This window comes from Triturus cristatus, chromosome 10 (assembly GCF_964204655.1).
Source record: "Triturus cristatus chromosome 10, aTriCri1.1, whole genome shotgun sequence".
In the NCBI taxonomy this organism is placed as follows: Eukaryota; Metazoa; Chordata; class Amphibia; order Caudata; family Salamandridae; genus Triturus; species Triturus cristatus.
The window spans coordinates 331,847,091-331,991,269 of record NC_140593.1 but is presented as its reverse complement, the minus strand read 5'-3'; positions in this window follow the sequence as shown (position 1 = coordinate 331,991,269).

Genomic DNA, 144,179 nt, shown 5'->3' with positions numbered 1-144,179 from the left:
GTCCCAGATTTTCACATGTCTTTTTCACATAGGATAACCATGGGATAAGAGCGGCTTTTGGCAGAGTTAAAATCTCTTGTAGTTCAGACCTATATGTTGCAAGTTCTGGCCTAGCCCACAATCGACACCAGAAAGTCAGCGGTTTGAGTGCCAGCTCTTCACTAATGGGTCTCAATCCCAGGTCCAGCCTCAACAGCAAAAGAGGTGTACTTGTTGGAAGGGCTGCCAGCTGCCTAATAAAATTGTTTTCAGTGACTAGTAAGTTCTGTGTAGAGGTGTGGCCCCACAGTTCCCCGCCATATACTACTGCCCCACGCGCTTGCATTTCATAAATTTGTAGGGCTGGGGTCAAAGGTTTAAAGGACGAAGTATTCCTCAACCTACAGATACCGCCAGTTAATTGAACAAGTCTCAAATTGGCCTTGTTACGATAGAATATATTTAGTTAATAATAAAATATTGTTCTTCACAGAATCAAGATTGAAAATACTTTTTTTTAAAAGGAAAAGGAGTCTGACCTTTTAAATTCATACTGGCATTCCGATAAGAAATAGATATTCCTATGTTTTTTTTCTTTACAGGTATTTAATAATAGGAGAAATTAAATACCTTATATAGGAAAAGGTTTTTTGGCGGTGATAACAGGTTGTGGTTTTCTTTTTAGGTCTCATTCCCAGCTGATCTCTTCCTTTCCTTGCCTCATTTGATCTTATCAAGATTCTGTGTTTATTGCAATCAGAATTGAGACAATCAAGAGGTGGACCCGTTTTTGAGTATCGAATCAACCACAGGATGTTGCAACCTGACAATATCTGAGAAATCTTTACATTTCTCAGGAACTACTGAGCGGATTTACACCATTTAACAAAAAGAGTGCTTTCTGGACCAAGAGCTACCTTTTTGCCAAATTTGGTGTTATTCCGTTCAGCAGTTCGGGCTGTAGCCATGTCTAAAGTTTCCTATGGAATATAAACATGGAGAAAAAGCGTTTGAGGACCCCCCCCCCCCTTTTTATCAGATGCCGCTTGACGGATCACCCCAAAATTTTCAAGACAAGAGCTGAAGTGACTGGTGTATCATCTTGGAAATTTCATGAGGATTCGTCAAACGACGCCAAAGTTATTGGCAAATGAAAAAACACTCTTCCTATGTTTCTATGGAAACTAGGTCCCAACTATAACTATGTATATATATATATATATATATTCACAGAAAAAACCATAGGTTTCAGGCACGTTATAGTTAGGAATTAGCATTTAAAAAACCTCAGAAATTCACTGAAAAAACCATAGGTTTCAGGGGTGTTATAGTTAGCTGGACTTTTCACTTGAACAAAACCATTCAAATTCCCCCGTTATAGTTAGTTCAGCTAACTATAACTCGCGCGCCCGCAATGCACTGCTGATGACGTCACATATTACATCACTCATGACATGGTCAGTGACATCACTCATGACATCACTGATGACATCTCAAATGACATCACTGATGACATCATCCAGTGAATGTGTGTTTTTCTGAAAATTAAATATGTTTTATATATGTATATCTCAAGGTCGATGGAAGAATAAATGGGTATATAAGTGTCTAAATGGATGATTTGTTTTTGAAAAATTGATTGTGTAACTGACTGATTAAGTGTATCATAGTGAATACATGGCTTAGTGAGTAATGTTTAAATATGTAAATATCTGTATCAGTCTCTCACTTTGTGTATAAGTGGCTGCATGGGTTGGTGAGTAGCTACATGGGTGTCTATATAGGTTATTAGTTGGTTTTTTGAGTATCAGTCTGAGTGTCTGTATACTTCTGTGGGGGGTATTACGTAGTGCATAGGTGCATGAATGAGTGACTCACTCTTTGTATGTGTTGAAGACAGCATGTGTGCAGGACTGTATGGGTGGATGAGTGTGTGTATGGGTGTGTTAGTGATTGAATGACTGTCTCAATAGTGTCTTTATGAGTAACTACATATGTTTTAAACTAGTATATGTGACTATTGGTGTATATAAGTGAGTATATGTGAGAGTGAGAGATTGAAAGAGTTCCTGTATGAATAAGTATGTGTTTCTATAAGTGATTGTTTAAAATACTAAGTATGTGTAAGTTTCCGTAGAAGTAAGTGTGGTGGTGTGTGTATAACTGTATATGCAAATAAATGAATGTTTGATTCTTTATTAGCATGAGTGACTATGTGTGTGAGTAACTCTATGGATGAGTGGCATTGTGTAACAGGATGTATAGGTGTATGAGTACATATGATGAGTGAATACATGTATGAGTGACTGTATAGGACTGTTGGTGAATGAGTGGATGTGTATGTGGATCTTAGAATTACTGAAGAGGTTGTTGTAACTGGTATTGGTATATCCATTGTTTTGAAAAGTTTAGTCTCTATTTTTGAATGTGTGTATCAAAGGTTATATTAGGGTGAGAGGAGGTCTGCCACTCTATCACAAGGATGATGTCATCAGTGATGTCATCAGTGATGTCATCAGTGATGTCATGAGTAATGTTACTGACCATGTCATGAGTGATGTAATATGTGACGTCATCAGCAGTACATTGCGGGCGCGCGAGTTATAGTTAGCTGAACTAACTATAACGGGGGAATTTGAATGGTTTTGTACAAGTGAAAAGTGCAGCTAACTATAACACCCCTGAAACCTATGGTTTTTTCAGTGAATTTCTAAGTTTTTTTAAATGCTAATTCCTAACTATAACGTGCCTGAAACCTATGGTTTTTTCTGTGAATTTCAAAGGTTTTTTAAATGCTAATTTCTAACTATGCCTACAGAGATAGGACATGTGAACAGAAGTCCTCAAAGACGAAGAAAAGTGCAGGAAGAAGGATAACGTGCAGAAAGAACAAAAAGAAGAGCAGAACGAAGCCTTGTTGCAAAATCATCCTGTACCCTCAACTTTTTCAGATGGATACTGGTGGTAACTGAGTCTGACTAACCAGTCCTAGAGCCAGTGCTATGTTAAAAGACACTTAGAATACAGTGAAAACACCTACATACACTAGGGAACATTATGCGTTGGGGTCCCCCTGTGATTAGCATGACCTCCTCTGTAAGCCCCTAGTATATAATAGGGCAGGGGGATTAAACCTACCTCTTAAAACAGGCCAAAGGGCGTTTTTGCACACGTTAACTCAGGCCCCGTCCCCTCCCTTCACCACTGTGTAAACACGCCCTGTGTCCGTTTTTAGTTGGGAGATTAAGTTCATTTGAATCCTGAGGGTCCCTAGGGTCCAACTAGCCCACTAGGTACCTCCAGTAAGTGCCACAGAGCTGCGTTGCAGAGAGGTGTAAAAAGTGGCATGGCCTGGACCACCTCTCTGCAATGCAGCTCAGTGGCGCTTACTGGAAGCACTTGGTGGGCTAGTTAGCCCCCAGGTGCCCTCAGTATTGAAGGAAAATTATATCCCCAATTTAAAACGTGCCATAGTGCGTGTTTGCACACGTCAACTCAGGCCCCGTCCCCTCCCTTCACCACTGTGTAAACGCGCCCTGTGGCTGTTCTAAGTTGAGAGATTAAGTCCCCTTGAATCCTAAGGGTCCCTAGGGTCAAACTAGACCACTAGGTACCTCCAGTAAGCGCCACAGAGCTGCGTTGCAGAGAGGTGTAAAAAGGGGCTTGGCCTCAGAACACCTGTCTGCAGCGCAGCTCCCTGGTGCATACTGGAGATGCCTGTTGGGCTAGTTGGCCCTCAGGGACCCTCAGTATTGAAGAGGAATTAATTCCCCAATTTACAACTCGCCAGGGGGCGCGTTTGCAGAGTGCTGCAAGGAGGGGGCGTGGCTTCCGGCACGATGCCAGTCTTTTATTTATTTTAATTTTTTAAGAACGGGGGCTGTGTGGTTCCCCTTCTTATTCTAATTTATTGGCCCTGATGACCCCATCTCCCAGGGCCTGTCTTCTAATTATATTTTTTTGACCCCAATCCCCAGGGCCAGCCACTGTTTTTTATTATTTTTAAAAAATATATATTTATAGACACACCTAGGACATGCTGGACAACCCGTACGTACCTATCACCATGATGATTTGCGTGATATTCATTAAAAGGCGACTATGCATACAATGAATCCACGTGGAATGTATTTACACCACTAGTGAAGCTCTGACATGTCTGATGCCCTACCGTGCCTTTCGGCATACGCATGGACGGGGTAGGTTCAGAGGAGGGAACACCCTTGTGAAATTCCCGGTTATATGCGGGCATCCATTGCTCTTGCCAAGGGGATTTACATTTTTACAGTGCTAGGCACGGTCAGGAGCAGTCTCTACCACACAGCTGTAGCCACAATGAGAGTATACAGATTTCTGCACTGCCCTGACTCAAGAAGAAAAAAGAGGGTATTTTAATGTGATTTTTAATGTGATGTATATTGGTTCACGTGCACTACACTTTTTATGATTTTGGTCCTGAAGAAGCGCCACCGACCTTTATGGCGATCCAGGCGCGAAACATGTTGACCCATGACCTCTGACACCTAGGCATAGTGTGCCTTTGGGGCGATATATTTTTACTACAAAGGGTAAAATGTCTACAACTAAGCTGCAAGTTTACCCTTTATTATTTATGATTTTTTGTAGCACTTTGCACGCATCTCTCTTACCCTCAGAAGACCCCCTCCTTCACACACCCTCATGCACCATCCGGCAGTCCTGAAAAGATCTCCGACAAAGCGACCCTTTGGGGGACCCATAGGGAATTGCAGCGCCGGCCCTACGAGGAGCAATTGCCCGATGATGAAGCATGACACCCCTTGGGGTGTGTGAGGGCACTAAAGGACAAAGAATGAATTTTGCTTTCTCCTTTTCTATGGACTCTTCATCCCTAGGATTTCCTTTTCTCTTCCTTTTTCTTCCCCTAATTTTATATGGGTGACTTTTGCACCCCAAAACATGGGTGACTTTTTGCACCCTGTTATAGGAACAGTGTCCTCTTGTTGTTGTTCATATAAGCATTAGGAGCATGGACACTGGACCTTCATTAGCTCCTAGGTCCCCCCTCTTCTCCTTTTTGATACAGATTAGACACACCTAGGACATGCTGGACAAACCGTACGTACCTATCACCATGATGATTTGCGTGATATTCATTAAAAGGCGACTATGCATACAATGAATCCACGTGGAATGTATTTACACCACTAGTGAAGCTCTGACATGTCTGATGCCCTACCGTGCCTAATCCCGGTAGACACCCTTGTTGTTTATTTATACAAACATGGGTAGCTATTGACGGGCACATTTAATACACATGCACACCAAGCCATTCAAAGAGGATTCGACAAAAATTCGACCAAAACTATGCAAGAGACCTCCCTCACGGTTAATAAAACACACATCCACTGCCGGATGTGTAATACTTTTTATTTTACTCTCTGGAAAGGGGACGAACATCACTTGAGAGTCACAGCGCGCTCCTGGCAGTGCCCAATGCTGTGTTACACCCACCATTGCCTGCTGAGTGCCACACACCTCTGTGTTGTATTCCACTAGCTAGTGCATATGCTATGAAACTCTCTAGCCCATGTGCACTGTAACACCACCCCGTGAATATGTCATGCCACACTTGTCTTCGCACGGGTTATATTGCCCCATCTAACGTGCCTTCCTCGATGCCTATGTTATAACGCACAGTGCTATGCCATACATATTACAATCTGGGATCCATATCTTTGTCACAGTGCATATGCAACGTTACACTCCCCAGCACATATTTTATATTACAACTTTAGAGACTAGTTAGGTTACACAACACTGCCCTGTGCATATTACACTCCAAGGCGCATATCGCATAGCACGCTAGTGCCTGTGCTATCTCGCGCTCTCCAATGAATCTGTCATTGCGCACAATGTATTGCATATTATATTTCACGCCCGGTTCATCTTATATCACACTTTTTGGTGCATAGTTTATACCATACACTATATCTAGTTTTCATTTTCAATCGTGCTCTCAGGACTATGTTCTATATAACACTGTGTTCCCCTACCCTTTTCACGGGCATTACATTTTGCGATAGGGGGTGGAGGGTCAGGGGGTGTTTCTGCCAAGTGAGCCCAGAGTCACAGTCACAAACGTCCTCTTCTTCCTGAATAAAAGTGAGATTATGCTGCATACTTGTTCATATTTTAAGTAGTTCGCACAGACACGTTTTAAAAACAATAAAGTTCCTAATACCCGCCTTCTCTGAACAGTTAGCTTGCTGCCCCATCCCCCTCCTCCGTATCCTCTGTTGTGTGAATCCATAGACTAGCCTCCTCCCTCCTGCCATGCATGGTCTGATGTGCTGCCACTGCCCTCAATTTAGTATGTTGTACTAGTCCACTCCTCCTGCCCTCCATTGCCCAATTCTATACCCCATCATTGACCTCCTGCTTAAACTCTGTGTTTAGCTTGCTGCCCCTATTCTCCTTCCCCCTGCCCTCCGATGTCTTTGTGCATGCCCCTGCTCCATCCTTTTTGCCCACCATGTTCCATGGACCTGCCACTCCTATCTACTCTGAGTGTTCTGTTGAGCTGCCACTCCCCTCCCACCTGCCTAGCATTGTCAGATGACTGTAATCTCTCCCTGCCACCTCCACCCTGCCTGTCCACATGCCATGCCCCTATCCTCTTCCTCCTGTCCTACATGATCCATTGTACTGCCACACCCTTCTGCCCTCCCTGGTCTGTTGTGCTGCAACTGCTCCTCCTGCCTGCCCCATGCGGTCTGTTGTGAGGCCCCTTCCCCTGAACTTTGTCTGTGCACAGGTCCTGACCCTCCCTTCTATCCTCCATGGTCCTTTATGCATGCCCCTGCACCCTCCTTCTTGCCCATCATAGCCATTGTGCTACCACTAACCCTCCCACTTGCCATGCATGGTCTTCTGTGCTGCCATGGCCCCTCCCACCTTCCCTGTGTGGTCAGTTAGCTGCCCCTGAACCCCTCCCACCTTCCCTCCATGGTCTGTGCGTATGCCATCACAGTCTCACTGTTGCTCTTCATGGTGTGTCTTGCTTCTAGTGCCCATCCTGCCTGACCTCTGTGGCTATCTTGCTGCTCCTGCCCTGCCCCCTTGCCCCCAGCCCTCTGTTTACATGTGCAGACCCCTACTCCCTCCCTCCTGGCTTGTCTGTTCCATTGTAATGCCCCTGATCCATCCCTCCTGCCCTTTATGGTCTGTTATGCTGCAGCTTTCTCTCCTGTCTGTCCATTATGGTCCTGCCTCTTGCCCCTCTGTTCTCTGTTGTCCATGTGCATGGTCCTGTCCCCTCCCTCTTGCCTTCTATGGATTGTTGTGCTGCACTCCCGTCCCGCATGCCCTGTGTGGTGTATTGTGCTGCTGCAAACCCTGATGCCTGCCCTGCAGGGTCAGTTTGGTGCACCTCTCTATGTCCCTCCTGTCCTCTGTTATCCAAGTCCATGTCCCTACCCCATTTCCTTCCATGATCCAATGTACCATACTTGCGAACATTTTGAACTTGGTAAGAGGGAGATTTTGAAAAAAAACTGGGGTATTGATTTTCCCCTTTGAGGTACATTGAAAAAGAGGAGATTGTAGACAGGCGGCAGATAAAATAAAGCCCATTTGAGCTTAAAAACATTGGACGTTTCCTGGCTGAATCGGGTCTGTTGGCATGTATGGTTGTACTACCATTGCCTCTTCCTTCTGCCCACAATGGTCTATTACATTGCCACAGCCTCTCTTGCAAGTCCTGTATTGTTGGTTTGTTGCTCCTGCCCCCCTTTCCACTGCCCTCCATAGTCTGTTGTGCTGCCACGGCCCTTCCTGCCTGCTCAGTGTGGTTAAATTGTTGCCTTTGCACCCTCCTACCTGCCTTCAATTTTCAGAGTCCGTGCCCCTGGCCTCTGCCTCTCAACAGTATCCTAATGAACAACTAGATTGCTAACATTCTATATTTATTACAAAAGTGTGGAACGCCTGATGTCATCTTGATGTAATCAAAACTGTAATACCTAGAGCATTTCCTTTAGAAATTACATATATGAGAGGGTCTTATTGGCATCAAAATTATGGTTAGTGCTCTAAAAGACTAAAATAAGGACATATTTTCTGAGTTTTCAAATAGCGAGAAAGCACTTTTAAATTATTTGTTACCTTTATGTTTTTTTATCCAGTTGACCACTTGATTAAATGTTGCACTTAGGGGAGAGGATGTGGTGTTACTTCCAGAACTGCAGACTTTGCAACTGGGGAACCAGGTTGGAGTTTCTGCTTCAGCTCGACATTCTGTGATTCTGGTCAAATCACTTAGTCTCCCCATGTCTACAACCAAAATGAATTTGTTCTTGTGTGATGTAACCAATGCTCATGTAAAGCACTCCAATACCTGACAAGTCTGCACTATATAACACTGCAAAAACACAAAATAATAAGTGTTTTGCACACTTCTGTCATTGGGCTATATTTGGGCTACATCTGGGTGATTTTGGGCTTCATTTGGGCACTTTTGTCTCCGGTGGCCATCTTGGGAGATTTATTTGTTATGAAGTTTCCTAATTTCCTCATGTACTGCAGTCTCCTCAGTAGGAAATGCTTTCAGTTTTTTACTTTGATTCCATCATGAAGGTATTCAGATATGTCACACATTTGCCATAAATTCTGAATGTTAGCACTCTAGTTGCTCATTAGATCACTGTAGTAAAACTACTGTTCACCATGGAAGTCTGCTCCTGGTATTAAAAGTGCATGTTTCAGTCTGCATGTCAGATTTTTTTAATGAAATATAAGAGGATTTGAGAAGTCACTCAAAATGTGCCCTCATTTTCTTTCTTCAGCATGAATCATAATTTCTATGGCAAAATGAACCCCCTCATTGTGTTCCTTTTTAAATTAAATGTTTTAAGTGTTACCAGTTTATTCCAATCAAGATGGCTTCAGGTGTGCCATACTTTTGTCATAATGAAGACAGTAAGCGCTCTAGTTGTTTTTAAGAACACTCTGGGACATTCTGTCATTGGGCTATACTTGGGCTACATCTGGGTGATATTTGGGCTACATTTGGGCTCTTTTGTCTCTGGTGGCCATCTTGGCAGACTTATTTGTTATGAAGTTTCCTAATTTCCTCATTTACTGCAGTCTCCTCAGTAGGAAATACTTTCAGTTTTTTACTTTGATTCCAAAGGCTTCGGTTCAAAAATCTTTATTCGATTCATACAATGAATCATAAAAGCACAAAGTTAAAAAACATAATACACAAATAAGGTGATCCATCCATAAAATAAAAATTACAATTCAAAAAAATCCATCATACAGCATAAATACAAATCCAATGGCAAAGCACAGTTCTACAGCTAATTTATCCATAGCGTTTCCTAATCTGAAGTGAAACTCTTATAAAATTTAACATGGCACAGCAAGTATCAACAGAAGATAATGACAGCAAATAATCATAGCCTTCTTTATAAGTGCATGGTTGCCGCCCCTTCAGGACAGGTTTAATAAATCTAATCCTAGGATCTTGATATAAGGAGCAAAACAGGACAACATGTATAGTACTTTGGCTAACTCTGTCATTACAGGGACAAGGGGGTAGCTGCTCACACCAACCCCCTTGTTTAGGAAAGGCGAAAAGAAAATGGAGGGTATTTAGCCTAAACCTCGTGAGATAAAACCGCCATTGGACATTAGTTGTAAAAGTTAAATAAAATTGATGCTGTAACTTAGGTACATAGCCAATAGGGCCTCCCAGACACCGTGAGCCTAAAAACTTCCAGTAATTTGACTTAATTTGGGTTTTTATGTTTCCCTGGATGTTTGCAGGATTTTCATAAACATGACCCAAACCTATCTTATTCAACATGTCCCTGACGTATGACAACCAGGGGATCTTGTTTGCATTATCCAGGCTCAAGCAGTCTGAGAGAATTTCTCTCGAGAGCTGCAAATCGTCAGATAACCATATTTTGCCCCATAATAATAGGGGTGACAGACGAATGATGTCAGTCACTTTGGTCATTCCCATTTCATTATGACAGAAGCTATTCGATGAACCCGATGGAATCAGTAATACCCGTTTTAGGAATTTATTTTCCATCACTTGTACCACTGAGGGGTTTTCGGTCCCCCATACTCCTGCCCCGTAGGTAGCCACAGATAAACATTTAGATATATAAAGAGTTTTAAGGTGCGCAACAGGTTTTTGACCCAACTTACCACAGAAGCGAAAAAGACCTTCTATGGAGCGGGTAGCACTCTGGGCTCGAGCCTTCATTAAAGGAGCCCAACTTAGTTTGCTATTGAAAAGATTTCCAAGGTAATTAAAATTCTCCACCCTTTCAATAGTAGAGTGATTCACCACAAATTTTCTAGGTTTTGTTCCTTTAGGACCACAGACCATTGCAAAAGATTTTCCAAAATTTACCTTCAGGTCAAGATCCAGCATGAAGGTGTTAAAGGCATCTAGGCACAACTGCAAACTGTTTCCAGTGAGGGTCATTAAAACAGTATCGTCTGCATATGAGAGTATAGGAATACTCCTACCGTTTACCTTAGGAAAATCACAACAGTGGTCCAACAAGTACTTTTCTAGTCCATTTGTGTATACTAGGAACAAGAAAGGCGCCAAAATGCAACCTTGACGCACCCCCTCAGTTGAGGGAATAGGTTTAGTTGTTTCCCCCCAGGTCCAAATCTTATAGCCACGGACGTTGCTGCGTGTAGTCTGCGGAGAAGTGTCACCAGGGGTTCTTCGAAGCCCATATCGTCCATCATCTGCCACAGCCTGCTTCTACAAACAGTGTCAAAGGCGCTTGACAGGTCCATGAAGGCAAGGTAAATTGCAGAACTCCTTGCCTTCATGTACTTGCCAATAATTAGCGCCAAATTCAGGCACTGCTCAACTGTCCCCTTCCCACTTCTGAATCCATACTGGGAGTTCACAATTAGACCAACAGAGTCAGCCCATGTTTCTAATCTGGCCAAAATAACCCTCCCCAATAGTTTACATGATGCATCGATCAAGGATATAGGGCGATAGCATCGGGGATCACACCTATCGCCCTTCTTGAAAATCGGCACCACCACTGCCACCTTCCACGATACAGGGATGCGACCAAGAACAACAGCCCTAAAAACATTCAGTAATAAAGGTGCCCAAGCTTCAATATTATGTTTAAAAAAGTCTAAAGGGACGGCATCAGGGCCCGGGGCTTTTAATGATATGCCCTTCCTCAAAGCTACTTCAACCTCTTCCAGTGTAAGTGAAGAGCTAAGAAGCAAAGCTGAAGATGGTACCACCAAATCCCCTACATCATCCAACAAATCCGAAAGTAATAATGCTTTGGGATTAAAGATTTTACCAAAGTGAACTTCCCAAGATTCACCAGTAATCTGCGTCAGTATACTTTCTTTGGTGTCATTTTTAAACAAGGGACGATTTACTACTTCCCAGAAGAGCCTACTATCTTTTAGCTCAGAGGCCTTCTCTAGATCGTCCCAGGCTCGATTTTTCAATTCCTGCTTCCTCTTTGTGATGGCCTCTTTATAAGCCCTTCTGGTCGATCTTATCAGTTCCTTATTTCTTGGTTTTTGTGTAAGGGCAGCTTTTAAGGATTTATGTGAGGCAGAGCATGCGGAGTCAAACCATTTAAAACACCTTAAATTCTTTTTCCCCACTGGTTTTCTAAGGTGCTCAGCCACGTGCCCACATAATTTTTCAAAACTCCCAATGACCTTGTCTGGATCAGACGTCAGAGACAGGCATGATTCGATCTCAGTTTTACAAACATTCAGAATCTCTACCTCAAGGCCTTCAGCATTTATTTTCCCCCACTTCATGGTAACTCCCTGATTTTTATTATATGTTATGGGTTGCTCCCAAACCAAATGTTTTCTACTAGCAGGGGCACTCAAGGATAGCATTAAAGGATTATGATCGCTTACGGCACTTGCGATTACCTCAAGCCTATTAACATAATGAAGAAAGTTACTAGACACAAATACAAAATCAATAGTACTCATTGCACCTCTTGTTCCCTGAAAGGTTGGTATTGGCGATATATTTGGGGCAGCCCAGGGCTCTACCATACATAAGTCATTTAGAATAATGATATTATTTAAAGCGTCCCCCTGGGGCGTGTGTTTAAAATGCATCAAGGGCTGTTCATTTAGATCATTGATACCACAGACATTGCAGCCACCAAATTTGCACAGTGTACAATTAAAATCACCAACCCAAATAACTACTAATAAAGCTCGATCACTACGAGCCTTACATATTGCTTCCTCCAAACTCTGGATTGTAGATACATCATTTCTATCAAAGACATTATGGTACCAATTAATTAACAACACGGGCTCTGGGAACAAATTTTCCAACAAGAGCAACTGGTACCAAGGAGTATCCACTATTTTTGAGGTTATCAGGTTCTTTAGTTTGATGGATAGAGCTGTCATTAACCCACCCCTTGCCCTCCCAGCTAGTGATGGGACCGCCAAAACATTAAAAGATTGAAAACCATCAATTTCCCCACCCACTCTGCTCCATGTCTCCTGAAAGCACAGGATATCCTGACCACCCACATGCTCCAGCCAAGCTTCATCCTCCATTCTACCCGCAAGACCTGCAATATTCCATGAGATTAGACACAGCCCAGGTTCCCCTAGGCTATTGTCCACAAGCTTTATTGGAGTTTCCAGGTCAGGCCCAGTAATTGGCATTCAGATGTGTCACACATTTGCCATGAATTCAGAATGTTAGCACTCTTTTTGCTCATTAGATCACTGTAGTAAAGCTACTGCTCACCAGGGAAAACTGCTGCTGGTATTGAAAGTGCATGTTTCAGTCTGTATGTCAGAATTTTTTAATGAACTAGAAGAGGATTTGAGAAGTCACTCAAAATGTGCCCTAAGTTTTTCTTTCTGCAGCACTAATCATACTTTTTATGGAAAAATGAACCCCCTCATTTTGTTCCTTTTTAAATTAAATGTTTTAAGAGTTACCACTTTAATCCAAGCAAGATGGCTTCAGGTGTGCCATACGTTTATCATAAGTAGGACTGTTAGCGCTCTAGTTGTTCTTTGGAACACTCTGGGAAGCTGCAGTAGAACACAAAGGAATCAACTGACAGTCTCTGCCCCTGTTGGATGTACATGTTTTACTGAGAATGCCAGACTTCATTCTCACATGACTGAGAAAGATAATGTGAATTTACAGAAAATAAGCTCTCAGTTTAGCTTATAGATCACCTTCCAAACCTCTGTGGGAAAAGCATGAGAAAATATTTTTCTCTCAATCATGATATCCCAGCAGAAGGCTTTTTCACATGGTGAAATCACCTTAGAACATACCACAATTCCTAAAATGAGTATGGTACCATCAACAAATGATTTATAATGTAACTAAAGTCTTAAAACCATCCATCATCCAGTGAATGTGTGTTTTTCTGAAAATTAAATATGTTTTATATATGTATATCTCAAGGTCGATGGAAGAATAAATGGGTATATAAGTGTCTAAATGGATGATTTGTTTTTGAAAAATTGATTGTGTAACTGACTGATTAAGTGTATCATAGTGAATACATGGCTTAGTGAGTAATGTTTAAATATGTAAATATCTGTATCAGTCTCTCACTTTGTGTATAAGTGGCTGCATGGGTTGGTGAGTAGCTACATGGGTGTCTATATAGGTTATTAGTTGGTTTTTTGAGTATCAGTCTGAGTGTCTGTATGCTTCTGTGGGGGGTATTACGTAGTGCATAGGTGCATGAATGAGTGACTCACTCTTTGTATGTGTTGAAGACCGCATGTGTGCAGGACTGTATGGGTGGTTGAGTGTGCGCATGGGTGTGTTAGTGAGTGAATGACTGTCTCAATAGTGTCTTTATGAGTAACTACATATGTTGTAAACTAGTATATGTGACTATTGGTGGATATAAGTGAGTATATGTGAGAGTGAGAGATTGGAAGAGTTCCTGTATGAATAAGTATGTGTTTCTATAAGTGATTGTTTAAAAGACTAAGTATGTGAACGTTTCTGTAGAAGTAAGTGTGGTGGTGTGTGTTTAACTGTATATGCAAGTAAATGGATTTTTGATTCTTTATTAGCATGAGTGACTATGTGTGTGAGGAGCTCTATGGATGAGTGGTGTTGTGTAACAGGATGTATAGGTGTATGAGTACATATGATGAGTGAGTACATGTATGAGTGACTGTATAGGACTGTTGGTGAATGAGTGGATGTGTATGTGGATCTTAGAATTACTGAATAGGTTGTTGTAACTGGTATTGGTATGTCCATTGTTTTGAACATTTTAGTTTCTAGTTTTTGAATGTGTGTATCAAAGGTTATATTAGGGGGAGAGGAGGTCTGCCACTCGATCACAAGGATGATGTCATCAGTGATGTCATGAGTGATGTCACTGACCATGTCATGAGTGATGTAATATGTGACGTCATCAGCAGTGCATTGCGGGCACGCGAGTTATAGTTAGCTGAACTAACTATAACGGGGGAATTTCAATGGTTTTGTACGAGTGAAAAGTCCAGCTAACTATAACGCCCCTGAAACCTATGGTTTTTTCAGTGAATTTCTAAGGTTTTTTAAATGCTAATTCCTAACTATAACGTGCCTGAAACCTATGGTTTTTTCAGTGAATTTCAAAGGTTTTTTAAAAGCTAATTTCTAACTATGCCTACAGAGATAGGACATGTGAAGAAAGAAGACAAAACGCACAGAAAGAAAAAAAAGAAATGCAGAAAGAAGCAACAGAAGTCCTCCAAGACGAAGAAAAGTGCAGGAAGAAGGATAACGTGCAGAAAGAATAAACAGAAGAGCAGAAAGAAGCCTTGTTGCAAAATCATCCTGTACCCTCAACTTTTTCAGACGGATACTGGTGGTAACTGAGTCTGACTAACCAGTCCTAGAGCCAGTGCTATGTTAAAAGACACTCGGAATACAGTGAAAACACCTACATACACTAGGGAACACTATGCGTTGGGGTCCCCCTGTGATTAGCATGACCTCCTCTGTAAGCCCCTAGTATATAATAGGGCAGGGGATTAAAACTACCTCTTAAAAAATGCCACAGGGCGTGTTTGCACACATCACCTCAGGCCCCGTCCCCTCCCTTCCCCACTGTGTAAACACGCCCTGTGTCCGTTTTAAGTTGGGAGATTAAGTCCCCTTGAATCCTGAGGGTCCCTAGGGTCCAACTAGACCTCTAGGTACCTCCAGTAAGCGCCACAGAGCTGCGTTGCAGAGAGATGTAAAAAGGGGCACGGCCTGCACCACCTCTCTGCAACGCAGCGCAGTGGCGCTGACTGGAAGCACCTGGTGGGCTAGGTGGCCCCCAGGGTCCCTCAGGATTGAAGGGGAATTATTTTGCCAACTTAAAACGCGCCACAGGGCGTGTTTGCACACGTTAACTCAGGCCCCGTCCCCTCCCTTCACCACTGTGTAAACACACCCTGTGGCCGTTTTTAGTTAGGAGATTAAGTTCATTTGAATCCTGAGGGTCCCTAGGGTCCAACTAGCCCACTAGGTACTTCCAGTAAGCGCCACAGAGCTGCGTTGCAGAGAGGTGTAAAGAGTGGCACGGCCTGGACCACCTCTCTGCAACACAGCTCAGTGGCGCTTACTGGAAGCACCTGGTGGGCTAGTTAGCCCCCAGAGGCCCTCAGGATTGAAGGGGAATTATTTTCCCCACTGAAAACGCGCCATAGGGCGTGTTTGCACATGTCACCTCAGGCCCCGCCCCTCCCTTCCCCACTGTGTAAACACACCCTGTGGCCGTTTTAAGTTGGCCCCCTCCTCAGGCCACTTATGGCCCTGGGAACCCTTTTCCCGAGTGCCTGGACCCTAATTTTTTTTGTTGAAAAAAATTAATTTGGAAGGGGGCCGCGTGGCCCCCCTCCGAAGGCCTTAATCGGCCCCAAGGAGACCCACACCCCCGAGTCATGGCCTTTTTTTTTTTTTAATTCTTTAGGAGGGGGCTGCGTTGCCCCCCTCATCAGGCCACTTATGGCCCCGGGGACCCCATCCCCCGGGGCCGGCCTTTGTTTTTTATTATTTTTTAAAAATATATATTTATATAAACACCTAGGACATCCTGGACAAACCGTATGTACCTATCACCATGACGATTTGCGTGATATTCATTAAAAGGCGACTATGCATACAATGAATCCACGTGGAATGTATTGACACCACTAGTGAAGCTCTGACGTGTCTGACGCCCTACCGTGCCTAATCCAGGCGATCCCGCCGGTGGGTACTCTCCAAGTAGACACCCATGTCGTTTATTTATACAAACATGGGTAGCTATTGACGGGCACATTTAATACACATGCACACCAAGCCATTCAAAGGGGATTCGACAAAAATTCGACCAAACTATGCAAGAAACCCCACTCACGGTTAATAAAACACACATCCACCGCCGGATGTCTAATACTTTTTATTTTACTCTCTGGAAAGGAGACAAACCTTACTTGAGAGTCACAGCGTGCTCCTGGCTGAGCCCAATGCTGTGTTACACCCACCAGTGCCCGCAGAGTGCCACACACCTCTATGTTGTATTCCACCAGCTAGTGCGTATGCTATGACACTCTCTAGCCCATGTGCACTGTAACCCCACCCCGTGAATATGTCATGCCACACTTGCCTTCGCACAGGTTATATTGCCCCATCTAACGTGCCTTCCTCGATGCCTATGTTATAACTAGGCTTTCCTGTTTTCAGTTTCTATTTTTGGTGAATTCTGGTGGTGTTTTTTCAGTGTTTTCCAGTGATTTCAAAACCTCAAAAAAACAGTGCTTTTCAGTGGTTACTCATTTTCGCCCCAAAAAAAAACAACTGAAACAGTGTTTTACCGGTGTTTATGGGACGCTTTGCTTTTATTATGGTTTGCTTTCTTAATTGGTGCATGGAATATAGACAGTCTATGTATAGTGTATATGAGGTTAAAATACATCTTTACAAGTCGAATTTATTGTAGTACACCATACAATATTTTTTCCGTGAATCTTTGGTCATTCGCGCTCTCTCTTTCCTACCCATGTATACTTTTATTTGGGAAAAGGCCCTCTCGACATTGGCACTTGAGACTGGCAACGCCAAAACAGACAGTACACAATTTGCCAACTCTGGCCACTGACGTAGCTTTCCATGCCAGTATTGGTGCACCTCAAGGTTGACATTCTCTGGGCCAGGTTCTGCGACATATGCGTTGAACTGGGTGCATATGCCCTCCGAGGTGTTAAAGCGGTCAAAAATGAAGCTGTACTTCGCAAAATCTGGAGAAAATTCCCCTTTACGGAAGGGATCTAACACTTGCGCAGAGTACCAAAGTGAGGCTTCATTGGCTTCAAACGCCATGGTTGGTGAAGGGACATTTCTATGCATCATAGCTAGCCATTTCTCATGCATTGTGAAATAAAATTTCCTGAATTGGTCCTCAACACTTCTCTGCTTACCAAGTGGCAAGCATTCTAACAGGGAACATGTTGCAGTGCCAAAGTCACTAAAAGTGTCGCCTAGCCTACTCTCGAGGAGATGTTTGACATCTACACCAATTATGCTGAACACTTGGTAGACCAGGGTGTTTTCTGACTCTAGTTTTTTGATTATGTCCACTACAGCAGTCATATTTTCTTGTAGGAATCTAAGAATGCAGTACAATGTACTTTTTTTTACATCGCTATCAATATGCACCCGAAGATCCTCACATTTCTTGCCTTTTGCATCATCACTAAGCAAAAAATCTGTAAACGGTCGCCACATAGATAAAATTGCATTCACGGCCTCTAGGACTGAGAACCACCGACTAAATGACACAGTTGGGATTACTTTTTCTTTGCTGCCACACAAAACACAAAATGAGAAATATTTGCGTTTTAGTTCCCGCGCATACCGAAACAGTGCACCTGAATGGACTACAAAATCAATAGCATTCTTCATTAGCTCAGAAGATTGGAGAGCTGCTTTCAGCATACCATCTAGCAAATGGCATGGATCTCTTACAGGGAAACACTTCAGCTCAGGTATTGCTTTTGAAAGGTCATCACATAACTTTTTCATATACGTAGCGGAATCGCTGCAAATACAAACAATATCACTCCAATCTTTGTTAAACTTTGTAAGAACTCTCTGCAGCAGCATTCCAAGTGACACTGCGTTGCATGTTTCCAGTACATCTAGATCTGCCATGATGGTACGTCTGTACCATCCATTTTTTGCATCACAAAATGTGATTAGCACTGCCACTGCTGGGTCGCCACGCATCTCTGGGGTTTCATCAAGGGTAACAGAGATCTTTACATCACCCTGGAGTAACTCTGAAATATGTTTGATATCTGCAAGGAACACCTCTGGTAGGTATTTGTCATACATTTGTGTTGCTCTTGGTAATGTTTTGCATGCTGGTGCACGCTTGCGGAACAGATTGACATTGCAAATAACAATGCCTTTTATTTTTGTTTTAATTTTGAAAACATAAAAGAAGGCATTGTCATTTACAATGGCAATAGCTTAAACTTGCGTAAATGCGAAACCTATTGCATTGCAAATGCTTGTTTAGTGGGCCTCCAGGCATGGTAAGTGCCACACTCCATTAAAAAAAGTCTTGTGCCCGCACCGTCTCCTGCCTACCCCTTCTCCCCGTGAGATCAGCTAGACTACTGATGCCAGGGAACAACAAGAGGGGTCAATTCCAAGTAATATTATAGTCGGTAGTTTTCGAATACACATGCTTATATAGCGTACATTCTGCCAGAGGTGTGGCCTGGCAGCGCTAATAGGAAAATAGGAACATAGGGCTTTGATGCAGCACATGCACGGTGTGAAGCGATATATAAATAAGTAATTTTTAAAACCTGTGAGGAAAGTGGTGGCATTAAAAGAGCGACCGATGTTCACACGACTATAAACACCAATCTCTTGGAAATGCGCCCACATACTGCACCGATGAGAGGTAATAATGCAGGGTTTTCAGTATTTTAATGACTAGGGATTATGAATGAAGCGGGATCAATTATGGGATTTAATAGAAAAAAACAAGTGAAGCAAGCGAGCAGCTAAAAGGTTAACAGAGTCACCGTTGTTAATAAAACTAGCTTCGGACATCTTTATATTTTTAAGATTGAAAAATATAGATTAGAAACTTCCCATAATGGGAAAAGTTAACAGTGGTACAGACACATTTTTTTTCATAATAAACGTCCTATTCAAGAACAGCTTTCGGGTTTTGTGGATATCGGAAGTTGAAGCGCTCGCCTCATTTGGGTGGAAGCGAAGTTATTTAAAGTTTTTGTAAAGCGCAACGCGGAGCCATTCAGTTACTTCGGAGCGCTGAGATTAGACGGTAGACATTAAAAGAACTAGGGCTGGAAGGCGGAGACCTATCGGAGTGGCAGTCACTGTTCCGACGTTTTTCAGTCACAACTCCTGAATCAAAATCAATTTCTTTTTCTCAGCTATCGAATCATACAACTGTCGAAGAGATTTTAAGCAAAATACGGGACGTGCTCTTGTAAATCGCTTCCCTTAAAACGTCCCAAAAACATTTCCCACAGAGTTGCAAACGGATAGTTGTTGCTTCATTTTCAATTACTCCAGTAAAAGATATCACACTCTGGGGTGTTTGGCGCGAGATCCTGCAGCAGAAGTAAGGACGGTGACTGTCTGCCCCACCCATAGGCTGTCCTGTGCCGGAGACCACAAAACTGACCGGTTTCATGGACACATCCGCCTCCTCGGCAGGCAGGTCGTCTTTCGACGAAAATAGGAATACATTTACTACATCTTTAAGTTTGTTTACACGTGGACTCTACTGGCTTGCTTATTGAAGTATTCGCTTTTCACATTGCGCTACATATCGCATATGTGCCTTTTCTAAGTGCTGCATGTAAACAAATAATGCCCTATGGGCAGTGTTGGGATCCTGGCGCTTACAGCCTTTCTTAAACATGGCCGCAACTGCACATGTTCATGTGGGCTTTGGATACGTGTATTGCTAAGGGTCAGAGGCGCAACTAGAGCCAAATTTCGGGGGGGGCTGAGCAAAAATTTCGGGGGGGGGCTGAACTTTAAGCAATAGGCAGAGTGGAGCTGCAGGGGCTCTTAGAAGGGGTGAAACAACAGCAAGGCCTCATTAACATGCAAATGGTCTTTTAAAGACCTGTGAAGTGCTCGGGTGCGGCTGCTTTTTTGCCTGGGAAGGTGTCTCATCCCGGGTTGCCACACACGACGGGGGGGGGGGCTGAAGCCCTGTGAGTCCAATGGGTGTTGCGCGCCTGCTAAGGGTAGTTACCGTTAAGCACAAGGAGTTTTCCAATTAGTGCCCGTGAAAGGACAGCGATCTCGGAGGGGGGTGGGGAGAGAACAAACGAGCTGACACACACACACGCACCTTGTGCACACACTGACTCGTGCTTACACGCACGCTGACACACACAGCCCTTACGGACACACACACAACTTGCACACAGGCGACACTCACACCCACCACTTAATCACACGCTGAGACACTTATGCACACACTCATACTTACACACAAGCTAACTTATTCTCGCACATACACACAACGACGCGCTAAAGCATGCACCCACAACTTCTCACACACGGACTCGGGTCAGGATGCGCCTGCTCTCCACCGCCTGCCCCCGAAGTGACCCAGGAGCGCCCACCCCACGGATCTGGACTGCTGGAGCCCGGGATGCGTCGCCTGTCAATTGGAGGATGGCCGCTCGCGTGAGATCAGGAAGAGTGCGATCTATTATCCGTCCTCGCCTTGGTGCGGCGCTGTAGAGGTTGTGGGAGCGAGCTTAGAAGTTGAGTCATATAGCGTCTAGATGCTCATATACATAACAGTTAGGGGAACCCGTGAGATCCGAGGTGATGTAGAAGGGAGGGACAAGAAGATGCGAGGTTATGAGTGGTTCCAGTGCAACCGTGCGGGCCGCAAGACTCAGGGGTCGGGTGCATTATCAGTTCGTATAGCGCCTAGTCTATTTCACACAGTCAGAGTGGCAGTGATTTGGGTATGGGGTGGAGAGAAATTATGTGTGTTAGTAAATTAACAGAGAGGGCAGAGCCTTATGCAGTGCTGACACCGAGCATGGTGACTTATATCAAGAACAGTGGACGTTATCTCCGCCCGGACTACTTAAACCGTCTTCGCTCAGCACTTCCCATTAGCTGCCTGACCCGGGACCGGGAAGGGCCATCCATTCATTGTGCTTCTCGGCAAAGACCTGTCCAGGGGGCTCTAAGGCTGACGTTGGGTGTGTGCCTGCGCCGCTGGAGTTTTTGTGTGGGGCCAGACAAAGTCCGGACAGCATTGGGGCTTTGCATCTAACGCTTTGGCTCCATCAAGTGGCCAAGTGGTGCAACAGCAAGGAAAATCAGTGACACTCGGTTTAAACCGAGTCAGCTGATTTTCACCCGGTAGGGTAGTGTCGGTTAGATTCGGTTTAAACCGAATTCCGGACAGCCTAGTTATAACGCACAACGCTATGCCATACATATTACAATCTGGGATCCATATCTTTGTCACAGTGCATATGCAACGTTACACTCCCCAGCACATATTTTATATTACAACTTTAGAGACTAGTTAGGTTACACAACACTGCCCTGTGCATATTTCACTCCAAGGCGCATATCGCATAGCACGCGCTAGTGCCTGTGCTATCTGGCGCTCTCCAATGAATCTGTCATTGCGCACAATGTATTGCATATTATATTTCACGCCCGGTTCATCTTATATCACACTTTTTGGTGCATAGTTTATACCATGTACTATATTGTGAGAAGTTGGCCTGGCATACGCTGGTCACTAGTTATAGTGACCACCTTGCACCAGTCCAATTCGACTCTTATGGTAGATAGGTTTAAGACAACCTTTTAAAGAAAGCTATCCTAGTGGTAGCTGTGGAGAGCAGCCTTCAGGCTAAGTCTCAGAGGAATGTAAAGCAGATTGTTTTACCTTATAATCTGTTGAATAACCAAATGAAAGGACACCCCACAGGTATATATATCAAATATATATGTATTTATTGCTAGACACACTCTACTAATCTCTTTATGAGATTAGAAGCCAGGTACACATTCAAATGTCAACGTTTCACAATAAAATAAGCACAAATATGGCTGGAGCCCTAGGGGCGTACCAGACCATATACTAAAAAAATGGTATAAGAATGTCGACTTGCAAAATGATAAGGCCTAGGGCCTGGAGAATTGCTGGGGCTTCACTACTGCAGTGTTAGCAGGTAAGTAACAGGCCCATGGGAGACGTGTGCAGTGTGTGAACACAGCCGCAGGTTCCCTATTGATTATAATGGTGCAAGTCGCGTTTTGATTTTTAAAGTTTTAGGGCACTTCGAGGAAGTCTACAAGCAAGCCACTTACAAGGTAAGTTATTCGAGGACCAACACACACTAGAGCACCGGAGTGCACGAGTTACCTCACCCAGGGAAGCCGGGTGCATAGGTGTCTTTTGGTGTCGGGTCGCGTCGCTGTTTTCTATGGAGACCAAAGAAGACTTGCCGCTTGCGTCGACTGAAGAAGTGTCCGGTGGAATCCAAGGGTGGATTCAAGATGCTGAAGACCTGAAAATTGAAGGGACAGTGTTCAAAGTCACTTGCCAGTGACCGGTGGCCAGGAAGATGGCTGACCAAGGATGTCGGGTGATTTCAGGTCATCGATGGTGTTTTGACTCTTCTCTCACGAGTTCCAGGAAGGCTCGACGATGACCAGCAGCTGGATTCGGAGTGTCCCACGACGTCTGCAGCTGATGGCGGTGTCGGCAACCGGATTGGAGCCAACAAGCCTTGGCAACTGCAAGTCTCGTGTGGAGTGAACAAAGTCGATGGTGCAGACCAGCAAGGTCTGAGGGACTCACCCAGCGAAGGTAAGTGAGGGCAGGCCTGGAGCAACTAGGGGAGCCCTTTGAGTCGATAAGGAAGTCTTCGGGGGTCCAAGCCAACGGGCAAGGGATCGTGAAGATGCCTGTTCGGGAAATGCTTCACAGGAGCCCACGGTCACTTGGGAAGGGGTACGCCGCTGATTTTCACTGCAAGACCTGCTGGAGGCTTGGGCCACAAATGGTCCACTGCACAAGTTCGTTGAACGTCGTGAAGGGGTTGCACTCGACAATAGTGCACGGTCCCCGGGTATTGCTGTTCCTCGTCACTCGTGGGGTCCACTCGCCACAGCTCTGCTGGGGACTCACAATGGCCGTCGAGAAGTCAGGAAATCCACTTCCGGGGCAGCAGGGACTTCGAACTCCGGCGGGAGCGTGAAAGTTTGCAACCGTTGATTAAGGTTTTTGGTGCCTGCCAAGCAGGGGAGTCACTCCTTGACTCCAAGGGAGATTCTTCTGTCTTCCAAAGGTAGTGGAACGTCGAAGGGCCAGGATTCTTCTTTGTAGAACATCGTCCAGGGTTATCTGATTTGCAATGGCAAAGTTTGCTATCTTATAGTGAAGATAGGGGAGGGACTAGCTCTATGGCCACTCCTCTGGGAGGGTCAGGGTAGGGGGTGGTTACACCCACTTCCCTTTGTCCAGTATCGTGCCAGAGCAGGGACAGGTGGCCCCTGAACTGGTTTGAGCTGGCATATGCACAGAGGAGCCTACTGCTCCCCCAGTGCAGGACTTCAAAGCACTCTAGGAGTCCACCCACCCAGCTCCAATACACTAAATCCTGTCTGGAAGGTGGTGACACCTCCCTGTGACAGGATGCCTTTTGTTGGGCTTCCTCCACTGCGGGTTTCAGTCAGCAGCAGGAGGGCAGCCCAGTGTCTGTGCTGGTGGCATCCATTTTGTGATGCCAGGGCTCTATAGGATTTCTGTCGTTTTACATGCCGTCCCCTCTAGAAGGGTGGGATCATGCTCCCACATCATGGACTGATGTGGGGGTATGATTCCAAGTTGTTTGACACCAAACACGACATGTTTTGATGCAGTCATTCCAAAGTAAGCATTTTAATGCACTTAAGAGTATATGGTTTAACCGCATACACAAACAGCCATAGAGAATAGGCTCTGGTAGCTGCAGAGGGGCCCTGCTCAGGCAGAGGCACCCCCTCACATTGTAAACCACGCACCCTGCCCTCAGGATTGATAGGGCCTGCCATAGGGGTGGCTGATAGGTTTATATGTGTGTGTATGGTGAGATATAGAAACCTATATCTCTGTGAGGAGTGCTAACACTACCTCACACAGGCTGCAGTAGCAGGCCTGTGGTGTCAGATTGAGTCTGCTTCCCAGGGTTGGCATAATACATGCTGCATCCCCTGGTAGGCCTGTGAAGTACCTATGCCCTATGTACCCAAGGTACCATATACTAGGGGCTCATAAGGTACCACAGTATCCAATCACTAGTGCATCTAACATGCACACCAAGTCGTTTATAGAGAACAGAGAGACTGGGGCCCTGATTAGCAGGGACCAAACCAGACTAGGGCCAGAAACCAGTGTATACATCAGAAAAAAGTGGGGGCAACATTAGTGCAGATCCTACTCTCCTACATATATCTAGTTTTCATTTTCAATCGTGCTCTCAAGACTATGTTCTATATAACACTGCGTCCACCTACCCTTTTCACGGGCATTACATTTTGCGATGGGGGGTGGAGGGTCAGGGGGTATTTCTGCCAAGTGAACCCGGAGTCACAAACGTCCTCTTCTTCCTGAATAAAACTGAGATTATGCTGCATACTTGTTCATATTTTAAAGTAGTTCGCACAGACACACATTTTAAAAACAATAAAGTTCCTAATACCCACCTTCTCTGAACAGTTAGCTTGCTGCCCCATCCACCTCCTCCCTATCTTCTGTTGTCTGAATCCATGGACTAGCCTCCTCCCTCCTGCCATGCATGGTCTGATGTGCTGCCACTGCCCTCCATTTAGCATGATGTACTAGTCCACTCCTCCTGCCCTCCATTACTCAATTCTATGGCCCACCATTGACCTCCTGCTTAGCCTCTGTGCTTAGCTTGCTGCCCCTATTCTCCTTCTCCCTGCCCTCCGATGTCTTTGTGCATGACCCTGCTCCATCGTTTTTTCCCACCATGTTCCATGGACCTGCCACTCCTATCTACTCTGAGTGTTCTGTTCAGCTGCCACTTCCCTCCCACCTGCCTAGCATTGTCAGATGCCTGTAACCTGAACCCTGCCACCTCCACCCTGCCTGTCCACATGCCATGCCCCTATCCCCTTCCTCCTGTCCTCCATGGTCCATTTTACTGCCAAACCCTTCTGCCCTCCCTGTTCTGTTGTGCTGCAACTGCTCCTTCTGCCTGCCCCACACGGTCTGTTGTGAGGCCCCTTCCCCTGAACTCTTGTGTCTGTGCCCAGGTCCTGACCCTCCCTTCTATCCTCCATGGTCCTTTGTGCATGCCCCAGCACCCTCCTTCTTGCCCATCATAGCCATTGTGCTGCCGCTAACCCTCCCGCTTGCCATGCATGGTCTTCTGTGCTGCCATGGCCCCTCCCACCTTCCCTGTGTGGTCAGCTAGCTGCCCCTGACCCCCTCCCACCTTCCCTCCATGGTCTGTGTGTATGCTATCATAGTCTCACTGTTGCTCTCCATGGTGTGTCTTGTTTCTAGTGCCCATCCTACCTGACCTCCATGGTCATCTTGCTGCTCCTGCCCTGCCCCCTTGCCCCCAGCCCTCTGTTTCCATGTGCAGACCCCTATTCCCTCCCTCCGGGTTTGTCTGTTCCATTGTAATGCCCCTGATCTGTCCCTCATGCCCTTTATGGTCTGTGATGCTGCAGCTTTCTCTCCTGTCTGTCCATTATGGTCAGCTAGCTACCATTGCCTCTTTCCCCTCTGTTCTCTGTTGTCCATGTGCATGGTCCTGTCCCCTCCCTATTGCTTTCTATGGATTGTTGTGCTGCACCCCCGTCCCGCATGCCCTGTGTGGTGTATTGTGCTGCTGCAAACCCTGATGCCTGCCCTGTAGGGTCAGTTTGGTGCACCTCTCCATGTCCCTCCTGTCCTCTGTTATCCGAGTCCATGTCCCTACCCCAATTCCTCCTGCCTACCATGATCCAATGTACCATACTTGCGAACATTTTGAACTTGGTAAGAGGGAGATTTAAAAAAAAAACTGGGGTATTGATTTTCTCCTTTGAGTTACATTGAAAAAGAGGAGATTGTAGACAGGAGACAGATCAAATAAAGCCCATTTGAGCTTAAAAACATTGGACGTTTCCTGGCTGAAACGGGCCTGTTGGCATGTATGGTTGTACTACCACTGCCTCTTCCTTCTGCCCACAATGGTCTATTATATTGCCACAGCCTCTCATGCCAGTCCTGTATTGTTGGTTTGTTGCCCCTGCCCCCCTTTCCACTGCCCTCCATAGTCTGTTGTGCTGCCACTGTCTTTCCTGCCTGCCCAGTGTGGTCAAATTGTTGCCTCTGCACTCTCCTACCTGCCTTCAATTTTCAGAGTCCGTGCCCCTGGCCTCTGCCTCTCAACAGTATCCCAATGAACAACTAGATTGCTAACATTCTATATTTATTACAAAAGTGTGGAACGCCTGACGTCATCTTGATGTAATCAAAACTGTAATACCTAGAGCATTTCCTTTAGAAATTACATTTATGAGAGGGTATTATTTGCATCAAAATTATGGTTAGTGCTCTAAAAAACTAAAATGAGGACATATTTTCTGAGTTTTCAAATAGCGACAAAGAACTTTTAAATTATTTGTAATCTTTATGTTTTTTTATCCAGTTGACCACTTGATTAAATGTTGCACTTAGGGAAGAGGATGTGGTGTTCCTTCCAGAGCTGCAGACTTTGCAACTGGGGAACCAGGTTGGAGTTTCTGCTTCAGCTCAACATTCTGTGATTCTGGTCAAATCACTTAACCTCCCCATGTCTACAACCAAAATGAATTTGATCTTGTGTGATGTAACCAATGCTCATGTAAAGCACTCCAATACCTGACAAGTCTGCACTATATAAAACTGCAAATACACAAACAATAAGTGTTTTGCACACTTCTGTCATTGGGCTACATCTGGGCTACATCTGGGTGATATTTGTGCTGCATTTGGGCTCTTTTGTCTCTGGTGGCCATCTTGGGAGATTTATTTGTTATGAAGTTTCCTAATTTCCTCATTTACTGCAGTCTCCTCAGTAGGAAATGCTTTCAGTTTTTTACTTTGATTCCATCAAGAAGGTAAATTCTGAATGTTAGCACTCTAGTTGCTCATTAGATCACTGTAGTAAAGCTACTGCTCACCACGGAAGTCTGCTGCTGGTATTAAAAGTGCATGTTTCAGTCTGCGTATCAGAATTTTTTAACCCCTTCGCTGCCAGGCCTTTTCCCCCTCCTGTGCCAAGCCTTTTTTTGGCTATTTGGGGTAGTGCGCGCTTAGGCCCCTGTAACTTTTTGACCACATAAGGTATCCACGCCAAATTTGCGTCCTTTTCTTCCAACATCATGGGGATTCTAAAGGTACTCAGGGTTTCTCCTAGAGGGGTCACAGAAATGAGCCAAAATACAGCAAATTTTTTTTTTTGGGGGGGAAAAATGGGAAAAATGGGCTGCAAATGAAAGCATCTGGGATTTTCCCTGTAAATGTTATCAAAAAACGGTTTGTGGGGTTGAAATCATAATTTTCCCAGATTTTCGGGGATACCAGACTTTTGTCAGAAACCCAACATTTTTTACACAGTTTTGGCATTTTTTTGGGACATAGCCGATTTTTGCTATTTTTTGTGCTTTTGACCTCCTTCCAGTTAATGGCAGAAATGGGTACAAAAGCAATAATGGATCCTGGAAAACTATACATTTCCGAGAAGAAGACAAAATTCTGAATTCAGCAAGGGGTAATTTGTGTAGATCCATCAAGGTTCTTTTATAGAAACAAACAGTTAAATATAGGATAAATTGAAAATTAGTTGAAAAAAACAGCCTTTTGTGTCAACGTTTTCACCTGTAACTTCTTCTAATTGTGACAGCTCTTTGAAAGCAATATACCATTGCCTCCGCTGGACATTACTGGTTGTGGGGATATATAGGACTTGTAGGTTCACCAAGAACCCGACGAACCCAGAGCCAAAAACTGAGCAGCAACTTGCAATGGTTTTTTATTTTGTACCGGGTATATAGTAATAATTCTGTAAAAAAGTGTACATGGAAAAATTGGTATGAAAGACACTTATGTTTTTCTGAAATGGGAACAAAATATAGAGTTTAGAAACAGTAGATATTTGCACATTTCTGAAATTGGGAATACTCATACTAGCATGAGAATTATCAGTCATTTTTTAGAATGACTTCTTTTTTACACAATATCTTTCATTTGGAAGGCAGAAATGCATCGAAAGTTAATAGAAAATAACAGTTCCTTTACAAAACTGAATTACCCTAAGTCTCCCGATAAAAATTGTACCTCACTTGTGTGGGTAGGCATAGTGCCCACGACCGGAAACGGCGCAAAACGCAACGTGCTCACAACTCAATATCGCAGTGAAAATTTACCCTTTTTTTGAAAAGTGCCTAGCTCTAGTTTTTGAACCCTAGCTCTGCGGGCACCTTGGGAAACCTAGCAAACCTATACATTTTTGAAAACTAGACAACCAGGGGAATCCAGGATGGGGTGACGTGACTGCCTCCCACCAGGGTCTGTTACCCAGAATCCCTTGCAAACCTAAACAATTGTAAAAAAAAACACATTTTCCCCACATTTCTGTCGTGGAAAGTTCCGGAATCAGCGTGGATCCACAAATTTCCACCCACCCCGCGTTCCCCAAAGTCTTACGAGAAAAACGAAAAACGGTACCTCACTTGTGTGGGTCGGCCTACTGCCCGCGACAGGAAACGGCGCAAAACGCAACGTGGTCACACCTCAATTTCGCAGTGAAAAATTACCCTTTTTTGGCAAAATGACTAGCAGTAGTTTTTGAACCCTAGCTCTGTGGGCACCTTGGAAAATCTAGCAAACCTATACATTTTTGAAAACTAGACACCCAGGGGAATCCAGGATGGGGTGACTTGACTGCCTCCCACCAGGGTCTGTTACCCAGAATCCCTTGCAAACCTAAAAAATTGACAAAAAAAACACATTTTCCCCACATTTCTGTCGTGGAAAGTTCCGGAATCTGCGTGGATCCACAAATTTCCACCCACCCCTCGTTCCCCAAAGTCTTACGAGAAAAACGGTACCTCACTTGTGTGGGTCGTCCTAGTGCCCGCGACTGGAAACGGCACAAAACGCAACGTGGTCACACCTCAATTTCGCAGTGAAAAATGACCCTTTTTTGGCAAAATGATTAGCTGTAGTTTTTGAACCCTAGCTCTGCGGGCACCTTGAGAAACCTAGCAAACCTATACATTTTTCAAAACTAGACACCCAGGGGAATCCAGGAAGGGGTGACTTGACTGCCTCCCACCAGGGTCTGCTACCCAGAATCCCTTGCAAACCTAAAAAATTGTCCAAAAAAACACATTTTCCCCACATTTCTGTCGTGGAAAGTTCCGGAATCTAAGTGGATCCACAAATTTCCACCCACCCCGCGTTCCCCAAAGTCTTATGAGAAAAACGGTACCTCACTTGTGTGGGTCGGCCTAGTGCCCGTGACAGGAAACGGCGCAAAACGCAACATGGTCACACCTCAATTTCGCAGTGAAAAATGACCCTTTTTTGGCAAAATGACTAGCTGTAGTTTTTGAACCCTAGCTATGCGGGCACCTTGGGAAACTTAGCAAACCTATACATTTTTGAAAACTAGACAACCAGGGGAATCCAGGATGGGGTGACTTGACTGCCTCCCACCAGGGTCTGTTACCCAGAATCCCTTGCACACCTAAAAAATTGACAAAAAAAACACATTTTCCCCACATTTCTGTTGTGGAAAGTTCCGGAATTGGCGTGGATCCACAAATTTCCACCCACCCCGCGTTCCCCAAAGTCTTACGAGAAAAACGGTACCTCACTTGTGTGAGTCGGCCTAGTGCCCGCGACAGGAAACGGCGCAAAACGCCACGTGGTCACACCTCAATTTCGCAGTGAAAAATGACCCTTTTTTGGCAAAATGACTAGCTGTAGTATTTGAACCCTAGCTCTGCGGGCACCTTGGTAAACCTAGCAAACCTATAAACTTTTGAAAACTAGACACCCAGGGGAATCCAGGATGGGGTGACTTGACTGCCTCCCACCAGGGTCTGTTACCCAGAATCCCTTGCAAACCTAAAAAATTGTCAAAAAAAACACATTTTTCCCACATTTCTGTCGTGGAAAGTTCCGGAATCTAAGTGGATCCACAAATTTCCACACACCCCGCGTTCCCCAAAGTCTTACGAGAAAAACGGTACCTCACTTGTGTGGGTCGGCCTAGTGCCCGCGACAGGAAACGGCGCAAAACGCCACGTGGTCACACCTCAATTTCGCAGTGAAAAATGACCCTTTTTTGGCAAAATGACTAGCTGTAGTATTTGAACCCTAGCTATGCGGGCACCTTGGGAAACCTAGCAAACCTATACATTTTTGAAAACTAGACACCCAGGGCAATCCAGGATGGGGTGACTTGACTGCCTCCCACCAGGGTCTGTTACCCAGAATCCCTTGCAAACCTAAAAAATTGTCAAAAAAACCACATTTTCCCCACATTTCTGTCGTGGAAAGTTCCGGAATCTGCGTGGATCCACAAATTTCCACCCACCCCGCGTTCCCCAAAGTCTTACGAGAAAAACGGTACCTCACTTGTGTGGGTCGGCCTAGTGCCCGCGACAGGAAACGATGCAAAACGCAACGTGGTCACACCTCAATTTAGTAGTGAAAAATGACCCTTTTTTGGCAAAATGACTAGCTGTAGTTTTTGAACCCTAGCTATGCGGGCACCTTGGGAAACCTAGCAAACCTATACATTTTTGAAAACTAGACACCCACGGGAATCCAGGATGGGGTGACTTGACTGCCTCCCACCAGGGTCTGTTACCCAGAATCCCTTGCAAACCTAAAAAATTGTCAAAGAAAACACATTTTCCCCACATTTCTGTAGTGGAAAGTTCGGGAATCTGCGTGGATCCACAAATTTCCACCCACCCCGCGTTCCCCAAAGTCTTTAGAGAAAAATGGTACCTCACTTGTGTGTGTTGGCCTAGTGCCCGCGAGAGGAAACGGCGCAAAACGTAGTGAGGTAACATCAAAATTGCCTATCTCAAAACCACCTGGTTTTGCAAGAGGGTTACTTGGGTTTTTGGCCCAGTGCACGGCGGCCATCTAGGGAAACCTACCAAACCCATACATTTCTGAAAACTAGACAGCCGGCGGCTTCCAGGGAGGTATGGCTTGCATGGATCCCCCAACGTTTCCTTACCCAGAATCCCCTGCAAACCTCAATTTTAGCTGAAATAATCACTTTTTTCACACTTTTTTGTGTGGGAAAGTTGTGGCATCACCGGGCTCACTCAAATTTCCCACCTCCCAGCATTCTTCTGGGTCTCCTGGTAAAAATGGTGCCTCACTTGTGTGGGAGGCCCAAGTACCCGCGACAGGCAAGGGCCCAAAACGTAGTGTGGTGACATCAAAATTGCCTATCTCAAAACCACCTGGTTTTGCAAGGGGGGTCACCTGGGTTCTTGGCCTGGTGCTCGGCGGCCATCTAGGGAAACCTACCAAACCCATACATTTCTGAAAACTAGACACCCGGGGGCTTCCAGGGAGGTATGGCTTGTGTGGATCCCCCAACGTTTCCTTACCCAGAATCCCCTGCAAACCTCAATTTTAGCTGAAAAAAATCACTTTTTTCACACTTTTTTGTGTGGGAAAGTTGTGGCATCACCGGGCTCACTCAAATTTCCCACCTCCCAGCGTTCCCCTGGGTCTCCCGGTAAAAATGGTGCCTCACTTGTGTGGGAGGCCCAAGTACCCGCGACAGGCAAGGGTCCAAAACGTAGTGTGGTGACATCAACATTGCCTATCTCAAAACCACCTGGTTTTGCAAAGGGGGTCTCCTGGGTTCTTGGCCCGGTGCTCGGCGGCCATCTAGGGAAACCTGCCAAACCCATAAATTTCTGAAAACTAGACACCCGGGCGCTTCCAGGGAGGTATGGCTTGTGTGGATCCCCCAACGTTTCCTTACCCAGAATCCCCTGCAAACCTCAATTTTAGCTGAAAAAATCACTTTTTTCACACTTTTTTGTGTGGGAAAGTTGTGGCATCACCGGGCTCACTCAAATTTCCCACCTCCCAGCGTTCCCCTGGGTCTACCGGTAAAAATGGTGCCTCACTTGTGTGGGAGGCCCAAGTACCCGTGACAGGCAAGGGCCCAAAACGTAGTGTGGTGACATCAAAATTGCCTATCTCAAAACCACCTGGTTTTGCAAGGGGGTCACCTGGGTTTTTGGCCCGGTGCTCGGCGGCCATCTAGGGAAACCTACCAAACCCATACATTTCTGAAAACTAGACACCCGGGGGCTTCCAGGGAGGTATGGCTTGTGTGGATCCCCCAACGTTTCCTTACCCAGAATCCCCTGCAAACCTCAATTTTAGCTGAAAAAATCACTTTTTTCACACTTTTTTGTGTGGGAAAGTTGTGGCATCACCGGGCTCACTGGAATTTCCCACCTCCCAGCGTTCCCCTGGGTCTCCCGGTAAAAATGGTGCCTCACTTGTGTGGGGAGCCCAAGTACCCGCGACAGGCAAGGGCCCAAAACGTAGTGTGGTGACATCAACATTGCCTATCCCAAATGTCGCAAGTGAGGCACCATTTTTACCGGGAGACCCAGGGGAACGCTGGGAGGTGAGAAATTTGAGTGAGCCCAGTGATGCCACAACTTTCCCACACAAAAATGTGTGAAAAAAGTGATTTTTTCAGCTAAAATTGAGGTGTGCAGGGGATTCTGGGTACGGAAACGTTGGCGTATCCACGCAAGCCATACCTCCCTGGAAGCCCCCGGGTTTCTAGTTTTCAGAAATGTATGGGTTTGGTAGGTTTCCCTAGATGGCCGCCGAGCACCGGGCCAAAAACCCAGGTGACCTCCCTTGCAAAACCAGGTGGTTTTGAGATAGGCAATTTTGATGTCACCACACTACGTTTTGGGCCCTTGCCTGTCGCGGGTACTTGGGCCTCCCACACAAGTGAGGCACCATTTTTACCGGGAGACCCAGGGGAACGCTGGGAGGTGGGAAATTTTAGTGAGCCCGGTGATGCCACAACTTTCCCGCACAAAAATGTGTGAAAAAAGTGATTTTTTTAGCTAAAATTGAGGTTTGCAGGGGATTCTGGGTAAGGAAACGTTGGGGGATCCCCGCAAGCCATACCTCCCTGGAAGCCCCCGGGTGTCTAGTTTTCAGAAATGTATGGGTTTGGTAGGTTTCCCTAGATGGCCGCCGAGCACCGGGCCAAAAACCCAGGTGACCCCCCTTGCAAAACCAGGTGGTTTTGAGATAGGCAATTTTGATGTCACCACTAGGTTTTGGGCCCTTGCCTGTCGCAGGTACTTGGGCCTCCCACACAAGTGAGGCACCATTTTTACCGGGAGACCCAGGGGAATGCTGCGAGGTGGGAAATTTGAGTGAGCCCGGTGATGCCACAACTTTCCCACACAAAAATGTGTGAAAAAAGTGATTTTTTCAGCTAAAATTGAGGTTTGCAGGGGATTCTGGTTAAGGAAACGTTGAGGGATCCACACAAGCCATACCTCCCTGCAAGCCCCCGGGTGTCTAGTTTTCAGAAATGTATGGGTTTGGTAGGTTTCCCTAGATGGCCGCTGAGCACAGGGCCAAAAACCCAGGTGACCCCCCTTGCAAAACCAGGTGGTGTTGAGATAGGCAATTTTGATGTCACCACACTATGTTTTGGGCCCTTGCCTGTCGCGGGTACTTGGGCCTCCCACACAAGTGAGGCACCATTTTTACCGGGAGACCCAGGGGAACGCTGGGAGGTGGGAAATTTGAGTGAGCCCGGTGATGCCACAACTTTCCCACACAAAAATGTGTGATAAAAGTGATTTTTTCAGCTAAAATTGAGGTTTGCAGGGGATTCAGGGTAAGGAAACGTTGGGGGATCCACGCAAGCCATACCTCCCTGGAAGCCCCCGGGTGTCTAGGTTTCAGAAATGTATGGGTTTGGTAGGTTTCCCTAGATGGCCGCCCTGCACCGAGCCAAAAACCCAAGTGACCCCCCTTGCAAAACCAGGTGGTTTTGAGATAGGCAATTTTGATGTCACCACACTACGTTTTGGGCCCTTGCCTGTCGCGGGTACTTGGGCCTCCCACACAAGTGAGGCACCATTTTTACCGCAAGACCCAGGGGAACGCTGGGAGGTGGGAAATTTGAGTGAGCCCGGTGATGCCACAACTTTCCCACACAAAAAAGTGTGAAAAAAGTGATTTTTTCAGCTAAAATTAAGGTTTGCAGGGGATTCTGGGTAAGGAAACGTTGGGGGATCCACGCAAGCCATACCTCCCTGGAAGCCCCCGGGTGTCTAGTGTTCACAAATGTATGGGTTTGGTAGGTTTCCCTAGATGGCCGCCGAGCACCGGGCCAAAAACCCAGGTGACCCCCTTGCAAAACCAGATCGTTTTGACATTGTTTGTTTCTGCAGCGTGAGAATTTCGGAACAATATTGCATGGAAAATGTGACAGACATTTTGAGGTTTGCAGGACATTGTGGATAAAATAACTTTTTGGGAATTCACAAGAGAGACATCACCATGAACTCCCGTGGGTTTACAACAATATCTACAGTTGGTGGGTTATTCTTACATGGAACATACACCTGGGCAGAGAAACTAAAAAGACAATGATTCCTGCACAGCCATCTATTCCTCAAACGCACACACATACTGGTTGGATTTGGCACGAGGGCGAGTGATGGTTCAGTATATTAAATTTTATTAACAAGAGATTTCACAAAAATGAAAGGCACTGTCAATAATTAAATGGAGAAAAAACTGAAGCAATGACTCGCAGCTCGTGAGCTGTAAAGCCACGGCAAGGCACCAACCGCTTTACAGGCCATTCACACACCTTTCATACGTGATACACACAAGACCATTCACACCACCAGGCACAAAGACAACACATTACAAAATTCACAAAAGGGACAAGGTACACCCTGCTTCAGAAAGGCAAATATTACTGCACAGCCATCTAATCCTCAAGCACACACACATACTGGTTGGATTTGGCACGAGGGTGAGTGATGATTCAGTATATACAATTGTATTAGCAAGTGATTTCACAAAAATGAAATGCACTGATAATAATTGAAAGGGCGAGAAACTGAACCATTGACTCACAGCTCGTGAGCTGTAAAGCCACGACACGGCACCAACCTCTTTACCGGCCATTCATACACCTTTCATACATGTGAGACATACAAAACCATTCACACCGCCAGCCGCGGGCCCATCACATAACAAAACTCACACCAGCACACAGCGCCATTCAAGGGCCCATCACTTTTACACGCCCACATTCCTGACACAGCAACTACACAAGCTGATGGATTGCGTGGAGTGGCACTCAGCTAGCAGTGTGTATAGTGACCAGCAGCAAGTCACTACTCACACACAGCCAGCCAAGCGCCAGTCCACGCACACCACTAGCCTAGCTCCAGTCCACGCACACCGCTAGCTAAACACCAGTCCACGCACACCGCTAGCCAAGCCCCTGTCCAGGCACACCGCCAGCCAAGTACCAGTCCACGCACACCACCAACCAAGTGCCAGTCCACACACACCGCCAACACATTTAGGATTTTTTTTTAGACAAAAATAAAAACACAAACAAATCGCAAATAGACACAAATCTACAAACACAAAATCATAAACTAAACACATTGCACTAACGCCAACCTTGAAACAGAATCAAATTTTTTAAAGAATACAGACCAGGCAGTTCACTTTACCACTCATGAATGCTCCCAAAAATTATTTTGTGTGTGGTACGCTCTAAAACAAGCAGGGACACACAGCCCAGGTTTAGATGGACAGTCGGGGCAGTCCATACGAATCTCCTTCCGCGTACCTCTTCGCCAACAGACTCTGCATCTCCTAGTGGGAAAATCTTTTGCCGGTGTGGGAGGGATGACATCAGGAAAGTGGCGATCTTTCAATCGAACCACATCCTCCACCACTCCAAATCTAGGAACACTTGCCTGTTCCACAACAACAAGGCTAGCAATCACAGAGTGCTGAAACTGAAGAAATGTCAACTTTGACGCAGGAGAACACTCCTTGAACACAATAAAAGCATTGAACATTGCTAATTCGAAGAAATGGATGGCCAACTTCTTATACCAAACATAAGCCTTCCGAATAGCAGAGTAAGGTTCCAACCTCTGATCTACTCTGTCAACACCACTCATGTGCTTATTGTAGTCTAGAATGCACACAGTTTGCGCACTTCAGCAACCTGACCCCATACAGCCACAGGTGAGGTACTCTCATCATGGATGGTAGTCAGCATGTACACATCCCTCCTGTCCACAAATTTTACAGCTAGTAGTTCATCACTACGCAAGGAACTGCACTGCCCCCTCTGAAGTTTTTTGCAAACAAGCTCTTTCGGATAACCTTTACTGTTAGAGCGGATTGTGCCACATGCAAAAGTGTCCACTTTATGCAATTCCTTAAATAATTGCACAGCAGTATAGAAGTTATCAAGGTACAAATGGTGGCCTCTGTTAAACAGTCTTCTAGCAAGATCCCACACAATTTTCTCTGAAACTCCAAAAGTGGACGGACAACCTGGGGGGTCAATAGTAGAATCTCTACCAGTGTACACACGAAAATTAAAAACATATCCTGTCCTACTCTCAGACAACATATACAGCTTAATTCCATAGCGTGCCCTCTTGCTAGGGATGTACTGCCTAAAAACCAAACGGCCCTTGAACAAGACCAAAGACTCATCAATAGATATTTCTTTTCCTGGAGTATAGATCTCAGAAAATCGATCTACAAAGTGATCAAGAACGGGCCGAATCTTAAAAAGACGGTCACAGTCAGGGTGATCCCGTGGCAACGCCATAGAATTATCAACAAAATGCACCATACGTAGCAAAAGTAAATACCGATTACGAGTCATAACTGCAGGAAATATGGCAGTTGCCAACAAGGGGCTAGTAGACCAATATGAAGCCAAGGTTGGCTTCCTTACCACACCCATCAATAAAGTCAAACCCAAAAACTTCTTAATCTCTTCCAGATATGTGGGAGTCCACCGGGTAGCTCTAGACTGGGGCCTAAGTTTGTCGCTGTTGTCCCTCAAAAACTGTTCAGCATACAAATTCGTCTGCTCAACAATCTCACCCAAAAATACATCATCCATAAACAACTGAAAAAACTGTATAGGCAAAAAGTTTTCACAAAGCACTGTACACCCTGCATCACCACTAAAGGCAGGCAACACCGGCTGCACCATGTTTGGATCAACCCAAAGTCCAGCACTTCCAGTAGGAAGCCTAGCAGCCTCAGACTGCAATCCAGATGCCTCTTGCACCATCGGCACAGCAGCTTCCTCCTCTAAGACAGGCACTTCATCCGCACTCAGAGTTGCTTCATCCACACCAAGAGTACCTTCATCTGCACTGAGAGTACCTTCATCATCCGATGATTCCATGTTGAGTGAAAACTCACTGCCAGAATCTTCCCCTCCCTCCTCTCCCTCAGACACACTGTCAGTCTCATAATCATGCTCAGAGGAAGATTCAAGAAGCATACCGACCACCTGTTGAGCAGTCATTCTACGGCTAGCCATATTGCTTACTAATAAAGGAAACTTGTCAAACAAGTCAACAACAACAAACACTTTATAAAATAAGTAATAAACAAAAAGCACCTTTATTAAAAATTCCTATATATTCCAAAACAATACCACTCACTTGCCAGAGGCAGCTAAACTACTCACCTCCACCTACTCTGTACAGACACAGTATGGCTCAACAATATCCCACTAAAAAAGAAAGAGAAAAGCAATTACACAGAAGACTATGCAAAACACATCGCAAAGAATTTCATGCTCAAGCCACTAACTAAATATGCCGCCATTATGACATCACTTACAAAAAAAATCATTCAAACATTATAATATTACTCATTTGGAGTAAATATAACAACAACAAAAAAATCTTACCAAAACAATGCAACTACACAGAACTGCAGAACAACCACTGTCGAAAAGCTTTAGACTAGAATAAAAAGGAGAAAAAAAACTTTATTGTCACATATGCATATAATGCTCTAGACCATCACGTACTGCGCAAAATGTATTACTAGAACCTCCCACTTTCAAGAAGGAAAGATCGATGGCCCAATCCTTTACAAGCAACGCGGCGAGAATCTGGAACTGAGCCTCAGCTCCGAACCACCCCCTCCCTCTTCCCAGTCCTTCAAAACTGACCTCAAAGTTCTCCTCCTGCAAAGACACTTCCAAACTTAATTCACACCCTCTCTATTGTCTGAAGGAAGTCTTTACATTATAGGAAATTCTGTTCTCCATGCCCGTAGAAGTGCCTTCCCAGTGTGTTCCTGTGTTTTGCGTGTCTGCCATTTATTGCACTTTTATACCTCTACTTGTACTTTGTACTCTTTTGTAAGTTGCACACATGTCACTTTTCCTCTTGTAACGTATTGTTTTCTACCTCTTGTATTTTGTTTGCTTTTGATACATGCACAATTACCACCATTGCCTCATGTAACATAACGTTTGCTCTTGTTTTCAGAGTGTCTGCCATTTATTGCAGACATCCATCAGAGAGCTGCGTGAATAATTACCTGGTAATCCCCTCAGCACAATGCAAACACCCACCCGAAATAGGTACCCAGTGAGGTCACACCGTTCGCATCGCCCTAACCTGCTCAAGGTTCATGTGACCTCAGTGACAGTCACAGCGACTGGATCACTGTTGCTCTAGGGTGTGCTGCTTCGTAGGCCTGTCAGCAACACTGGAGATGAACTTCAGTATGGATTGTGGTGGACAGGCCTTCAAGGATAACCCACAATTGACACCACTACAGTACACCTGCTTTTGCTAAGACATCAAGCCTTCTAAGGTCTAGTGGGGCCTTCTACGGTCTAGCATGGGAATGTGCTCCCTCAGTACAGTGGTGTGGTGGACTGGTCATGAATGCTGAACCCGGTTCCCCAGTTCCAAATTCGACAGCTCTGGCCATAGTGCCACATCCCCACTGAACGCCATACTTGCCCACTGAGAGAAACTCGCACTGCCTTCAGCTATAACCTAATTGTGCCCGCTATAAACACTTGGATGTGGCTCAATTCAAATTATGCACTTGATAAGAGTAATACGCTGCCTAAAAAAAAAAAAAAAAAGCAACCACTCATAGGGAATGCAAAGCATGTGAAATGTAAGCAGAAACAACATGGTTACCTAAACGATCTCTCACTAACTATTCAGAAATCAGCGAGTGGTTTCACCTGAAAAGTTATGGACATGAGGGAACCGTTTCACTGCCCATTGCTTACATCCTTACAAAACATAAGCAGTATGGTAGACCACATCCATAAACACATAGCCATGGTGCACATTGTGTTTTCCAATTCACCCATCAACCAGGTATTGCAGTACCTCCAGGAATGGTACACTCTCCCACCCTGGAAACAACAATCTGGCCACTTTGCAACCCCTCTGTCTTACTTTATTTCGCCCCCCCTGGGAACAACAATGCTGTTCAAAGAAAGAAGAGAAAACGAAAGTAGCGCTTCACTGGCAAACTCTGTGATGCTGGTGTATTTGGATGTAAATAAAATCAATCTGGTCACTTTGCAACCCCTCTGTCTTACTTTATTTCGCCCCCCATGGGAACAACAATGCTGTTCAAAGGAAGACGAGAAAACGAAAGTAGCACTTCACTGGCAAACTCTGTGATGCTGGTGTATTTGGATGGAAATGAAATCAATCTGACCACTTTGCAACCCCTCTGTCTAACTTTATTTTGCCCCCCGGGAACAACAATGCTGTTCAAAGGAAGACGAGAAAACGAAAGTAGCACTTCACTGGCAAACTCTGTGATGCTGGTGTATTTGGATGAGAAAAAAACCAATCTGGCCACTTTGCAACCCCTCTGTCTTACTTGATTTCAACCCCCCTGGGAACACTTCTGGCCACTTTGCAACCCCTCTGTCTTACTTTATTTCAACCCCCCTGGGAACAACAATGCTGTTCAAAGAAAGAAGAGAAAACAAAAGTAGCGCTTCACTGGCAAACTCTGTGATGCTGGTGTATTTGGATGAAAATGAAATCAATCTGACCACTTTGCAACCCCTCTGTCTAACTTTATTTTGCCCCCCGGGAACAACAATGCTGTTCAAAGGAAGACGAGAAAACGAAAGTAGCACTTCACTGGCAAACTCTGTGATGCTGGTGTATTTGGATGAGAAAAAAACCAATCTGGCCACTTTGCAACCCCTCTGTCTTACTTTATTTCAACCCCCCTGGGAACACTTCTGGCCACTTTGCAACCCCTCTGTCTTACTTTATTTCAACCCCCCTGGGAACAACAATGCTGTTCAAAGAAAGAAGAGAAAACAAAAGTAGCGCTTCACTGGCAAACTCTGTGATGCTGGTGTATTTGGATGAAAATGAAATCAATCTGGCCACTTTGCAACCCCTCTGTTTAACTTTATTTTGCCCCCCGGGAACAACAATGCTGTTCAAAGGAAGACGAGAAAACGAAAGTAGCACTTCACTGGCAAACTATGTGATGCTGGTGTATTTGAATGCAAATAAAATCAATCTGGCCACTTTGCAACCCCTATGGCTTACTTTATTTCGCCCCCCATCCCACGCTAGAAGCACCCCTCACAGAGAAAACAAGAGGAAAAGGGCATCTCTCGAGAGCGTGCGTTTATTTTTTGGATCCATTTCACCTTCAAAGTTACTGCAATTGAAGGATCCATGCGCACTAACAAAGCGGAGCCCAAAATAAAACATTTCTACCCCACCCAACATTGTGCCCCCACCCTACCTAACCCACCGTTCGCAATAATCCCCCCTCCCCAGCCCCAAAACTCACCTTTACTCTCCGACGCGCAGGAAGCAAATGGCTTCCTGCACCTCGGAGAGCAAAGGGGAAACCTCCGATGACGTCAGCGCGCCTCGCGCGCTGACATCATTGATGACGCGGGGAAGGGGGTGGGGGGAGGCAGGGGAAGGTCTTCCCCTGCCTTCCCAGTAAAAAAAAAAAAGATCGACCACTCACGGGGGGAGCGCCAGCGCTTCCCCCGTGGGTGGGTGCCATGACGAGCTGGACTCGTCATGGGTACAGCGCGACTGTGCTCCATGACGAGTCCAGCTCGTCATGGGCACAGAAAGGGTTAATGAAATAGAAGAGGATTTGAGAAGCCCCTCAAAATGTGCCCTAATTTTTCTTTCTTCAGCACTAATCATAATTTCTATGGCAAAATGAACCCCCTCATTGTGTTCCTTTTCAAATTAAATGTTTTAAGTGTTACCAGTTTATTTCAATCAAGATGGCTTCAGGTGTGCCATACTTTTGTCATAAGTAAGACAGTAAGCGCTCTAGTTGTTCTTAAGAACACTGTATGACATTCTGTCATTGGGCTATACTTGGGCTACATCTGGGTGATATTTCGGCTACATTTGGGCTCTTTTGTCTTTGGTGGCCATCTTGGGAGATTTATTTGTTATGAAGTTTCCTAATTTCCTCATTTACTGCAGTCTCCTCAGTAGGAAATACTTTCAGTTTTTTACTTTGGTTCCATCAAGAAGGCATTCAGATGTGTCACACATTTGCCATACATTCTGAATGTTAGCACTCTAGTTGCTCATTAGATCACTGTAGTAAAGCTACTGCTCACCAGGTAAGTCTGCTGCTGGTATTCAAAGTGCATGTTTCAGTCTGCATGGCAGAATTTTTTTATGAAATAGAAGAGGATTTAAGAAGTCAAAATGTGCCCTAATTTTTCTTTCTGCAGCACTAATCATAATTTCTATGGCAAAATGAAGCCCCTCATTTTGTTCCTTTGTAAATTAAATGTTTTAAGTGTTACCACTTTATTCCAATCAAGATGGCTTCAGGTGTGCAATACGTTTGTCATAGTAGGACTGTTAGTGCTCTAGTTGTTCTTTAGAACACTCTGGGAAGCTGCAGTAGAACACAAAGGAATCAACTGACAGTCTCTGCCCTTGTTGGATGTACATATGTTACTGAGAATGTCAGACTTCATTCTCACATGACTGAGAAAGATAATGTGAATTTACAGAAAATATGCTCTCAGTTTAGCTTATAGACCACCTTCCAAACCTCTGTGGGAAAAGCATGAGAAAATAGTTTTCTCTCAAACATGATTCATGATATCACAGCAGAAGGCTTTTTCACATGGTAAAATCGCCTTAGAACACACCACAATTCCTAAAATGAGTATGGTACCATCAACAAATGATTTATAATGTAACTAAAGACTTAAAACCTTCTATTAACTGCAATGCTTTTTAATGAGGTGCTATCATGTATATTGGTCCCAAGATGGCTGCCAACACTTTGTCGGATGAAGTACTGACAGACAATCAGATCTCACGATGAGATGTGTGGTTAGGCTCCGCCCAGATATATTTATCTTTTTAACTCAAATTTTCTCAGGAACTACTGAATGGATTTACACCATTTAAGCAAATGGCACGAGTCTGAACTGAGGACTACCTCTTTGCCAAATTTGGTGTAATTCCGTTCAGCAGTTCGGGCTGTAGCTGCGTCAACAGGTCCTAGGGGAAAATGCATGAGGAAAACGCGTTTTGGGACCCCCCTTTTTTCTCGCCCCCCGCTTGACGAATCACCGTGAAATTTTCAGGATAGGAGTGGACCGGAGCTGGCCAAAAGTTTGGAAAATTTTGCGAAGATTCATCAATCGGCGCCAACGTTATTCCAAATAGAATGTTGCGGATATTGTGTCTATGGTTTCGAAAATTGTAGTCTGTATTTTAGAGTGGGTGTATCAAATGTTATTTTAGGGTATGAGGAGATGCATCAGATTCTCACATGGATGATGTCATCAGTGATATCATCAGTGATGTCATTTGGGATGTCATCAGTGATGTCATCAGTGATGTCACTGACATGCCATGAATGATGTAATATGTGACGTCATCAGCAGTGCATTGCGGGGGCACGAGTTATAGTTAGCTGAACTAACTATAACAGGGGAATTTCTAGGGTTTTGTATGAGGGAAATGGCCAGCTAACTATAATGCCCCTGAAACCTATGTTTTTTTCAGTGAATTTCTAAGGTTTTTTAAATGCCAATTCCTAACTATAACGCCCCTGAAACCTATGGTTTTTTCAGTGAATTTCAAAGGTTTTTTAAATGCTAATTCCTAACTATATCAGGCCTGAAACCTATGGTTTTTTCAGTGAATTTCAAAGGTTTTCTAAATGACAATTTTTAATGTATTAATTGTTATACTGATTTTTTGATACTGATTTACTAAATTTTTTTAACTATTTATTTTTAGATATATTTTTTTTGATTACACTATAATTACATTATACATTACAATACAAAATATACTTTCTCAGAATGAATTACTTTAGTTGAACTACTTTGCAAATAGGCAATAGACTTTTAAGTACAGTAGTTACAGTTGTTGCAATGGGCAACACAATTTCAAACACAATGCAACATTGAGCTCAATGTGAATTTCTAGTCAAATGCAATTAGTTACTTTATGGATTACTTTTCTAACCACAGGACTGGATCCTAGATTCAGTCGTTGGACATCTCCTGTAAACAGTTGAGTAAAAGCGTTTTGGTTACAGTAGTGAATGTTAAGGAATATTATTGTATTTTAAAAGTTGACACTTACATTTTTTTTCACATAGAATCACCAATGTTATCCTATGGCATAAAATTTCCTTAGCAGGTAAGTAGTGGTATCGTTACTTTTTCTTACTCAGTGGTGGATCCTGGATCCAGCACTGGTGAATCTCCTGTAAACAGTTGAAAGAATGTGTTTAAGTCATACAGACGATTTTTTAGGAATATTTTTAGTTTGTGAAAATAGACACTTAGAAACTTTTCTGCTGAAAACCACACAATGGTAAGTACGCTTAGAATTACTTTTCAGGGTCAGTGCTGGGCTAAAAGATGCAGCCCTGGGTTCTCTCCTGATAACAGGTGAGTACATCGGAATTCGTAGTTCAACTGATTTTAGAGGAATATTTGTACGTTTCAAAATTGGACACAAACTTTTCTGCTGAAAACCACACAATGGATTCCTATTGACGGAAATACAAGTTACTGGTAAGTACGCTTAGAATTACTTTTCAGGGTCAATGCTGGGCTAAAAGATGCAGCCCTGGGTTCTCTCCTGATAACAGGTGAGTAAATCGGAATTCGTAGTTCGGCTGATTTTAGAGGAATATTTGTACGTTTCAAAATTGGACACTTAGAAACTTTTCTGTTGAAAACCACACAATGGATTCCTATGGAAGGAAATACAACTTACTGGTAAGTACGCTTAGAATTACTTTTCAGGGTCAGTGCTGGGCTAAAAGATGCAGCACTGGGTTCTCTCCTGATAACAGGTGAGTAAATCGGAATTCGTAGTTCGGCTGATTTTAGAGGAATATTTGTACAATGGTGAAGGAAGGGGGCGGGGCCTGAGGTGACGTTGGCAAACACGCCCTGTGGCACGTTTTAAGTTGGGGAAATAATTCCTCTTCAATCCTGCGGTCCCCTGGGGGCCAACTAGCCCCCAGGTACCTCCAGTATGCGCCAGGGAGCTGAGTTGCAGAGAGGTGTTCAGAGGCCCCGCCCCTTTTTACAACACTCTGCAACGCAGCTCCATGGCGCTTACTGGAGGTACCTGGTGGGCAAGTTGGCCCCTAGGGGACCTCTGGATTGAAGAGGAATTAATTCCCCAAGTTAAAACGCGCCACAGGGCATGTTTGCACACATATCACCTCAGGCCCCGCCCCCTACCTTCACCACTGTGCAAACGCGCCCCTTGGCGTGTTTTAAGTTGGAGGATTAAGTCCCCTTGAATCCTGCGGTCCCCTGGGGGCCAACTAGCCCACCAGGTACCTCCAGTATGCGCCAGGGAGCTGCGTTGCAGAGAGGTGTTCAGAGGCCCCGCCCCTTTTTACAACACTCTGCAACGCAGCTCCGTGGCACTTACTGGAGGCAACGGGTGGGCTAGTTGGCTCCTAGGAGACCTCTGGATTGAAGAGGGATGATTTCCCGAACTTAAAATGCACCACAGGGCGTGTTTGCACAGTATCCCCTCAGGCCCCGCCCCCTACCTTCACCACTGTGCAAACGCGCCCCGTGGCGAGTTTTAATTTGGGAGATTAAGTCCCTTTGAATCCTGAGGTCCCCTGGCAGCCCACGAGGCTACCAGGTACCTCCAGTAAGCGCCACGGAGCTGCGTTGCAGAGAGGTGTAAAAAGGGGCGTGGCCTCATTACACCTCTCTGCAACGCAGCCCCCTGGCGCATACTGGAGGTTCCTGGTGGGCTAGTTGGCCCCCAAAATTCAAGGGGAATTAGTTCCCCCTCTGCAAACGCGCCAGGGGGCGCGTTTGCAGAGTGGTGTAAGGAGGGGGCGTGGCCTCCGGCCCGATACCATCTTTTTTTTTTCTTCTTTTTTTTTACAAAGGGGGCTGTGTAGCCCCCCTTCTTTTTCTATTTTTTTGGCCCTGGGGACCCCATCCCCCAGGGCCTGCCCCCAATTTTTATTTATAATAAAAAAAAGAAATCGGGAAGGGGGCCGCGTGGCCCCCCTCCCGAGGCCATAATTTGCCCCGGGGACCCCATCCCCCGGGGCATGGCCCTTTTGTTTAAAAAAAAATATTTTTATGGAGAGGGGATGCGTAGCCCCCCTCCTGTGGCCACTCAAGGCCCCGTGGACCCCATCCCCCGGGGACAGCCATTGTTTTATTTTTTTTAATGTATTTATTTTAATGGGGAGGGGGGCCGCGTGGCCCCCCTCCCGGGCCACTTTTGGCCCCGGGGGACCCCATCCCCCGGGGCCTTCCCTCTCGTTGGGGACTGTGAGGGGGTCCCCAATCCCTCCACGGTCCCAGCCGGCTCCCCGCCTCCTGCGGCATTGCTTTTCCACACGGGGAGCAGCTAACATGCTCCCCATGTGGAGAAGCAATGTCTTTGCTTCACTGAAGCGAGAGCAGGTTTCCCTGCTCTCACTTCAATGAAGCAAAGCAGTTTGCAATGGCAGGGTGGGAGCCACGAGGCTACCGCCCTGTCATTGCAAACAGCAGTGTCCCAGGGGTGTGCACCCCAGGACACTGCAGGAGCCGGCCCTGGGGCGTGGCGGTCCCCAGGGCCTGTACAAGGCTCCAGGAGGGGGGCTGCGCGGCCCCCTCCCACATTTTAAAGTTTCCCCGGGGGGTGGCTGTCCCCGGGGCTGGGGGGGCCTGAGAGCCCCCCCACCCAATTTAAACAAGCCCCAGGGGTGGCGGTCCCCGGGGCTGCGGGGGGCCGTGAGCCCCCCTGCCTATTTTATGTTAGTGCCCCAGGGGGTGGCGGTCCCCAGGGCAGTGTGGGGGGGGATTGGGACCCCCACACCTCCTTTTTCAATATGCCCCCGGGGGAAAATTAGCACATGTAGGAAATATGCAAAAAAAAATTCTATCCGCAGGATGCGCGCATCCAGCGCGCATCCTCCCGATTTAAAAAATATATATATTTTTTTGGCCTTGGGGGTCCTTGTGGGACCCCCTGAGCAGGCCTAGGGGGTCAGTGTGTTTCTACCCTGCCCCCTTTTCGCGTTTTGCGACTTTTTTTGTTGGTTTCTTGTACCTCGGTTCTACCGAGGCACAAGATGGCTGCCAACACTCCCTGATTCAGAGTGTTGGCACCCAATTAAAATTCAGCTTGTGATTTGGAGGGTGCGAGCTGGGTGCACATAGGGAGCGCGGATCCTCCGAAGCCATAGATATATATGTACTTTTAACTGTAATTTTCTCAGGAACTACTGAACGGATTTACACCATTTAAGCAAAAGGCACAAGTCTGAACTGAGGACTACCTCTTTGCCAAATTTGTTGTAATTCCGTTCAGCAGTTCAGGCTGTAGCTGCGGCTAAAGGTCCTATGGGAAAATGCGTTTTGGGACCCCCCTTTTTTCTCGGTCCCTGCTTGACGAATCACTGTGAAACTTTCAGGATAGGAGCGGACCGGAGCTGGCCAAAAGTTTGGAAAATTTCGCGAAGATTCATTAAACGGCGCCAAAGTTATTCCAAATTGAATGTTGCGGATTTCCTATGGAAAATAGGTTCTAACTATATCTACCTACTGGCGACCGCCAGTTGGTAATATATATATATACACACACATATATATATATATATATATATTTCATATTTTTTTTCACAGAAAAATCCAAAGGTTACAGGGATGTTAAAGTTAGGAAGTAGAATTTTAAGAAAATGATAAAAATGCACTGGAAAAAACAAAGGTCACAGGGGCTTTGTAGTGAGGCTCAGATTTTACTCATACAAAACCATAAAAATTCAGCAGTTATAGTTACCTGACCTAACTATAACTTACGCCCGCAATGCACTGCTTATGACCCCACATATTACATCACTCATGACATGGTCAGTGACATCACACTACGCAGAATGAAGAACGCGTCACAATCAGCACAGAAATGCGCTGAGAGGCCTTTTGGTAAGCTGTCTATCATCTTAGCAAAAGGCAGGAAGACCTTAATAATACTACTAAGGTGGACAGGGAGACTGGGCCAATTTCTGCCCCGGGGACTCATCCCCCAGGACCGGTCATAATTCAATGGTGTATGGTGCAGCGTGGCCCACCTCACCAGGCCTATTCCAGACCTGGAGACCCCCTCCCCTGGGGCCTGGCCTTGAAATGCTGGGTGCCCTAGAGCCCACTCAGTACACCCAGTTAGCATCGTTGGGGACCACATGGGAGCCTGAGCGACCCTGTGGTCCCTGCCGGCTCCCCACCTCCATGGGACCCGGTATTGCTCTCAAACGTGCTAAACATGCAGCTCCCACTGTGTGGGAGCAGTCATTTTGTCTGTTTCCCTGCCCGCATGATAGTGGGCAGGGAAACAGACAAAAAATCAACTCTCAAGAAGAGGGAGTGGCTGGACAGCTTCTGCTGGCTCGGAGTGGAGTTAATGTTTGCTCTGGCTTGGCGGGAGCGGTCAAAGCTCATGCCAAGTCAGCGAAAACATCTATGTCCCGGGGGTGGGTACCCCCGGACCAGTAGCGGCCCGTGGTGGGAGTGCTGCTGGGCACTTACAAGGGGCGGGGGAGGGGCACGGTGGGGGGTAGTAAACTACAGATTATGGCCAATTAGAGGTAAGTAAACATATAAATAAATAAAACTAATTTTGTTGCTCCCGCTGCATCGCATTTGGTGCAGTCCCCAAAGCCATTAATAGCTAGAGGGGGCAATGCAGCCCCCTTCTCTCTGTATTCACGAGCTGGCTCCAGGGAGGCAGTGGTCCCCAAGGCCGTATATGGCCCGGAAGGACAGCCCCATCCCACTTTAAAATCTCATATTGGCACCGGAAAGTTGGTAGTCCCCAGGGCGTGGGGGGGTCAATGCATCCCTGCACCATTGTTTAATTAGCCTCTGGGAGGTGATGGTCCCAGGGCTTGAAACAGCCCTTAAGGGGAGTCCGTGCTGCTTCTCTCCATTTATTAAATAAAGCCCTGGGGCAGTGGCAGTGTCACGGGCTCATTTAAGCAAATGGAGGGGGGGTCCACGCCTCCCCACAAATTATTAATATGCCCCATTCCTTTTTATTAAAATGACCTCAGGGGCTCTTTTCAAAACAAGTGTGTGAGCCCGTGCTTTAAAATAAAAAAAACATTTGCCAAAGTCATGGATTTGCAGTGATTTTCAGACTTTCTTTATTTTCATGGTTTTTGCCCTGGTGGGGTCCCTGCGGGACCCCAGCACCAAGGCTAAAGTGGTCAGGGTATTCCTACCATGCCCCATTTTCTTTATTTGCAATCTTTTTGTTTGGGACTCGGCTGAGATGAGTCCCATGATGGCTGCCAACAGTTCTTGGTTGAAGTGTTGGCAGCAAATCAGATCTCAGCACAAGATAGGGAGGGTTCATGAAACCTCTGTATGCCTATATATACAAATTTGGTTTTCTTTTAATCTCTCAGAAACTAGTGAACGCATTTACACCAAATAACAAAAACGGCACTTTCTGGACCAAGAGATTCCTATCTGCCAAATTTGGTTTAATTCCATCCCGCGGTTTGGGCTGTAGTCATGTCTTAAATTCCTATGAGAATTAAATTGGGAAACATTCTTTTTTGTTACCCCCCCTTTTTTCAGCCCCCTTCTTGATGTATCACTCTGAAACTTTCCATGCTCAACTAGAATCACCAATGGACACTCAAATGATGGACGGAATGAAAAACAAATAAACCATTCACACCCAGTCAAGAGATTTGGGTTAAATCTATTGTTTTTTGCTTACCATGCCACCCCAGTTTAGACCCAGCCATATGCAAATCAATCTTGATCCTGCTCCTCATCGGAACAGTCCAGCCCTAACTGCCAAGCCAGGTCTTCCCTGGACCCAAAACAAGCATTCTGGGACTGGTTTCGAGGTATCACCCCTCTTCAGATGGGCTAGCTTGAATCCAGTGGCATTGTGAGCCCGTGACCCACGTCTGGGCATACCCGGGGCATTTAGGGCAAGAAAGCAAGAGAGAGACAAATGATGGACGGAATGTGGTACAAATCAAACACTCACTCCATTCAAGAGATCTGGTTTAAATCAATTGTTCTTTTGCTCACCATGCCACTCTAGCTTAGATCCAGCCATAAGCAAATCAGCCCTGAATCTGGGAACAGTCCAGCCTGAACTACCAAGCCAGGTCCTCCCTGGAGTAAAAACAAGCATCCTGGGGTGGTACCCCGAAACCAATGACTACATATGTTAGTATATGTATGAGTGAGTGGGTGTGTGAGTAACTGTATTGGTGAGTGAGTGGCTGTGTGAGTGACTGTGTGGGTGCATGAGTAGGTGTATGAGTACCTGTATGGGTGGCTGATTCAGTGTATGAGTGGGTGCGTAAGTGTCTATATGTTTGTATGACTGGATATGTGAGTGGCTGTATTGGTCAGTGAGTAGGTGCATGAGTGGCTTTATATCAGAGTTAGTGGTTGCCTAAGTGACTATATGAGTGAGTTTGTGTGTGTGTGGCTCTATGGATCAGTGTGTAGGTGTGAGAGTCTTTGTATGGGTCTGCGAATGGGTATTTCAATATGGGTCTGCGAATGGGTATTTCAGTGGTTATGTGAGTGTATGAGATGTATGAGAGTGCAAGTGGTTGTGTGAGTGGTTCTGTGGATGATGTCATCAGGTATAGTTCACTCAGCTAACTAGAACTGCAGAATTTCTCTGGTTTTGTACAAGTGAAATATGAGACTAACTATAACATCCCTGTAACCTTTGTTTTTACAGTGAATTTCTGAGGTTATTTGTAATTCTTTTTCCTAACTATAATGTCCTGTAACCTTTGTTTTTTTCAGTGAATTCCTATGGATTTTTTAATTGTATTTCCTAACTCTAACGTCCCTATAACATTTGTTTTTTTCAGTGAATATCTAAGGTTTTTTTAAATGCTATTTCCTAACTAAAACCTCCCTGTAACCTTGTTTTTTTTTAGTGAATTTCTAAGGGTGTTTTGTGTACTTCTAAGGTTTTTCTTTTTTTTTTTTAATTGGCTATTACAGATTAGAGGTGTTTGATGGTCCACTATTTAATGAAGTTGTGTGTGTGAGTCCTTCTCAATTGTTTTACTTTATTAATAATGTAACGTTTTTTTTCGTTATTTTTTTGGGGTCATGACGTCTTTGCGAAAACTGAGTTTTTCCAAACAGTGTAAAATATATTTATATATATATACCAGTCTTGAGGAGCCGCGACTGATATATACACACATTCTACAATATGTTCGACAGTAGAGGTTTACTAGTATAATGTTTAAACTTGTGTTTTTGTACATATTTTATATGTGAACCACCTTTGCAGTCTATTTTCCATTTTTGCAGCAATGTTGTATGTCGCAATGGTGTCGGTAATCGCAATGACTGCGCCTTTTAAAAAAAACATAAATATATATATACACACTCTACAGTGTTCTCTACAATTGGGATTTACTAGTATAATATTTAAACTTGTATTTTTGTACTTATTTTATATAAAACTACTTTTGCATTCCATTTTCTGATTTTACAGCGACACCGGTCATCGCAATTATATTGCTAATCGCGATGACCATGTCTTTTTTCAAAAAGTGTAGAAAAACATATATACAGATATTCTATAGTATGAGCGATAGTAAGTGCGTTTTAACATGACGTTCAAACTTATGTTTTTGTACATACTTGTCATTCAGCATACCATCTGCAGAGTCGGAGATTCAAAATTTGCTAAGTGGTCTTTTTGCGGGAAAACTATCAAGAGGGTCCAATAAAAAGTACTCCTGCGGTACAAATTCTATGTTGTACAGTCTCAAAACTTACCACTCCAATGACTTTAAAAAAGCAAAGAAGGACAGAGAAGCTGAAGGACCATTGTCATCTTTGTCTGCAGCACCTGTACCAGGGCACAAAGTCCCGTCACAAGTTGAGAGCCGTCATGTGGAGTTTGCCCCTGAATAGCAATGTACTGCACAACTATAATAACTGCTAGAGTGTAGCCAATTGCAGCTATCCCAGACGCAGCAGAAATGTTAATTTTATTTTTCGAAACTTTGTTGTTGCAGCTTGTTTGTGCTGCCTGTTTCAATTTTTTCTCCCCTTCTTGCCAATGCTTTCTGCAAAAAATACCCTAAAATATATAAAATGTTCACAAAAACACACCAGAAAAGAGTTGTACAAAAAAGGCTCTTGTTAGAACTGGCTTTTATAGTTAAAAAAAGATAAAGTATGCTGTATGGGTGAATGACTAGTTATCTGAATGACTGTCTAGCTGACTCCGTGGTTCATGAGTAGTTGTGTGAATGAGTGAATGGCTGTCTGCTTAACAGTAAAGGTGAATGGTGCATAGATGATTGAATGATTGCAAGAGTGCTGCATGGATGTTAGAATGAGTGTATAAGTGGTACATGGATGATGGAATGAGTGCGAGTGGTGCATGGATGTTAGTATGAGTGGTGCATGGATGTTTAAATGAGTGCATGGATGATTTAATGAGTGCTTAAGAGTTGCATGGATGTTAGAATGAGTGCTTGAGTGGTGCACAGATGATTCATTGAGTGCATGAGAGATGCATGGATGTTAGAATGAGTGCATAAGTGGAGCATGGATGATTGAGCGCATGAGAGGGGCATAGATGTTAAAAACAATTTATGAGTGGTGCATAGATGTTAGAATGAGGGTAGGAGAGTTGCATGGACATTAGAATGAGCCCATGAGTGGTACATAGATGTCAGAATGAGTGCATGAGTAGTGTATGGATGATTGTGAGTGCTTAAGTGGTGCATGGATGTTTAAATGAGTGGTGCATGGATGTTTAAATGAGTGCATCAGTGGTGTATGGATGATTCTCTGTCTGCCCGCCTGTGGATCCCCAAAGGAGTGCAGCGCCTCACCGTCCTCCACTTCTGTCCACCGCCGCTCCAATCACTGTCTCCGGCTGTAGATGCTTTGTGCGTGGGGCCAGCTGATGCGCCCCCACTTCAGGCACACCCGGCCCCTCGCGGTCCCGTGCCGGCACTAGGGCCCAGGAGTCAAAGCCTTCATAGGGGGCGGCCGCCGCGGAGCACGGAGCTTGTCTTCAATAGGGCTGCGGCCTCTCCAGCTCCAAAAGCCACAGGACTGCAACGCTCAGCCCCGCTCCCGCCTGCCAGTCGCCAAGCGGGACACTTCGTGGAGCGTCAAGGACGGAGCTCAGCGGTGGCGGGTGCCATTTTACCCCTCCTGGTCACGCTGTCAACGCCTCCGATCGGCGGCCCGGGAGTGCAGCAGGCAGGCCGCCTGGGGGGAGAGAGCGATGTCCCACCACACCGCAGCCTCACAGAGCGGTATGTACCATGAGCAGTGTCAGAGTGTCGGATTATGCCGGATTGCGGGTGAAATGGTCGGATCTGCTACCGCAGCTCGTCTAATGTGCGGCCATCTTCTTTGGCTGCAGGCCACGCCCCCTCCCTGCAACACTTTCGTTGTATTGCATTACGCATCTTAAGGTACATTGAACTCAAAGTGTCGCAATTTAAAATCTAAAGAGAACTAAGCTAATTCTACCATTTTAAGTACAGTATTGTGGATTCTTGTCGTTTGTGGTCTTGTGATAAGTCTATATAAAGAATACTTATTTTTGATATAAAACTTGTGTGGTGTCCATCTGTAGTGTTGTCACTTGGTTACTGTATGTGTTCACAAATGCTTTACACACTGCCTCTGAGATAAGCCTGTCTGCTCGTGCCAAGCTACCAAGGGGGTGAGCAGGGGTTATTTTAGGTGTGTACCCCTTGACCCTGACTAGACGCAAGGGTCCCTATTTGGTCAAAGGTACCTACTACTGCCAACTAGAGACCCCCAAATCTAACAGTAAGTGATTGGAATTGTTAGTGCCTGCATAAATAAGTACCTGAGCAGTTGAGTAACGTGTTGCATGACTACCTAGAAATTTGCTGTATTGCACTGAAACTTTTAATTAGGAAATTGAGAAAAAAGATGATGGGAAAGTATGACAAGTACACTGTATGTTTAAAAACACTCTCCATGGATATCAGGAAGCAATATGTATCTGGTAGAAGAACTTTTTTGAGACATCTAATGTCATTCAACTGGAGCCACCATTGAAAAAGAAAATAAAGATATGTTAGTACTTAATCTTCAAAATTACACAAACATAATACAAATTACGTAGACTGTAAGACTATATTACAATAGAGTAAATATACCATTTTCCCTTATTTACTGTTTTCAGCTTTCATAGTTCTTCACCTTAAATGATGGTTTGTATAAAGCATCATCCTCGAACAGAGAGGTAAAAACAATAAATGGATTGTAAAAAAACTAAAAAAGCCGCACATTAGATCACTACAAGTCATACTATGCATTTCACTCAACACAAGTCATTAATTAGTGGCTTTTTCGACACTTAGTACAGTAATCTGAGAAAATGTATGTTAAAAATATTTCTCATATTATTTTATCTGGTACAGTATCAGAAAAACATGTGAAGTCGTCTTCAATTTTGGAGATCCTTTTGAAAACATCATCCCTGGTAGGCCAAATGGTGTGTAAACTAGTGATGATCCTCGCAGACAAAATCCCATATAGTACTTTTTTTGCCAAAAATAGGACGTACAAGTTTGGTTGGAGAAACAAAACAGGACAATTTTTTACTTTTGAAGGCAGTGTTTGGTGTCATCTTAAGAATGAAGTAATTGGAGTATGTCCATGCACTTTCAGAGTTTAATTAGAATGTTGTGTTTAGTTATATTAACTCGTGTCTCCAATATAAAAGGACTCTTGATTTTTAAAGATTGTTAGAAATGGGGGTCTCTAGTTGGCAGAGGTATGTACCTTTGTCCAAGTAGGGACCCTTCTTCCTAGTCAGGGTAAGTGGGATACACTTCTGAAATAACCCCTGCTCACCCCCTTGGTCGCTTGACACGAGCAGACAGGCTTATCTCAGAGGCAGTGTGTAAAGCATTTGTGCATGCATACAGTAACACAGTGGAAACACTACAAATGGACACCCCACCAGTTTAGACAAATAAAGCAAAACTTCATCTACACCAGAAACGACAAAAATCCAACATACAATACTCGTTACTGTGCAAAATAACCTTTAAATTGCAGGAATAACGTTGAAACACTTCCTCCGACTTGGTAGCTCTTCCTGGGTCTACCGTGATACTGAACAGGACAGAGTCTAACAATTCCAGCCAACCGCTTTGATATAGGTCAGCCAAAGCGTCGATAGACTCAGAGACAGCACCTTTCTTGTTGCGGCCGACACGGTGGTACAAGCCGGTCAGGGGCAACTGGCGCAGTTGCGATGTGAGATGGAAGTGTTGCAGCGTGCCGTGTCCGCATGGCTCGGTGCAGGCAGAGGCTTGTTGACAGAGTCGGTGAGACCAAGGTTTGCATTGCAGTGTGAGATGGTGATCGATGCGGTGCTGGCAGGTCACGGGGCAGTGACAGAGCCGGTGGATGTTCGAGTCAAGCAGCGACAGAGTCGGTGACGTCTGTGCAGTGTGTAGCACAGCGGTGCGGAGTGCGGTGCCCACAGGGCGCGGTGCAAGCAGCATTTCGTTGATGGAGTCGGTGAGAGCAGGGTTGCGTTGCGAAGCAAGGCAGTGCTCTCAGAGGTACCTTCAGGAAACGGAATCCTGCAACTGACTCAGTAACTGTCGGTTGCCCTTTTCTTCTGCCGCGACTGAAACCAGCGGTTCCAGGGATGGCGCCCAGAAGGACAGGGAGGTCTTTTCTGTTCCTGAGACCAGGAGGCAAGCTTCGCTTCAAGTCCTTGGAGATAATTTCTCAAGCAGGATACACACACAGTTCCTCTCCTTCGCATAAACAGCCACTGCAGGCCAACCCCAGACAGTACACAGCAAAGGGCAGTACTCCTCCTTCAGTTTCTCCAGCTCTTCTCCTTGGCAGAGGTTCCTCTTGAAGTCTAAATGTAATCTAAAGTTCTGGGGTCTGGGCCCCAATATTTATACAGCAAAACCCTTTGTTCTCTGGTAGAAGAGAAGCCCTGTGCTCAGTCAAACCCAGTTCTGTCCTCTCTGGTGCAGCTTCTTTCAGGAGGTGGCGACAGCATTGTTGAAGGCAGACAAGACCCATTGAGGTGAAAGGAAATCTCCTCCCTCTACTCTAAATGCAGCCCAGGTCTATTCAGCCCAGCCCAGACTCATCCAGACTCTCTGGAGCCACTGCACATCCCCAGCCCTTGTCACTCTAAAGCCAGACAGCAAATACACATCCTATCAGAGGCACACTGGATGGCTAAACAAAAGAATACCTACTTTCTAAAAGTGGTATTTTCAAACACAGAATGTAAAAATCACCCTCACTAAAAGATGCATTTTAACATTCTGAGTTCAGGCATACTAAACTTTATTTTCCTACCTTGTTCCCAGGGGTAGTTATGTTTATAAGATGTCCTAAGCAAACTCCCCATTCTATCCTATGGGAACAGGTAGCCTTTCAATTGTGAAAATTAAATTGCCAGTATTTCACTATCAGGACATGCCACACACACCAGGGCATGTCCTACCTTTCACATGCACTGCACCCTGCCCACAGGGGTACCCTGGGCCTACATTAGGGGTTACTAACATGTAAGAAAAGAGAAGGGTAGGGCTTGGCAAGTGGGTGCTCTTGCCAAGTTGACATGGCAGTACTAGACTGCACACAGATATTGCATTGGAAGATACGAGTCACATTTACAGACTGCTTATGTGGATTGCACAATCAGTGCTGCAGACCCACTAGCAGCATTTGATGAACAGGCCCTGGGCGCACACAGTGTACTGTAATAGGGACTGACTAGTAAATCAAATATGCCAATCATTGAATCACTTACCCATAACGATAATTTACAAAGGGAGCACTTGCACTTTGGCACTGAATAGCAGTGGCAAAGTGCCCAAAGCTAAATCGAAGTCCAACACACATTAAAATAACAGGAGGGAAAGGAAAAAATATAGGGCCAACCCACACCAATGATGCCAGGTCTAACAAAGATCTTTTTGAAAACATGATCCTCAGTAGTCTGAATGATCCCTCACAGTAGTATGTAGAAGTAGTTGTTGGAGAAACAAAAGGGGTAATTTTCGTTTTGAAAACACTTTTTAGTTCCAACTTAAGGCTTCTGTAGTTGGAGGATATCCATTCAGTTTTTAACTCTAATTAGAGAATGTAGTGTTTAGATGTTATATAAACTTCTTTGTTGAAGGTAAAAACAATCTTGCATTTGGAACATCTTTTTAAAGACATTACCCCCAATAGACTAAATTAGGTCTAATAAAAAGATAAACCACGTAATAAGAAACACCGTATAACACTTTTTTATCCACAAATTGTCCTCAGAACTTTGGTAGAAGAAAGAAGAGATAGGAGTTATGGTATTATCCTAGGTAGTCTTGGTTAAGAGTTTAGATTAATGTAATTGCATTCTGTCCATCTAGATTGGCATCTTAAATAGACAGTGTAGTGTCCAGAACTTGTATTAACTCATTCATGAAAGATGCTAGCCATACAAGTAAAAGTCCTTCCTGAGATTGATATTTGTTAAGCCACAAAGGTTATACTTTCAGTTTCGAATATTAAACCATCAGCTCTGCATCGTTGTAGCATCACTATAAGGTATTTGCCACTTGTTTCTAGAAACAACCTAGACATGAGATCTGAATTACAGTTTGGGCAGGACATATTTTGGGGGCCTTTTTCAACAGTTTATCAAAAGGCACGGTTTTAGAATCTGGTAATGTTAAGTAGAGGAATCATTCAGAATGAATTACAGTGCAGAGTGAATCCACAATCTTCGCCAAATAACTCTTTAATATCTACTTCTTCTTGCTCTACCATAATAAATTCTTGTGCATCTTGTTGAATATTTAGAGAAAACACTACTGATCTTGTAGATATATCTACAAGATCTCAAATTCCTGAAACAGAATGTATTGCATTTCTGTCACTCAGTACACGCTGGAGCAAACTATATAGTACAGAACAGATTCTCTCATCTCTGGTTTGTTCAATTTGGTTTACTACGTATGGCAAATGGAACTGTTCATTCCGAACAACATTTGCGTAGCCGTTGACCCCTGAACTCTTTTTGAACTAGAAACTTACAACTTCTCCATCATTTAGCAGTTTTCTCTTCTTTGACCCTTCAGGATTCTCTTTCTGTACTTCCTTGTCTTGAACATCCATACACTGTTTTGCCATCTTCCCCTTTAGACAGATTAACCGTTTCTCATAAATAAGGTACTGGCTTAAATGAGGAGCATATAGACTTCTTAATTGATTATATTCCCTTACACAGCTTGCATCAGCACTAATTTTATTCTCATCAAACTCAATCAAACAAACCGAACAATGTTCGCATTCGCAACAATGCTACATATGACATTCCTTCCTTGAATATAGTAGTTCCAATATTAGCAAAAGTTGGATGTATACTTACAATTTGTGGGTAGTTACAGCTGTAATGGTTGCTACTTGACCCGGGTGGTAGGGCGGGAGGAACAAAAAAAGAAAAACAAAAACACTTACCTGAAAATGGCCCGCCGCCACCTCTCCTCCATCCTCTTCTTCCTGTCTCCGGTCCAGCAGCAGGAAGCACCCGGGCACCCAGGCTCCCCTGAGCCAATCACAATGCTGCAATGGAGCACAGTGCTGTGGATCGGCACTCACACGTAGAATCGGAGGCTGGGCATGTTCCCCACCAGGTTGTGCATTTCAGACTGGTGGGGAACACGCAATATGCGCATGACTTTTTGGCTGGCCCAAGAGGGCCGGCCAAGCAGTCCTATACACTTTGGAAATGCAAACCACTCCTCCTCCTGCTCTGGCCAGCCCCGCCCCACCCCGAGAGCCACTGACTGCAATAGGAAACCTATAATGATAACAACAATAAGTTATTATTTTATTTTTCCTTTTGAGGAGTGGGGCGGCGCTCCTCCGCCTTAGCGGAGGAGCCGCCACTGGGCTACAGCATACACTAGAAACAGTAGGAACTGCTTTCACTGGACGTACATGTCTTTAACCAGCAAAAAAAAGTATAACGTATTGATCAATCTGCTTGATACCATCAACCTCATCAAACTTTATGGCCAAGCATTCCACCTCCTCACTGTTTGGATAATTAAGGAAATGTATAAGTTTTCCCATTGCACCATTTACAACCCTTCTTCAACACTTAAATTATGACACAACATTATACAACAATTTTTGCAACAACTTAGCTTCTCTAACCCCGCAGTTTTTGAGACAGACTTCTCCAGAGTCCAATTTTGCTTGCAGTTTATCTGCAAGTAGTATTGTGAATCCGTGATGATCAATATTATCAGTAGCTGTAATTTCTTAAATGTCTTCTTTCTCCAGTTGTATTAATTCTTTATTGAATTTCAGGCACTCATGAAGGTTGACATTAAACAAACTAGAGACTTCTGTTACTCAATGAAATTATACATTAGTTTTGCTGCTGTAATATTAGATGGGAATAGTTTCTTGATAAGGCGAGATTTCAAAGCACGTTTCACTTCTTTTGTAAGAACTCCTACTCTAATGACCTTTAGTAAATCTCCATATTCCACATCTGGTGTTTGGTGCATATTTCTCACCAATTCTTTGTATTCAAAGTTTTGCCAAATATTCACATTCCCAATAGTTCTTAGAGAATTTCTTGTTTCATTATGTAGAAGTGTCTTGAAAATAGGTTGTACATTTACAGGTGTTAGTTCTAGTTGGTCATCAAATACAATGACGTTTTCCACCAAACAGGACATCATAGTCTATTCTCAATATCTGATGCATTCTTAAATGTATGAAAGCAAGCATTAGGTTAGAAACCATACACACTTCATCAACAATAAGGAGCTTCAGTTTTTTTCAATACTCTTGCTGCCTCATGACAAGTGCCACCAGATAATTTCTGGTATTCTAGTTTGTTGTCATGTTCCAGAGGAAGCATTAATAGTCAATGAAGATTAATCCCTTTAATGTTATGTACAGCTAACCCTGTTGGGGCAGGGACTACACATGACAAATTTGAATTTGTAGTCTTCTGTAGATAACTGGTGAGTACTTTTAACTTTTTATAGTGCCGGCTTGACAACTTATGTATAGTAGAACTGATTTAAATAAAGAACATTCAAACTATCTCTTCTCATGCAGGAATCCATGCTCTATTTTATCCTTAACTTCGTAAAAAAAATCTTTCTGTTCTATATTCACTTGTTCTACTTACTTTTCAAAGTCTAGCCTTTCCTGTCTTGCTTGCTGCATTGCATTCTACACCTCATTCATAGCTATTGCTGCCTCATTTTGAATTATTGGTTCTCCAAGAGGATCTTGACTTGTTGTTCGAGAACTGTGGCTGCTTTGAGAACACTCTAAATAATCACAACGAAAATCCCTCTGCCTATGTTGATAAATAAAGAGCTAAACAGTCTCTGACCAATAAACGACAGCCCCAAAATCCTGGCCTTCCAAATTATTATATAAACAACATTATGTGCTAGCAAGTCACATTTATTTATTCTGTTTTGTCAAAATAATAGAAAACATGATACATATTAAAGTTTCAAGCTAATCCAACATCATACACACGACCTCTCAATCAACATGGTTCAGACACATACCCAGATAACCTCTTACATACCGTCAATTCGAACAATCACAATACATCAAGACAATACTAGTTATTTTAAATATATATACAAACGATTACAAAAGTCTCCCATCAGATAGGGGGATATAGATATTCAAACGTATAATTGAGTAGAGTTCATCAACAGCATCTAGAGATCCCATGATACATTGGTCATACAGTTCATCATCCAAATGCTTCTCAAAAAAGTAGATGAAAACAAAGAAACTGAGATCAGCTCCAGCGGCGATGCGCGTTTCGGTGTCTAAGCCAGCTGTGGGTCACACCTTCTTCACTGCGCAGGGGTCATGTGGGAGACACACGGAGTGATGCACCTAGAGGGAGGCAACAATAATAAGCAAATACACATATTCAGAATTAAACATTCAAAGAGATAAGGGTCTGGGGATATACACAATCCTTATAACAGGAGGGACTGATAATTTGGAAGGCACAGTTACGGGACTGCAGGATGGACAAATAATTACCACACAAAGGTGCGTGCACACTAGAAAAACACAAAAATAGTGTAAGACATCAGTGAGCTCTCTAATTAGAAACATTCAGATCAACCTAGAAACCTCTGTGATACACACGTGCCCGAAGGAGGAAAATGTGTCCATGGATGAACGAGTCAGACTCAGATTTGTCTTAGAGATAGTGACCAAGATGCCCAAAATCCAAGATTGTACAAGGACACTAATGTTTTTCATTACATACAGATACCTGGAAACACAGAATGAAGGACAAATCACCACATGATCGTATAAAGCGTGCGCAATGCAGAGAATCAAGCTCTACACTTGAATCTATGAATAAAAATAAAAATAGAAATAGAAGATAAAAAAAATACGTGAAATGGGAGGACCAAAAGAAAGGGAGACAAGATTTCCCAAAGTTAAGGGAGCCAGAACATGTTTAAATGGCCATAGTATTCTACAGTTTACCCAAAGAAAGGGAGAAGCTGGGTACTCAGGTCACTTCAGAGTGAGCAGGAGGATCAAAGCACGATGGTCTAGGGAGTACAGAGTGAGTTCTAGCGCACGGTATCCGGGGACAGCACTCACTCGAGGTGATCAAAAGTACAGGCTGCTGTGGTGAAGATCACAGTGTTTCTAAGCAGGGGGGCTTATCGATACAGGACCCAGTAATCGAGCAGAATTGCAAGACGGGCATATGGTACTAACACAAATAGGGTAGGGTGGAATTCACGACTGCCTGAGAAACAAGAGGGATCAGCTGTATGTATGTGGGGCCCCCGCAGTGGTAAGAATAGACAAAAACATAGGCATATCGACAGAAATATCTACGCGCTGCTCAAGTTGCGGGACAGCAGTACAGGTGATGTATGTACAAGAATGGTAAAAGTTAAAACACATGCAAAGTACTGAAAAGCTAGCGACAAACAATGAGGTGATGGAAAATGGTGTCCAGACAAGACAGGAGGGCTTACCTGATAGAAATAATGTAACAGCGATGTAGGCTGGCCGACCGAAAAATACCAAGGGGGGCGAGACAGGTCTGGGGAGAGCGCAGGGGTCCGAACATGTGATGGAGACCAATACATGAGAGAACGAGAGAAAGGGGGCTCTATAACTACGAAAGCTGAAATTTCAGAATCACATCCTCCCACGGTATAACTTCGTTTAGTCCTCTTTCTTTGGTATTAAGAATGTATATGCAGAAAACTTATCTCTTCCTGCGGATGGCTGTCATATCTCTCCCTGCCCGGGGCCGGATTTTCTCGAGCACGGCCCATCTAAGGTCGTTATCCACATGTTTGGCCTCCAACCAGTGGTCAACCAGGGGTGCAGTATGTTTGGACTGTCTTATATTAGACTTGTGCTCCCTGATCCTTTTTCTGCATTCTATCCCTGTTTTGCCTACATAGGCCAAATTGCAGGGACACAAAATAATGTATATCACATTGGAGGATCTGCAGTTCGTCATTTCTTTGAGGAAAACCGTTCTCTCGTTGATTCGGATATTGTCGCTGATGATGGCATTGGGGCATGCTTGGCAGGACCCACATCTGTGGTTGCCCTTGATGGGTTCACCCCCTGTGATGGATTTCTGGCAAAAGAAGTTACGTTCAGGACTTTTTCCTCTCACCAAAAGGTTTCTGAGGTTTTTGTTCCTCTTGAACGCAAAAAGAGGTCTCTGTAGTTTTTGTTCCTGACCGTCGATATTTAAAAGGTGCCATTGTGAGTTTACGATTTGACGTATCTTATGGTCAAAGTTAGAGTGTTTGGTAACACAGACAAGTTTGTCATGTTCCTCGGTGTTCTTTGGTCTGAACATTGCATCCCGGTCGTAATACTTGGCTCTCTTGAGGGCATCTTTGATCACTCTAGTAGGATAGCCCCTCCTTATTAACTTCTCTTTCAATGTTTCCGCTTGTTTCAGGAAATCCCTCATTTTCGTACAATTTCTTCAAACACAAAGAAATTGAATGAAGGGTATCCCCTCCTTCTGGCAGCGGGGATGGAAGCTATTGAATTGTAATAGCGTGTTTCTTGCCGTGGGCTTGGTGTACAATGAAACCTGAAGGTGCGAATCCTGATGTTCCACCCACACATCTAGAAACTCCACTTTGGTGTTACTCGAGTGGACAGTAAACTTGAGGTTGGGGTCTGCCGCATTTATCCATAAGGTAAATTCATCTAAGGCCTCCTAGTCGCCTTTCCTAATGAAAAAAATGCCGTCAATGTAACGCGACCACTGGTGCACGTTTTCAAAGAAAGGGGCCATTTCGTTGTATATATTCTGGGCCTCAAACTGTCCCATGTATAGAAAGGCTACACTTGGGGCACAGCCTGCGCCCATACTTACACCCTGAATTTGTTGGTAGTAGGTGTCATTATATTCAAATAAATTGTCTCCAAGTACGATCTCAAGACGTTGGAGGATAAAGGAAGAATTGGTAATAGCAGGATCAGATTCAAGGATTGACTTCAATACTATCATGGCCTCCTTCTGGGGGATGTTAGTATATAAGTACTCCACGTCCATCATCACCAATATTTCCCTTTTGCTGTCTAGGCAAGATTTTCTATCTTGGATATGAAGTGGCCAGTGTCCTTGACGTATGAGGTTAGGTTACATACCAACGGTTTAAGGAATCGATCGGCGTATTTGGACAGGGGTTTGGTCGCGGCCCCGATGGTGGAAACTATCGGCCTCAGTGGAGGGTTGCTGACATTTTTGAGGGTTTTTGAGACCCCGTGAGGACACTCCTTAGCTATCTCAGCAGTGATGGTTTCTCCCTGTTCAATCTCATCTCTCAACATTTGCAGATAAGTCAGAAACACTGAGCAGTCAATAGAGCATTTCCCAGCATTGAAAGAGTCTTCGTAACAATCATAGTGTCCAAGTAATTGTGATTCTGCATGCCTTGGTTTGAACAACTACAAAAGTGCCAGGTGGAAAAACTCTCTTCTCTGGAGTTTGGTTATTAAGTGTTCTGTGGTTAATACGATTTCCTTTGTTGTGTGTCACTAAACAACCATCACATCCAAGGACTGCATATCTTCCTTGTTCGATATTTTCAGTTGCATTACTTCTATATTTATAGTGCAGAAGAACTTCATTTAGAGACATGTTTTCAAGATGAGGACTCCTTCTTGGGTAGTATTCATCCGGAGCCAGATGAACGACCATTCACTTTTGCAAGTTGCAAATTGTCTCAAATTTCGACTCGCAATTTGTGACTCACAAAAGTGAATATACAACAGTGTCTCAGACACTGTTTGCAATTTCCAATGGGGTCCCAAATTGCATGCCTTATTAATATTCACAAAGCAAGCGCACTGTGCAACCCCATTGGAAATGGATAGCCCTCCCAAGGATGGTGGACTTTATTTTAAATAAAGCAGGTTTTAAAAGAAAATTTAAATGCAGCCCATTTTCCCCAAAGGGAAACGGGATGCATTTAAAAAAGAAAAATGAAACTATTCAGTTTAAGTTTTAAAGGGCAAGCTGTGGTTCCTGGGACCACTGTCTGCTCTTAAAAAATATTTAAACACAGACTCACAAAGAGGAAGGGATCCCCTGGGGACCCCTTCCCATTTGCAAGTGGTTTACCACCTACTTGAACTAGGTGGTAAACTGTGAGTGTTTTGCGGCTGCAAATGAGGTTGTAAAACAATAGTACATTAAATTGAGACTCGCTATTAGCGACGCCCCTTCCTAAAAGCGAGTCGCAAACGCTGTTTTGCGAGTCAGTGACACGCAAAATAGCGTTTGTACATGCCAGGACCCCTTTTTGTGGTCGCAAACGGCCCGATCTCACGGCGACTGCAAAACACGTTCATACATCTTGCCCCCAGCATGTTAGTCTTCAGGATGTCTGTACTCTCGGGTTCAAACTATTGTATTTCTGGAAAATACTTGAATACTCTATTGCGACTACATACAAGGCCTAGGCATACCCACAGAATTCCTCTTGACTTGGGGAATAAACTAGCCGAGCTTAACCTTTTCTAGAAATCATAAGAATCTATTTCTCCATGGGAAAGCATTTTCAAGCTGAAACTGTACAATTTCTTGGTGAGACTCTTTTTTGCAGAAATCTCCTCCCACATCTCTTTCATCTCTGCATTCTCCGACTTTTTTTATATATGAAGTCACATAGGGAGCAACAACGATGGAGTTGTCTGCAACAAATTGTAGATCCATATTTGCATACCAAATCTTTAGAATGACCGGATTGTAGTCACTGTTATATTCTGAAGCCTCTGTCCTTCTAAGGTAGCATGTGTTATTCAGTAACTGCAGTGTGAATATGTGTCTGGCTGCAGACAAAAAGCTGTTTACTTCTCCTTCTGAGATCACAGGTTGTGAGAACCCAAAATGACGTCTTGTGTAAAATTTTCCTTTGGATTTGTATTTTCGAAACTCTTGTCAGCAGCATCTTTTGGAATGTCGCATACTGTTGTATGTAAGACAAGACAGACTCATCAGTGTCTGTTCCAAACTTCAGGGCATCTTTTACCCATAGCAGCATGTGAATATTTGGAGCACCTGTAGCTCGGTAATCTTTCCACCAAAAGATATCAGTTACTTCACAGAGAGGATGATTAGTTTTGTTGCAAATGAAGCCCATCATCGCATTACACCTGTGGTTAAAATATCTGCAAATTTTGCAGCGTCCAGCGCACAATGTTCTCCCGGTGTCTTTAGATTGATGTATTTTACATTTGAGTTTGCTTTTTGAAGGAATTCAAGCAGGTCATCCTGAGAAGAGTCTTGGTGCTTTCTGAGTTTACAGAGAGGAAAAATCATGCCCAAAGATGTAGCCAACTATTCTACAGAAAAGAGACAGGTTTTCAGAGTCTTCCGGAAGGTCAGTAGAGTAGGCATGGTCTTGGTGTCTAATGGGAGCGCATTCCATGCTTTTGTTGCTCTCAGCAGAAAGCTCCTGCCTCTCCAAGAAATGTGATGAAACCTAGGCACAGCTACAAGTTTAGTAAAGGCTGATCGCATAGACCAATTCAAGCTTTTTCTGAGAAAATGTGCTTGTCCATGCAATGCTTTGTAAGTGATACAGAGTGCTTTGAAGGTGATTCTATGTCTGACTGGCAGCCAGTGTAGTTTCCTGACAAATTTGGAAATGGGCTGATATTTAGGAATTTTAAACAGAAGCCTAGCTTCTGCATTTTGCAGTACTTGCAGCTTGTTTATAACATACTGATGGACATAGAGATATAGCCCATTGCAGTAGTGAATCTTTGCCATCACTAGTTCAGTAACAGCTAGTTTCTGCAGGTTGGCAGGGATGAAAGGCAGAATCTTTTTCAACAGCCTGAACGTATAAAATACGGCTGAGGTAACAGCGTTTGCTTGATCAAAGAAGGTAAGTGTGTCATTGAGCTTGACTCTCAAATTCCTTATGGAATGGGAAGGGTGCAGAGTTCAAATGGGCACCAAGATGGGGACCAAAATGAAGGCTTGGACCCAGTGATCAAAATCTCAGCCCTAGCTGAGTTTCGTTGAAGGCAATTTTGGGCTATCCACTGACTAACTGCCTGCATACAGTTGTTGAAATTAGAATCACTTCCTGAGTCGAATGGTCGTAATGACACAATTTGCATGTCGTCCACATATGATGTCTAATCAAACCCGAATGATCTTATAATTTCAGCCAACGATGAAATATGGATATTAAAAAGTGTCGGACTGAGCGATGAGCCCTGCGGGACCCCATATGGAAGAGAATATGCACAGGTGGTAAAACCACCCAGATTGACTGTTTATTCTCGGTCATTGAAAAGGGAGTTTAGCAATTTCAGGTCATGCCTAATATCCCTAACTTGCTCAGTCGATCCATCAGCAGCCCATGATTAACTCTATCGAAGGCTGCTGATAGATCGATTATATTTTCAAGAGACAAGGGAACCCAATGGATCTGAGAGGCACCTTGGGTACGAGTAATTACAAAGGAACAGTGGTCCCTTAAAACACAGATAAGTAGAACAGATCAACACAGTGATATCATAAAGACTGTTTCATACAATTCTTATAGGAGAATAAACATTTTATTTAATATCACAAAAAACATAGAAAAACAGAAAAAAGTGGGGTAGTGTTGAGAAATAGAGTTTGAAGAACTCAGACATAAACAAACATACATGGCCAAGACACAATCAATAAAACATACTAAAAGCACCATTGGACCAGTAGATAAGTAGTTATATTGAGCAATTTTGTGTCAAGGTGCTAGAGTCGACGGCGTTTCAATCCCATAGAGAATGGTCAGAATATCATCAGGACAAAAGGATGTGTTGCCTGAGGAGAATGCCTTAATAATCAGAATTTGCGGTGGGAAAGGCCACGATGGTCCAAGGTAGGTCAGTGATCATCCATGTATGACACAATTGCACAATATAACTACTGTATACTGGTGCAATGGTGTGGCCTAACTATTAATTGAGTCTTGGCCATGTATGTTTGTTTATGGCTGAGTTCTTCTAACTCTATTTCTAAACACTACCCCACTTTTTTTCTGTTTTTTTCAATGTTTTTTGTGATATAAAATAAAATAATTATTCTCCTATAAGAATTATATGACACAGACTTTATTATATCACTGTGTTGATCTGTTCTACTTATCTGTGTTATAAGGGATAGATCGAGTAGCACAAAGGCAGCCAATCCTCCACATTCATTTCAGCTTACCATGATGACAATACCATTATTCATTTGTATCACGCTGGTATGCCATCAAATTAATCAAGTTGTATTCCAAGTCCTCATCTTATCCTTGAACTTTCTCAACGAATTCCCTTGCTTTCATATTTTGCAGATTCACTCCTGTCTTTACTGCATAAGATAGGCCTGACAAGTCGCTCTCGAATAAAAGATTAAATATATAGGGGATGCACTGAAAAAATCTTGGATCCTCTGAATACAGTCTAGTTGATCTGTGCAGGCGGGTCATCATATATACCACCTACTCCAGTAGGAAACAGATGCATTAAACACCGATCTGTTAAACGTTTCTCCCACATACTTAAGGGAGCTCCTTTTGCTTCTTTAATTTGAAAGAAATCAATAGCATCAGCAATGATCTCTTTAGAATGTAGAGGGTGAATACTGTAGTGTTCCTAAATTTCTTCTGATCTGGAACAACCCATATTTTCAATCTGACCTCTCGATAGGATGGTAATGTATCTTCCTCCACATGTTTAATATCTTGAAAAAGTCTACATTTTTATAGTAAATGTTATTCTGTACCAGGAATAATATTGCTTTCTTTTTTACTTTACTAACATCTACTAACTCTTGCCATATGTTTTTACTCTTGGTAGGCACACAATTCAACAGAATTATAAATCCTTCTTCCAAATCTCTCTGCACCCTACAGTTGTAATGTTCTGCTTGAAATCTAATGACAAATACACAACTCTACCTTTAAGACCTTTCTGGATCAGTTGAAGGCAACTTCCATGGCTTTGGCTCCATACGAACTATAGTTTGGAATTGATATATACACTGGATAAGTACAGATTCATAAACATTCAAATCTTGAAGTACTTCTGGACTAGGTAGTACCTCTAACTTGTTATGTACTCTAGCATGAATTTTGATTACCTTTAACTTATTGCAGCAAAATTTACATATAACTTGTCATGTGGACAAGTCAAACCACTCGTCTACAAATAAAAAGCACATTCTCACCACTTATCATTGTTTTCTTTTTCACTTTTTAAAAACAAATCAACAGTCCAAGTTTGACTTTTGTAGTGAGTGCATCAACAAAAAATGCAAACACAGTTTGGTTTCTCTGAAGAAACACTATTAAACTTTCTAATTTCGTCTTCAAAATTATCAACACTAATATCGGTGTGCTGTTCCGGTAGACCTGTAGATAGCAAATCCTCCTTTTCCCTTCACTCCTCTTCAGGATCAAATAAACAAAACTGTACATCATCACAAATCTTTTCTACCTCTGTCACAGTACCATGCAAAAAAGCTCTATTTGTTTCTCCTACACATATATTTGATTTACTAGTCAGTCCATAGTACAGTGCACCGTGTGTGCCCAGGGCCTGTAAATCAAATGCTGCTGGGGGGCTTGCAGCACTGATTGTGCCACCCACAGAAGCAGCCTGTAAATGTAACTCTGGCCTGCCATTTCAGAGCCTGTGTGCAGTCTGGTACTACCATGTCAACTTGGCAAGTGCACCCATTTGCACCATTCCCTTTTCTTACATGTCAGACACCCCTAAGGTAAGCCCAAGGTACCCCTGTGGGCAGGGTGCAGTGTATGTGAAAGGTACGGCATGCAATGATGTGTGTGGCATGTCCTGATAGTGAATTACTGCCAAGTTCGTTTTTCACTATTGCAAGACTACCTGTTACCATAGGACAGAATGGGGAGTTTGTTTATAACATCTTATAAACATAACTGGCCCTGAGAAAAAGGTAGGAAAATACATTTTAGTATGCCTGAACTCAGTATGTTTATGTGCATCTTTTAGTGAAGGTGATGTTTACATTCTGTGTTTGAAAATACCACTTTTAGAAAGTAGGTATTTTCTTGCCTAACCATCCATTGTGCCTCTGCTACGTTTGTGTATTGCATGTTTAGCTTTTGGATGACAGGGGCTGGTGAGGGGCAGTGGCTCAAGATGTCTGATGAGTCAGGGCTAGGCTGAATAGACCTAGGCTGCATTTAGAGTAGGGGGAGGAGATTTCCTTTCACCTGAATGGGCCTGGTCTCCCTTCAACAATGCTGTCTCCACCTGGCTGGCTGGGTACAGACACTCTCTGCCTTCAGAGAACAAACGATTTTTGTGTATAAAAAGAGGGGTCCAGACCCCAAACTTTTAGATCACTTCTGGGAAATCAAGAGGAACCTTTGCCAAGAAGAGCTGGAGAAGCTGAAGAGGAATATTGCCCCTTTGCTGTTTGCTGTCTGGGGCTGGCTTGCAGTGGCTACTTGCTGCCAAGGAGAGGAGAAAAGTACTTTGCTGCTGGTTTTGTCCCCTGCTTGAAGAAAAGATCTCCAAGGGCTTGAAACTGAGCTTGCCCCCTGTTCTTGAGGTCTCGGGAACAGCAAAGACCTCACCATGTCTGTGAGCACCGTCTCTGATCGTCTCCGCAGAGCCCATCGCAGGATTCCGTGTCCTGAAATCACAGTCGAGAGCAAAGCCTCGCAAAAAAACCCTGGTCTCACCGACTCCGCCAATGAGCCGCTGCTTTCACCGCGTCCTGAGGGCACCGCACTCCGCAACGCTTCACAACACACTGCAAGGACGTCACTGACTCCGTCGCTGCCCAAGCCGAACATCGCCCGGCTCGGCCACCGTACTGTGACTTGCAAGCACCGCAGCGAGCACCGTCTCACCGGTCAACGCAAGCCCTGGTCTCACGACTCTGTCAATGAACTGCTGCCTGCACCGCATGGTGAGGACACTGCCCGCTGCAACGGTCCGCTTCACCACGCAACCCCGACGTGTTGGTCGCAACAAGAAAGGTACTGTGTCCAAGTCTGTTGACGCTTTAGCTGGCCTGTATCGATGCGGTTGGCTGGAATTGTTAGACTCTGTTGTATTCAGTGTCGCGGTAGCCCCAGGAGGAGCTACCGAGGTGTAAGAACTGTGTTTTATTGATTTTCCTGCAATTTAAAGGTTATTTTGCACAGGTTATTTTGCACAAGTACTATTTTTCAAAAGTATTGTATGTTTGATTTTTATCGTATTTGGTCTTGGTGGTTAAGATAAAGATTTACTATTTTCTAAACTGGTGTGGTATCCATTTGTAGTGTTTTCACTGTATTACTGTATGTGTTCACAAATGCTTTATACACTGCCTCTGAGATAAGCCTGTCTGCTCTAGCCAAGCTACCAAGGGGGCGAGCAGGGGTTATTTTAGGAGTGTATCCCCCCTTACCCTGACTACAGGCAAGGGTCCCTATTTGGACAAAGGTACCTACCTCTACCAACTAGAGACCCCCATTTCTAACAAGAAGTATGTATACATTCACCACAAGAAACTTTGCAAAATTTAGTTCTATTGACAAGTCTTTTCTTTTGGCTTTGACTCTTCATTGACAACACTGTTTTGTTTAGTGTCTTTGTTCTCTTCAGAATCAAAACAAATAGCTTCCTCTTGAGAGCAAAGGCCTTTTCAATTACACCCTCAACACATTCCTTTTGTCCGACTGCTTCTCCTCTTCTATACTTTCTTCATTAATGTTAATACATACAATACTGAATTACTCTAGTACCTAACATTCTAACTCTGATTTCCTAAAACTGCCTCTTCCTCCTGCTCAAAGTCTGTCCTTTTTTGTTAGGTTTGTAAGTTTTCTTTTCATGTACTTTTTCACCTTTCTTAGTGGTTCTCAAAGTAATTTTTATTTCTTTATTTTGCTATTTTTCTAACTGCGCACATACAATTTTAAGTAATGTCTTTGTCCTCTTACCAGCAGCTATTTTCTCTTTCACCACTTTTCCCACCTTTTGACCCTTTTGTTTCTGACTTCTGATGAGATAGTATCCTTGCTGCTGTTTCTTCTGTCACTTTTTGATGGCATTGTAACTCTCTGTAGTAAAGTAGAAATTATTGGGAGCGGAGCTTGCTCGCAACAAAGATGGCTGCTTGAGCGTGAAGTTCCGCAAGCCTATCTAACTATCCGTCTTCTATCCAGCATCTAAGGCAAATTTTCGGCATTTCCAGGGCCAACATCGCTGCGGACAGACCTACGGAGGGGAATGAGTTGTCTCTGGCGGCTTGGATTGCCCAGACGATGTGGTGAGCAGCATCGGTAGCTGTGTGAGGGTTGGGCCCTAATCCCCGGGCAGCTTTGCGGAGCTGAGGCAACCTGGTCCTCTGAGGCACGGCAGCGATCTAAGCTACTTGCCCGGCGGTGGAGCACAGCCTGTCCTGGTCATGCGGCGAGTTCCGCGCGGCGTCTGCTGTGCCCACAATGTACGTCGGCATTGTCTGCTTCACTGGAAGGCGGGCCGTGGGGTGAGCCACCGAAGTGGAATTGGGTGCGGTGGCCCTCGCGAACGCCATTACAGCAGCCACAGACACAGACCGCTGACTGGAGGAACTTACGACTGAGACGAGAGGTGAGCCCTGCACCGCGCCTGGATATTGCAGCCTCCGTCCGGTGCTGTACCTACCTGCTGCGCAAACCATTGGACACTGAGGGGACGGTGAGGCGCGCCCGCCTTTTTGATCTGCGGAGGCGCTGAATATCCCTGTTGCGCTTTGGCCGACTAGGGTTGAGACGGGAGCTGCAATGGCACAGTGTGGTGTATGTCCCCGAAGCCTCCAGATGGGGCCTGAGGGCCACCGGTTTTGGTGCCTTTGACTGGGTACCTTTGAATGAGGAAGGGGTAACTGCAACGCATACAATCCCTTGGTGGTGCTGGGGCCGACCATATTAAGGCGCAGCTCCTTGCTACAAAGATCTGCCCTGGGGGTACTCCCGCTTGGGCCTTGCGCCCTGCTCGGCTGGGGTCTTCGACCAGCGGAGGGCGTGAAGCAGTTAACCCCGAACCGGTGTTGAGTTTCTGGTGATGAGTACGAACCCCTAGGACGCGGTGTGAGGAGTGGTCAGTGCCTGCCCGCCGACTGCTGACTCCAACCTTACCACTGCGAGACTGGTGTGGTGGTGGACTTGTTTGGCGGCTCCAGCGTTGTTGGCTGGCCTTAATAACTTCTCGTAGCCTTAGTGGCTGCTTCCTGCGGTGAACAACGCGTTGCTGGAGTGGGGCGCAGGTTGGCGGTTTATTATGCCTGGCCCAGCAGTAAAGCTACTTTGAGGATGGGCAAGGTTGACCGTATGCAACCAAAACTCTTGTTCGACCAAAGAAAATCTAAGGGGCGTGATGCTGCTGCAGATGAAGGCGAACACACACCTGAACCGCCTCCAGATGATGCTGAGGGTGACATACGCTCCATTCTGGCCGCAATGGAGAAGGGACTGCAAAGTAGCCTTTCATTACTTGGCTCTAAGATGGACTCTCTCTCCTATCGCATGGATAGGATGTCTGAGAGGTTAGATAAGCATGCACAGCGGTAAGATATGACAGAACATCGAGTCACTGAAGTCGAAGAGGCACAGACATCGTTGGATGCCGGCCACAAACAGCTAGGGAAGGTAATGCAGGTACTGCTGGATAAAACGGAGGACTTGGAAGCGCGTTCTCGGCGCTGTAATCTCAGAATCACAGGCCTTCCGGAATCGACACTGACTGGCAATATGGAACAATTCGTAGAAAAATTGCTTGTCACGCTTCTCGGTAATGAGACCTTCTCGTCCATGTTTGTTGTGGAAAGGGCACACCGCTCCCTGGGCCCGCGCCAGGCACTCCACCGCGACCTATCATAGCGAAGTTGCTTAACTATCGGGATAGAGACTCAGCACTGAAGGTCGCAAGAGACAAGCAACCACTGCAATGTGAGGGCTCTACTATATGGCTGTTCCCTGATTTCACAACGAAAGTGCAAGAGGCGCGCCGACAGTGTGCCCCTCTGAAGAAACAGCTCAGGGACAACAACATCGACCATGCCATGCTGTACCCTGCCAGACTTCGGGTTAATCGTCAAGGACAGTTGTTGAAGGGATTCTGCTTATGCACAGAACTATGCGCAGGAAACCAGGACCTCAGAGAGTTGTGGTGTACCAGAAACTCCCCTCAGAACTAAGAACCCCTATCCGACTAGCTTAGTGTCACATTCGTTATCCGAGATTTGGCTCAGCGGTCCCAATGTATAGACAACCCAGAAAAAGCGACTTAGATACTCTCAGGAGTGGTGGGAACCCAAAATACCCGTTGGTAGCTATATATCAGTCCACAACAGAATAACAAAGACACGGTAAAGTTTAAAGAGTTTATTTTATAAACCTCGCGTCCTAAGATGCAGTACTTTGGCTAACACAAGCAGACAAATGGTTAGGATCAGCACCATCAGCATTGTTACAATACCATAGAAAATGAAAGGAGCAATCATAATAATAATGACCGTGGAACACAACCACCCTCCTTTCTCTAGCAACTAATAAGGTATTATTAGACTAATAGAAGGTCTCTTAGGCTCGCATGGGGGACCCCATACCTTATAGATCAGCTTAGTGGAATCACATCACAGGATCAGCTAGGCTCTTCCTGCTTCAGCTCTTCGTTTTGAATGTAACAGAAAACATTCGGCTCTGTAATATTAAAGGGATCGTCTTTCAGGTATTGGCAGCTGTATGTATGTTATGTCTAAAAAGTGGTACGATCAACCTGAACACAATAACCTGCCCCGTCTAGTGACCCAGACTTGTTCCTTACACGGTGTACAGACCAAGGTCACTGCTCGCTGTTAAGGATGTTAAACAACAGACGGTTCTCATGTGAAGCAAAGTCGAGTCAGCAGTTCTCGAATGAATAACATGTAACAACAGTGTCGCATGCAAGCTGGCTTTCTAACAGCCATCGAGGTTATGCTAACTTAGCGTTGTACATAGGGCGTGGTTAACCCACACTACATCCCCCTTTGATCGGACTACTAACCACTAGGGGCGCACTTATCAAGAACGCAGAGTTCAAGTTAGAAAGAACGGAACCAAGGGCATGAACTATAAGTCCATATAAGGTAAGTGTAAGTTCGAAAAGAAAAAAAACCAGAAAAAAGATGTCGTCAGGTGTAAAAAAAACATGAAAAAATGGGAAAAAACGACACCTCTCGACACATCAAGGGTCGAACATGACAAATAGTCAATCCATAAAAGTATAGGCACAATAAGTTGCAACAGCCTCCAAGAGGAAATCATTGGAGCGTTTCCGCAAAAGTATCTGCCATCCAGTTTAACAGGGGAAAGGAACACACGTGTTCACTCACAAGCAGGGCTTCCAGTACCACACGGGGACAACAGGAAGGTACCTCGATATAACTTTGTTCCAGAAAGTCAATCGCAGCCTCTTCGATGGCCCAATTACCAAGGAGTCCATGTGCCGCACCCAAGGCCATAAACCCAACACCAGAACATTCAGACTCATGAGCCGTTAAGGGGCCCATCAGTTGACCAAAATCAGGTACAGGTGACACCGAGGTTGAAAGGCACAAATCCAGAGCCCACTGGAAAGGACAATCCAGGCAGTGAAAGACGGGTTGTACACAAGTAAAGAACGGAAACCGGAAGGACAATCCATACGCGACACTTAAGGTCGCCAGGGGCAACGTGCCATAGTATTCAAGCATCCGGTTGCGCAGATGAAACAGCTGGGGCATGTTGTCTCTGCACGCAAGTTGCGCAGCCATTGAGTAGAATGCAAACCAGCAAAAGTATTCCAGCAATAAGGGCAAGAAGCAGAGGAAGACCTCCGAAGACGCTGGAAAAAATAGAATGAAAAAACGCGGGGATCACACCAAAAGTAGTCTGAAAGGAGGTCACGAGGCCGGAGCCCACTAGTTTAAAAAAATGAACTATGCCAGTCGTAGACGAGGCATTAAAGATAGTCTGTATCAATGTTCCAAAATGGAAGGGGAGGTCAGTATTCAAAAGCGCCTGCACCTCCGTGTGGGTGTTAGCCACGTGAAGAAGAAAGGTTTCACAGGATGAAGTTAAAGCGACCTCCCTTTGAGACAAAAGAGCCCTTATTCTGCTCATCTGGTTGAACTCTGCGCTCAAGGTTGGAATCGAAGGCCAGATAGAAACATCGAGCCGGCCATGCGGGGGCGGGAAAAGGACATTATTACAGCAAACTACACGCTGGGAAACAGTGACTATGTACGGAATGCCCTTCAGCATCCCACAGCAATTCTCATTATTTAAAAGCAAATAACTACCGTTAGCAAGCAGTGTAAATGAAGGGGTGATAACTGGTACAGGAACACCTTTCAAAACGGAAGCTAGATTAGGAGCGTGTACATTGCAAGCACCATGCAATTGTATATGTCTACACACTACAGAATGATCAGGAGCAGAAGTACATTCCTCACCTTTCAGATAAACCTCTGTGCCCTCCCGCATGCATCTATATGTAAATGGGAGCGACCAAACTTCGTGCAGGAACGCACTACCAAGTTGTTCATATCTACCCAGAGCATAATGTTTCATACATGAACTAAATTTAAAAAGCGCAAAAGGTAAAGTGATTACGCCGTGAATAAGCCACGTGGCCGAATTTAACTCGGCAACAGAGAAAGGCAAAGGTTCTAATTTCTCAATGTGCAGTAATGAATAAGTGGCATCTTTCATAGACATAAACTGTTGCTTTGCAGTCAAATTAAAAGGGAGGAACAAAGAGGAAACATTCATGTAATCCCATGGAACTTTCCCTGCCTTTAACGTTTGCAAAGTCCATGCAAATTGCATAACAGAACGCAACTGATTCTGGCCATGGTACAACACAGACAAATCATCCTGCACAATATCCACGACAGATGAAACAATATTATCTAAAGTGTAAATCCTAGAAGACAAGGTATTTATACTATTATCAATCACAGCCAACACTTTTTCCATATTGGCCTGTTCAATAGCACGTAATCTGGAGGCAGCCTCAATTTGCGACAATTTCCAAACTTCATTTTTATTTTGCATATACCCATCTTTTGGACCTGCCTACTGCAGGACCTTTAATAAAATCATTCAAATCAATTTTGTCGTCTAAACGTGACAAATGTAGCTTAACAGACGCTAATGTGGAATGTTGCAGCCATGACTGGCATAACTTACCCACAGAGTCGGTAGTTACAGTGTGTGATGATTCAAAGCGAGGATCTACCCTGACTTGAGTGTACCCAGGTGTCAGTGCTAAAAATCGACGTTGACAAGAATCTGAACCAGTTTGCCAAACCAACCAACCCTCAGGATTAAATGCCGAAACATTAAAGGTGGAGTTGGAAAGAAGGGACTGCAACTTAAGAAGGGAAAGATCTGTGTAATTACCCCAACTGGGATAAGTACCCAGATCCGGGATTGCGGGGGAATTCATCCTTTTAGACGTAGATAAGCCAAGGCAAGTCGTCTGAAAAATAGATGAATTTAAAAATAACATGTGGTTAGGGATAAGACAGGCACGATGCAAAGCTTCTGTCCCCTGAACCTGCCACGGTTTAGTACCCCAAACCGATTTAAGATCGACAGTAGTTTTCCATAGCTCATAGCCTCCGACTGCCAATTCGTACATGAAGGATTTAGAATATAATAATTTGGTATGTGTCAACCGCACCTTCGAGGCGGTTTCAGGTGTCATCTTAAAATAAAAGGAGGCCGGCTTAGACACACTGAAATCCGAAAAGTATGTGAACTTGTTCACTAACGTTGCAGAACTGCCCTGATGAGGGGTTGGACAATGTTCCCATTGTGTGTAATTAACAAAATTCCGAAATGTATTTGCTCTGTGTAGGAAATGTGTGCCATAATGTTGATAACAAAATTGTTCACCATAATTAGCATAATTTAAATATAAATCCTCAGCATCAAATGCTGCATAATATTTTAGATCAGAAGTGTACATCCCAATCATCAGATCTAATATTCTGTTTAACGACATCACCCATAGAAACACAGAATACATTAGGCACATTAATCACTTCTGTAGGTCCATGAATTTGAAATTTAACTGCATCCCAAGCAATCCCATCACGCACAGGCCAGGCAGTAATGTTCACAAAAGTCTGGTCCCTTTTCATAATGTGTGATGAGGAATGGGGGGCCAAAGTTCCAGCAATGGAATCAATCGAAGATCGCTCATTCAGGTAGTGTCCATTTATAATTTTAAAAAACACCACCACAAAGCCAATTGTCATGAACAAAAAAACACAGATTAGCACCAGCCAGATGTAAGTCCATGGTGCCACTAAAAAATGTCTCTTGAACCAGGCAAAAAATATAGCAATTTTGGATGGGGCAGTGGAAGTCATTGATTCAGTGTCAAAGGAAGAACGGGACTGGTCAATCGCTGTTGAATGTAAAAGAGGCAATGGAACACTTGCAGGATAAGCATACTCAGGATCATCAGGCAAACCACCATCAACGGGCAGTATAAGAGGGGAAGCAACAGTCTGCATCTCAACTGCAACTTCAGGCATGATGGTTGAGGGTGGCAGCACAACAGAATTTCGCAGAATGGAAGGGCAAGAAACTGAAGGTGTCATACTATGAAGTATCGGCCACTCGCTGTAGCTTGACATTGTCAATCGAGATGTACCTGTTTTCCTTGCAACCAGGAAGTGGTGGTAAAATGACTGTACGGGTACCCTGGACTCCAAGCACCAGGACTGGTGCACGATAAGAGGGGCCAAACTCTTTCTTGTTCTCCACCTTCTCACGGACCAGATCACCAACTCGAGGTAGCCAGCTGACTACCGGAATCTGAAGCTCAGCTTCGCATGTAGAGGGTACGTGTTCCTTCGCCAGAATGTCTCTTGCTTCTTGTAGATTCTGTAATACAGCACAGTGATCATCTAGGTCAAAAGGCGCGGCAGCCGCCGCTATGTCTAGACCCTCAAGGTCCGGGACAAACATTCGTACTCCAAAGAGCATCATGTATGGGGTCCGCCCACCCAGAGACCTTCTAGGGAGATTATTAAGTGCACGTTGCATGTCATACAAGTGGGTCAGCCAGCTTCGGCCTGTACCTAATACCCTTGCTGTCAAAGACTGCTTTAGGTCACGGTTCATTCGCTCCACAACACTATTGCCCTCAGGCCGGTATGGAGACGAAAATTTGACTTGGACCCCCAAACTTCTCATGGCTTCTTTGTAAGCCCTAGAGGCAAATGCAGGGCCCTGATCAGAAGGAAGGGTACCACATGCAAAACTCCCAATAAAGACACGCAAATCCTTGATGACCGTCCGGGCATCAGTACTCCTTTGCGGCCACACCCACAGAAAACGTGTGCACGAATCCACTGCAACCAAGATGTACTTGTACGCAGTATCAGAGGAAAAAGGACCGCAGTGATCTAAATAAACACACGCAAGTGGTTGATTAGATATAAACAGCTGCGTTTGTGGTGGACGCGCGACAGTAGAAGGTTTAATCTGCTGGCAAATATCACATAAAAGGACATAAGCTCGCGCTTGTTTGTACAAACCGAACCACCAGTAACGCTGCTGTAAAAGAGACACAGTCGCCGAAACGCCGGCGTGCGCTGACGCAACACCTTCGTGGGCAGCTGTAATCAGAGATGGTCTGCAGTCCACGTTGGGAATCAATCTGTCACCAACGTCGTTAATCCTCACTAACGGGACTTTATCAGGACTTAAACGATAATGGGAGCGGGAAGGGAAACCTTTCGGAAAGCCCGTCCCTGTCTCGGACGCAGCAATAGCTGCCAAGATGTCATCATCAATCCTAGTTTTGGATCTTGTAACTGCTGCTACTAAATATGTCGCCACTGCGGTTTTTGCTGCCTCGTCAGCCAAACTGTTACCGACAGCATGGACACCAACACGCTGGTGACCAAGAGTGTGAACTACATTCACGAGGGGCAGGCCTTCTTTAAGTTCTGCCACTCGAACCCAAAGCATCTTGTGCTTAACTGTGCTACCTTTCGAATCATGAAAGTCATTCTGACTCCAAAAGTGTAAATTCTCGTTGTATGATTGAACACAATAAAACGAGTCACTCACTATAAGAGTGGTGACCCGAGCATCAGCAAACTCCAATGCAAGCACCAGAGCTTTCATCTCTGCCAACTGCGCGGTACAATCACCCAATGACTGCGTATGCACGACATCAGACTGGAACTCACCGTTCACGAAAGTACCTACTACAATTGCACAGGCCGCTGAATAGGCGTGCTTTGATCCAGTTGCGGGTTGCGCAGACCCATCAGTGTATATAACACATTGGTACTCCTCGAGCGGGCGCAAAGTCAGAGGAGCCGGATGAACAAATTCATACTCCAAGAACTCCTGTGTCTGTAATGCCGCGTCAAAGATATATGTGACGTCCGGCGAAGTCAAGGAGGTTGCCCATTGTATCCACCTCGGATGCAAAGCTTTTGAATTGGGTACACTGGCTTTAGTAACCGCCTCAAGGGCAGGGTACGGTGTTACCACCAGCATGTGCTTTCCCTGTGATAGCGCTCGCTCTTTCAGGATCGCCATCTGAACTGCTGTCAGTACTTTCTCGACAGCGGAAAAGCGCAGCTCAGCCGAAGTGTACAGATTAGATTTTTATGCAATGGGGACTGTGTCGCCCTCATTGAACGTCAAGTAGGAGAAACCCACTGCACCTGGTATGATTCTAATGACCAGGTTAGTGTGGTTATCACGAGTTTGTAAAAACTTCGAAGCTAGAAGATCAGACTGCAATGCTTGCAATGCAGCCGTATGCTCAGGCAGCCAGCAAGATTTGGTATAAGTAGGTTGTACCAAGGCATAAAGCGGCTTGATACGCTGGGCATAATCAGGAATGTAGGTACGACCGAAATTCAGAAAGCCCAGCAATGATTGTAACTTCTTCAGTGTCGAAGGAGTACTGAGGCGTGCGCATTTCTCAAGGAACTGCGGAGCCAAGCCTCGACCCTCATTATTGAGTTCGTACCCCAAAAACAACACTGTGAACTCGGCAATGTGGGACTTGGCAAAGTTGAACTTGTAACCATAGTCAGCAAACATAGTTATTATGTTATCCACACGAGCAAGGTGTGGAAGCAACTCGTCGTCCGTTAGGTAGATATCATCCACATACGAATATGCTTCCGGGTCTATCATCTCCAAGAGTGAGACCACACGAGCAGCAAAGACCCCAGGGCTGTTTTTATAGCCCATTGGGAGCCTCTTGAACCATTTTTGTTTGCCACCCGAGGTAAATGCCGTCCACTTATAGCTATGAGGAGACAGGTTGTGGCTATAAACGCATTGGAGATGTCAAGTGTAGTTTTAAAACGTTTTCTCACAAGACTATCGACGAGAGCCGAACTGTGTGTATTCTGTACCGCACATATCCGGCAGTGCAAATTTAAGTGCCGGTAATCCAAAACTAGGCGGTACGAACCGTCAGGCTTCGTCACAGTAAATAAAGGATTATTCATGGGTGACACACATGTTTCAATCACTCCCTGATATTCCAATTGTTCAAGGATAGACGCGACGTGAGACCTAGCCTCACGACGCATGGGGTATTGGGGTTGGGGCTGGGGCTCCGACCGCAACGGAATCTTATGATTGGGAGAAAATTTGTCCCAACCCACCTGAGTACGGTACAACGCAGGCGCAAGCACCTGCGCCCACTCCCCGGCTAACCTGTTAGAATGTTCCAATGGCACTGTGTGCCCAAAGGAAGGGAGGATTACCACCTCCCCTCTAGGAGCCTCCAACACGAAAGCCAGGGGCCAATCTGCCTCCGCCAAAAGTATATCATAGGTGGAGGTTAGATGATCCCAAAACACCACTTTAATTTTACGCTGCATGTCACCCTTAATTAAAAGGGTAATTTTAAACATTCTTTCAGGGGGAGCTACGCGAGTATCAGCAGTTTCAACACTTACATATGTATCAGTTGCTGTCGCCGCCAGAAACGGACGCAGCGCTTGTCGCACTATTGTAACTTCTGCCGCGCTGTCTAGCAGCGTTAGTGCCCATGTCTGGTTCAGAAGCTGTGTCCGTACCATCGGAGGCATATCTCGCAGTCAGTGCAGCAACTTTCTTCTTTTGAAACGGTGGTCTTAGACATGCAGACTCGTCCTGTTTACCTTTACCGTCAGTCTGACGGGGCTGCTCACGACCTTGAGCACCCTTTCCCTTTCCACGATCTCCGCCACCGGATTGATAAGCCGATGTTTCCTGTGAAGAACGAGGAGAGCGTTGTTCAGGAACCTGAAATCTATCAGGTGACTTAATGTTAAAACGATCACGCAAATCATAAGTGCGTTCACTTTGTGTCTGCACCGGTGATGCAGAACGAGACCTCCGTTTCTCTTGCTGCTTCCCCTGTTTCTTAGCTCGCCAACTTTGTTTTGGAAAGTTGGGCTTTTCGTCTTTTGTCGACGAACTCACTTTAGGCTGCTGTACTGCAGTCGGAATGACTACGGCGGGTTTCACACCCAAGGCGCTACGACCCACCATTCTGTAGGCTTTCGCTATAACTTTAGCGAACTCCTTTGGCTTGTCGCCAGGATCCACAAGTGCCATCATATTGCACACCTGGAATTGCATGGCATCTCCTTTGAGGTTGCCCATAACCATGGAACTAACCACATCGAAGCTATCGACAAGCCTCAATCCCAACTCAATCGCTGCCTCCGCACCATGATTCTCTTGGACCTTCTTGATGACCGAGGGCAGTACAGACATAGACGGAGTGCCGTAACACTTCGCATAAGTCGCAGCAAAGACCTTGCCCCAATTGTCACAGTCGCCAATATCCGGGACCAGGTCCTCAGGTAACGTGATAGTGAGGATCATGTGTTTATCCACAGGAGAAGTATTGGGGAACACGGCTTCAAATTGATCAAATTTTTCAGCAAGCCAGTAAGGGAATTCATCCCTCTGCTGGGGGCGCTTGCCGACAACCGAATTAACCATAACTGGACTAATGACCGTCGCGTGATGGTCAGTCGTGTGTCCCGCAACCGCAGGTGCCCCCACCTGCACATTGCGAGACACGTACTGCACTAACGCCATATGGACCGTAATCAGGGCAGTGTGTAGCACTCTTAACTCCGCCACCGCCACAGTCATGTAGCGGGGATGGGGAGCATAACCGGCTAGCACCGGCCATGTGGCCCCTGCTATTGACAACGGGCCAATTCTCGCTGGCGCTACCACATGGGGGAGGGCGCCATTAAACCAAATAGTATGCTGCCAGGCACTAAGGGGAATTTCAAGTGTCCGATAAGGGGCATAGGCAACAGGCATCGCGGTGTGAGTATAATTGTGGAACAAATTGTCATTTGCATCCACTTTGTCAAACGTCACCCAAGAGTAAAACAACTCATACGGGAACGCCGCATCAGCGCCTACCACTAAAATAACAGCCAAGCCATCATCCGGGACCCCATAAACCCTCAAATGTGCGGTCAGGGGAACCCTACTATGCGCGGCAATATTGACCGCCATCGGGACACCTGAAAGAACAACGAAAAGCTATACTGTAGCACTGGGGTTCAGAAAAAGCAAACCTTTTTCATTATCAAGCTTGAAAGAACCTGTAGTCGAAAACTAGATAGGTCAAGCCGTCACTCAAGTTATCCGGAAACTAGAGTGAGGGCGTTGTGGACTAATAAAAGCACTACTAAGGCGTTTCAGATCAAAAGACCACACGTTAGGTGCGCCATGTTGCAGGGATTCTGCTAATGCACAGAACTATGCGCAGGAAACCAGGACCTCAGAGAATTGTGGTGTACCAGAAACTCCCCTCAGAACTAAGAACCCCTATCCGACTAGCTTAGTGTCACATTCGTTATCCGAGATTTGGCTCGGCGGTCCCAATGTATAGACAACCCAGAAAAAGCGACTTAGATACTCTCAGGAGTGGTGGGAACCCAAAATACCCGTTGGTAGCTATATATCAGTCCACAACAGAATAACAAAGACACGGTAAAGTTTAAAGAGTTTATTTTATAAACCTTGCGTCCTAAGATGCAGTACTTTGGCTAACACAAGCAGACAAATGGTTAGGATCAGCACCATCAGCATTGTTGCAATACCATAGAAAATGAAAGGAGCAATCATAATAATAATGACCGCGCGCCAAGATGGCGACCGGAGCAGACGCTTGAGCGCCCGGCTCCGTCGGTCCGTGGCCTCGGACTACTATCCTGATGCTCATCCTTGCCGATTCTCGAGGTGCACCGTGTGCGAAGACGCGCTGACCGCGCTGCTGCTTTCCCGGAGTCTCAGCCCGCCTGGATGCCCGAGTTCTGGGTGCTTTTGTCCTCGGCACTGAAACCCTGCGCCCTTACGGCCTTTGCCGGCCTCCTGGAAGCTCCGCAGTTACCGGACCGGCTAGCGCTAACCTGAGCCCCGCGGTCCCGATCTCGCCTCGCACCATGGATCGTTGCCGGATGAGCCCGGGGAGAGACGGCCGGACACCTTCTGCACCCTGTGCCTGACGGGCTGGAGCTGTGGGGTGGGCCCCGGTGCGGTGAGTCTCCTGCCCCGCTCTGAGGACCGAGCTGCGGGGGGCTGCTGCCCCCTTTGCCTATTGCCTAGCCGGCGGCGAGGGGGACCGGCGAGAAGATAAGCGACTGTCGGCCTTTCCTGTTGCGGCGTAGACCTGAGGGGAATTGACCCCTTGCCACGACCCCCCCCCCTGGCCATTGCACCGTATAGCGGCAAAACATGGCGTTGAGTGCCTGCTCGCGGCTGGGGGGTGATACTCCGGTCTCGCCCGCTGCCCACTTCGCCCTCCCTCTTCCGGACACCAGCTCCACAGTGCCGTCTCGGATTGCTGCCGATGTTGGGGCCCAGCTTCCGCTGACATGCGGCTCCGTTCTGGCTGTCCTGCGGGACTTTCAACTACAGATGTGCGCTGGCCTGCAGGCGCTGAGTGAGAGGTTTGACCCCATACTGTCGGCTGCGGGCCGTGAGCGCACTGTTTGTCATCCACGGGGCGTGGGTCTCCCGGTGCTCTTGTCCTCTTGCGGGGACGCAGCGGCGGTGTATGATTGTGCTACACTGGTGCCTTCATCTAGCGCTCCCGGCGCCCAGGGTCCACCGCTCTCCACCTCCACTGCGGATACTTTGTCCCCCTGGTCATGGCTGCCTTCTTCATTGTTCCCTGCCTCACCGCGTCCGCGAGGCTATCCTGCTGAGCGATACCTAATGGCTTCGAGGGACCGTCCGCGGTGGCCCACTGCTGCCTTTTTCTGGAACTCCTGTACCTTACTTGCCAGGTTTGGATTTTATGTGGTGCAACGAGGGACCCCAATCGGTGGTCGGCGGCCATTTCGTGATCCTACTTCACCATCCTCTCACAAGCGGCCATCTTGTCTTTGTCTGCTCGGGACACGGGGCCTTCACGCAGGAGCTGGTTTAATCCCAAGCCCGCGATCGGGCCAGGGCTAGACTGACTTCTATCGCTATGGTTTATGGACGGGCTGGCCTGGGACTGGGACTGTATGTATGTTTTGCGCACACTCGTCGCGACTTGTATCCCTTGCTTAAACTGTGGTGCCATGGTATCTTTGCATGCCGTTTTTTGGCGTAGAGGGCTTCCAGTGTGTGGGGGCCATAACTGGCTGATGGTTCGGGGCGCTCTGGTGTCCAGTGGGCTCCTCCCCACCTTCTTTTCTGCTTTCTTCCCTTCTTTACTCTGTTCCTACTTTCTCTCCTCTCTATATTTCGGGTTCATTGGGCGACAGGCACTATGCTGGGGGGGGGGTAGGCCGTAGCCTCCGCATTGGTGTAGGGTGGGGGGGTAATACTCTGTTCTCAATTAGTTCTATGGGCCTTTCTTCTTTTATGTCTCTGTGCTCTACTTTCTTCGATTCGGGGTCCGGGTGTGGGGTGGATCGAGTGGGGGCGGCTCTGGAGGGGCGCGTACTTGCTCATGTGACTATCCTGATATATCTCTGCACCGCCTCACTGATTGAGATTTTACTCCCATTGTTGTTCTTACTGATGTTGCTGCTCGCCCGTGTGGTGAAGCTATCTTGCGGACTCGAATCTACTTTGCTCTTATCCTTCATTGACTTTTTTTTTTTTTTTTCTCCGATAAAATTATCAAAAACTTAAAATTAACCTTCACCTCTCCTTCCCCGGGTTTCAAAGATATCTCCAGTATGTAACTCATAACCTGTTGTTAATCCTGACCGTTGATGCACGGGGGCTGTAATGTGGGTATCAGTGCTTTACTGTATCGTGGCCGGCCTGACGGTTGTAGGCCCGTATTTGTTCTTTTAAGATGCACGAATAAAGGTTTTTAAAAAAAAAAAAAAAAAAAAAAAATAATAATGACCGTGGAACACAACCACCCTCCTTTCTCTAGCAACTAATAAGGTATTATTAGACTAATAGAAGGTCTCTTAGGCTCGCATGGGGGACCCCATACCTTATAGATCAGCTTAGTGGAATCACATCACAGGATCAGCTAGGCTCTTCCTGCTTCAGCTCTTCGTTTTGAATGTAACAGAAAACATGCTGCTCTGTAATATTAAAGGGATCGTCTTTCAGGTATTGGCAGCTGTATGTATGTTATGTCTAAAAAGTGGTACGATCAACCTGAACACAATAACCTGCCCCGTCTAGTGACCCAGACTCGTTCCTTACACGGTGTACAGACCAAGGTCACTGCTCGCTGTTAAGGATGTTAAACAACAGACGGTTCTCATGTGAAGCAAAGTCGAGTCAGCAGTTCTCGAATGAATAACATGTAACAACAGTGTCGCGTGCAAAAGCAGCAGAAGCAGCAAGCTGGCTTTCTAACAGCCATCGAGGTTATGCTAACTTAGCGTTGTACATAGGGCGTGGTTAACCCACACTACACAGTCTCGCATCTTCACAGACCCAAAAGTCTTGCAAAAGGCCATGGAAGAATGGTCGAAGGACAAGCGTCGTAGCCCAGAGAGATCTTCATCGGAAGGAGCGGAGGGTGACAGACTGGATGAACAGAACTGATACTTGAACTGCCCTTTGCGCATATAAGATTTTCACTCTTGTCTCGCTTGTTGATGTTCCGCTTATTCCTCCATGGGGACTATGCGCACTGCAACGTCTTTAGTATTTACGATTTTTTATGGTGATGTCATTGCTTTTACTGTAGGAAAATTATACCAATATTGATGTTGATAGGAGGGGATGGTTGCTGGGGTCCGCTGTATTACTGTAAATTGATGCTCGGATACATGTTAGTGGAGCGAACATTGGTGATCACATATCGGCTTTAGATGCTGCATATTCCGTTGATGGCTTGTGGTGCGGAGGCCTGTTTTGGATTTTGCGTCAGGTTTCTAAGTGTAGAGCGTTCTACCTCTGCCCGCGACTGTTACGCACATTTGGGGTATTCTGTATTGGGAGGGGGGGGCTGGGACCGCATTTTTAATTGATTGAGCTGTATACGCTCGCTGTTGAGTTATATTCATGATGATTCAGGGGTCCAATTTCTAGTTTTTCATCTGGGCTCAGTTGGGGAATGCCTGGCGTGGGTGGGGTGTGGGATGGGTAGGGATTTTATATTGTATGATGTGGTTTATGGACACTACTTCCTTTATTTTACAACAGCAGAAGTTGTAGGTTCCCATGGCTAATACTGACAGGTTGGAGCTACATGCTGATGCGACAACTGGTAGTTACACCCACAGAGAAACAACACATGGTAAAGTACGGGTCCTCACATGGAATGTGAGGGGTCTAAATGACCACAGAAAATTGCGTAAGGTATTGGCATACGTAACGAGGCACGAAATTGACGTTGCTTTATTACAAGAAACATACTTACAACGTAATAGCCCTATGCTCCAGCATAAGGGTATTCAGGGTTTTGTGCATGCTGCAGGCTTTACCACGCATGCCCGCGGGGTGTTAACTTGGGGTCGTCCTAGGGCATCACTCACGCTGGACCTTTTGGTTACAGATGTTGATGGGATGTCGGGGGAGGGGTCTGGATATCCTTATCATTAATGTTTACGGACCCAACTATAATAATCCTGAATTGTATTCTGCCCTGTCTGATAGGGTGTACGATTTTGGGACGGTGCAACAGCTCTGGGGCGGTGATTTAAATTTTGTTTTGAACCCTGAACAGGATTGCTCGGGGGGTCCAGCTAGGCATGTTTCTCCTGCGTCTACGACGCTCTCAGATATTATGGTGCGTATGGATTTGGATGATGTGTGGAGGCAGAGGTTCCCTGACAGAGGGGGATATACACACTATTCAGCATGCCACGATCTACATACACGTATCGACTACTGGTTGATCTCTGGACAGTTGTACGATCATACGAGAGCGTGCGAGGTTCTGCCCTGCGTGCTATCGGATCACTCCCCAGTTCTGGTGGTACTGGACATCCCCCTGAAGACTATTCCCCCTTTCACCTGGAGGTTCCCCCCATATTCATTGCTAGATGAGGCATTCAAGGCAGAGCTTGCTGAAGCGATTTAAACTTATTTTGATAAAAACGTGGGCTCGGTTGAAAGCTTTCAGGTGGTATGGGAAGCATTCAAGGTGTATATACGTGGAGTTACCATGTCCAAGCACTCAGGGGTATTGAGGGCGCTGTCCAAGAGGCTTGCTGACTTGGAAACCTCATTGTCCAAGCTAGAGGTGAGCCTGCAACAAGGCGCGGATGACGAGGTGCTGATGGAATTAAAGTCCCAACTGGAGGAATTCCATGAAACAGCGAATGCAGAAATAAAGCATCTTGGTAAATACGCCATTGCTTGCACATACGGTGAGGGAGAGCGTCCGGGTAGGGTGCTTGCTCAGTTATCAAAGAAGCGACGCAGACACGCTGCTGTAACGGAAATTAAGTCTGCGAAAGGTGCGGTACTCACTGAGGACACTGCCATAGCAGAGAGATTTCGTAAATTTTATTCGAGCCTATATTCATTACGTAGTTCAGGTACTGAGGAGGACATTTTTGAATATTTAACTTATATTAAGCTGCCCTGGCTGACTAATACACATCGCAAATTTTTGATGCGCCCGATTGAGAAAGAGGAGATTCTCCTGGCCTTGTCCAAAATGAAGTCTAGAGGTGCATTATAAGACATTCCTAGACTTGTTGTTACCACACTTAATTACCCTATTTGAGGATATGTGCGAATCAGGTACGATGCCGCCTACAATGAGAAAGGCAATAATAGCAATAATAGTGGCTATACTAAAGCCGGGTAAACCTCCTGAGGAATGTTCGTCATACCGTCCACTCTCCTTACTCAATGTTGATACTAAAATGTTTGCTAAAATCCTGGCAAATAGATTGGTCCCTGTGGTCCTTCTGCTTGTAGCCCCTGAACAGGTAGGATTCGTTCCGGGGCGCAACCTTACTTATAATTTGTGCACGGTATTTGGCGCCTCACACCATACTAAACCTGACACTGCAGCTGTAGCAGTTTTTCTCGATATGGAGAAGGCCTTCGACTCTGTTGAATGGCCCTTCATGAGGCAGGTTTTACTACGGATGGGACTTGGGGAAGTCTTCCTACAGCTGCTCGGGATATTGTATAGTTCACCTACGGCTAGGATAAAAATTGGAGACCTGGTGACAGACTCTATCAGTATTACTAGGGGTACCCATCAGGGTTGCCCCTTTCCCCGATCCTTTATGCTCTGGTGGCTGAACCCTTGACCTGCGCACTCTGGGAATACCATAGATATAAAGGTATACGAATCCCGGGCTATGAACTTATAGTGTCAACATACGCAGATGACACGCTCCTCTATATTCGTGATCCGGAACAACACCTCGCCTCTGTTCTACGAGAAATAGTTCGCATTGGTGGGGTTTCAGGGCTGCAAGTTAATTGGTCAAAATCTATTATCTTTCCTCTTACCCCATCCACTACTCAATTTTAGCCTGATTTCCCGCTACAGTGGAAAACTGACCTGGTGCGTTATCTTGGTGTCCAGGTGCACTCTGACTCGGAGGTCATCTTTGGGGAAAATTACGGGGTGTTAGTGAGCAAACTTGAAGATGACATGGACAGCTGGATTTGTTTGCCACTGTCCCTCTTAGGCAGAATTTCTATAATGAAAATGGTCATACTTCCTAGGTTTCTGTTCCTTTTTACGAATATTCCTATTGTGCTTCCTCGGGTGTTTTTCATGCGGCTCACTTATATTCTGTTAAATCTAGCCTGGGCAGGCAAACAACCGAGGGTTAAATGACAAATTCTTACCTTACCATACCACATAGGAGGCCTAGGGGCGCCTGATTTCAATCTTTATTATAGAGCGGCGCAGTGCGCACATGCTTCTCTTTGGATGTACGGCGCGCCAGATATCCCACATCTTCGCAATGAAAGGGAGTTTGCTTCCCCCCGCCCTCTGCCTACGCTGTGTTTTTTCACCGCCTGATCGTAGGATTGGAATTCTGAATTCAATCAATGCGACCACCCACGCCTGGCATCACCTCCTTAAGACCCAGTCGGGGGCCATCCTGTATTCACCTCTCGCCCCGTTGGAGTGGTGTCATTGGTTGCCACCGTGCACGGACAGGGGTGTTGTATGTGCACTCGCTTCCATTAAGATCACAACAGCAGGGGATTTATTTTAGGGAGGCATTGCAAAGACTTGGGACGCTGTATCAGTTGGCGTGAAGGCACCTACTCTCTTAACCAAGTTTTAATTTCACAGGACTACACATGCACTACTCCAGCTATTGGGAACAGACTTGGCCAAACCGCCAGAACTGACTGCCCTTTCATTAGTTATACAAACTGACGCACCGACGAGACTAGTGTGGTAAATATTTCATTACCGGTACTATTTTTTATGCGGTGAAGTCTAGTAAGAATAACTCAGTAAATATAAGAGGCAGAATCCGTGGTATTAGAGGTTCTAAAAGGCTTTATTCCTATACAAAGGAATACAATTCGAATTGTAGGCTTCTGTTCCATCACCACGAAAGTTCAGGAAGGAAGGGCATACATTATTGACAGGTAATCGTATTTATATGGAAAGCATTACATTGAGATAGATGCAAGAGGCGTAACAGCTGATAATACAGATAAAATAGGCATACGTAACTAAAAAGGCGGACATATAGGCGTAACTTTATAAAACGTCATTATACATGATGTCACAAGTGGGTGGATCCATAAGAGAATCCTGCAATGTCAGCAGAAATATTTGGCAGAGATGCGCGCGCAGCCGTATGACGTGTGATTGACGTGCAACTAGAGGGTGAAGGGGACTTGACATTTAACTCTACATGTGGAGACAGAAGTCTGGGGGTTATGTCAACCTAATCCCAAATCATATCTAATATCCTATGTTTAAAGAACTGTGTTATCCAAAAGGAAAGGTCTCTAGGATAGAATCTATTCTATACTGACGGTTAGTGCGTGTACAAGCGTCTAAATGTCTACATGAGATCGAGGGGGGTAGGAATATTCCATGGTAACAGGGCTATGAATTACTTGCATGTGGACAGCGAGGCCTGGCCCTTTGCACGGTAGCTGGAGGAATGTTTACCTAAACTACTAGACAGGAATGCATCGGATGAGGAGCGAAACAGATAATCTTGAAGGTGAAATACAGTTTTTGGCAGGCAACAGGCTGGATCAGGCACCGTTAGCCGCGCAGGGAGTAGGACAAAGTTCATGGATACAGATGTAGGCTCAGACTGGAGCTTTCAGAGGCAGAGGGCAGGAAAAGACTTGATGACAGAATTCTGGGCCTACTCGCCTGAATCTGTAAAATGTGGAAAGGGAACCACATAAAGTCGGTGGCCTTTCATACTTAGGAATGGAATATCTGACCCATTCATGGCGGATCTGAAAGAGGACATGTTGACGGTGGACGCACATGTATTTGCGTCTTCAAAACTGGAACTGGAGGGAACATACATGTACTTATAGCACGCACATGGAGCCGTTGGGGTCTACGATAGGGGACATAACTTGATCACAAAATTCATATTTCCTCACTAGTTTCTAAAATGTATAAACACACTATGTCCTATAAGGAGAATTATTTTACAAAGGTTTGCTTGGAATGGCAAAGTGATCTGAATACAGAGATCGATGATGCAATGTGGGCATACTGTTGCACTAACACGAAAAGAGTATCCCTCAACGGTAGACACCGACTGATACACTTCAAATTTCCTAATAGAGTTTACTACACTCCGGAGAGACTTAGAAGTTATGGTCTGAGAGAAGACTCGAGATGTGAGCAATGAACAAGTGGCTGATTTCATACATTTGGAATGGTACTGTCCGGGTGTTGCGAAATTCCGAGAGAGTGTATTCTCTGAATTGGCTGCGATTACAGGGCGGACGCTAGTGCCAGAGCCAGCCCTGGCGCTGCTGGGCTACTCCAAATCTTTAACTACAGCGATGCGTCAGTTGGTTGACATGGGCCTACTGATAGCCAATCGTAGAGTGACGATCTGTTTGTCCAAGGGGCCACTGCCTACGAAGACCCAATGGACATCTGATATGCTCTATTGTTGTACTCAAACGGAGTTCGCTAAAGAACTCCTCCCTTCCCGCAATAGGCCTAAGAACTTCTGGGCGCTGTATATTGCGTACAGAGCTGCTAGGGAAGGCATCAATGAGACTGCTGAGGGTGAGTGACGCGTTTTGAATGTATATTATTATGTAGTAGAGTCACCCCGTAATGCACCCCGAAAAGTTAGATTACCCTCTAAGGTTCCCGTGCATAGTGTTGGGAAGTGCGACATCTCATTAGTCCTCGTGATAAATTGTGGTTGGGGGTTCAATATGTGTTTACCATTTCAATGTGGTGAGGATGTGTAGTCCTATAATTATGATACGTAGTACTAATTGAATACTGTATTGTTCTACTCTGTAATGTAATACTGTCAGTATTTTGTTTTTTTGCAACTGCAATGCCATATACATAGGAAAGTGTCCCTTGTTTACTGTGTTGATATGACACATTGGTTTGAAATGAAAATAAAAGAAATAAAAAACAGTTGAAATTATTCTCTGAAAAGAAAATATAGATCAGCACATTTACCTCATTTGCCCTCTGCACTTTTCAAGGACAACACAACCATTTCCATCTATAATAACGGCACTGTACTCATTCAATATTCAGACCACAACCTAGAACTCTTCAGCAATCTCTTCTCCACCCTCAAAAACAAACTAGACATGACACTCCCCTACCTATCCCCCTCACCTATCCCCACTGACTCCTCCCCTTTAGAGAACCCCCTCTCCCCTACTACTCTACCAGTCCACCATTCCTTCCACACCAACCTCTCTCCCCGGATGATCACCCACCTGTCCATGGGCACCACTGCTGCCCAACACTACCCCTTCACCAGTGACAACACACACTCCCCCCATCCACACCAGTCTGACCTCACCACTCCCCACTCCAGGTTTCACTCCCCCATCACCTGCTCTCACCAACCACTACCAAGGCTCCGATGGTGAACCTTACCAACACCGGTTCCCACAAGTCTGGTCAGGTTTCCCTCATCCTCTAAAAAAACAACAGCAGTTCACACTGACCTAAATAATGTCTGCCCTATCTCCAACATTCCTATGTTGGCAAAGCTCCTCTGTACATATCCAGCTCTGTATCCAAACTGAACAATTCCACCTTTTAGACAAATTACAATCCGGCTTCCGCCCAGGCTTAACACCAAATCAATACTTACACACATAGGGGACAATGCACCAAAAATGTTGGACGATGGCAAATCTTGCCTTCTAATCCTCCTTGACCTATTATAGGCATTTGACACGGTAAAGCACAATAACCTACCAGTCCTATTAGAACATAGAATGGGGCTAACTGGGTCTGTCCTAAAGTGGTTCACCTAGTTTCTTCAAAACCGAACTCAAATTTTCAAGGTCAGTCATTCCCCATCTCAGACCACTCCGGTCACATTAGTTGTCCCACAGGGATCCTCCCTCTCACCTATTCTCTTTGACTTGTTCAAGCAACCTCTAATAGAACTCCTGAGTCCATCCAACATTCACTATCACATGTACACCGACGACACCCAATTATATCTTAAAGTCTCCTCCCCTGAAGACATTAGATCTCTCAACTTAACGCTACAGAAAGCCCAAAATTGGCAGGCATGCAACCCCCTCAGGCTAAACACTCTTAAAACCAAATTCCTCCTAATTGCCCCACCCAACCAGTCACCTGTCATTGAGGAATGGTCGAAACAACTAACACCCCTCAATTGCGTACCTCAAGTAGTTGATCCATTGAAATCACTGGGAATAACTCTCAACAGGAGCCTTAACATGCAGAAACACATCAGTGCGACCACCAAAGGAGCGAATCTCCAAATGAACATCCTAAAAAAACTAAAACCCTTCCTCCCCCCTAACAATTTTAAGCCTGCAGTGCAAGCCCTAGTAATCCCCAGGTTGGACTATGGAAGCGTAACACTTTGCGGCTGCCCGAGATACAAAACCGCTCGTCTAAGGCTCTCACTTGACTCTGCTGCAAGGCTCATCAATGGATCAAAAAGAAACACCCACATCACCCCCGATTTGAAATTCCTCAACTGGCTACCTTACGAAGCTAGAATGCAGTTAAATATTGCCTGCTAACCCATAAAGCCCTACACTACAATACCCTGATATACCTTGCTTAGGAGCTGGACCTGTCTGGCAGCTGTAGGTCCTCCAGAAGCTTGAGCACATTGCTGCTGAAACCAGAGAGATTACAAAAAAAGAAAACCTAAAACTGAGCTTTCTTGGTTATTGCCCCAAGAATTTGGAATGCTTGCCCACTGAAATCAAATTAAATCCTTCTACAGCATCTTTCAAGAAAGAAGTTGAAGTACTACTTATGGGCAAATTTCTGCCCTAGATCCTAGGATCTCCTCCCTTCAGATCGTTCACGACATGTCAATTAAACTCATGACTATTGCTCTCCTTTTATATTGTTGTGTTTGATCCAATGCTCTAACATTGTTTTATACCCTCCCTTATCTGGGTTGATGCCTTATTCTTTATTGTTTTCGACTTTTGATACTATTGATTCTATTTGTCTTTGATCTATTGTAAAGCACTCTGATACCCGCTAGGGTCATGTTCGCGATATATAAAACGTTCTAAATAAAATAAATCAGATTATATTTCTTAAGTATTTAATTAGTAACATTAACAATTCTTTTATTATAATATAGGTAACATTTTCCTTTACCAGAGATCTCAAAGAGTGCTGGATAGCCTATCTGGGACTATCACCGCATGTGTATGTACGTTTCTTGGTAAATAACTGTGTCCGTTTGTGACATATATGGTTCTCTAAAGGTGCCTCTAAGGGGCTGCATGGATTGCATCCTAGATGTGTTAGTGAGCATTGCCTTTTTTTAAATGTGTGTGCAACTACCTCCATTAATGCTAAATAGATATTAGATATGACTCTATGAGTGAATGTTTAGGTGCTTCTGTCATTTTATCACTGGGTCTTTTAGTATCTTTCTGCTTTTCTACTGAAGTGTGTCAGATGGAACTCTGGGTGGCAGGCTGGATGCATAATTGGGCACATGGGTCTCTGGAAGTGCTTACTGCACAGTGAATCTTCAGACTACATGTGTTACATTTTAAGCACATACCAGCTTGCCCTATGGCCTAGCTACATGCTAACTCAGTTGTGAGTTATACATGGTAGAAGAGCAGTTAATACCTTATCTACCAGTTTACATTTCAAGGTTGGCCTAGCAGTAAAACTGCATGCACAGCCTTAAATGTAGCAGGCAGGAGATCTAATGCAAAGGCTACTTCAGTGGGGGGGCGCTAGAGGGCGCACAGCGGAATGGCTGCCTCTTGAGACAGCTCCGCCGGACGGGAGAAATAAATGGCGCGAGAGGCATGATAGAAGGAGCGCTGCAGCCGGCAAATACCACGGAGAGGATCGGAAGGTGGGCTCCACAGATGGAGAGTGCGAGAGCCGACCGAGTGACCTGCTAGCCCCAGAAATACAGACTTCTTCATTCGGCGGCGAGCGCAAGTAACGGCTCCCAAGATGGCGGCGCCCGGGAGTACGTAGCCGAGATGCTGCTGGCAGTCACTGTGCCTGACTGAACGGATGCCTACCAAGAATACGTTTAAGACGCTGCGTATCCCTTACATGCGGTGATCTGCCGTGGAGGATCCGGTGAGTCGGACGAATACGGCGGGACACGAAAACGGCCACGACTGGCACCGTAAGCCCCGTGATGGGACTGCTGCTGGAGCCTCACGGGGGAACAAGATCGTATCATATGGGAGTTGTGAAATGCCCGCTTATCTGACCACCTGCTGCAGTGGTGAGTGCTGACTATCTGGCTGCGGCACGGTTGCGTGGCTGGGGGCAGCTAGCAGTGGCGGATGAGGCACCTTTGAAAAGCCGGGACTGTGGAGGGCGCTAGCCCGGGATCTTTGGATCGAGCGCCTGCCACTACACGTGGATGCCAGCAATGCCATGGCAGTGTGATGATGGCCGCCATTGTTGATGTGCGGTGAAATGAAGGTGGCCGGCTCCCCGTGACACCGATGAAGCGCTGCAACTGCGGGCGTTACGCAGATGGCCACATGAATTTGCTAATCAGACGATGAATGCTGGGCATCAGCTGGAAACCAGTGGCGCTGGGTGGCAACGGTGAAAAACGCGAGGTGTGAGACGACGAAACGCCGAGGTGCCAGCCAGGGGAGATACGGTGAGCTGCGCACACACTGTTCTGCTAAGCTGACATACATCGCAACTGCGGGGTGGAAAGTGCCGCCCAGTACCTCTACGAGCGGGACCTTTGGTGGCCGGCGAGGGATTCGGACGAGATGGGGAAGCCGGAAAAGTCACAAACCAAACTGACATTTGAAACCAAGCGTCAGACCAAAGGTGCTACATCGCCGCCAGACGAAGTAACGGACGTGGGAGAGCTGCCACCTCCGGGCATGGCGGAGGCGCTGAGGGCCATCCAGCAAAGCCTGCAAGACATCCATGGTAAACTGGATACCATCACGTTGCGGGTCGACAACATGGCGGCCAAGCTGGAGGGGCACGGTGAGCGACTGACGGAGGCGGAGACCCGACTTGGGGCGGTGGAAGACGTCTCGCAAAACACGGCCCAAAAATGTGCTGAGGCGGAAAGGCTGCTGGAGGCGTTGAAAAGCAAGACGGAGGATTTGGAAGCGCGGTCGAGGCGTAATAACGTGAGAATTACGGGGGTCCCGGAATCCACCAACACTGGCCGGATGGAAACATATGTTGAGGAGCTGGTTAAGGACGTTGTGGGCGCGGAGAACCTGTCTCCACTGTTCCTGATTGAACGCGCGCACAGGTCACTGGCCCCGAGACCGAAGCCTGGGGCACCCCCGCGTCCTATAGTCGCCAGGGTCCTCAACTACAGGGACCGCGATGCCATCCTCCGCATAGTGCGGGAAAAAAAACAGATCACGCACCAGGGAAACACACTGGCATTCTACCCAGACTTCACGTTCGCAGTCCAACAGGCGAGAAAGGAATTCAATCCGGTCAAAAAGAAACTGCGTGACCTGGGGATTGATTACGCCATGCTCTATCCCGCCCGGCTGCGCATAACACATGGAGGGCGCGCGACGCTGTGTCATTCGCCTCGCGAGGCGCATGAACTCATCAAAAAAATCGGAGCCAAGCGCAAAGAGAAGCAGAGGGTTGATCAAGGTGCGGAAACTGACTAATGTATTGCAAAGTGAGATACAGGAAAGCTGGTGAAGACACTCCCCACCAAGTGGTGCATCTGCGGCCCTGACGAGGACTGTGGGGACCGACATGGATGAAAATGAGACATACGGCCTGTCAGGGACGGTGAGTGCGGCCGCTGCGAACAAGGATATTCAGACCTGTGCCAGCATGGTGACTGGTAACTTTACTAATACTGCAGCTCTGCGGGGGGAAGCGCTGGCTTCTGTCTATGGGACTATGGAGGGACAATGCCATAAAACGATAGAGCCCACCTAATGATGGACATAGTCACTCTGTGACGAGATACCGTGTAAGTCGCGGGCCTGGGAAGGGCCCAGATACCTGGGTAACAGGAGACATGGTCCCTGACAGTCAGGGCTGGATCAGGGGCCTGAGGGTCAGACATGGGAGGGATGATAAGCAAAGGACTGTTTGCTGCCCGTCAAATAGCAAGAAAATACTGTTGCGATTCGGATGGAATGGATCATAATGGCTGCTGCGCTAGGCCCTGGGGAGGGTTGTTATGATGCCTGCATTGATATGGGAGCTATTGAGCTCCGAAACATAATATGATCCCGTCCCCATCCATTGAGTTGGATGGAGGGGTGTGTTCTAGGCGGTCCCCCGAAGAGGGTGATCCCCGAATTCAGTTAATTTGATGTTTGATGTTAATTGTGGGGTGTGTCTTTGGCATGGTTGGGGTGCTAAAGTGGGTGGGGGGACATGGGTTGTGGTTGGGAAGTTGAACTGTTGGTCACTGCGCATGTGATGCATCGCTGAACTCCAAGTACCATTGCTGAGGACTAATGGGGCCCTTTCCCGCTGCGACAAATACTGGGGCGCACTCACTAAAGGTGGGGGTGACTGGTACACACATGTTGATACTGATCGATGGCTGAGAACAGGATAGGGGCGGGGTATCTTAGACTGCTAACGTGGAATGTGCGGGGGCTGGGCAACCCCAAGAAAATTAGGCAAACGCTGGCATACCTAGACAGGCAGCGCATCGACATTGCACTAATACAGGAGACACACTGTGCACCGACACGCCGAATGAATGTGGGACGGAGATGGGCTGAATCGGTACACCATTCATCCTACTCCTCATATGCACGGGGGGTGATAGTACTGATCAGAAAGGGGCTGAAATATATGATAGATAAGGTTGAGACAGATGACATGGGGAGATTTGTAATACTGGCTGGTCTCCTGCGGGGACAGAGGCTAGCTGTGGTAAATGTGTATGGGCCTAATGTGGACGACCCGCAGTTCTACCACTTACTGTGGGGTAAACTGCGTGAATTGCAGGCCCCTCACGTAATTTGGGGTGGAGATTTTAATCTTGCGCTCTATGAGGATGTCGATAGATCCGGAACGACAACGGAACCACACAGGCGCGCGCTACGTGTCCTCCAAGATATAATGGTTGACAGGGCACTCACTGACATCTGGAGAAGCAGACACCCGGATGAGTTGGAGGCCACACATGTAGCTACATCGCACGGCAGTTGGTCCCGCATAGATTACTGGCTAGTGACTGGGGATATAGCTCTGTGGACACGGGAGGTTAGGCACTTACCCAGAACACTCTCAGATCACAGCCCGGTGCTCCTCTCTCTGGAGCTCCCGAACTACACGCCACCTCCATTCAGTTGGAGATTTAATGCCAAAGCACTAATGGACCCCGTATATGCTGATACAATTGGGCAGGCGATACGGGACTTTTTTGACAATAATGCGACTTCTGCGACCGACTCGGGAGTACTGTGGGAGGCTTGCAAGGCCACCATACGAGGAGTCTGCATAAGCACTAACGCAGGTATTCTAAAAGACATTCAACAGCAGATACGAGCCAGGGAAGACAAGTTGCGACTTCTAGAACGGGAGTATGAGAGCACACAGAATTTCGGATACTAGGGGACATTAGGAAAACACTGTCTGAATTTCAGAGCTTCGCGGAAGACGAAATTAAATATACAACTAAAAGACAAGTGGCGAGGGCGTATGGGGAGGGCGGCAGACCGGGCAGGCGCCTGGCGACTGCCATATGCGAGGGACGTGCCCCGCAAAACATACAGGTGATTCGTGGGCGCCAAGGGGAGCGGAAATATGGTGAACAAGCAATACTGGGTGAATTTGTGGCTGCGTACGGTGAACTGTACGCATCCAGGCCAACGGCCAATGAGGCCGAAGTCGCAGACTACCTCGAGGACGTGGCGATAGCGTGGCTATCGGACACACACCGCGAATACCTATCCCAGCCTATTACGGTAGAGGAAGTCACTGAAGTAATTAAGTCGTTACCGAATGGTAAGACGCCGGGCCCTGATGGATTTACTGGCGAATTTTATAAGGCGTTTGTTGACCAACTAGCCCCACACCTGGTGGAAATGTATGGTAATGCTCACGAGCAACAACACTTACCGCCAACCCTGCGAGAGGCGCTATTATTGGCGCTACCCAAGCCACAAAAGGACCCGGAACTTTGCGACTCCTACAGGCCACTGTCCCTTATAAACGTGGACAACAAGATATTGGCCAAATTGCTTGCGGCCAGACTCAACCCGCTCATGCCCAGATTGGTCCTGCCCGACCAATCTGGATTCATACCAGAACGCTCCACTGCACACAACACGCGAACATTATTTGCACTCACGCACTATCTAACGCCTGAGACGAAGGCGGCGGCGGTATTCTTGGACGCAGCCAAAGCCTTTGATTCTTTGGAGTGGACCTATATGAACACGGTGCTGAGGAGGATGGGATTCCCGCCCATGTTCCTCCAATGGATCAACTTATTATATGATGCACCTGTGGCACGGGTTAGGGTGAATAATTACATCTCAGGCACCATTGATATTCGGAGGGGGACGAGGCAGGGATGCCCCCTGTCCCCTCTCTTGTTTGCGCTGGCGCTGGAGCCCCTTGCGTGCAAAATAAGACAGGGGCACCATTACTCGGCCCTGCAGTTCCCGCAGCGGCCATTGCACATATCATTGTACGCCGACGATATGCTACTCTTTGTGAGGGACCCACAGGCCAATCTGAATCGATTGTTGAGGGAGTATATAAAATTCGCGCGGCAATCCGGTGTCATTATAAACTGGGCCAAGTCCATGATCATTCCCCTAACTGACAGCACGCAACCACACCCAATGGACTATCCTCTGGAATGGAAGATGGACCCGATAAAATATTTGGGTGTGTGGTACCACAGGGACCCGGAAGTCGTGATCAGGACTAACTACGGGACGGTGATTGACGCATTGGAGGAGAAGGTGGGGAGGTGGATCCAACTGCCACTATCGGTGGCTGATCGAATCGCTATCGTTAAAATGGTGGTACTGCCGAAGCTACTCTATTTATTCACTAACATCCCTATTCACCCTCCAGCGGAGGTGTTCCGACGGATTACCTCGATGGTCCTTAGACTTATCTGGGCGGGAAAGACGGCTAGGGTGGAGATGCGGACACTGACGTTGCCCTACAGTAGGGGGGGGTTCGGGGTCCCTGACTTCTGCCTATACTACCTCTGCGCACAAGCACAGTATGCACATTTTTGGTATCACAAAGTCCCGTTTCTCACCCATACTGCGATTGAGGAGGGGGATGCTGTGCCAGTTCCACTTGAGGCGATTATCACCCATCGCTGGCCTCCTTTGCACATGAAAGACATAAACACCATCGATGCCACAAACAAAGCGTGGCATACCATGGGCAGAAAAGCTAATAAATTGCCACTGTATGCCCCGGCACTCCGGCTTCAATGGCACCCGGAAATATCGGTCACGCAAGAAAAAATGGGACTGGAACTGCTGCGCCAAGTGGGCATTGACACCATGGGGGACTTGTACGAAGACGGGACTTTTAAAACGCTAGAACAACTGACATTCATTAGTAACATGACTGCCTTATTTCGCTTTAATTATCATAGACTGCAAAGGGCTGTGAAGCGGCTGTACCCAACGTACCCGCTGGAACCTCCGGGGCTAACCGCGTTGCAGTGGCTAATCACCACACCTGCGAGAAAACACCTGGTGTCCACACTGTATACGAAGATGCAAGAGGACATAGCGGCAACCACGAATGCTTCCATGGAGAAGTGGAATGGCTGTCTGGACACTCCGCTAACAGAGGATGAATGGGCTACTGCCTGTACTTTAACGGGCATGCTGACACCTAATGGTAATCTCCGCATTCTGCATTTCAAATACTTACACCAGACATACTACACACCGGCCAGACTACACCGATATGGGCTGCGGGTGGACTCTAGATGCGAGCGCTGTGGGGCAGACGGGGCAGATTTCATTCACCTGGCCTGGTCATGTGAGGCAGTTGGAGAATACTGGGTGCAGGTGACGCAGATGCTTGGGGCTATGGTGGGCGGTGAAGTGAGCTGCGAGGTCAAAACCTGTTTGTTGGGGCTGCTGCCTGACTTTCGAGCCCTAAAGCGTAGATTCTGTATGGTTGCGCTGTTAATGGCCAAAAGGAGGGTCTCGATCTGTTGGAATGGCAGGCGGAGCCCGAAGCCTAAGGACTGGCTTACGGACCTAACGTATTGCAGAGATACCCTGAGGACTTATGAAGAAGAACTTCCTGCTGGATCGCAGCCCAGGGACTACTGGGTGTATCTAACCCAATATTTGCAAATGCAGCAACAGACTTAATAAGCGATTAGCACATGTGATAAAAGGCGGTGGGTATGGGAGACCTCTGCTTAGGAAATGAATAGTCAAAATTGGATGAAGGATGCTGTTGTGACGTGACCGCAATGTTATGATTGTTTTCTGTTTGTACACAATTACAAATGCCAATAAAAAAAAAAAAAGGCTACTTCAGTGCATGGTAGACTTGAAATTGTCAGTTCTTTTGCTGATATCTGAATGAGCGTCTGTTCGTATCTGGGGTGGTTATTGCATGTGTATGTACGTTTGTTAGTAAATCACTGCCTTTCTTTGTGACATGTATGATTCTCTAAATGTGTCTGATAGAGGCTGGATGGATTGCCTCCTGGGTGTGTTAGTGAGTATTGGGATATTTAATAATGTCTGCAATTGGCTCCATTAGTGCTGGATACAAATCAGTTCTAATAACAAAAGGGAGTCACTGTTCCTGTTCAGAAACAGAAGAGGGAGTGGAAAGTACTCTGGTCGTGTGCTAATCTATCTATGGGGGACAGTGTGTCCTCATCCTAATGCCCTCACACACCCCAAAGGATGTCATGCTTCATCATTGGGCTTTGCTCCGCGTCGGGCCGACGCAGCAATGCCCTACGGGTCCCCCGAAGGGTCTCTTTATCGGATATCTTTTGATGAAGCTATATGGGTGCGTGGGTGTAAGTGGCAGTGAAGTCCTAAATAGTGTGTTAAAAAATGGCTGGAGGGAGAGTGAATAGTTTTGTTAGGGTGAGCCCTCTGTCATTATTAAAAACAGCGTGAGTGGTGCTGCTCTAAGGGATATTATGTTCCTCTGTAGCTAGGTAAACCATATGCCCCTAATGGACATATATTACGGTCAACATGTTTCGCGCTTTTGGGCAGTCTCAGAAGGAGATCCAGAGCGCTTCGTCAAGATCAAAAATAGTTCTATATATTTATCAACAGCGGCCCAAAGGTGCCAGTGTCACTGGATTGTTGAAGGGAGTAGTACTTCTGAAAAGACAAAAAGTATAGACCTAGAGTACAAATATCCCTTCTGATGGTAGTTCATTTTGTCCGGGTCATCCATTGGAGGGCCTGGTGCTCATAACCATTAGCGTGACTATTAGCGCTATTGGTTGGCGTATGTACAAGTGAGCTAACAGTGCTGTGATCATTAAATTAAAAATGAAAAAGGGATGATAAGAAAGTGACAGACATACAAACATAGGAATAAGATCAATAATTAGTGCCATAATACTGTGCCAGGGTTGTTCTCTACCCACATGTTACTCATATATCCATAATTCTGCCCTGGTTGTATATCGACGTAGACGTGGTTTTATTCAAACAGGTTCATTTATCAGATAAGTGAACCCAAGATGTCTAGTGAGATAATATCATAGTGCCCCACCATTGATGTCAAACCTTGAGACACTGTTTTAGCAAATGTACAAAATAAACCACTTTTCTCACCCCTTAGTATTTGGGTTAAGACCACGTGAGATCAGTGAGAGTTCCATCGAGAACTGTAAAAAAGAAAAAAAGAGGAGAAGGAACAAAACATAGTATTAGAGGGTTCCATTGTGCCCTGTTGTATTATCAAGGAATGTTATTTAAGAGCCAGAAAAGAACCTCTGGTCAAGTTGCGGGAGCCGGATTTGCTCCCCGCGTTCTGGGAAGGTTTCCATTCAGACTACTCACGGTTTCCTCGCTGTCACCTGTGTGCCTCTCGCCGTCTCTGCCGGTATTGAGAGGTTGGCCCTGACCCCTTTTAGAGAAGTGACGCGCTTCCGGTTAGCACGTTAATCGTCCCAACAGGTACTTTAATTGTCAGATGGGTAGTGCGAACCACGGGCGCCATCTTTGAATGGTGTGGTTATTAAGTAGCTGCCGTGTTTAATAGTGCAGATTATAAACACAGTGTTCTAATGTGAAAACAAAGTATTGGGTGATAATAGATCAAAATAAAAGCGTCAGGAAATGCTTCTATTGAAGTGTGGCCGTAAGTACAAAGGATATAAAGTATCCAATCGCCATCAAGGGGTGGTCTTTTGCAATCACTGTAGTGAATTGGGAAGTACAGTGTGGCCGTCATTAAACTGGTATACAACATGCTGTGTTTTTAATTGCGGGGTAGACTCCTTAATTGGAATAAAGGAGGATAGTATCTGTGAGTCTATTCCTTTTTTATCTTTTGAGTTTGAGACCTCTCGGGTCTCTGTTTTTCACGGGGGGCACAAACTTTTCTTTGTTTAAAAAAAAAAAATTCCTCACTGGACACATCACTTTGTTGCGAGAAAGTTATCAATGATGAAACAAACGTGGGCAAGCTGGTGAGAACCTGCCAGTAGCTCCTCTGGTGGTGTGCACGTGAGACACTTTCTCTTCCTTTACACATTTTTTACACATTTACATTGAAAGTGGGTGGTGTGTGTAAAGTAAAATGAGCAAATTCTTTTTGAAGTACTGACTGTTCACTCTTTGATTCTTTCTGTCTTCTTGAATTTTTAGAATATGTGGCACGTTGGATTGGGTCATACCAAGATATTACATAGATGATGGAGGTTTTTTGATAAAATTATCTTTCCTCTTCCCAATCCTGAATAAAGTGAAGGGTCCCTATGGTTGCCAGTTCTTTGTTGTTAAAATAAGTACAGTGTTCCCCCAGGTCTCTGAGGGGAGGTGGTGCATTATTGATTTAATCATCTCGAGAGTTCACATTCTGCAGTGGTGGTTTTGTATGCAGAGCATAGGCAATCATAATTAATGGTAAGTGCTATAGCGGGATCGTTTTTTGAGGTTATTAACCCAAAGGTCAGTTTCATTACATATTATGTGTGGGTATTGGCGTTTCTATACTACCTCAAGCCATGGTATCTCGTCGATAAGACCTTGGGTATTCATCTGAAGGCAATGGACCCATCTTTTCTCTTATTGGAATAGGGTCTTGGTTGTCCATAAGGGATTTGATTCAATGATAGTCCAGGTCACTTGATCTGGCGTGTGTCCCTTTTCAATGTAGTGCCTGCTCATTTTGGTGGTGCTTCTTTTGCAACGAATGTTGCTTCTGTGTTCATTCACCCTTGTTCTCACAGCTCTAGATGTCAGTCCTATATATAGGAGGTTGCAAGGACATTTTACCATGTAGACACAGTTTATTGTGTTGCAATTTGTATGTCTTTTCTGTGTCCACTCCTGGTTGTTCAGTTGGAGTGTTTTGATATGAGTTGTCGGTGGACAGACATTGCAAGTTCCACATGGATAGTGCCCTTTGACCGTTGGTAGATCTCATAGTGTCCTTTGGTTGTCCCCCTGTTTCTTCTGTGGTCTTGTGTGGACGACAATATAAGTTCTGTGTGCGTCTGAACACGAATCTAGGGTGTTCCAGTTGCATTCTGCCTGTGTTCAGGATCTTCCAGCGTTTCAACAGAATCTTTTTGACCTGGTTAGATTGAGGCGTGTAAGTAGTTACACACTTGATTGTCTCGTCCTTCTGTTTTTCATGTGTTTCTAAGAGCGCTTCCCGGTGATTGTTTTGTGCGTGTTTTTGCGCATTGTTAATTTTTTTTGGGTGGGTAGTTTCTCTTTTCTAGATTTTTGCTAAGTTCTGCTGTCTGTGTTTCATAGTCCTGGAAGGTACTGCAATTTCTTCTAAGCCTCAAAAATTGGCCAAAGGGGAGATTTTGTCTCAATGCTTTTGTGTGATGGCTGTCATATGGTAGTAAACTGTTTCGATCTGTGGGTTTTTGTATGTTTTTGTTGAAGGTTTTCCATCTTTTAAGAGTATCAATAGGTCCAGGAATGGCATTTCTTCACACGAGGTGGATAGTGTGAATTTTAAGAAGGGATCCTGTTGGTTGATTCAGGAATGAAATTCTTTACAGCGTTCCTCTGTGCCTGTCCATAGCATGAATACATCGCCCATATAACGTTTACATTCTTTTATTTCCGATTTGAAGGGGTTGGAACCTGGTAGGATGTGTTGGGCCTCAAAGTGGGCCATGTATAGGCATGCTAGGCTCCGTGCAAAAGTACTGCCCATACAAGTTCCATGGTTTTCTTGATAGTGTTGGTCTTGGAACTTAAAGAAGTTGTTCTTCAGGGCAAGTTCTGCCCATTCCAAGATGAAATTTATGGATTGTGGTATGGAGGAATCACTGTTTCTCATGGTTTCTTAAATCACTCTTAGTGTAGCTACTTGTGGGATGTTGGTATATAACGCTTCCACGGCAAGTGTAGCTAGTAAGGTAATTTCCACCGGTCCTCTGATGTTCACAATGAGATTGATGGTCTCTTTTGTGTTTTTTAGATAAGACGGCGTTGCTTGTACCAATGGCTGTAGGAAGCGGTCGCAGTACTGGCTTAATGGCTCGAGGATAGAGTTGATCCCTGACAGTAAAGGTCTGCCATGTGGGGGCATGATCTTTTTGTGGATCTTTGGCACGATATAGAAATATGGGGTAGTTGGTTTAGTGTTCACTAAAAAGTCTGCTTTGTTCTTGGTTATCCATCCATTGGTTAGTGCCTCAGTCACTGAGATGGTGATTCTTCTCGTGAGGGAGTCTGTGGGGTCAGTGTCTGTATTTTTTGGTAGTATTTGTTGTCTGCCATTTGTCTGACATTCGTTGTTGTAGTCATCAGTGTTTAAAATGACGATAGCTCTGCCTTTGTCCTCAGGTTTTATTGTGATCGCATGGTCATCATTAAGATTTTGAAGGGCTTTCCTTTCTCTTGTTGGTAAGTTGTCACATATTCTTTTTGGTTGTAGATGGTTTATGTCTTGTAGGACTGCTTTTTCGTAAGTCAGTATCTCACTGGCAGTCATTGCTGTGGTGGGCGTGAATCTGAACGGGTTGCGTAAGCCTGTGTCTGTGGTGTCCATGTCCATACTTTTTGTATCTTGTGTTTAAAAAAAGAATTTCAAGCATAGTTTTTGGAAGAAAGCATGTAATTCACCAGTGAGTCTGAAAAGATCTTCTTTTGGTGTTGGGACATAGCCGAATCCTCTCTGTAAGACAGATTCTTCTGTTGTTGTCAGGGTCCTGTTAGACAGGTTAACCACTAGTTTTTCTTCGTTTGGCTCCGTGTCCTGCGTCGGTCCTCGTCCACCGAACACTGCACCTGCCTTTTATCGTTTTTTCGCCTGCCTCTTCCTCTGCCCCTTCCTCTGTTCCAAAAAGGAGGGCTTTGTTGTTGTTGATAAAATGGGTGTGGCGGCGGCGGGCCATGGTAACCAGGATACCATGGTGGTGGTGCTACTGGATAGCCTGGCATAGGGTAGTTAAATACAGAGGGAGTTGGTAGTAGTCCTGGACCCCCTTGGTGGTTCTTCCAACTTCCATTGCTGGAGTTGCTGCTGGATCTCTTTGATCTGGTCGATGTAGTTGACCTATCATCGGATGAGGTGTCAGTGTTATTGGTCACATAGTCCTCCTTTGTGCAGGGGTATATTTTCTCCCTCTCAAAGTTTTTGATATCCTTTTGTAATTTCGGGATTTTCTTCTGCAAGAGGTATTCTTTATGGTCATTCATCTCAGAGTTTATTTCGGCTAGACGTGTTTTCCTGGCAGATATGCTAATGGTTGTTTTCAATGCATTCTCTGTGATAGTAATCTTTATTATTAGTGCTTCTGATAGACGTTTGGCTGTACTAATTATAAGTACAAGCAAATCGCGTGTGCACCTCCAAGCTATTTGGCTCCAGTCTTTCCTGAATATTATATCTTCAAGGAAGCTCTCTGGTGTTACAGTTACAATGAGGCCATTAGGTCCAATGTTAGCCCGCAAATATTCTGTCATGATTGCCCCATGCATCGCTATTTTCACTTGTTGTTTTTTGAGGGCAGCTATGTTGTTCCAGTCGTCTTGTGGGGTAGTTGATGAGGCTGAGCCATCTGTTCCTAACAGACTTGGTGATTTCAGCATTTCTGACTCTATGTCATCATCAAAGCTCAGATCTATCTGTTCTGTCATGGCAAAGCTAGATGTGGTATGTAAGAAGAAAAAGAAAAAAAAGAACAAGAAAAAGAAAAAAGGGGCGAAAGATAGGTCCCTCGGCTGATCCGCCATGCTAAGTAATCCTATTTATGAAGAGGGGGGACACTAGGAGCTAGTTAGGAGGTCCAGTAACATGAGCTTCCGAAGTTAAACTAATACCAAAAGGGAGTCACTGTTTCTATTAAGAGACAAAAGAGGGAGTGGAAAGTACGCTGGTCGTGTGCTGCTCTATCTATGGGGGACAGTGTGTCCTCATCCTAATGCCCTCACACACCCCAAAAGATGTCATGCTTCATCATTGGGCTTTGCTCCTCCTCAGGCCAGCGCTGCAATGCCCTACGGGTCCCCTGAAGGGTCTCTTTATCGGAGATCTTTTGATGAAGCCGTATAGGTGCGTGGGTGTAAGTGGCAGTGAAGTCCTAAATAGTGTGATAAAAAATGGCTGGAGGGAGAGTGAATAGTTTTATTAAGGTGATCTTTCAGTCATTATTAAAAACAACGTGAGTGGTGCTGCTCTAAGGGATATTATGTCCCTCTGTAGCTAGGTAAACTATATATCCCTAATGGACATATATTACAGTCAACATGTTTCGCGCTTATGGGCGGTCTCAGAGGGAGATCCAGAGCGCTTCGTCAGGACCAAAAATAGTTCTATATATATATCAACAGCGGCCTAAAGGTGCCAGTGTCGCCGGATTGTTGAAGGGAGTAGTACTTCTGAAATGACAAAAAGTATACACCAAGAGTACAAATATCAATTCTGATGGTAGTTCATTTTGTTCGGGTCGTCCATTGGAGGGCCTGTTGCTCATAACCATTAGCGTGACTATTATCGCTATTGGTTGGCGTATGTACAAGTGAGCTAACAGTGCTGTGATCATTAAATTTAAAGTTAAAAAGGGATGATAACAAAGTGACAGACATACAAACATAGGAATAAGATCAATGAATAGTGCCATAATACTGCGCCAGGGTTGTTTTCTACCCATATGTTACTCATATATCCATAATTCTGCCCTGATTGTATATCGACGTAGGCGTGGTTTTATTAAAAAAAAATGTTTTTATACAAATCAATTATACCTGTTTGTGCGAGTGAATGTTTAAGTGCTTCTTTTACTATCTCACTGGGAGCTTTAGTGTCTGTCTGCTTTTATACTTAAATATTTATTATGGGTCTCACGGAATGCATATAAGTCACCGTATCTTCACAGTTATATGTGTTACCTTTTAAGCGCATAGAACCCTGCCCGATAGCCTTGATACAGCCTACCTTAGTGGTCAGTTATAATGGTACAAGAGGAGTTTACACCTTCTGTAGGAGTTTTAAGTTAGAAGATACCCTAGCAGTAAAACTACCCACAGAACCTCAAGTACAGCAGGCACGAGACATAATACAAGGGCTACTTCTCCGCATGGTAGACTTGAAAGTGTGAGTTCTTTAGCAGATATCTGAATGACTGTCTCAGTCCCTATCTGGGGCTTTGATTGCATGTGTATCTAAGTTTGTTAGTAAATGACGGCTTCTCTTTGTGACATGTATGTCACTCTAAATGGATCTGTAAAAAGCTGCAGGGATTGCCTGCTGGGTGTATTACTGAGTCTTCGGTAATTTAAATGTGTGTGCAACTAGCTCCATTAGCACTACATACATACCAGTTCTATCAGTGTGAGTGAATGTTTAGGTGCTTCACTTACCATCTCACTGGGTGTTTTAGTGTGTATCTGCTTTCCTACTTACGTATCTCAGACTGAAGCATGGGTGGCAGGGTGGATGCATAATTCAGCAAATGGGTCTCTAGGAGTGAATATAACCTTCAAAGTGCATCTGTTTCCTTTTCAAAACATAGCACACTCCCTATGGGCTAGCTAGCACTATATCATGAGATGTTTAAGGAAATGTGCAAGTATGTGATTCTCTGTTTTCAAAGCTCTACACCTCTTTCAATGTGTACATATATATCTTAATGAATATCTCATTGTCTGTATTAGTAAGTACACAGATATAAAGCCTTCTGTACAACTGCCTTGCAAACTGATGAATATACAAGCAGTTTATAAATAACTTAATGAATGTATAACTCAATCTGTTTGTCTCTCAGTGGGTGAGAGAGACCAAATATGCTTTGGAAACATCTATTTCACCTACATAATGGGCGCTATAGCATATGTAGTGCTTGCAATAAGAGTATGTGCATGCTAAGTTACTAAAGCACAAAAGACCAAGCTTCATGGCATATCTACAGCATATCTCACTGGTCAATTATCAGTTGTAAAACAAACATTCAGCATTTCACAAAGATTCTTAGACTTGGCTTTTTCAGCGGGTTCACCCCAAGACTTTTTGCTTTTTGACCTCTTGTTTTTACCTTGTTTTTAGGACTCTGGGAACTTTACCACTACTATTTAGTGCAAAAGTGCATATGCTCTCCATGTAAACTGTATTTATAGATTAGTGATTCCATAATTGGCTTTATTTACTACTAACTCCCTAGTGCAGTGCACTGTGTGTGCCCAGGGTCTGCAAATCAAATGCTACTAGTGAGCCTGCAGCACTGGTTGTGCCAACCACATCAGTAGCTTTTCAAAGGTGTCTCAGACCTGCCCCTACAGTGTCTGCGTGCAGTTTTTCACTGTCATGTCGACCTGGCACGTGCACCTACTTTGATACTTCAAAGGTGGTGGAATGCACACCTGCGGTTCCATTTAACCATGTTTAACCAAAATAATAGTCAAAGAATGCGTGCTCACTGGATGAGTGCCTTGCCCTGCTGGCACACTAGTAATCAAACGAACAGTGTGGAGCGACATTTCATTCCAAATCCAGTCGCACAGCGAAAAGTGAGTTCACGTTAGTGCTGAAATATCATCCTTCAATTATCTCCATTAAATTCAACACTTTATTCCTACTCTTTTTATTTAACTTCACATGTAGGTTGTCATGCTGTTTTTAAGCTTCTGATGTTCAAGTTGTGCCCATCCGTACCTCTCTGAAGAACACGAAAAACACATGATTCGTCAGAAGCAGTTACCTTCATTTCCACCCAATGCATTTTGGGCTTCATGAGGCCTTCTTCAGGGGTAACTGCAAGTGTTAATTGAAAAACCACAATTACTTCATGTATCCTAATTTACACATAAGTAACAATCCATACATAACCTTATTTACAATAATACAACCTAAATAACGCGTGAAAACAACATTACTCGATCCGTTTCATATATAATAATTTACCTTTTTCAAAACTCAACAATACGACCCCCAAATCACAAACTAATCAATTTCCACCCCCTTCCAATTCCATTATTTTTAACCCCCATCCCCACTCTTGCTTCTCACTGCATGCTTACCCTATCTCGCACGCAATGAACCCCTCATACCCGTAAACTTTCTAACTACATCCGCTGTCATACACCATTCATTTCTGCCCAATTACGTCTCCACACTCCTTTCACCACCACTCACTCACATTCCGACAGTCACCTCCACTTAACCCCACCACCCAGACTTAAAATTCTAACAATAACACCCCCAAATACCTCACTATCATATTTTTAATCTCCCCTTGCACTCGCAAAGCAACCAGATCCAGACATTCAATCCCCCCGACCAAATTCCACATTTTCACGCACTTTCAAGCTCTTCACTGTCTCCTTACTCTCACAACCAAACCGCATGCGAACTCCCAATCACCTCAACACAATTCTTCGCATTCCCACCGCACAATCTCCCCTTGCTTTCACACACAAAGTCACCACGGCCACAGTTCCTCACGAACCTATGAAAACTGCATTACGTAAAACATTCTGGCATCCCTTCCGATCAAAGTAAACAGTCTCCCCCCACAATAACCAACTCATTTTAAACCACCAACCGACACCATAATTCCTCCCTCATTGGTGCTCATGAATTTGACACCTTACTTCCCCTCGACTACCTGTGAACCACCCCCATTTTCAAACAAACTACCATTCCCATAACTCAATGCATTACCAAACCCAAAAGAACGTTTTTTCCAAATTCACTCCAATATGACTTGTTAAACATATCGTGTTTCCAAACTTTCAAAATGATGGTAAAAATACTATTGGATATTTTTCAATATGTTGTTAACTAAAACTCGCTCCATGGACTACATGTTTATGCCATACATGTGGGAATACTGACAATGCAAAATGCCACCCAAGCCAAGCACACACAACCAATAGAAACAAGCCCTTTAAGTGTTTTCTACCTGTAACACATCTCTGCCTCTTTACTGTATTGGTTGAGGAAGTCAGCAAGGCTCACACCATTGGTAACACCGTATATTGCAAATACTTTAAAAATTAGATGGCGATTGGCAAAAGAGATCCATCCCAGGATTGCAGTTCATCTTTGATTTTTTTAAAGATTAGCCGGACAAACAAATTATATTTCAGAAAACTGTGTTTAGTTTGTAAAATATAGCATATATATAATATAAATGTACACAGACAGAAGGTCCACATAACAAAAATTGAGGTGCAAAACATACAAACCTGACGACAAGATTTTGGATGGAAAGCAGAGATATACTGAAAGTGACAGATATGGTTTATAAAGTGTTTCAAAAATTAAGAAAAAGGAGTTAACAAAATAAGTTTCATTTTTAAATTGGAACATAAATAATAAAACCTATATAAATGTAGATAGAGCATAACAAGGAAAAAAATCAAAATCAGAACAAAGTAGTTTGCATTTAGGGCCTCGTATTTGAGATTTTAGCTGTAGGGCAGCACAGTAGTCCTTCCTGCTGCGCTGCCCTGCGGCAAAAGAAATGGGCATGAATGCACTGTATCTATCAGATACAGCTCAATCCTGTCGCTGCACCCGCACACAATGACCTGCCGTGCGCCAATGCAGGCACCGTTGCACATTGGTGCAAGGGTGCCTGCGTTGTGGGCAATCACAAGAGGCTTTTTCCTCTTTCTCTGTGTGCTGCAGAAGGCAACACACATAGAAAAAGGAAAATGAGGAGAAATAAAGATATTTCCCATAAAAAAGGCAGAAACCTAAACTTTTTTGTATACTTTAGTGTGTCGTTTTAAGTGGGATGGGAATGCCCATATGTGGGTCCAATGCTCACTGTCCACTGGAACCAACCTGTACCTGGCTGAAGAGCCCTAATCAGGGCAACACTGGTCCTACATTGTTTGTGTTCCGGTTCAGGGAGGACCTGACCTGGTACTTCTGGCTGGACTATTCGCATTGGAACAGGGTCAAGACTGATTTGCAAATGACTGGGTCCAGACTGAGGTGGTATAATGGGCAAAAACCGGAGGACTGAAGTGCGGCCCAGAGTGATTGCCTGTGGCTGAGATTAATTCAAGCATTCAATACATCAACTTGTTGTTGCATACTACGGATGTGGACACTGGGGCAAACAAACTGTCGAGAAGTGTAAAGATTGAGCGACACAAATGAGGTTGGTGCATTGTCAGTGCACACTATGACGGAATGCCTTTCAAAGGAAAAATAAGGGAGCCAGACATCTAATCTATCCTGAATGTGGGCCCTGCACAGATTGCTCTTGCCCCCTCATGAAAATGTGGCCAGGTCCACTAGCAGTATAAGATTTAGCTCACATTTCATACAATGGCTTTGTCTTTAACTGATGTGCTTTCCCGTAACGCAAGGGTGACCTGTCAGAGTTTACTACTGTGCAAAGGAGAGCACATCTTTTTTCCACAGCTGAGCATACTACTATCTCGGTCTTCACCAAGCGTTCACAATTGATGGTGTGGCTGGGTGTTGCCCGAGACAATGCTCCTGAAATATGAATCTATTGTGGCCCCAGATGGGTCCAACAAAGGTACATGAGGACTGGACCATTCATGTTTTCAAGATAACCTATCTAAATAATCCCCATCTAATGTATATACATTTATCCCAAGTGAATAACCTGAAGATATAGCATGGATTTGCCCTGTGAGCTCAAGATGAACACCACTGCTGCAGGCCGAGGCAATGGGGATGTGCTGGTCTGGGGTACTAACAGTTGGAACTACAGAGTGTTTTATCATGCAGACCAAACTTACTTTATCTAGGGCGGCAAAGTCCCTGCACCAGCCCTTCAGTTTCTCATTACAACAATCCTCCACAAAACGATCAATGCGGCCTTATGCCCGTGTACCGAAAGTCAGTCACCCCCGCCATTCAGTGCTGCTGGATCTGCTGCTGTCTGGCTTCTGTTCTGATAGAGGGCCCCCAACAACTACCGTCAAGGCCCACTGCACGGAAACAAAGTCACTCACCCCCCCAGCCTGGCGTGACATCAGTCAGTATTTGTAATTATTGCACCAAAGCTGCCTAACCAGGCAGCAGACGCACTGTGACGCAGTGATAAAAACACTAAAATAAAGTTACAACTAGTTAACAGTGCCCCTTTTTCGCAGGAAACTAGCCCAAGCAGGCAGCAGAGTGAGTAGACGCACTGACGCAGTGACAAAAAAACACTAAAATAAAGTTACAAGCTAAAACACAACAGTGTCCCTATTGCATGCTTACACTACAAATCCCATTTGGCTTCATATATTATGGATTAAAATATAATACATCAGGCAATTGGAAACTGCTGGTTTATTTTCCATTTCATGCTGCGAGGATTTATTTCTCGAAGTTAATGGCATGGAGGAGAAGGGCTTCATTAACGAAGGCCTCGACCTCGAGGAGATGAGAGTAGACATTTTCAGAAAATCAAGTTGAAGGGTACTGTGGGGGGCTCAACGGACCTGGATAGAGATTTCACAGAGTCACACAGAGGGCTCTGTTGAGTTGACTGCTGTTAGGCCGCTTTGTGAAATGCTGCAGCGCCGAGCGATATATGTGGCCTTGCCCTTGCCACACATGGTGCCGGCGCTGTATGTTCCTGCACATGCATGACCCCCCCCCTCCCCCTATAATTATTTAATTAGGACTAGGAGGATGTTGTGGGGGTGGGTCGTGACTCCAGGACCGTAAATATTACTATAACAAGGACAGCAGTTGAAATGCGTCTGTAGTCCTTCATTTCACTCGTTCACTCATTCATTCCTAAAACCCGTGACCCACCCTGCTCCAGAGGCGCGCGGGGTGGATGTGTATGAAACCTGCTTCCGAGGAGCCGGCCTTGTTAATATTCATTCCTTTGATTTCTCAGAAAAAAAAGAAACCCTGGAAGCGGTTTATTGACTGCTGGAAAGACTTAGAAATGCAGTATTTCAACCTTTTTTGTGCTTTCTGTCCAATGTGTTCAGCTATATGTTTGTCACTGTCTCTCATTTTAATACTGCGAAGTGCTCAGGCATAAAAAGACGGCATGGGGACGGGATTACTGCGTACAATGAATTAACTGTGCACTTAAAAAGCTCACCATGTACATTTACGTATATTATATGGAAAACTCTCAGAGACCTGTGATCCTCGCTGTTATGTGGCACTGTTACGTTGTATGCTGCCAACAATCAAAATGACACCTCAATAATATGATTAACGAACGCATCCTCTCACTGTATACTATTTTTATGCAACCTAGTGAACGCATGTGAAGCATGTGGTTGGAGGGTCGATTTAATATTCCTTTGACGACTCAACCTGTGCCTGAGGAACCCCTCCCTTGGCACTGCTTCATCTCAGAGGCCATCGCGTTGGACACAATTATTAAAGTTGTAATGATGACAAAACGCGCTCCGCATTTTATAAATTGAATTAAGGTCCTGTGAGAGACTGCACAAATCTGAGCAGTTAGGTGTGGCAGCGGCGGAGGGTGGGCTTCTTCTCTCAAACAGGCTCTGCGATCCGTTCACGCGCACAGCCCTTATCATACACTAGCGTTTTACACACTCTTTATTTCCAAATCAAAAGAGGCACACTTACTCACGAGACTCGCTTACACTTACCTTGTCCAGTGGCAGATAGCTTTGTCACTGTTCTTCAATCTCGAGTCGGGCTCTTCGTCGTGACTCGTGACCAGGACTGCAGGCTGTAGTAATGTAGTCTAGAAGTGTGCAGACACAGATTGCAGACAGCGTGACAAACGGCCAGTATAGCACGCACGCAGCACACAAGCCAAGCCATCCACGACGATGAAGCCAAGGCCCAAAACCAAAACTGGAAAATACCGCTCGTTGGACTCCTTCCCCAGACCCCAGCAAACCAATCACTTGCAAAACAACAAGCAAGCGTTGCTGGGTCTCCTGGAAGAGGCAAAGGCCACTGTCACACCCCCATACATGACACACATCTAAGATTGCCGGACAGCCCCGCCCCCAGCCATTGGAATGAATGGAGGGCCTCCAACTCCTCCCTAGGCAAAGCTAATAACGCCCAAAATCCAAATTCCATTCTGGCAGTGAGACACAGATCCTGCCCACCTGTGTTACGTCACAGCCCAGCTTTCTGGTTTCAGGTCGAAGAAATCTTCGCCCAGCCGAAAGCTTGCACAGAGCAAGGGCTATCCTCCCCCACCCCCTTAAAGAAACCACATATTTGCCCATGTTTGTCACGAGCACGAGCAGCCACTCCAGTACAATGTATTTGCTAGCTGCTCAGCGTTGCAGGCATTTTCTTTGTGTCCCCATGGTTGGCAGGGCGACGCCCATCTCGCCCGTATGCACCAGCCGCCCCTGGAGTTGACGTCAGTGCTCAAATAGCATCCTTCATTTATCTCCATTAAATTCAACACTTTATTCCTATGTTATCATTTACTCTTTTTTTCTTAACTTCACATGTAGGGTGTCATGCTGTTTTTAAGCTTCTGATGTTCAAGTTGTGCCCATCCGGACCTCTCTCAAGAACACGAAAAACACATGATTCGTCAGAAGCAGTTACCTTTATTTCCACCCAATGCATTTTGGGCTTCATGAGCCCTTCTTCAGGAGTAACTGCAAGTGTTAATTGAAAAACCACCATTACTTCATGTATCCTAATTTACACATAAGTAACAATCCATGCATAACCTTATTTACAATAATACAACCTAAATAACATGTGTAAAAAGAACATTACTCGATTCGTTTTATATATAATTCACCTTTTTCAAAACTCAAAAATACAACCCCAAATCACAAACTAATCCATTTCCACCCCCTTCCAATTCTGTTATTTTTAACCCCCATCCTTACTCTTGGTTCTCACTACATGCTTAACGAATCTTGCACAAAATGAACCCCGTATACCCGTAAACTTTCTAACTGGATTATGTATGCCAGTGGAACTTTGTTTGTGCCAACCTCAAAGGGAAATGTGGTATAAATATTGGGACCCTGACCCCAGCACTTTAGATTACTGCTGGTCTAAGGAATTTGCCTGGAGGAAGAGCTGTGATGAAAGACTACCACTTTGCTGGGTTGGCCTTCAGTTGCTGCTTCTGTCTTGGGCAGGTAAAGGACTGGACTGTTCTTTTCTGCATTCTAAGTTCTTGATGTACAGCTTGCCTCCTGTTGGAAGCCTCAGGGAAATCAAAGACTTCAGCATATTTTGGGTACCGACTTCTGGAACTGAATGTTTCAGCTGCCACAGAGCAAAAAGGTAACCTGACGCCATCAACAACATTGCTGCCAGCTCCGTGATCTGCAGGCACTACATAGGGCACCGCCGCAATTCGCACCACAACCCTGGTCTCACCGACGATACCATCCGCCACCCCCACCTAGTCGCTGCTTGCACCGTAACCTGTGGGCACTGCTCGTGGAGAACAGGGAGCAAGGTCCCACTTTGAACCGCAGCCCTTGTCTCACAGATGACGCCACTGCAAGCTGACTTCAATGCCGCTGTCTGCACTGTGGTTTGGGAGCACCAATCATAAGTTACATGATGCCCCATCTCATACCGCAGCCTTGGCCCTCCAATGCCACCGCTATCGACTCCAGAACGTCAAGCGAAGCCGCAGCCTGCACCACAACCATCTCGCACTGCAGCCCTTGGGTCTACAGACGACAGAGCTTCAGCAACGACAATGCTGCTGCTTGCACATTGACCTGCCAGCACCACAACGAGCACCACCCTTGCTTTGCATGCAGCCCTGGTCTCACCGATGCCTCTGGATGACCATCACTGAGCTGCAGCCTGCACCATGACCTGAGGGCACCGCATGTCGTACTGCTCCGCTTCACACCGCAGCCCCGACTTCAAACTCACGGAGTTCGACCTTCAACAAGTGTGACTTCCAGGGCACGACAACTCCTACACTGACTCCCAGAACCAACGCCACTCCTCCGGAGCTCATTAAAAGGTTTGATGCCTTACATCTCCAAAGCTACCGTTTTACAGGTCTCCCCGACACCGCAGCTGACCCGCAACGCCACAGTCAGCCAGAACTGGTGGATTTGTTTGCTTATGATTCTGTGATGGCCCCGGGCAGAGCTATCGACTTCAAGGAACTGTATATAAAGTCAATTTTTGTTTTATTGATATTGTGGATTACTGTATTTTCGATTTTTATCGTTTGGGTATTTTTCTAAAACCAGCGTGGTGTCCTTTTGTAGTGTTTTCACTGTATTACTGCTGATTATGTGCAAATGCTTTACACATTGCTTCTGAGATAAGCCTGACTGCTTGTGCCAAGCTACCAAGGGGGTGAGCAGAGGTTATTTTAGATGTGTAATCCCCTTATCCTAACTAGAGTGGTAGAGTTTGCCTGGCTTAGGTGCATACCCTAGCCTGCAGAAAACCCATTTCTTACAGAGACGTTATATGCAAAGTTAAGCTTCCAGTAAGACTCCTCTGGGGCAGTCTATACTACTGAACCTGACCCATGTTTGAACAGTGCATGTTTAAGTATGCCTAGTAGCCTCATACTACAGGTGACAGTACAAGCTTAAAGAACATATCTATGAATATAGAAACCCGTCTTATAATTTAGAAAGAGCTTCACTAAGCAATATCTAATATATAGCTAGCAAGTTTCACAGGTACATGATTCATATACACCTACAGTGCATTTTTCCTCTCTTTCGAATCTTAGTGTTCTTGTCCTCTTTTACAATGGAATAAATAGGGCTACAAGTCCCAGAATGCAAAGGAAAACATTCCCTCATTCAATCACCCAGGCACTATCCATGCACTCACCCAATCACCCTGGCACTATGTATGCACTCATCCAATCACCCTTGCACTCATCCATTCAATGAGGTGTTACACATGCACTCCTCCAATCACCCAGACGCTACTCTTGCACTCACCCAGGCACTACCCATGCCCCCATCCAATCACCCAGGTGCTACTCTTGCACACATCTACTAACCCAGGCACTACGTATGCACCCATTCAATCACTCAGGCACTACCCTTCTATGCATCCATTTACTGAGGCACTACCCATGCACTCATCCATTCACTCAGGCACTATGCATGCGCTCAAGCATTTACTCATGCACTGCCCATGTACTAATCCAATGACCCAGGCACAACCTATGAAATCACCCATGCACTCATCCAATCACCCAGACACTACCCTTTCACTCATTGATTCAATGAAGTGGTGCCCATGCGCTACACTTGCACTCATCCAGTTGGCCAGGCAGTACCTATGCACTCATCCATGCACTATCCATGCATTCATCGAATCACTTAGGCAGTATCCATGCACTCACCCATCACCCAGGCATTATCCATGCACTCACCTATTACCCAGACACTACCCTTGCACTCATCCAATTACCCAGGCACTGCCTTGCACTCATCCAATCACTTAGGTGTTACCCTTGTACTCATTGATTCCCTCAGGCACTACTCTTGCACTTATCTATTCACTCAGGCACTACCCATGCACTCATCCATTTACCCAGGCACTACACATGCACACATCCAATCACCCAGGCACTATCCATGTTCTCACCCAATCACCCTGGCACTATTTTAGGCACTCATCCAATCACCCTGGCACTACCCATGCACTCATCCATTCACCCAGGCACTATCCATGCACTCATCCAATCACCCAGACACTATCCATGCACTCACCCAATCACCCTGGCACTATTTATGCACTCATCCAATCACCTGGCACTAAGCTTGCACTCATCCATTTAATGAGGTGTTACCCATGCACTCATCCAATCACCCAGGCGCGACTCTTGCACTCATCCAGTTACCTAGGCACTACCCATGCACTCGTCCATTCACTCACGCACTACCCATGCACTCATCCATTCACCCAGGCACTACCCTTGCAGTCATCTATTCACTCAGGCACTATGCATGTGCTCATCCATTTACTCCCGCATTAACCATGCACTCACCCAAAGACCCAGGCACTAGCCATGCAATCACCCAGGCACTATCCATGCACTCGCATACTCACCTAGGCACTACCCTTGCACTCATCCACTCACTCAGGCAGTACGCTTCTATGCATCCATTTACTGAGGCACCACCTATGCACTTATCCATTCACTCATGCACTCAACCATTTATTCATGCACTGTTATATTTCATATCAGTACCCTAATATAGGTCCAGGGAACATCGTACACTTTCCCTACATCTGCTCCCGTTATTTCATATGAACGAGCCTTATAAGGGCATACCTCCAAATAAGGACAGAATGCCTTAGAGACATCACGCCTTATAAGGACTGTAGCCTTTTATGGATTAAACCTTTCACCTAGTACCATGCTGAGGGTGGGTTTTTCCCAATCGATATTGCTAAGACGTCATCCTTAGCACATATGAATAATTGATAAGTACACTCTCCAGAAGGCATACTTCACCTCTCTCATCGACGCACAAGGTTCAATCCTCAAGGTCATACTTCATACTGAACAATGGGTAACACACGTACATAGACTGTATAAATACAGCACCTCTTGCGATCAGAAAGCAAGAGGGAACCGAGACTTCAAGACCGACACACTGACCAAAGACGCTGCAGCTCCAGCATGCCATCGCTCCAGCTGACAGTGGTCTGACGATCCCTTGCGGGGTGTCCAGCTCAAGTCCAGGACAAAGTCCCACACTCTCACTATTCAGGTATGGGGGTTCGACTTTATCCTAGCGGGATTCTTGGTTCTTAGACAACAAGCACTTAGGCTCTGTAGCACCTACTCACATGATAGGTACACTTAGGTACATCTAGTCAGGCATCTTAGGAGTACGCACTTTATTCTATAAATGCATTTCATATTTATGTATGTGTTCGTGACTATTGCACAATGGTAGAACAATACTATTCTTTTTTATTCACTGTACTGCTGGTTCTATATCGCTGCTACTGTGTTACAGTTGTAACAGCGCACTTATTCTACATGAGAAAAACTACGGTACAATAAACTCTTATTGTAAAAATGCTCGACTGTTTCTTCTCTGTATCTCTCGGAGAGCAAAACAAGCAAGCACAAGTGACTGGGTGAAAAGTAGTATATTGTGTCCAAGAGTCTGAGGTTATTGTGTTCTGAGGTTGCCAAAAACTACTCTCTCTGATAGCAGGAGATTCTAGTGGCACTGGGAGCTAGCTAATGCAAACCATAGGCTAACGTATGCTGTGGGGGTGCACGGAGTCAGTCTGCCACCAGACCCACAGTATATGTTATCCGTAAACAGCGTAGGTCCTGCATGACAGGGTACTATTAGGACTACACTACATGGCACACAATGTGGTATATTGATGGCGCACCTACTCAACAGTAGAATCTGAGTAGCTCAGTCATGCTTATTCTCAGAGACCCTACTTACAAAACCCAGAGACGTCTGGAGTAAGTGAGCAAAAACTCCGCCACAGCTGAATAGGCGAGATATCCTATGTTTTGGCTGTTAGTTAATCAAGCTTGAAAGGACTCTATTCCCAAAATTGTGCATAAAACCTTTTTATCCTTTCCTTGGACAAGAATTCCCTTTCTTAAACACAATGGCGGACGAGGAAGGAGTTTTAAACCAAGTGATAGAACGCCATGTGATTCTGAGATTTGTAGAGGTGCATCATATTCACCGTTAGTCGGCACCTGCATATAATGAATGTATGTTTAGAAGCGCCATAGAAATGTATTTGCTATAATCGTTTAACATAGAAGTGTTAGACGTGTAATAACGTTTTGCGAAGTTTAACATTGCAAGTTATCGTGAATGTATTTAGTATAATGTAGATGATTTGTTTTCATAAATCAATGTAATGGATTAAATATGTGCCACGTTAGAATTAAAAAGTAGGATGCTTATTTACAAGATGATCATGTTGTATTAATGCTTAGAATGTGATTTCGTAGTGTGTTTAAATTTGCAAGGCCTAACTGCATATGTAGAAGAAAAGGCCTGTTCATTTCTTATTTTAGCTATATTTTATAGGCCGACAGGGATTTCTTGGTTAAGGCTTGAGTTGCAGTGAAATGTAAAACTTCAAGATGCGAAGAGCTTTCTTTTCGTCCCCATGTTTCTTTTGCAGGTGCAAGGACATTTAGCTCGTTAGTGAGAATAAGTCTTTGTTTTAGGAGTTGAGATACGGCGAGAAGTCCACAGGGGAGTGTATTGGAATGTGCAACTGTAACTCTTAGTATGGAAGGTGCCTGGGGCCCAAGGTCAAGCTAACGGACGATGGAAGATGAACAGCTCTGGATGGAAATTTACCGGAGGAAGACCTGGCTGAAGAGGTGTGCCGAAGGGCGTGTTCTACGATTTTGGGGTTTTGTATTAGGGACAGTCTCCCGTGGGTTGAGCAGATGAGGTTTAGGCGGGAAGCTAGAAGGAGCATTATAGATCGAGCTCTCACTAAGTGAAGACTTCTTAGGAAGTTTCACTCCGGACACCTTTTTCATGATTCTCTTGCTTAGGAGGGAATGCTAAGTAGGGATGCCACTTCAGAATAGAGTAGGGACAGAAATGTTTTGACTAATGATTCCAAAAATTGATATCAGTATAACGATTCTTTATTTGATGCTTTTAAAATCTGTAATTCTTTTTATTTTTAGTCGAATGCGAATCCTTCGTAGGTTGGCTTTTGAATTAGTGCCCATTTATCTTTTGTGCCTTGTATTGAGGTGCCTTTATGTTCAGATGTTTTTGCTCATAATAAAATCTCGGAAACTTTAGATTCTGAGTCCTCTATCCTTTAATGATGTCAAATTGCGGTAGATATATTCTGATAATTGTGTTTACTCCCTCTACGCTATTTGGCAAGTAAAAAGATCCTGGCGACCTGAGAGGGTTCTTGTAGATAATTGGTTAGACAAGAATCCGGCCCTATCACAACGACCTAATCAGACTGGTGACAAGAGCAAGGCTTGGTCCTTTAGGGATTCCAGGAGCAACATGGCCGATATTAGCGACCTATGCACCACATCCAGACATTGACACAATGCCACAGGATGAACTATTTATTCAAAACAAAGAGTTGATAAAACTCTACAGAAACATGACACACTTCGTCTTGAGGACTCTAGAGTTCCAACCAACAGTAATTATACCTACTGCAGCTCCGACACAGAGCTCAGGTACTAGAGTTACTCCACAAACAATACACGCAGTAATGGGCAAAGTGCCCACAAAACGTGAACAAATTCCTTTCTGGGTAGCTCAGAAAATAACCCAGTTAGAAGCAGTATTCCCAAATACCACACCATTTGAAAAACACAGGATGTTAACAATCTGTTTGCCCATGCCTATTATACCACAGTTAGAGGATTGCACCTCTTGGGGTACAGTCTTTGCTGCCATATATACCAGAACTCATGGTATTCCTTCATTAGCAGTAGTACCAGATGTATTAAGACAAATACAAAACAACTATGGAGCAGAACCTGCCCTAAACTTAGGGATGAAGATGTTAAACAACTATGACCAGGTATCAGCCATATCACTAGCTAACATTAAAGGGGAAGCAGCATCAGTGACAATCCGCCAACGCCTAAGGGAGTTCTCTCCATTAGAACAGGAGAATGAACTACCCAAAATAATTGACACTGCATATGCAGAATTAGGCAGGGATAGTTTGGGGGGGAAAGCTTTAAAACCTCAACTACAGGGCAGTCCTGAGAAGGACAATTTTAAACAGGCACCTACCTCTTCTAAAAAGAAGTGGAATAATAAAAAAGAAAACTCTAAAGACAAGAGATCTCAGTCCCGAGGTAGGTCTCCTCAACAGGAGCACTCTGAAAAGAGGTACAACCTCAGGTATTTGGAAACCTGACAAGTATCAGGATACTGATGCATGATCCTCTCGTTCCATTCAGGGCTCGAAGAAAGGCTCCGAAAGAGAAGGACGGTCAGAATACAGAGAGGAGCGCACACAGTCCAGAGACAAGCAGCGCGCTCAAGACTTTACTTCTAAAAAAGAAGATAAGCAGAATCCAAAACCTCAATTTAAGAAAAAGAAAGTTGCTGGTCTGAAAATCAGACATGGCCAGAATTCTGAGGACACAACTTCTGAACAGGGAATGGGCTCTGATGATGCTAGACAGTGCGGCAGAAGTAACAATAGCTCGCCTGAACCTGAAGGAATTTCTAGTGACAGGGGAGTTGAATGATTACATCAGAGTGGAAACACCAGACACCAGGGTGAGCGTCCCACATAAGTTATTGTTGCAGTGATTCTGCTCATGCACAGAACTATGCGCAGGAAACCAGAACCTCAGTGAATTGTGGTGTACCAAAAAACTCACCTCAGTACCCAGAACCCCTATCCAACTAGCATCAGTGTCTCATTCGTTCTCCGTATCATCTCAAAGCTACCAATGATTAGACAACCCAGAACAAGCGACTTAGAGTGCTCTCAGGAATGGTGGGAATCAGAAACACCTTTTCGTTATCATTCTCATATCAGTCCACAACAAGAGTAATCAGAGACACAGTAAAGTTTAAAGCGTTTATTTTTAACTACGTGCCCTAAGGTACAGTACTTTGGCTAACATAAGCAGACAAATTATTAAAAACAAAACCAACAGCATTGTTACAATACCATAGAAAATGAAGGGAGAAATCACATTACAAATGATAGTGGAATACAACCATCCTACCTTCAATAGAAGCTAGTTTTATGAAACTAATAGAAGGTCTCTAGGCTTGAAAGGGGAACCCCATACCGTAAATATCAGCTTAGGCGAATCACATCACAGGATCAGCTTTGCTGTGTGTCTGGAAAAGATTTTCTCCAAGTGCCTGAATCATGCATGCAAATGCAATATTAAAGGCACCCGAGTTTCAGATATTTGCAGCTGTGTGCGTGTTATGGCTAGAGCATGGGCCCATCGACCTGAATTCAAAAGCATACATTGTTATTTGACCTTGACAGCTTCTGGACACAATGTTCAGACTAAGGTCGCGGTGCACGTCTAGGGATGTGAACAACAGACCGTTCCCATGTGAAGAAAAAGCAAGCAAGCAGTTTTTCTCGTAATAACAGCTACCTGCAGTGTCGTGTGCAAAAACAGCAAAGTGGCAAGATGGCGTTTTACATTTAAAGCGCTTATGCTAACATAGCAATGTGTGCACATGGAACTCCGTCTCCACTACATTATTTGAAATAACACTCTGGATGGAGGGGGACAAGCCCAGGAAAGTAAAAGGTCTTTTTTGGAAGAACTTATCATCTGGTTATGACATCCTGTTAGCAGAACAAGATTGGCCGCCTGCATTCGTAAGAGAGTGCCCTAGGGGAGAAAGTGTAATTGCTCCTGCATTTTCCAACCACGTTCCAGTTCACCTTATACATACATATGCACAGGAGTGGGCAGTAGCCCAAGCACCAGCATTGTACAAAAATCACGCAGGGTGGGATGAGAACTCAACCTACCACATGATCCTGTTAAAAGTTTCACCTAATGCTCAGAGGCAATACACAATAAAGCAAGAAGCTAAAAAACAGGTCAGGGAGATCTTAGATCAACTTGAATATCAAGAGGTCATTGAAAAATGTACCTCTCCAATGAACAATCCTTTGTTTCCAGTCTCTAAACCTGACAATACATATCGTCTAGTTTTAGATTACAGACAATTAAACTCATGCAGAAAGACATTTGCTGTCCAAAAGGCACATAGTGCCACATTAATGAACATTGTGCGCAAAAAATACAAAACCACATTTAATATCTCAAATGGATTTCTCTGCCAAAATACAGCACCTGAAAGCAGGTATCCAACAGCCTTCAGTGCATAAGTGTCCCAACGACAATCTTGTCGACTCGCCCAAGGGTACAAAAATAGCCCCAGGGTATTTCGTGCAAGAGTAACAGAGTTACTTCACAAATTTGATGAAGAAGTGTTGTCCTATGTGGATGATATTTATCTGACAGACGACGACTTGGAAAGCCACTTGACCAGGGTAAGCACCATCATTATGGGATTTACCGCAGAAGGCTATAAATTTAACTTTATTTTTGGGATATTATTTGTCAAGTGAAGGCAAAAGTCTGGCAGCGAACTTTTTAGAAAAGTGTGCGCTGCTACAGCCTCCAAAATCATTGAAAAACTTACAATCAATACTAGGATTCCTACATTTTGGCAGAACATACATTTTAGATTACGCACAGAGGGTAAAACCTTCCTATGAATTAATCAAACCTGACTTTTCAGCCAGAGATTGGACACAAGAACATATTAATATTATTTGTTTACTCCAGGAAGACATGATTGTTTGAAAACACTTACAAACACGCGTAAACGTATGCCACTTGGTGATCCGAATAATTGCGGGTCAAACCAGGTACACCTATTTGACCTTTAATGAGGGAGAAACTGTACCTATCGCTTACAAATCACACCTGTACACAAATGCAGAAATGCGTTTCACTTCAACAGAAAAAATACTGACAGCCGTTCATACTGCCGTAGCAAGAGAAAGCACACTGGCTCAAGGAAAACGCATCAATGTCATGACTCCAGTACCAGCTTTAGAAGCTGTTACAAAAGCCAAGATCCCGAATGCGAAAGCGTTACATCCAAGATGGATACAACGGGCTAATTCTCTTACTGCAACAGATGTTGAATACAGATTTAATCCCAGTTTAAAAACGCAGGCATTCCTGCATTATGAACAAGAATATCCTCTACCAAGTGAAATATTGCCTCTTGACCAGTATGAATATATAATTTACACTGATGGATCTGCACAACCGGCGATAGGAAGTGAGCAGCAATATTTTTCGGCATGTGCTATCGTTAAAGGTTGCATGCGTGATGGCAAGTTCCATCCTAGCTGCACAAAGACGCAATCTCTAAGAGACTGCACGGCTCACTTGGCAGATTTAAAAGCACTGATACTGGCACTTGTACATATGGATCACGAATTCCCCACACTAATTGTGTGTGATTCTTTTTACTGTGTACATTCGTACAATGAGTACTTACAGCATTGGGAACAAAACGGTTTTAAGGATGCAAAAGGTGGCACAATTAAACACGAAATGCTATGGGAACAGATAGCAAGGTTGAAAACTGAGCTACCCAGGACTCACGTGATCCATACACTGAGTCATCAACGTGATGGCGTTCATGTTGAAGGGAATTCATTGGCTAATTAAGCAACAAAGGGGGCTGTACGCACAGCTTCCGTATCTGCACTGACTCGTTCTAAAACGAGAATAGACGGAGATATAATGGTAGCTGTCATAGCATCATGCAAAGGCAGCACAGCACTACCTAAAAAATTTCCACTCAAATACTCCTACAAGTTAGATGCACAAAACATTCCATATGCTCAGATTCCTGGAGTGGGGGATAGAGTAATACCAAATATAGATTCTATAGCCCAAAAGGTCAACATCCTCATGAAACCACACACATCGTCACATCGTGAGTGAAGAGACTTGTCATCAGTGAACATTACAGCAGTTCCTATACCCGATAGTATAGTATGGGACAAGGTTGATTTCAGCATTTTCGGCCCGACCGAACTTTTAAAAATGAATCATGTATTTAAAATATCTTTGAATGATATCATTACCTCCAGTACATTTTCTGATGATTGGGACACTGAAACAGTTAATAGCATGTTGTCTAATTTAGAGAAAACTGCTTCATTTTTTAATAATGAAATGTTAGAGGGTTCTTCATACTATGACAAACTGTACTGTTATCAGCCTTTTGGTCATCATTTCCTGCACAAATCCATTTCACCCAGGAATGTATTTTGAATACCATGAGTGGAAACATTGCCCAACACCACCAAAAACGAGTTCACAAGTGTTTGCACAGAAATTTGCATACTTTTCAGGATTTAACACAACAGATCCAGCCTCATTTTATTATAAGGTTGCACCAACATCAGCACAGAAAATTATGTTGACAAACACCAAGCAGATTTACTCTGCTTCATTTTTGGCCCAATTGTCTGAACAGGGTTTCGACCTATGGCAAGAAGAAATTGACACAAAATCGATTTGGGGTTCAAGGAACTGGCAAGTCCAGGGTACAGAGGCACTATTTAGAGCATGCCTCATTTCACAGCAGATGATCTTTTTAAATAATACTGTGCAACAGACATCCTGTCTTGGGATAGCCAAGATGAAGGAGTTAAACACTCCTAAGTTTCCAACACCAACCCATGGGTGGCAGAATTCTTCTACAAAGGAAGGGGCAACAATTGATGACATAATAAAGTACAATAGATCAGACCCAAATTGGAAGGAGTGGGTGGTTTGGCCTTTAGACAAAAACACATGTCACAAAAGGTTCCTACACATCACCGAGGGACTCAATATGCATAGGCCAGACCCACGTTTTGTACAGAGAGAAAATCCAAGGGTAGTGACATCCTACAGTGTTGGGAAGTTGTGCCTACAATGGCTAGAGACCTCAACACTCGCAGAACTGAAACAACACATATCTTTACTCTCACAAGACATGGATCTTAGGGACTTTTTACAAGGACCTAGGAAACAACGTCAGAAACTTTTCATATATGCAGGCATTTATGCTGCCTATAATGAAATCTGGAAGATTTCCCAACATGAAGCCGCAGAGAGAATACGTGAAATAGACCGTATAAACTTGGAAAAGCTTTTGCTGTGGTGGATAATGGGTTAACTACTTTGACCTCCAGAGAATATTCATTGGGCAACATTGTATCTTCTGCTATTGACATATTGGAACAGGATTTAGCCATATTACAACACGGCCAATCACAGTTACGTTCTATTGTGTTATTGAGCTGGATGCTACAATTTCAGTTTCACTATTGCCTTGAGCAAAGGCAGGCAGGCAGATATGAAAAATTAGGTAAAGAATACATTAAGAAATTCTGGGATTTACCATATAGATTTCGATGCCGGAGTGGGGATCGAGAAGTGTTTCTTAGTGGTACCAACTGCAAGAATGTTTTGAGCGGTTCTATCATATGCCAAGATATCGTTTTGCACAGAGCCTTTAATGTTTCAGTTTCAAATCTGTCTTGCCACATGAAAGGAACACCAGCTGAAGTGATCACGCCAGCGTTTGAGCTACTTTCGAATGGGAGTTACTTAATGCTGAGCGATCAAGGTTGTTGTGGGCTGATCCCGGGCATCGCATATCTGGTCAGCGTGAACACCAGGGTTACTTGCTGTATGCAAGTATTGTTTCCTCTGACAAGTACCGTCAGGGAGGCACCAATATGGCCTTAACTGAATGTTTCCATTATACAGTTTGATGCTTTAAGCAGAATGAAAGCCATGCTTTTACAGCAAACCGTGCAGTTAACCTCCGCTCGAGAAACCCTTTGAACTCCAAGTTGCAAGGACCTCGACAGAGATACAGGCACAAATCCATACCAACTGCCCCCTACATTTCGTAGAAATGATGGAACGTATCTTTAATATGACAGATAGGTGTGGCATTGTACACCTATTTAAGCCCATAGGGTCAGGATTCCTTAACACCTTCCAGACAATCCTCGGAGTTATTCCTAACTTTATACACTCCATATTTGGAAGCTTTTTCGGGGGTCTACCTCTGATCCTGCTCGCTGTAGCTGGAATCCTGATTATCGTCTACCTGCTGCGCAATGGACGGACCATCCACCAGCAAGATTGCGAAGACTCTCCTGGAAAGACATGTGAGCGCATGGTACAGCATCTTAGTGCACCTCGCCTAAGAAAACTAAGTGCTTCTTTGTTCTAATCCTTCAGACCAGTCTTTGAGGACTGCATCGTACCTGTCTTCCGATGCCTGTTTTGCGGAGGCGAATGCGAGTTGGACATCTGTCTGACACCTCTGACGGAGACGCCAGCGGACCTAGATTCCAGGCTGGAACCTTTGTGGTCCCATGCACAACTCTGTCCCCAGCGTATTCCCATCTTGACGCATGCCTTCCTTGAGGAACCGCAGGTGCCCTTCACGACTGAATTAAATTTGAGCTCCAGCATTGACAACCGAGGTTTTGAATCCGGTACCGGAAGCCTACACACCAGCTGTTGGTAGCGAGGAGTTTCATCTATGCACACTTGACGTGCTATGTGAGGTATTGCAATGTTTGTCCCCTGCGGTAGCAGGCAGTGATAATGTTGTCTCCCAGCCAGGACATTTAATCTGAATCTGGCTCACCATGTGCTGGGAACGAATATGGAACTTTTTCCTTCCCTTTCTATTTCTAAAATAACTTTTTCAAATTGACACTTTCTATCACAAAGCATGGCCTTCTAAGTACGCCTGCAGTAATTTAACTTGTGTGATCGAACTCGTTTAACTGTTTTTAAATGATTTTTTAAAGAAATTTTTTGGAAACATTTTAAATAACTGCTTGATAATCTTATACACCGACACTGTTACGAAACTGTTTATCTCCGAATGTGCATTATTATTGTTAAGTATAAGGTGGAGTGGGTGTTATATTTCATATCGGTACCCTAATATAGGTCCAGGGAACATCGTACACTATCCCCACATCAGCTCCCGTTATTTCATATGAACGAGGCTTATAAGGACATAACTCCAAATAAGGACAGAATGCCTTACAGGGACATCACGCCTTATAAGGACTGTAGCCTTTTATGGACTAAACCTTTCCCCTAGTTCCATGCTGAGGGGGGGTTTTGCCCAATCGATATTGCTAAGACGTCATCCTTAGCACATATGAATAATTGATAGGTACACTCTCCAGGAGGCATACTTCACCTCTCCCATTGTCGCACAAGGTTTAATCCCAAACGTCATACCTCATACTGAACAATAGGTAACACATGTACATATAAATACAGCACCTCTTGCGATCAGAGAGCAGGAGGGGACCAAGACTTCAAGACCGACACACTGACCAAAGACGCTGCAGCTCCAGCATGCCATCGCTCCAGCTGACAGTGGTCTGACAATCCCTTGCGGGGTGTCCAGCTCAAGTCCAGGACGAAGTCCCACACTCTCACTATTCAGGTATGGGGGTTCGACTCAATCCTAGCGGGATTCTTGACTCTTAGACAATAGGTTCTTAGGCTTAGGCTCTGTAGCACCTACTCACATGCTAGGTACACTCAGTTACATCTAGTCAGGCATCTTAGGAGTACCCACTTTATTTTATAAATGCATTTCATATTTATGTATATGTTCGTAACTATTGCACAATGGTAGAACAATACTATTCCTTTTTATTCACTGTACTGCTGGTTCTATATCTCTGCTACTGTGTTACAGTTGTAAAAGCGCACTTATTCTACATGAAAAGAACTACGGTACAATAAACTCTTATTGTAAAAACGCTCGACTGTTTCTTCTCTGTATCTTGCTGAGAGAAAAACAAGCAAGCACGAGTGACTGGGTGAAAAGTAGTATATTGTTTCCACTAGTCTGAGGTTATTGTGTTCTGAGGTTGCCAAAAACGAATCTCTCTGATAGCAGGAGATTGTAGTAGCACTGCGAGATAGCTAATGCAAACCATAGGCTAACATATGCGGTGGGGGTGCACAGAGTCTGTCTGCCACCATACCGACAGTATATGTTATCCGTAAACAGCGTAGGTCCTGCATGACAGGGTACTAATAGGACTATACTACAGAACTACCCATGTACTGATCCAATGGCCCAGGCACTACCCATGCACTCCCCCAGGCACAACCCATGCACTCATTCAATCATCCAGACACTACCCTTGCCCTCATCGATTCAATGAGGCGGTGCCCATGCACTACACTTGGACTCATCCAGTCACCCAGGCAGTACCCATTCACTCATCCATTCATCCACGCACTATCTATGCATTCACCCAATCACCCAGGCAGTATCCATGCACTCACACATCACCCAGTCATTATCCATGCACTCACCCATCACCCAGACACTACCCTTGCACTCATCTAATTACCCAGACACTGCCTTGCACTCATCCAATCACTTAGGTGTTACCCTTGCAAAATTAATTCCCTCAGGCACTACTCTTGCACTCATCCATTCACTCAGGCACTACCCATGCACTCATCCATTCACCCAGGCACTACCCATGCACACATCCAATCACCCAGGCACTACCCATGCAATCATCCAATCACCCAGGCACTATCTATGCTCTCACCTAATCACCCTGGCACTATTTAGGCACTCATCCAATCACCCTGGCACTACCCATGCACTCATCCATTCACACATCCAATCACCCAGGCACTATCCATGCCCTCACCCAATCACCCTGGCACTATTTATGCACCCATCCAATCACACAGGCACTACGCTTCTACTCATCCATTCAATTAGGTATTACCCATGCACTGTTCCATTCATTCAGGCACTACCCATGCACTCATCCATTCACCCAGGCACTACCCTTGCACTCATCCATTCACTCAGGCACTACGCATGTGCTCATCCATTTACTCATGCACTAACCATGCACTCATCCAAAGACCCAGGCACTAGCCATGCAATCACCCAGGCACTATTCATGCACCCACATAATCACCTATGCACTACCCTTGCACTCATCCACTCACTCAGGCACTACCCATGCACACATCCAATCACCCAGTCACTGTCCTGCACTCATCCATTCAGTCAGGAAGTTACCATGTACTCATCCATTCATTCAGGCACTACCCATGCAGTCATCCAATGTCCCAGGCACTTCCATAGTACTCATCCATTCACTCACACACTACCCATGGACTTCACCATTCAAACAGGCACTAACTATGCACACATCCAATCACCCAGGCACTTTCCTTGCACTCCCATATACTCATCCATTCACTCAGGCACTACCCATACACTCATCCAATCACCACCCATGCACTCATCTATTCACTCAGGTAGTACCCATGCACTCACCCAATCATCCAAGCACCATCCATGCACTCATCCATTCACTGAGGCGCTACCTTTGCACTCATCTATTCAATGAGGCGCTACTCATAAACTCATCCAATCACCCAGGCAGTACATTTGCACTCATAAAGTCACCCAGGCACTATACATGCACTCATCCATGCACTCAGGCACTATCCATGCACTCACACAATCATCCAGGCACTATACATGCACTTATCCAATCACCTAGATGCTCCTCTTGCACTCAACCAGTCACTTAGGCACTACCCATGCACTCATCCAATCACTCAAGCACTATCCATGCACTCTCACAATCACCCAGGCACTATCCATGCACTTATCCAATCAACCAGGCACTATCCATGCAATTACCAAATCACCAAGGCACTACCCTTGCACTCATTCATTCACTCAGGCACTACTCTTGCACTGATCCATTCACTTAGACACTACCCTTGCAGTCATCCAATCACTCAGGCACTACCCATGCAGTTATAAATTCATTCAGCTTATCTTTTTTTAACCATGAAAGGCGGTTCTAAAAAACGTTTTTGTTTTAGGTGTTTTCTTTCAAAAGAAATGGTAAGCATAGTATAAAAAACTAGAACAAGCAGCAAAAAACAAGCTATACAAACTAAGGTTAAAAAAAATAACATTTGTGCTGCTTTGCAGAATCTCTCATAGCTGCAATTGACTGCTCTCCTGCAGTGATTATGATGGTACAGTTCATGCTGTACATTGCCATTTGATGTAATTCTGGAACCAGGTTTACAAGACAGCTCTCGATTTCAGATGAGACATTTTGCCCTGGTTCAAATGCTGCATCTGAAGATCATGGTCCTGCAATGTCTGCTGTCTTTCTTTGCCCTTTTTAAAGCATTATTATGATACGTTTTAAGATGTTACAACATAGATGTTATACCACAAGAGTACTTCTTGTTTGAACATCTTGATAATGTTTTCTCGCAAAAAGAGCACTTTACAAGCTTTGCAACCGTCTTAGACTTTCTAGATGGTATATTGAAGAACTGCCATACAATGCTGGCTTTCTTCTGTTGAGGGTCATCATTTAGTAGATCTTCTCCCTCCACCTCCTCCATGACCTGATCTGCCTCCTGTTGCAGCTGAATGTTCTCTGCACCTCCTGTTGCCAATTTCTAAGTAGAAAATCAAAAAACAGCCAAGCTCTAATCAGAGTACAGAACTGCAGACACATCTGCTCAGAATGATTCCACAAAAAGTTATGGGTGAGGACTTCCTATTAATATAGTTGAAAACTGTTTTATCCAATCAACACACTTTCTTTTCAGGTCATGTGATCTTTGCGACTATGTACGTAATCGCCAACACCAGAAATACCATAAAAAATCAGGTTTGACCAATATAAATATGAAAGTATACTTTAAAGCTCTTGAATATAACCACCTTCTGTCACACTTACTCTAAAATATGTGTGTATATATTTTGTAACTTTTCAAAAACGTGCCATCGTCCCGATTTTGAATACGTTTGCCAAGACAAGCGTCACCGCAAAATTAGAAAAATAGATTTTAACATTAGTATTAAACTAATTAACTACAACATAAGTTTAAACAAAATAGAAATACACCTCTACAGTAAAACATACTGTAGAATATATATATATATATATATATATATATATATATATATATATATATATATATATATATATATATATATATATATATATATGTTTTACACTTTGTGCATAACACGCACTCTTCGCGACTACTAATGTCCTCGTGACACCCGGCGTTACCACTAATAATGGCAAATAGTCTTGAAGACGATTTTTCTGGAAACTCACTATAAAAAGTACACTAATAAAGCTTTACTGTTAAATATACGGTACAATGTGTCGATATATATATTTTACACTTTGTACACACCACGTGCTCTTCGCGACAACCAACAGCCCCATGACGACGGTTGTCGCGAAAAATAAAAAAAATTGTAAGGGTGGTTTCTCCTAAATTCATCAGAGAAAGAAAAGTTGAAACAATATTTTACTAAATATCTAGACTTCAACTTTATTCAAAAAATTTCTTTAAGTGTATTTTTCAGTATGTAAAATACATTTGCTGATCACACATTCTCTATAGTAAATGCGGCATTACATGTCATGAGTGATGTAATATGTGAGGTCAGAAGCAGTACATTTCAGAGGTGCAAGTTATAGTTAACTCAGCAGAATAAAACTGCTGAATTTCACTGGTTTTATACGAGTGAAACATGAGCCTAACTATAACATCACTGTAACCTTTTTTCAGTGAATATATATACACATGCATACATATGCACACATATATATATATATATATATATATATATTTATATATATATATATATATATATATATATATATATATATATATATATATATATATATGGAAATAGTCCTTTCCGCTCTCCTTTCCTCTCGGCGGAAATACAGGCACGGACCTCTCGCCTCCAAATCGAAATCACACAATCCCACAAGCCAGGGCGGGTGAAGCAAATAATTTAATACCCAGTTTAAAATGAAGAAATAAACGGACCAGTGTCCTCCATGACGCGTTTCGCTCCACGCAGGGAGCTTGATCACATGATGCGTCTCCGTGAAATGAGCTCATAAATAGAGCGACACTGAACACCACAAAGAAAAAAATAGAAGACAGACTGCCGAATAGATCCTAACACACAATCTGCTCCCTGCTCCCTGGATGATGTCATCAGCGATTTCATTTGAGATGTCATCAGTGATGTCATGAGTGATGTCACTGACCATGTTATGAGTGATGTAATATGTGACTTCGTCAGCAGTGCATTGCAGGCGCGCAAGTTATAGTTAGCTCAACTAACTATAACAGGCGAATTTCTCTGGTTTTATATGAGTCAAATGTCCAACTAACTATAACGTCCCTGAAACCTATGGTTTTTTCAGTGCTAATTCCTAACTATAACGTCTGTAAAACCTATAGTTTTTTCAGTGAATTTCGAAAGTTTTTTAAATGTTAATTTCATATTTTAATATTTATAAAACCTATATTTTTTCAAATTGTTTTTTAATATTTTGCAACTCTATCATCCTTTTTTTAAACTTTACAAATTATATAATCTTTTATATCTTCCCCACAAAATATGTTTGTTTTTTTAGAAAATAACAGTCCCGTACCGGTAGTCTACCAAGCTCGATCAACACGCGAATCCTATCCACCACATTTAAATGATACGCATTTCGTATCCGACGGGTTTGTGGCACCGCGTCCCGCGTAACAACATGTACATACGAGGTCGCGGCAGCTGCTACTTTGGTATGCGACGGGTATACACTAACAAGCCGCGCGTTACGTCATGTACGTATAGGGTCGCGCCCGTTGCGTGTTGCATATGTGACGAATGCACGCTGCCACGCCCTGTGTTACGTCATAGACATACGATGTCGCGCCGCATATGCCATTCCCTCATTTTTTTTGTCTCAAAACTATATCTAAAAAACTTTAAAGTGTATATGAGAGCAAGCGATAATTAAAAATATTTTAAACAGTTATATATTTCTAACTCTAATAAGCTTATATTATAATAAATATATTTTCTCAAAATCACATTGGGTGCGGTCTCATTGCGCACTGGCTGTGCGATTGTCATGTAACCATTAAAAAAAAGCATTTCATTAGCTCATAACATTTCCCATTGTAACAGTTCAAAAACGCCACCCATTTTAGTCAATATCTGTACTGCATTTCATGAGACACACCTCTTCTGCTTAGAGAGCTTTGTTCAAAACTTTTTGCAGTATACACATATCTTACACTACACACAACATGCAACCATCATTTTCATCAATATTCATGCTCTGTAAAGTAGCCTTCCACCTATGATACCCATACACCTAAAAGTTACATTACCGAAATTTTCTCCAATACCACAGGTAACATGGTTGCATACGCTGTCCACAACACAACGTAATATAGTACGGCCCAGAGACAGTATCATGCATAGATAATGAACACACAGCCACAGATAGATAGTGGAAGTGGATATGGGCACGTACGCTGGACTCCTTTTTATAAACATGGTGACATATCCAGTGACGTCTGTGCTGGATGTGTGTGCGGTAAGTCTAAACCAGCCTTCAGACAATGGTTGCTGCTAGCATCAACTACAACAATAATCATTGGATCACACACAGAGATTCAATATTAAAAGAATCAATAATTTATGCTGCAGTAAGGTAGGGACAGTAGATGTGAAATAATACAGAAATAATTCCATCGTAAAAGAACAACTTGTGGTATACTGACACACAATCAATAGATCTGAAATAATACACAAAAAGATTATATCATAAATGCTCCATCAGTTCTAGTGCACTCACATAACCACATCAAAAGCATTCAGCATGTGCACAGCCACCGATAATGCGTGCTGTAGACAGGCCGTACTAGGAGTAATATCTGTTGCCATCAACACTGCATCATCTGCAATACCAACTCAATCTGAATTATGAACACTGCTGTCTGCAGTGTAGGCCATAGAGGGCGGTCACAAAGGACCCACAGATATGTAAAGTGACTTCACCTACCCAGTTTGTCATCAGCGAAGCAACAAAAAAAGAGTGTGCGAAGCCTGCAATGATACATATGCATGGTGCAGACAGTACACACTGGAGCAATGTCTTTTCCTACAGGACTACCTCATCAACAATAGCGACTCAATCTCAATTGTGAACACTGCTGTCTGCAGTGTAGGCCAGAGAGACCAGTCAGCAAGAGTCCACAGCCACCTGGCATTCACTTGAGCTCTACAGTTTGCAATACACGAAGAAAAAAAACGTGTGCAGATCCTGCAATGATGCATATCAGTGGTGCAGACAGAGTGCACTGGAGCAATGTCTTTTCCTACAGGACTGCATTAACTATAATACCGACTCAATGTCAAACGTGGACACTGAAGTCTGCAGTATAGGTCAGAGAGAGCGTTCAGTAAGGGCCCACAGCCACGTGGCATTGACTTGAGCTCTACGGTTTGCAATACACGAAGCAAAAAAAACGTGTGCAGAGCCCGCAATGATGTGTATGAGTAGGGCAGACAGAGCACACTGGAGCAATGTCTTTTCCTACAGGACTGCATCATCCACAATACCAACTCAATGTCAAATGTGAACACTGAAGTCTGCAGTCTACACCAAATCCAGTGGTCATTCACAACTCACAGCCACATACCGTTGGATTCGGAAGCACGGAGTTGGTTGCACCTGATCAGAGGGGGTACACAAAACTCATCACAGACTTTAACTTATGACATCCTCAATCATAGAATCAAGACCCCATTTCACTGTATGCACCTGCTGTAACACAGTATACTCCACCAACTACTGTCAACCAAGCCCAATAATCATGTGCAGAAGTTAGCTATGGAATCACAGACTGTGATGCACCTCAACACACCTACTTCTGAAAAAAGCAAGCAGCAGGTAATATCGAACATCATCCATTGTGGGATCAAGACACCGTTCCACAGTTGGGACCTAAAGTTGGATGAACCTGATCGAAGAGAGTACCTTCATCTCCACTCTCAAATGCAGTTCTAATATCGTCCATTGTGGAGTCAACACACCATTCCACTGTTGGGACCTAGAGTTTCTTGCACCTCATCGGAGGGGGTACACAGAAATCATCACAAACTGTAACTTCTAACATCCTCAATCATATAATTAAGACCCCATTTCACTGTTTGGACCTGCTCTATCGCGGTGAATTCCAGCAATACCAGTCAACTAAGCACAATAACCATGTGCAGCACTTAACTACAGAAGCACAGAATCTGGTGCACCTCAACAGACGGAGTTCTGTGAAAAACCAGCAACAGGTAATATCGGACCTCGTCCATTGTGTGATTAAGACACCATTCTACTGTTGGTACCTAGAGTTGGTTGCGCCTCATCAGAAGCTATTCACAAAAATCATCACACACTTTAACTTCTGACATCCTCAATCATAGAATTAAGACCACGTTTCACAGTTCAAACATGCTGTACTGCTGTGTACTCCAGCAACTGCAATAAACCATGCCTAATAATCTTGTGCAGCAGTTAACTACAGAAGCACAGAGTCTAATCCACCTCAACGGAAGGAGTTCTGTAAAAATTAAGCAGAATGTGATATCGAACATCTTCCATTGTGGAATCAAGACAATGTTCCACTGTTGCAACCTAGAGTTGGTTCCACCTGGTCATCTCCACTCTCAGACGCAGTTCTAACATCATCCCTAATGGCATCAAGATAACGTTCCACTGTGGGACCCAGAGTTGGTTGCAGCTGGTCAAAGGGAGTACCTCCATCTCCACTCGCAGATGCAGTTCTAACATCGTCCATTGTAGGATCAAGACACCGTTCCACTGTTCGGACCTAGAGTTGGTTGCACCTGATCGGAGGGGATACGCCGAAATCATCTCAGACTTTAACTTCCGACATCCTCAATCCTTGAATGAAGACCCGTTTCACTGTTCCGACCTGCCGTACCACGGTGTACTCCGCCGACTGCAGTCAACCAAGCCCAATAATCATGTGCAGCAATTAGCTACGGAAGCACAGAGTCTGATGCACCTCAACTGAGGGAGTTCTCTGAGTTTTCAGCAGGTAATATCGGACATCATCCATTATGGGATCAAGACACCGTTCCACTGTTGGGTCCCAGAGTTGGTTGCAGCTTGTTGAAGGGAGTACCTTCATCTCCACTCTCAGATACAGTTCTAACATCGTCGACTATGGTATCAAAACACTGTTCCACTGTCCGTACCTGTCAGATTACTGTGTTACTATTATACGGAGCACTCCATGCTCCTGGGCCTCAGGCTGGGCTCTGTGTGCCTGTGTCGCAGAAGCCAGCGTTAATCTCAGGAGCCTTCCGAGCTCGCAGACCTCAGCCCAGGACCTTACGGCGGCACATGGTTGGCCCTCTTTCACATACAGCGGTGTCGAAAGGTGAACGGTGGGGCAAATGTGCGTCACTGCAGCCATGACGGGTGTCTGAGTACCAGCAGGCTGAGAGCATCATTCACGCACCCACCTTCGCTCACAGCGTCAGCCTCGTGGCGGTGTAAGCTGCGCAGACCTGGCAGACATGTTCGCCAATCCGGAAGAGAACCACAACCAAAGAAACATGCCTTTTATTCATACCCCTACGCTAGCCTTGTGTACGGCGAGCCAGCCCACTTCCCTAAACATTTGGGGGCGGGGGGAGGCAGGTACGCGCTACCATTCCGTAATCTTCCCTACTGACTGTACTGTCATGGTTGTGTCCACTGTCCACTTCACTCAATAGACCATCAGTGTATGTTGACATGTACATGTCTGTGCTCTGCATACTCAAGTCTGTCCGGTATATCCCCTCAAGACTTTGCATTGTATACTTTTATAATCGAGAATTACTTGCCACCTTCGCACATACTTTGCTCTCATCTCTCCCGCATTCTGCATAGTGAGACAGAGGTGCCATGCCATTTTTAGTTTGTATACATGGCTAGCCATGGTTCCCACAGTATGTAGTGTCATTGAGTCTGCTACGTGCACATGTTGTTTGTCATGTTGAATGTCACTATATAAGGTAGCGCATTTATTCATGAGCAATAGCTTATTCCATTTACATGTCTTAAAGAGCATACAAAATTTTTTCTCACAGGTGAATGGTGGACCAAAATGGCAGTCATTCATTACTATCTAAGAATTTCCAACGACATGGCACTTCTAAGCTTACAGCCACCAATCTTGCGTCCTTTCTTAAAAGGACGCCAACTCCCACAATCACACCAACATTCACACAGCTTTCTAACAATAGTTATCTGCTTCTCAATAACATACACTCCTACGGAATATGAGCTGGCATACCGCATGTCCTTACTGTTTCAAACACAGTAATTTCCTGTGGCAATATGTATTCCCACCCACACAAACTAACTCCCAAACTTCAACTTGGCCTTCAATTCCTAGTTTGAAAACACATTTCAAGAAATAAACCAAACTAAAAGCACCTTTGTTCAGAACAGAGGTCTCCCTCACTTCTGCAAAAGAAATGTATTGACTGCAGACACCACGAACTTCAAATAAAATACACTCCCTTTTAAATACAAACTGCCAATTACACTTTGTGAATTGTTACACAATTTTCAACACATGTCACACTCAAGGTCTGGCACACTTTTTTAACTTGATCTCCTACAGCTTTCTAACACGCTTTAAAACTGTTCTTCTTTTAATATCAGACTACATTCAGACATTATTTCGATCATTTCTGGAATAACAGGAACAGTGCCCATAATTCTCACCCTCTTTGCGGCCATCCTACTACTAATTCTACTTCTTGAAATGGCTACGCTCTCTATGTTAACAATTATGTCCGACAGAATACGCCTCTACGCCAAGCTACATCAATACTGTAAAAAAAGGAAAAACTTTTAGGCTGCCTGCCTCTATCTATTATCGGAACTAGCTACAACGTAACATTTATCTACACTTATGCAATATGCGTACAACCATCGTTTGATTGCAAAACTTGCCCATTAGACTGGCGAATGGATGTATGCCTTGCCAACATCTCAACAATCGCTCCAGATATCCAGCAGGTAATGGAGTATCTTGAAAACCATGACCGTGATTGTTCTGGCAGCGGAGCAATGGCGAATGCAATGCAAAAAGGAATCGCAGCGCAAAGGGATTCCTGCGCAGCAACGAATGATCTCCTGCAACGTGCGACCTTTCACAACATCGCAGATTGTCTGCTCATTCAAATTACCGCTCCAACATTCGAGGAACATTACTGTCCCTTCGAGGATATGAATTGGATCGCTTCGCTTTTCTCACAAAATGGAAACAATAGCCTCTTGGAACATTACGCATATCAAGCAGCTGAAGAACGTCTGGACTGGAATCTCCAAGACTTGTAAGAAACTCACATTATTCTTGAATGGATTTTGTTCCCATCTTTTTTGATTTTTTCCTTACAAATGTTTATAATACACTTCAATCCTACTACTTTGATATAATAACTTTCTAAGTATACTCAGATATTTGAACTCTATCCTCATTATTCCCCCTTACGTCTCCAGTCTAACCAGGAATCGGTGATGTATGGTCTATGCAAATACGCTATTTACTTCCAAAATTAACCTAAACCCGACACCCATTTAGAAACCACGTCTAGTCTTTGTGCACACACCTCTCTGCCTGCCTGTTATTCCATGAAGCCCTTTCACACAATTTTACTCAAAGTCAGCCTCTGCTCAGAACCTCACGATAAAAATGTAAAAAGACAACTTTGTTTAGGAACTGGTTGGCACAGTGTGGTAATCGTAAACTACCTTTATTTTCATTATAAAATGTATTTATTAATTATTTTGAAGCAACATGGGGAGGCATATTGGAAGTAATTAAGATCGGGCATTTTCTAGAGCATGGCTTGGCTGGGATCTACATCGCGCATTTGTCTCGAAAATATAGACTGTAATGTCATGTCTATACCTGTTTATAATGGGGAAGGATTTTATCTCTATATGGTATATAGAGCTTAGTTTCCATTTATAAATTTGAGAGGCACGCTATGATCACTATTGGAAATGGGGAGCTTGTTCACTTAGTATGACATGCGTTCTCTAGCTGGAACCCTACTTCTATTTAATCCTTTTCAGGATTGAAATCACTTGAAATAAAAATGGGGGACATTATAAGATGCCTCAAGGCTGTTTCTGGTTTTGCAGATTATTCTACATGATAAGTAATTCACATGCGGTATAACTCCTATATCTTGTGACCTGCCTAAGACGTGGGATCTCTTGTATGTACCTTTATTGACAGGTCCCCTATATAAATAGGAATTTGAACATCCCGGTCAAGATTCAGTGAGTATTTCTGGGATGGTGGTCACACGGGAAACTTCTTTTTCGTCTTTTAATGTAAGAAGGAGATTAGTGATTTGTTTTTTTATCTTTCTGTTTCTTATCCTTCTGCTGTAGATTACAATTTGGATCATCGTTGACGAAAGGCTTTACATACACTCTTGAAGTTTTTTATGAATCCTCATTGGACCACTTTTAAATACTTTATAAATTTACATCATTCAGCTTCCCCATTATTAAGAGGAAACCGGGGTGTATTATTGACATGAGGTAAGTAGATTTACCTGAGTAGGGAAGGTCTTTTTTCTTAAAATGTATGGTACTTAGTGATTGACATCTTCAGTATCTAAATTATATTTATATACTTCTCTGCTGACCTTCCAGATAAGCCCCCCTTAATTGGGAATGATTTATGAAATATGGACCTGGTTATCGACTGGTTCCTTTCCTCACAAGAGTGACTTCCTTTCTAAATACTCAGCGGTGAATATTTCACTTCTGATGGTCCTATACGATTAGATATTGACATGCCTACTATGGTCTTTATGTCAGATAAATTATTTGATTATATATTCTTTTCAATTATAAGACATATGTCTATGCGGACGGCTTTTGAGTCTTTTTATTCACAATGCGTCTTTGAATTCCTCTACTTATATTGTGTGGGTTTGTTGCTTTCCCTTTTTTTTCCCCTTTCTTCTCCTCTTCTTCTTTCTAGCTTTCTTCTTCTTGTTTTAAAAAATTTAAAATTTTGAATTGATATAAAAAATATATTTTATAAATATGTGGAAGATGAGATAAAGCATGATGCTTAAAAGTATGATAATGATGGTTTGTCTTCTGGTGTTATTCAATTTGGAATGTACTGTCTTTAATACAACAACCTGGTTAGAGAAAAAAATACTCTGTTTTTTTAAATGTATATAAAAGTGTTTGTCTAGTATGTGATGAGTCATATATATGTTCAGTTTTATGTATTGATGTGCACCTATCTATTTGTTTGAATTTAACAGCCCTGAAGAGGTCCGCTTCAAGGATGAAACGCGTCGGCTGTGTCGTTGTGAACAGTGATGCTCATGACTTTGTTTTAAAAAGCCATTGATTCTGGAATAAGAATAAAAAGAAAATTTTGGAAGAATACTTATGCTGGAAATGGACTTTATAATTGTTCTTCAGTACTATCATTGTGTGGTGCACCTGTGCTTTTGTTTAAAATGTATTTATTCATGTCTAATAGCTATTCTGTAGGTCACATAGAACTGTAACATATAATGTGCAATTCACTGATGCAGGAGCTTCGATTTGACTACAGCAGAAGCAATTGGAGTTTGTCTAAGCTCGATGCCTTAGCTCTCTACACAAGTATGTTTTTTTGAAACAGCTGAAGACAATAATGTACGGTTTGACTGCAAAGGTACCGAATGTGCTTCTCAGAAGCGAAATGTTTGTATTCATCCTCAAAGGTCCAATGTGGGTAGAACTAGTAC